We start from the raw sequence: 144,179 nt of genomic DNA, 5'->3' as shown, positions 1-144,179 counted from the left end.
GGTTGCCACTGTCTTGACTGGGCACCGAAATAACTAAACTATAGCCAAATGAGTTTTATTCCCATTTCTGTAACCATAATTTAACCCTAAAGCGAAATTACAAATAATATCGAGTAGTACTGACTGCAGTACTAATATCGGAAATAAAAAGCAGGCCGAATTATCTGGTTGGCCCTCCTCTTCAGAAGATATCGCAGTAACTTTTGTTTACTGTCTTAAACGTAGTGTAAACCAAAAAATTCATTCATCGGAAGTCATTCGCTTCTTTCAGCGTCGCCAGACGCTACAAACATCAAAAGTAAATAACGTTCCTTCATAAGACTATGGATTACAATAAACCGTTTTCCATAACAATGCTTTTGTCAGCACTAATTGTGATACGTAATATTTGAAATGAAATTGATACGTCTCTGATTGCAAAACATTAACAACTGCGAAAAGAGATCATATAGTACTTGGAAATCATATGTAATGATCATAAAATTGGAATGACAAAGCGTTGAAGAAAATTAAACAAGTTAATGAATGCTGTGCGAGTTCGATTCTAGGTTCTGCCAACGTGAAAGGAGAAGCATTTGTGATCAGAATATGGAAAAAGGAACACTGAATGCTCACGCTAACGCCTCTAATATGCCATCCTTAAGCTAAACTGTCATTCAGTCTACAAAAATCAAAGAAACGAAAAGTATTATACATTCATAATGATTACGATATAACTGCTCGTGATTGTTACTAACAGTGAGAAATACCTGATGAATATACGTTTCAGTTTTCAGAATGATTAAGACACAAAAAAGCCAAAGCAAGACATTCAGACAGTTGAGTGAGGGACGAAATATCAACGCACCCCTCACAGTTCCTGCTTGTTTCACACTAGCAACGTCCCTAGGCTATCAGAATATTCATATGAGAATTATCGGGATATAATGGTTAGAACCGAAAGCTTCGTTATATACTGAGCTACTTGCAGCCGGATGTGATACAGTGGGCACAGCTAAATATGATTTGATTACATTTTCAAGACTACTAAAAAGGGTTTATAATACTTTCAAGACAGCAAATAGACAAGGAGACTAGACACATCACACTTGACATCATCTTAAAATAACTTTAAAATGTAGTTTAAGAAGTCGGAAACAGGTAAGGCAAGCGTTTTTGATATTATGAGCCCTCAGTCCATGACGTGAAGGCCCAAGTAACGCCGACTGGCCACATTGTCTTTTTCTGCCTTGCAGCATTGGGCTACTGCAGTATGGAGGGTATGTGATCAGCACATCGCCCTTCTCATTCAAGTGTCTCCATAGCTGCCATCACAAGGCTGAGTGCACGCCATACCAGTCGTCCCACCAAGGAAAACTCCTTGACCAATTGAACCTGCGTCTTCCACTGGCAACCACCTCCATTGGCCACTGAAGGTTCACTTGATGATATAAGACTGATGAAATGAATCAAACATATCGGGATCAAACCCGAATCGTTACTTCCGTAAGTTTTCACGTGTTGGTATCACTCCTACACACTAAAAAGTCCAAATATCAGCCATTGAAGGTCTTTCCAAGTTTTTTTAGACACTCGCTTTGGTAAGTGACTCTGATAATTGCGGTTTTAGTAACTCGTTAGTTCATTAACCAGCTCATGCAAAACCACTTTCCATGCAATGAATTGTTAACAAGTGTATAGAGAACCTTACAGACATCAAGTACACATTCAATCCTCATATTACTTTGAGAGTACTGATATCCTTGTAAGGGTTGTTGTTTGCAAGAGATTTCGTTCTGACTAAGAATTACTGAATGATTTAAATGATAGAGATTAGTTGCCTTACAAACTAATGACAGTGGTAACATTTTTGAGATGTCACTTATCGTAATAAAATAGCCTCTTCCCTGTGGCTTGACACACATATTGAACTCACCTCATTCTATCTCCAATCTTTCTGTCTCTTCATCTCCTCCTACCCCACTCTTTGTCCATTTTCTCCACCCCTCCCTTTGACCATCTTCCTATCCCATCTCTCTGACCATATCTTCTTCCTCATCCTCTCTCCCAATTCCACCTCCACACTCTTCCCTCCTCCACCTACCCTTACACATCACACCTGCCTTATGCATCGTCTCCTCCTTCTCCACTCTCTTCTCCTTTTCTTTCTCCCACCTGCTCTGTCCATTCCCTCTTCTATCCAACTCAACCTGCTCCCGGCCACACTCAGTGGCATGTGCAGCCCCTGCAATACAGTTCAATGAAGCAGCCCTATACTCGTCCAACAACATGCCTGTCATGTGTGGCAGACAGTTCATCAGAGGCTTGAAAATCAGTTATTTGCCCCTGACATACAGACCACAATGCAAAGCAAGCTGATAAAAGCGGCTGATACTACTTCAACACAACATGCCTTTTGTGAAGAACCAGGAAACTGAAAAGCAGGTTGATTTGATAGGCCGACACTCCCCAAAAAAACATGTCTTTCGTTCATGGCAACGTATATGCCAGGAGCTGGGAAAAACTCTTGTTTTCTCGTATCTGCACTCCAACTGGAGCTACGAGCTTATAAATGCGATGGTAATGATACTTGTGAGGCCTGCTGTTTATGTGTCGGTCTGAAATCAATCCAGCGACACACACTTTCTATTCTACATATGTAACAGCCAGATAAATTTGGGTTTACAAGCATTGAGGAATTTCCAGTCTCTAATAACATGTTCCCTGATATACATCATCGCTATCATCACAATACTTCTCTAGTGGTTACTCATCTTAAACAACTTGTATAGTCTAATGACTGTATAAAAAGAGATTAAATGACTTGCAAGAAAGTTATTCAATATAAACTACATACAAATTATCCATAATGTAGTTCAGGTCGTTCGGACTCTTTTGAGCATGATAGTACCACTCACTACACTGGGAGGTAAATTTGTTGAGATTGAGCAAAGAGTGGATGACAAGGAAGGCAGTAACGTTACCGTACTGGTTTTCAAATGAGCCCACATTGTCTATATGGAAGGTTCATATTTGGCTGTGTTGATCAAAACAATATACAGGGTGTTTTACTGTTGTAGGTACAAACGAAAGGGCCTAGGAGAGAACAAAAGAACAAGCAAATAATCCTAGTATACATAGACTGAGAAACCAATGATTTCCCCACGACGTATTACAAATGTGTTCATGAAAGTATTATAAATGATTGCCCGGGTATCTAGACTGCCGATATGCTCTTGAGGTCCAACACACTACAACAAATGTTCCACATAGCCACTGTTCATGTGAAGGTAGACTTCAGTATGTCTCCTCTTCGATGGCTGTACATGTTCCAAATTTCCATGTATTTTCCGAATGCACTAAGTACCATCTATCGCGCATTCCAAGAGTCATCTGCACTAACAACAGGGCTAGAATATGACAAAGTTTCTAAATATCCCACATTTAAAAAAAAAATCCAACGAACTCAAGTAAGGGGACCTGGGAGGCCATAAGTTTCAGATTGATCTTTCAACACCTCTTGTCGGCATGCTATTTCCAACATTTCTGTACCCAACATGTTCATAAAATCAAACCGGCAGTTTATCACTTTCTACTTTTTCCCTCCGTTGTGATGTTTCTAAATAAACACAGCCTTAGATATTAACAGTGTTGAAACACTGGTTTGACCAATCTTGATCATACATCGTATCGGGGAACCCATTTGCTTCCAGATCTATTTTAGTGGTATTATTCGATCATTTCAGTGTTCTCTACTGGCCTCTATAAAACCTTTATATTGATCAGTGAGACCATAAACCTATTTGCAACATTATGTCTCCAGCCAGTCTTTCATTAACAAACTAGGAAGTGTAACAACACAATTTTTTTGTGATCAACGTGTGTAACCACGATTTTTTGACTTTCATTATGATGAACCATGGACCTTGCCGTTGGTTGTGAGGCTTGCGTATCTCAGCAATGCAGATAGCCATACCGTAGGTAGTGTCTGTTGAGAGGCCAGACAAACGTGCCGTTCCTGAAGAGGGGCAACAGCCTTTTTAGTAGTTGCAGGGGCAACAGTCTGGATGATTTACTGATTTGGCTTTGTAACATCAACCAAAACCGCTTTGCTGTGCTGGTATTGCGAACGGCTGAAAACAGTGGAAACTACAGCCGTAATTTTTCTCAAGGGTATGCAGCTTTCCTGTATGGTTAAATGATGCCGTCCTCTTGGGTAAAATATTTCAGAGACAAAATGGTCCCCCTTTCAAATCGTTGGGCCTGGACTACTCAGAAGGACGTCGTAAGCAGGAGAAAGAAAACTGAAGTTCTACGGGTCATAGTATGGAATGTCAGCTCCTTTAATCGGGAAGGTAGATTAGAAAATTTAGTAGGTGAAATGATAGGTTAAAAGTTAGATATAGTGGGAATTGGTGAAATTCGGTGGCAAGAGGAACAAAACTTCTGGTCAGGTGAGTACAGGGTTATAAATACAAAATCAAATCGGGGTGATGCAGGAGAAGGTTTAATAATGAATAAAAAAAAATAGGAACAAGGTTAAGCTACTACGGACAGCATAGTGAACACATTATTGTAGTCAAGATAGACACGAAGCCCACACCTACCACAGTAGTGTAATTACTTTTGAATACATTCTGGGAGGTACAGTGATCAATATTTTACAAATATTTACAATTTTTAGCACGGTGACCGGTTTCGACCACTCTGTGGTCATCTTCAGACCAACGAGTAAGAACCCCCTTCTTCTAGAGAATCACTACTTAATAGTAAACAGTAGTATAAGTTTATATGCCTAGTTCCACAGATGATGAAGAGATTGATGAAAGGTATGATGCAGAAAATAAATTATTCAGATAGTTAAGGGAGACGAAAATTCAATAGTCATGGGGGACTGGGATTCCATTGCAGGAAAAGGAAGAGAAGGAAAAGTAGTAGGTGAATATAGACGAAAGAGGAAGCCAACTGGTAGAATTTTGCACAGAGCATTACTTAATCATTGCTAACACTTGGTTTAAGAATCATGAAATGAGATTGTACACGTGGAAGAGACCTAGAGACACCATATGGTTTCAGATTGATTATATAATGGTAAGACAGATTTGGGAACCAGATTTTGAATTGTAAGACATTTACTGGGGCAGATGTAGAATCTGATCACAATTTATTGGTTATCAACTGTAGATTAAAACTGAAGAAACCGCAAAGGTACGAATTTAAGAAGATGGGACCTGGATAAATAGAAAGAACCAGAGATTGTAGAGAGTTTCAGAGAGAGCATTAGGAAATTATTGATAAGTATAGAGGAAAGAAATACGATAGAAGAAGAATGGGTAGCTTTGAGGGATGACATAGTGAAGGCAGGAGAGGACTAAGTAGATAAAAAGACGAGTGCAAGTAGAAATCATTGCGTTACTGCGATATTGAATTTAACTGATGAAAGGAGAAAATATAAAAATTAAATGAAGCAGACGAAAAGGAATACAAACGTTCCAAAAATGAGATCGACAGGAAGTGCAAAATGGCTAAGCAGGGATGGCTAGACGATAAATGTAAGGGTATAGAAGCATATACCACTAGGGGTAAGATAGATACTGCCTACAGGAAACTTAGAGAGACCTTTGGAGATAAGAGAACCACCTGTATGAATGTCAAGAGCTCAGATGGAAAACCAGTCCTAATCAAATACGGGAAAGCAGAAAGGTGGAAGAAATATATAGAGGGTCTGTACTCGGTCGAAGTACGCGAGTGCAGCATTATGCAAATGCAAGAGGACACAGATGAAGATGAAATCATATTTATGACACTGCGTGACGAGTTTGGCAGAGCACTGAAAGACCTAAATCGAAACAAGGCCCTGCGACTAGACTACTAATAGTCTTGGGTGAGCCAGCCGTGACAAAACTCCTCCATTTGGTGAGCATATGGGACAGTCGAAATACCAACGGACTTCAGGAAGAATATAGTAATTTCAATCCCAAAGAAATGAGGGGTTGGCAGGTCAGAAAATGATCGAACTATCAGTTTAATAAGTCACGGGTGCAAAATAGTATCACAAATTCTTTGCAGACGAACAGAAAAACTGGTAGAAGCCTGTGGTGTCACCGACAGACACCACACTTGCTACGAGGTAGCCTTTAGATCGGCCGCGGTCCGTTAGTATACGTCGGACCCGCGTGTCGCCACTGTCAGTGATTGCAGACCGAGCGCAGCCACACGGCAGGTCTAGAGAGACTTCCTAGCACTCGCCCCAGTTGTGCAGCCGACTTTGCTAGCGATGGTTCACTGACAAATGACGCTCTCAATTGCCGAGACGATAGTTAGCATAGCCTTCAGCTACGTTATTTGCTACGACCTAGCAAGGCGCCATTATCAGTTTCTATTGATATTGTAAATCATGTAATGTCAAGAGCGACGTTCATCATTAATGGATTAAAGTTCGGTATTCCACCAGCTACGTCAGTTTTTCTCAATTCTAATTCCATTGTCATGTTCCAGACCTCACGCCAGCCTGCGTGAGCTAAAACACGTGCATTTCGGCCTCCTTTAGTAACCCGGTTGACTCTCCCGCCATCCACAACAAAGCCTTCCTCGCGGAAGATCAGTTTAGATTCCACAGAAATATCTGAACAAGCGAGGCAATACTGACCCTACGAATTACCTTAGAAGATAGTTTAAGGGAAATAAAACCTACGTTTCTAGCATTAGTAGACTTAGAGAAAGCTTTTGACAATGTTGACTGGAATACTCTCTTTCAAATTCTGAAGGTGACAGGAGTAAAATACTGGGAGCGATAGGTTATTTACAATTTGTACATAAAACAAGTGGCTGTTATAATAGTCGAGGGACATGAAAGAGAATCAGTAGTTGAGAACAGAGTGAGGCAGGTTTGTAGCCTATCCCCGATGTTATTCAGTCTGTATATTGAGCAAGCAGTAAAGGAAACAAAAGAAAAATTTGGAGTAGGGATTAAAATCCGGAGAGAAGAAATAAAAGGTTTGAGGTTTGCCGATGACATTGTAATCTGTCAGAGACAGCAAACGAGCTGGAAGGGCAGCTGAACGATATGGACAGTGTCTTGAAAGGAGAATATAAGATGAACATGAACAAAAGCAAAACGAGGATAATGTAATGTAGTCGAATTAAGTCGGGTAATGCTTAGGGATTTAGATTAGGAAATGAGACACTTAAAGTAGTAGATGAGTTTTGCTTTTTGGAGAGTAAAATAACTGATAATGGTCGAAGTATAGAGGTTATAAAACGTAGACTGGCTATGGCAAGGAAAGCGTTTCTGAAGAAGACAGATTTATTAACATCGAGTACAGATTTAAGTGTCAGGAAGTCGTTTCTGAAAGTATTGTTTGGAGACTAGCCATGTATGAAAGTGAAACATGGACAACTAATGAGGAGGTACTGAATATATCTGGGGAGAAGAGGAATTTGTGGCAGCACTTGAACAGAAGAAGGGATCGGTTGGTAGGACACTTTCTGAGGCATCAAGTGCTCACCAATTTTGTATTGGAGGGAAGTGTCGAGGGTAAAAATCGTAGAGGGAGACCAGGAGTAGAATACACTAAGAAGATTCAGAAGGATGTAGGCTATAGCAGTTATTTGGAGATGAGGAAGCTTGCACAGGAGAGAGTAGCATGGATGGTTGTATCAAACCTGTCTCTGGACTGAAAACCACAAAACATGATATCAAACCAGTCTCTGGACTGAAGACCACAATAACAACAACACTATTTGGTACGAAGTTCATGATAAACACTTCACAAATTCAGTCATTTGTCAATGGAATTTCCCTGAGTAACGTTCTTAAACGCATTTTTCATGAAATAGTCACAAGCTTTAGATTTTATCTGTCTTCCATGATCTGTCACAAACAACTCCCTCCCGCCATGAATTCCGAAACGTAACAAACCTTTGTAAAGAGCACCTATCTTCATTAGGTTGCCCGACAAAAAAGATTACACACCCAGTCAAATCTTTAACAGGAAAGTTGGAATAAAAAATACTTTAGCATAGTATCTGTAAACATTATAGTTAAGTATTTGATGTTACAAAGCGCTTTAGTTCATTTAATGTATACACACGGTATTTGAAGAAAGATAGTAAAGTCATTTAAGAATTATAATTTGAAGTAAAATATGTGTACATCATTACAAGACTGGTAAGGACTGAATAGAACCGCACTCATTTATGAAATATACAATATCGCATCTACAGAAAATGACAAACTGATACCGCAGATCAGATGTTATGTTTACCAAAAATCTTACATCAACGTAAAAGAAGTGAGAGCAATATAGATTTTGAAGTACTGTTATTATCGAGGTGATAGCATTGTGAAAACCATTTTACAAATGCTGCGGGACGAAATGTGTAGTGATATTCTTTCCAGAAGCTTGGTAACATCCATCTGGAGTGGTCAGATAAATAACCAAAAGAAAGGAAAGTACAGGCAAAAGTAAGTAAAGTGTTAAAGGTAAAAGACTACGACATTTAATGATGTCTAGTATAGAGATTAGGAGCAAACCATTATCATTACCTGCTCCTTTTAATAACACAGTGCTATGTGATATGAAGTTAGGTACTAACGATTCATATCATCTGCACCTGTATAAAGTTGCTGAACCGACAGCGAGCTGTCAAACTTAGGTGGAGAACCGTGACAGTGGATACAGAGTCGTGGCGGAAGCGTCGCACCGGCACGGGTCTGGCGGCACGGAAGGCAGGACAAAAGACTGCCGCTTCCTTCACGCGGGGGGACAAAGGACTGTCTGCCTGCGACCGCCATTTCGTGACTGCGTGATCTGTCCTGCTTCCCGTCTCTCTATCCGACAAAGACGAGCTAAGGAAGTACCCAGTGAATGAGCATCTGTTTTCTTCCCAAATCTCAATGAACTCAAGGACGTGTATGTTACACGAAGGAAGCTTGTGGCATGGCCACCAACAGCGTAAATAATGTTCTTTGAGTAGGTTGTTTACTGACTCAGTTCATAATGTCAAAGTTCAGTGGTTGTACCGTACTAGCTTATGCAATTCAATTTTGGCTTACACATGATGTGACCTCGACTTGTGGCAATATTCGTTGTGTAGTGGTAACAAAAAACAATCCAATTTAACGTGAGTAGAATTGCTTTATCACCACCATGACCACTATCACTGCCAACACCAGAACACGTGCCTGTGCGATAATTGCTATTGGTCTGTAGGATAGAATATGGACAAAGCGGCACATGAGAAGCAGGCAAAGGTGTGACACCCTCAGTAGAAAAAAGTGGGTAACGTTCCAGCTCCAGTGATCACGTTTCCAACAGCTGTCGCATACAGCAACAAAATAAATGCTCTTATAGTATCCACTGGCCATAAAATACTAATACAGCTTAAATCATTGTGTCCTACAGCCTGGGAAACATCACAACCTATAAGAAATGGACGACGACGACGACGACGAAGAAGAAGAAGAAGAAGAAGAAGAAGAAATTCCGATGGGCGCCTCCACGCCAGATTCTAACGCGTGTCCTCCTCTGGAACGGTCACCCATTTCCTCTTGTCGAACGTGTAGCTGCTGATAGCCGACCAACGCAACGAACGACGCCCTGAGTCAGGTGAAGTGTCCCAGCAACCACCACGTCCCTTTGGAGAGGACTCTGAAGACCCTACCACTCACCCGATATAATGGGCGCATGATACTGTCCCCGAATCTTTGGCCGAGAACACACAGGCGACTGACTGTTGCCTCGGCGACACAGGAAGGTTATAACGTGTTGTGCGGTGAAGGGGTGGCTCATCGTAGTTGATATGCTACTGTGATTACACCTTCTCACCTTGTTATGAACGTCCCACTGCCTGAAGATCATGTACAAGCTTATAAGATAGCCTCCATCGATCTCAACATGGTCGGCGCACGTATCAAACTTCAACTGCTGCACGATATGCTGAAGTCTGTGGACGTGGATTTGGTGTGTTGCAAAACTGGAGACATTCAGAGACTTCTACGAGTTTACTGCTTACGCCGCTCCTGCTGCTATGGGAGACAGTGGAGCGACTGCCCTCGTACGAGAAGGAATATAGGGGGCCAATGTGATACATTTGCCATCGACATGGGGACTAGCGTCCGATATGCAGGGGATACGAGTTGTTAGGTTAGATTAGATTAATTTAGATTTACTTTCATTCCAACTGATCCGTAGTGAGGAGGTCCTCCAGGATGTAGAACATTTCAGAGGAACAATAATACATGAAAAATATTTACCACTGAAACAAATAAGCTAATGTACCTTCCACAGGTCCCAAGTGGATTGATCGTCATTTTTCTTAATGAACACTGTATGAAAGAATCATTTTACAAAGACTAATGCGCTGAATTTAAACTAAAGTTTTTTATTTATAAGGTAATAAACATGTAATAGAACTACTATAATGATTACAATGAACACATTACTGCACTGCCGGCCTGAGTGGCGCTACAGTCTGGAGCCGAGTGACCGCTGCGGTCGCAGGTTCGAATCCTGCCACGGACATGGATATGTGCAATATCCTTAGGTTACTTAGGTTTAACTACTTCTAAGTTCTAGGCGAGTGATGACCTCAGAAGTTAAATCGCATAGCGCTCAGAGCCATTTTGAACATTACTGCACTGAAATGGTGCAGAAGTTCTACTGTACTTATATATACACTCCTGGAAATGGAAAAAAGAACACATTGACACCGGTGTGTCAGACCCACCATACTTGCTCCGGACACTGCGAGAGGGCTGTACAAGCAATGATCACACGCACGGCACAGCGGACACACCAGGAACCGCGGTGTTGGCCGTCGAATGGCGCTAGCTGCGCAGAATTTGTGCACCGCCGCCGTCAGTGTCAGCCAGTTTGCCGTGGCATACGGAGCTCCATCGCACTCTTTAACACTGGTAGCATGCCGCGACAGCGTGGACGTGAACCGTATGTGCAGTTGACGGACTTTGAGCGAGGGCGTATAGTGGGCATGCGGGAGGCCGGGTGGACGTACCGCCGAATTGCTCAACACGTGGAGCGTGAGGTCTCCACAGTACATCGATGTTGTCGCCAGTGGTCGGCAGAAGGTGCACGTGCTCGTCGACCTGGGACCGGACCGCAGCGACGCACGGATGCACGCCAAGACTGTAGGATAATACGCAGTGCCGTAGGGGACCGCACCGCCACTTCCCAGCAAATTAGGGACACTGTTGCTCCTGGGGTATCGACGAGGACCATTCGCAACCGTCTCCATGAATCTGGGCTACGGTCCCGCACACCGTTAGGCCGTCTTCCGCTCACGCCCCAACATCGTGCAGCCCGCCTCCAGTGGTGTCGCGACAGGCGTGAATGGAGGGACGAATGGAGACGTGTCGTCTTCAGCGATGAGAGTCGCTTCTGCCTTGGTGCCAATGATGGTCGTATGCGTGTTTGGCACCGTGCAAGTGAGCGCCACAATCAGGACTGCATACGACCGAGGCACACAGGGCCAACACCCGGCATCATGGTGTGGGGAGCGATCTCCTACACTGGCTGTACACCTCTGGTGATCGTCTAGGGGACACTGAATAGTGCACGGTACATCCAAACCGTCATCGAACCCATCGTTCTACCATTCCTAGACCGGCAAGGGAACTTGCTGTTCCAACAGGACAATGCACGTCCGCATGTATCCCGTGCCACCCAACGTGCTCTAGAAGGTGTAAGTCAACTACCCTGGCCAGCAAGATCTCCGGATCTGTTCCCTATTGAGCATTTTTGGGACTGGATGAAGCGTCGTCTCACGCGGTCTGCACGTCCAGCACGAACGCTGCTCCAAATGAGGCGCCACGTGGAAATATCATGGCAAGCCGTTCCACAGGGCTACATCCAGCATCTCTACGATCGTCTCCATGGGAGAATAGCAGCCTGCATTGCTGCGAAAGGTGGATATACATTGTACTAGTGCCGACATTGTGCATGCTCTGTTGCCTGTGTCTATGTGCCTGTGGTTCTGTCAGTGTGATCATGTGATGTATCTGACCCCAGGAATGTGTCAATAAAGTTTCCCCTTCGTGGGACAATGAATTCACGGTGTTCTTATTTCAATTTCCAGGAGTATATATATATATATATCAGTTGGTTCTACTGAGAAATTCTTCAATGGAGTAGAAGTAGTTGGCCACCAATAAATCCTTTAAGCCTCTCTTAAACTGATTTTCACTGGTTGTTAGGGTTTTTATGGCTGCTGGCAAGTTATTGAAAACGTGTGTTCCTGAATAATGCACACCTTTTTGTACAAGAGTTAGTGACTTATAATCCTTGTGATGATTATTCTTATTTCTAGTATTGATTCCATGAAATGAGCTGTTGGTTTGAAGAAGTGATATATTTTTAAGGACAAATTTCATTAAGGAATAAATATATTGGGTTCAAAAAATGGTTCAAATGGCTCTGAGCACTATGGGACTTAACATCTATGGTCATCAGCCCCCTAGAACTTGGAAGTACTTAAACCTAACTAAGATAAGGACAACAAACAACACCCAGCCATTACGAGGCAGAGAAAATCCCTGACCCCTCCGGGAATCGAACCCGGGAACCCGGGCGCGGGAAGTGAGAACGCACGACCACGAGATGCGGGCTAAATATATTGGGAAGCAGTAGTTAGTATCCCTAGTTCCCTAAACAGGCTTCTGCAGGATGTTTTTGAGTTCACACCACATATAACTCTTACTGTACGTTTTTGTGCCCGGAAAACTTTAGCTTGGCTTGATTACTCCAAAAATAATCCCACATGACGTTATGGAATGAAAGTAAGCATAGTATGCCAGCTTTTTCATTTTTATATCCCTGTGTCTGACTCAATTCGCATTGCAAATAGAGATTTGTGGTCCTCCCAGTTGAAGTGTCTACTCCCCTTCTGGGACACATGAAAGCCAAGTCCGGTCACGGTTGTATGCCGAAGAACTTGCCCTCTCTTCTTAAGCGGCAGTGTGCCCTCTGAGAAAGACCAACAACCAAACTACACTCCATGCCCTGAACTGCTTCTCCTGGTACAGCACCTGCGTCTTGCTGATACTTGGGTGATGTTCCATGGTGATCGCCTTGGCTTTACTTATGTGACAAGTTACTCAGCCAGAAGATTCAACCGCATTCTATGTCTCCTCTGATCTTGCTAACGGAGGTTCTAGCAGCAGAACACTGGCTCTCAACTTTCTCAGACCACAGTGCGTACATTTTCGTGGTCAGCCTCCGGCGGCAGACGATGTGGAAACGTAACGTAGAACGCCAAACGGAGATGCATCTCACCAAAGCGAAGATTCTCACCCTTCCCTGCCATAAGCTTAAAAGTGTTCTGGTGAGAACGAGATGCCAGTAGAGGATCGGCTACGAACCTCTATCGATGCACTAAATTATCTGCAAACGACGACAAAGACGTCAAAATTGGTACACAATCTCTCGGATGGTAGCAGATTGACGACGCAGCGTATATCACCCATTAATATGTCGACCACTATGGCAGATTTTATCAGGAGGTACAACATTGTAGTGTAGCTTCGGTGGCAGATCCCAGACTGTCACTGCCGCACTTGATGTTTCAACATAGTGGAAGGAGATGTAGCAAGAATTGCTGTCATTAGCAGTCCCCATTCCGCCGGATTTCATGGAAGGTCTCGTTATTCCGGTGCCCAAATCATCTGGAGGCACACGGATTAAACACTACGCCCAGTCACCCACCTCAACTGCGATTTCAAGATTTTCACCAAAATTTTGTCAAAGTGTCTTAAGCGAGTATTGCACCAAGTTAGCTCATATGAACGAACATATTTTGGGGAGAACAGCAATATCCACACAGACCTTAGCGAATATCGAGATGAGATTGCCCTTGCGTCGACCTGTAGCGTGCATAGGTGCTCCAGTCTGCGTGGATTTTGATCACGCATTTGATAAATTGAGCCATTCTTTGCTGGCTGTAGTGATGGATCTGGCTGCCTTCACAGCTGCCTTTACCCATCAGATCATGAGCATTCTCCATTGTGTCTTGTCGATGGTGATGGTGATGATTAATGGCAGGGTGGAAGGACACGTCCCAATCTTATGTTTGCTCCAACAGGGCTGTCCTCTGTCAGTGATGCAATAGCAACAAAGCTGTTTCTTTGTGGGATGAAACATCATACCGGCCGATCAAAAAGTCAGTATAAATTTGAAAACTCAATAAAACATGGAATAATGTAGATCTAGAGGTAAAAATTTACACACATGCTTGGAATGACATGGGGTTTTATTAGACCCAAAAAAAAGTTCATAAAATGTCCGACAGATGGCGCTGGACAGCAAATCGTCAGTGACGGCGCATGACAATTTTGTCATGCTTGGTCTCCCAGGTCCACAGACGTCAGTCCGTGCGATTATTGGCTTCAGGGTTACCTGAAGTCGCAAGTGTATCGTGATCGACCTACATCTCTAAGGATGCTGAACGACAACATCCGACGCTAATGCCTCACCATAACTCCGGACATGCTTTACAGTGCTGTTCACAACATTACTACAGCTATTGTTGAGGAATGATGGTGGACATATTGAGCATTTCCTGTAAAGAACATCATCTTTGCTTTGTCTTACTTTGTTATGCTAATTATTGCTATTCTACATCTACATCTACATCTACATTTTTACTCCGCAAGCCACCCAACGGTGTGTGGCGGAGGGCACTTTACGTGCCACTGTCATTACCTCTCTTTCCTGTTCCAGTCGCGTATGGTTCGCGGGAAGAACGACTGTCTGAAAGCCTCCGTGCGCGCTCTAATCTCTCTAATTTTACATTCGTGATCTCCTCGGGAGGTGTAAGTAGGGGAAAGCAATATATTCGATACCTCATCCAAAAACGCACCCTCTCGAAACATGGCGAGCAAGCTACACCGCGATGCAGAGCGCCTCACTTGCAGAGTCTGCCACTTGATTTTGCTAAACATCTCCGTAACGCTATCACGGTTACCAAATAACCCTGTGACGAAACGCACCGCTGTTCTTTAGATCTTCTCTACCTCCTCCGTCAACCCCATCTGGTACGGATCCCACACTGATGAGCAATACTCAAGAATAGGTCGAACGAGTGTTTCGTAAGCCTCCTCCTTTGTTGATGGACTACATTTTCTAAGGACTCTCCCAATGAATCTCAACCTGGTATCCGCCTTACCAACAATTAATTTTATATGATCATTCCACTTCAAATCGTTCCGCACGCATACTCCCAGATATTTTACTGAAGTAACTGCTACCAGTGTTTGTTCCGCTATCATGTAATCATACAATAAAGGACCCGTCTTTCTATGTATTCGCAATACATTACATTTGTCTATGTTAAGGGTCAGTTGCCACTCCCTGCACCAAGTGCCTATCCGCTGCAGATCTTCCTGCATTTCGCTGCAATTTTCTGATGCTGCAACTTCTCTATATACTACAGCATTATCGCTAAAAGACGTATGGAACTTCCGACACTATCCACTAGGTCTTTTATATATATATTATGAAAAGAAATGGTCCCATAACACTCCCCTGTGGCACGCCAGAGGTTACTTTAACGTCTGTAGACATCTCTCCATTGAGAACAACATGCTGTGTTCTGTTTGCTAAAAACTCTTCAATCCAGCCACGCAGTTGGTCTGATATTCCGTAGGCTCTTACTTTGTTTATCAGGCGACAGTGCGGAACTGTATCGAACGCCTTTCGGAAGTCAAGGAAAATAGCATCTACGTGGGAGCCTATATCTATCTGGTAGCCTGTATCTAATATTTTCTGGGTCTCATGAACAAATAAAGCGAGTTGGGTCTCACACGATCGATGTTTCCGGAATCCATGTTGATTCCTACAGAGTAGATTCCGGGTTTTCAGAAACGACATGATACTCCAGCAAAAAACATGTTCTAAAATTCTACAACAGATCGACGTCAGAGATATAGGTCTATAGTTTTGCGCATCTGCTCGACGACCCTTCTTGAAGACTGGGACTACCGGTGCTCTTTTCCAATCATTTGGAGCATTCCGTTCCTCTAGAGACGTGCGGTACACGGCTGTTAGAAGGGTGGCAAGTTATTTCACGTACTCTGTGTAGAATCAAGTTGGTATCCCGTCAGGTCCAGTGGACTTACCTCTGTTGAGTGATTGCAGTTGCTTTTCTATTCCTTGGACACTTATTTCGATGTCAGCCATTTTTTCGTTTGTGCGAGAATTTAGAGAAGAAACTGCAGTGCGGTCTTCCTCTGTGAAACAGCTTTGGAAAAAGGTGTTTAGTATTTCAGCTTTACGCGTGTCATCCTCTGTTTCAGTGCCATCATCATCACGGAGTGTCTGGATATGCTGTTTCGAACCACTTACTGATTTAATGTAAGACCAGAACGTCCTAGGATTTTCTGTCAAGTCGGTACATGGAATTTTATTTTCGAATTCACTGATCGCTTCACTCGTAGCCCTCCTTACGCCAACTTTGACATCGCTTAGCTTTACGCGTGGGCTAGGGGTAGCGTCTTTGATTCATAATCGAAATCGTCTTCGGTCCCGGGTTCGATCCCCGGCACTGCCTAAATTTTGATAAATAATCAGCATTGGCAGCCGAAGACTTCCGGCATAAGAAGTCAGCCTCATTCCTGCCGAAAGCCTTGTCAAAGAGGGCGGAGGAGCGGATAGAGGTTCAGGGCACTCTCTTGTCCTAGGGGTGGGAAATTGCCCCTAAATGCGGAAGATTCAGCAATGATCAACGACATGAGGATGCAGAAGGCAATGGAAACCACTGCATTACAGACACTTATCGTGTATCCACAGGACATGTGGACTGTAGCTGAAGAAGTGTCATGATGATCTCTCCATTGGCAAAAGATTCCGGAATAGTCCCCCATTCGGGTCTCCGGGAGGGGACTGCCAAGGGGGAGGTTACCATGAGAAAAAGACTGAATAATCAACGAAAGGATAATGTTCTACGAGATGGGGCGTGGAATGGCAGAAATTTGAACGTGGTAGGGAAACTAGAAAATCTGAAAAGGGAAATGCAAAGGCTCAATCTAGATATAGTAGGGATCAGTGAAGTGAAGTGGAAGAAAGACAAGGATTTCTGGTCAGATGAGTATCGGGTAATATCAACAGCAGAAGAAAATGGTATAACAGGTATAGGATTCGTTATGAATAGGAAGGTAGGGCAGAGGGTGTGTTACTGTGAACAGTTCAGTGACCGGTTTGTTCTAATCAGAATCGACAGCAGACAAACACCGACAACGATAGTTCAGGTATGCATGCCGACGTCGCAAACTGAAGATGAACAGATAGAGAAAGTGTATGAGGATATTGAAAGGGTAATGCAGTATGTAAAGGGGGACGAAGATCTAATAGTCATGGGCGACTGGAATGCAGTTGTAGGGGAAGGAGTAGAAGAAAAGGTTACAGGAGAATATGGACTTGGGACAAGGAATGAAAGAGGAGAAAGACTAATTGAGTTCTGTAACAAGTTTCAGCTAGTAATAGCGAATACCCTGTTCAAGAATTACAAGAGGAGGTGGTATACTTGGAAAAGGCCGGGAGATACGTGTAGATTTCAATTAGATTACATCATGGTCAGACAGAGACTCCGAAATCAGATACTGGATTGTAAGGCGTACCCAGGAGCAGATATAGACTCAGATCACAATATAGTAGTGATGAAGAGTAGGCTGAAGTTCAAGACATTAGTCAGGAAGAATCAATGCGCTATGAAGTGGGATACGGAAGTTCTAAAGAATGACGAGATACGTTTGAAGTTCTCTAAGGCTATAGATACAGCAATAAGGAATAGCGCAGTAGACAACACAGTTGAAGAGGAATGGACGTCTCTAAAAAAGGTGGAAAGAATACATTGAAAGCCTCTATGACGGTGAAGATTTGTCTGATGTGATAGAAGAAGAAACAGGAGTCGATTTAGAAGAGATAGGGGATCCAATATTAGAATCGGAATTTAAAAGAGCTTTGGAAGACTTACGGTCAAATAAGGCAGAAGGCATAGATAACATTCCATCAGAATTTCTAAAATCATTAGGGGAAGTGGCAACAAAACGACTATTCACTTTGGTGTGCGGAATATATGAGTCTGGCGACATACCATCTGGCTTTCGGCAAAGCATTATCCACACAATTACGAAGACGGCAAAAGTTGACAAGTGCGAGAATTATCGCACAATCAGCTTAACAGCTCATGCATCGAAGCTGCTTACAAGAATAATATACAGAAGAATGGAAAAGAAAATTGAGAATGTGCTAGGTGACAATCAGTTTGGCTTTAGGAAAAGTAAAGGCACGACAGAGGCAATTCTGACGTTACGGCTAATAATGGAAGCAAGACTAAAGAAAAATCAAGACACGTTCATAGGATTTGTCGACCTGTGAAAAGCGTTCGACAATATAAAATGGTGCAAGCCGTTCAAGATTCTGAAAAAAGTAGGGGTAAGCTATAGGGAGAGACGGGTCATATACAATATGTACAACAACCAAGAGGGAATAATAAGAGTGGACGATCAAGAACGAAGTGCTTGTATTAAGAAGGAAGTAAGACAAGGCTGTAGCCTTTCGCCCCTACTCTTCAATTTGTACATCGAGGAAGCAATGATGGAAATAAAAGAAAGGTTCAGGAGTGGAATTAAAATACAAGGTGAAAGGATATCAATGATACGATTTGCTGATGACATTGCTATCCTGAGTGAAAGTGAAGAAGAATTAAATGATCTGCTGAACGGAATGAACAGTCTAATGAGTACACAGTATGATTTGAGAGTAAATCGGAGAAAGACGCAGAGAATGAGAAGTAGTAGAAATGAGAACAGCGAGAAAATTAACATCAGGATTGATGGTCACGAAGTCAATGAAGTTAAGGCATTCTGCTGCCTAGGCAGTAAAATAACCAATAACGGACGGAGCAAGGAGGACATCAAAAGCAGACTCGCTATGGCAAAAAAGTCGTTTCTGCCCAAGAGTAGTAATATCAAATACCGGTCTTAATTTGAGGAAGAAATTTCTGAGGATGTACGTCTGGAGCACATGGACTGTGGGAAAACCGGAACAGAAGAGAATCGAATTATTTGAGATGTGGTGCTGCAGACGAATGTTGTAAATTAGTTGGACTGATAAGGTAAGGAATGAGGAGGTTCTACGCAGAATCGGAGAGGAAAGGAATATGTGGTAAACACTGATAAGGAGAAGGGACAGGATGATAGGACATCTGCTAAAACATGAGGGAATGACTTCCATGGTACTAGAGGGAGCTGTAGACGGCAAAAACTGTAGAGTAAGACAGAGATTGGAATACGTCAAGCAAATAATTGAGGACGTAGGTTGCAAGTGCTACTCTGAGATGAAGAGGTTAGCACAGGAGAGGAATTCGTGGCGGGTGCATCAAACCAGTCAGTAGACTGATGAACAAAAAAAAAAGCTTATATTTGTCTGATAGGTTTTGGCTGCGTTTAAACTTGGAGTGAAGCTCTGTTTTCTTTCGCAGTAGTTTCCTAACTTTGTCTTGTACCACGGTGGGTTTTCCCGTCCCTCACAGTTTTACTCGGCACGTACCTGTCTAAAACGCATTTTACGATTGCTTTTAACTTTTTCCATAAACACGCAACATTGTCAGTGTCGGAACAGAAATTAGGTAGTCTGTAATCTGCCTTCCATTACTCTTGGTAAACAGATAAACCTTCCTCCCTTTTTTTTATATTCGTATTAACTTCCATGTTCAGGGGTGCTGCAACGGCCTAATGATCACTGATTCCCTGTTCTGCACATACAGAGTCGAAAGGTTCGGGTCTGTTTGTTATCAGTAGGTCCAAGATGTTATCTCCACGAGTCGGTTCTTTGTTTAATTGCTCGAGGTAATTTTCGGATAGTGCACTCAGTATAATGTCACTCGATGCTTTGTCTCTACCACCTGTCCTAAACATCTGAGTGTCCCAATCTATATCTGGTAAATTGAAATCTCCACCTAAGACTATAACATGCTGAGAAAATTTATGTGAAATGTATTCCAAATTTTCTCTCAGTTGTTCTACCACTAATGCTGCTGAGTCGGGAGGTCGGTAAAAGGAGCCAATTATTAAACTAGCTCGGTTGTTGAGTGTAACCTCCACCCATAATAATTCACAGGAACTATCCACTTCTACTTCACTACAGGATAAACTACTACTAACAGCGACGAACACTCCACCACCGATTGCATGCAATCTATGCTTTCTAAACACCGTCTGTGCCTTTGTAAAAATTTCGGCAGAATTTATCTCTGGCTTCAGCCAGCTCTCTGTACCTATAACGATTTCAGCTTCGGTGCTTTCAACCAGTTCTTGATGTTCCGGTACTTTACCAATGCAGCTTCGACAGATTACAATTACAATACCGATTTCTGCTTGGTCCCCGCATGTCCTGACTTTGCCCCGCACCCTTTAAGGCTGTTGCCCTTTCTGTACTTGCCCTAGGCCATCTAACCTAAAAAACCACCCAGCCCACGCCATACTACCCCTGCTACCCGTGCAGCCGCTTGGTGCAAGTAGTGGACTCCTGACCTATCCAGCGGAACCCGAAACCCCCCACTCTATGGCGCAAGTCGAGGAATCTGCAGCCCACACGGTCGCAGAATCGCCACAGCCTCTGATTTAAAACCCTCTACTCGGCTCTGTACCAAAGGTCCGCAGTCAGTCCTGTCGACGATGCTGCAGATGGTGAGCTCTGCTTTCATCCCGCTAGCGATACTGGCAGTCTTTACCAAATCAGACAGCCGCCGGAAGCCAGAGAGGATTTCCTCCGATCCATAGCGACACACATCATTGGTGCCGACATGAGCGACCACCTACAGATGGGTGCACCCTGTACCCTTCATGGCATCCGCAAGGACCCTTTCCATATGACTCCCCCCAGTATGCACACGGAGTGCACATTGGTTTTCTTCCCCTCTCTTGCTGCCATATCCCTAAGGGGCCCCATTACGCGCCTGACGTTGGAGCTCCCAACTACCAGTAAGCACACCCTCTGCGACCGCACGGATCTTGCAGACTGAGGGGCAACCTCTGGAATAGGACAAGCAGCCATGTCAGGCCGAAGATCAGTATCATCCGGAGACAGAGCCTGAAACCGGTTCGTCAGACAAACTGGAGAGGCCTTCCGTTCAGCCCTCCGGAATGTCTTTCGACCCCTGCCACACCTTGAGATGACCTCCCACTCTGCCACAGGTGAGGGATCAGCCTCAATGCGGGCAGTATCCCGGGCAACCACAGTCGTAGTCAGATAGGGGGATGCGTGGGACGAGCTGGCCGTCCCCGACAAACCCCCATCCGGACCCCCACAGTGATGCCCATTGGCAACAGCCTCAAGCTGTGTGACCGAAGCCAACACTGCCTGAAGCTGGGAGCGAAGGGATGCCAACTCAGCCTGCATCCGAACATAGCAGTTGCAATTCCTATCCATGCTAGAAACTGTTGTGCAAAGAACATCTGAACTAATCTACAGAGAGCACAAACAATACGACACAAAATTGAAACGGTTATTAAAATACGCGACTGCCTAGTAAATGCAGTAATGCTGCTACTTGCGCACTGCTGACACAGCTCGGTGGCGGAAGGAGACTACGCGGTTTTACACTATTCAGGTACTAAAACGCGATGCTACAACTCTCAAATACTATAATACGCCCGAAATTTATGAATTAAACAATGCAAATACCAAAAACACGCAAAGAAATTAAGAATTAAACTATGTAACAAATGAGTGAGCTAGGAGTATACGACTTGCTGCTGGCAGCTGCTTATCCAATCATCTGATCAGATGAAGCGCCATCTCTCGGAAATTTTTTGAAGGTATGCATTTTTTTGTTCTAATAAAACCCAATGTCATTCCAAGCATGTGTGTCAATTTGTACCTCTCTATCTACATTATTCCATGATTTATTCGGTTTTCAAATTTATACTGACTTCATGATCACCCTGTATTTTGGGGATCATGCTGAGACGACACAAATTCCAGTGCCGCACTTATGCAGATGATCTAGGACATTTTCACTCATTCTGAGGAGGGAACCCGGGTGCCGATAGGATGGAGCGAGCGATATGAGAATGCAGCAGGCAGCAAGAATTGTTCCATAGAAATCGGCAGAAGGCTTCGAGAAGGTAGTGTGACGATAGACATAACTACGGTGTCTGGGCATCGTATTTATGAAAGATGTCTGCTGGCGCCCAACTATGAACACCTTTAAGTTTACAAATGGCTCTGAGCACTATGGGACTTTACATCCGAGATCACCACTCCCGTGGAACATATAACTACTTAAACGTAACTAACCTAAGGATATCACACACATCCATGCCCGAGGCAGGATTCGAACTTGCAACCGTAACAGTCGCGTGGTTCCAGACTGAAGTGCCTAGAACTGCTAGGCCACCGCGGCCGGCGATAACGTGTTATGATTCGTTTTAGTTGTGTATTTTGTTTATTTCTGCAGATTTTTTTTTGTAATACACAAAGAAGTGCAAGTTAAAGGAAATGGTACGAAAGAATGCAGCAATAAACTGCCACCCTGGACGTGCAACCGACACCGAACGACAAACGTAGCCTCTTTTCCTATCTGTCAGTCAATTTGTTATTCTGATTCGGGTACAAAAACTGTTTCCTTTACATGTTTTGATATTGTGAAAGAAGCTGTTCTACAGCTCAAGTAATAGGCCTACCGAAGAAATTATGTTTGATAATTTAATTTATTCACGAAACATTTCTCAGGAGCAAATTTTATTGTTGATATTCTGCCCGCATACTTTAATGGAGATCAGACGTCGGAGCACAGAACATGTCAAGACTTGGAAATAGTTCACGAGAGCAGAAGAAACACGAGAAAACGAGAAAACTGTGGTGTGGGGCTCAGGGCGAGAGGGACGTAGTGGAGAGAAAAACTGAGAAGGGAATAGCTGGAAAACCCAAAGACAAGTATTGGAATGTCAATGAAGAACTCATTGAAATCAGTGCATAAAATAAAGTAAATTAAATGAAACTGCTAATCCTCCATTTGGTATGCAGATTAAAGTGCTGAGGTCATAAGCAGTTTTCAAACTTCTTTTGTTACAGATAACATAAGGTGACATTGCATATTAATTGAACAAGTAAATGTTTATAATTCTTTTAATGTAACAGCTGTTAGTACACGTGCATATTTACATAAAATACAACTTTACAGAAACAAGAAATTAAAATCGTTTACAGTCTATATGTATATGACAAAATATGAAACAACAGCTATATCCACCTTCATGTCATTTGAGATACCTGGTCTGACAATAGCTTGTACTGTTAAAATCACCTTTTTATAAAATTTAAATCTTTCCCCCTTGAACTTCCATTCATACGTTTTCACGCGAAAATCTTCCAAGATGATTTTCTTCAAGAGTACCAGAAACCTAGTCTGCAGATTCCTGTAATGATGGGAAAAATTCTATATACACTGTCGTTACACAGCCCTAACTGTTCTCGGATTTTAAGGCTCAATACTTTTTCCATCGAAGGAGAACCACAGGACAGAAGGACAGAAACAACAATTCTCATATATATTGTAAGTTGAGAGAGAGAGAGAGAGAGAGAGAGAGAGAGAGAGAGAGAGAGAATTATATGTTTTAATGCATGTCATTTGGTAAAGCATGTCAACGTGACAAAAAAGAGTAAAATTAGATGAAAAAGTTTTTTATAGAATCTATCTGAATGTATTTCGATAGACAGGAAATTGACAACAGAAAACTAAGTGAGTGGATGTGAAGGAAATAATAATGATTTTTTTGTGGGAAAAAGAAAAAATATTTGCAGTAAAATAGTTATGAAGCATAAGGCTAGTATGAATGCCACCATGCTTTACTGCTGGGTATAGTGTGTGCTTTTGTCTTCCTTCTGATTTATTCACTGTTATTAGAGGGCAACATACGTTTTGAAGTGGACGCAGAAAACCCGTGTAACTTAACATTTTTCCATGGGCAAAGCGTTTTAAAAGGTAGACTTCAGCTTACAAGGCACAAAAAATACTACAAACGAACAGGAACTTTCATGACGTCAGTCTCTCACATATATGCAGAGCCACAAGATTCAACACTAGAACTATATCAATAGATATACATATAGAATCGCTTAGTAGGAAACAGTCTAAATAAAGCCCGAGTGAGAAAATTGTTACAGCTACAACATAAGTGCAATATTCCAGTATCACATTGGCATACTATCACCGAAAGTACTGTTATTGGCCAATTGTTAAGAAATAGACTGTTAAAAACATTAAAGAAACATTTATATGGGAAATGTAGGTTGCTACTTCTTGAACTGTATTTGAATTCCTGGAGCCGATTAAAGATTCACAATGGGACTGATTGAACTTGTTTTCCAGATGTTTTGGTTATTGTGATAACATAGGAAATTCGAGATAGAGAAACAGCTCTTGCGTAAATCTTGTGACAAACTGAATACAGTGCTACCGTTGTTGATTTCTAGTAACATTCGGAGGCATAGCAGGAAAAAGTTCATTTCAGTTTACAATGCGATTTGGTGATAAATCTAGGTGTGTGGAAGGGTGATGCCAAGCCAGAATGTTAATCAAGTGTAAATGAGACTTACAAAGAGCCCTTCTTAAAGATTCTTTAGTATTGATACTGGGTGTGATATTCTCACAGGAGGCTGAAGGAAAGGAAGAAAAAGGTACGTTTCAGAAAGTATCTGTACAGTTTATCACAGATTTGTATAAGCAGATCGAGTGTGTCTCTGAGATGTTCAACAACGATTGGAAGGAGACACTACAGGAAAGAAGTGCTTGAGTACCAATTGAACGTTAAATTCTCGAGAGCATTTATCCAAAAAGAGTCAAAGTACATATCTGCCTCCTCCTATGCGTGCTGACCATGACAACATGGCTGAAGGTTTGCGTGTAAATACAATTTTTGTATCACGCTGATCTCTTGGGAATGTACTGATGGCTGCAACCACCAGGATAGCATTGTTTTCAACTGACTAACATGTTAAGGCGAGCACGTAACATATTTCTTAACATTTGCCATGCCATCTGCAGGTTTGTAATGTTGACTCCATATCTCTTTTCGACCACTGTTTCCCAGCTCCTAACTTGCTACTTTTATTCATGGATGAACAAAGTATAAACAAGAGTTAGACACTCCTATCCTCAACAATATTTTTTCCTAAACAAACACTCGTAAACCGTAAATTCTTTCCCACCTGTGATATTATCTTTCATTATTCTAAACCAAGACCAGTTTGGAGGGCAAAATTGGAAAATGTTCCGAGTTAGCTCCATTCACAAAGACGTTGCTTACAAAATCAGCAAGTCCGGTATTAAAGTCCTTGGTGGAAACACATTATTCGCTAGTAACTTTCATGGCACTGTACAAAATCTGCGAGAACCAGCTACAACGTGTATAAATCTATATTCACCACATTATTTACCACATACTGCTAACACGCAGATCTCATACTTAGGGCACTTATCTAATACTGACAACACCACATCTTTTTTTTTTAAAAAAAAGAAAAAGCATGTGACAATTAACTTTTCATTTCTAAACTAGTCTGTGTCTCCACCCTTTTCAGTCTTTAAAATCATAGTTTGGCAGTGGAAATCGAATTTCGTTCACATTCCAACGATAGTAACGATTGGGATCTCATTGTACACAATGTCCACTTTTCTACAGAGAAGTGTCACTTGCTGTTCTTTCTCCTTCTCAATAAACTGATTGCATTGGTCCCATAAAGCTGCACACTGAAGCAAACGTTGTAGACAACTGTCAAGCGTTTTCACGTACCTGGTCTTTGAGACACTCAATCGGTTAGCTGAGGTGATAGTTTTCAGTTATGACTGCTGCTAAAACAATTCCAGGTTCGATCTTTAGAATTATTTTCTATGTCTATGCGACATATTCAACACTGCACATGTAACTATTGTAAACAGTTCACTCAAATGCAACACTGCAGACGTATACCGCTATTTCAGAGCTACATGTCTTCAGCACATTTTGTTACGACTGCCACCAGTAAATAAAATCAGATTCCGGCCTCAGTGGTGTAGCATCAGCTTCACGGCAGAGCCTGTTTGTATATCTCTGGCTGGGAATGCACTGGATGACACTGAGGACAGTTCTCTGGCAGCTGTCTGAACGGGAACTTTTCTATGTTCTCCACCCCGTCGACGTCTGCTTTGAACTTGTCTACAGAGCTGTTGTCTTCTGTGGCTGCTGATCTAGTTGTTTTCTCTGTGAACACCGACATGTACATCACAGTAGCCAGGACGGAGCCACCTAAAGGACCAGCCCAGTACACCTGTAACAACACACACATGCCGTATAGAGCCTACTGAAATGACCTTGTTTACATGTTCTTATACTAGTGCTCCACCTTTGCAATAACACAAACACACAATGTCCATAACCTGCTGAACACTTCACATAGCAAACCTCCAACCACTCAAACATGTGCTGTGGAGTTTGTTAAATATCCCACCGCGTGGATGCACATCAGCACAAACAAATGGTGTAGAGCTGGCTAAAGCTATTTCTTTAAATGGATACTCACAACCTGATACACTTGGAACAACTCAAACACACGGAATAGTAACTGCTGAAGAGTCTACATTCCACACTTTCAACCAAAACTCGTGGTGCAGAGCTAGCCAGAAGGCACACTCAGTACACATTTAACAACATATACGTATGGTTTGTATGGTTTAGACATTGTTAAAGCAGTAAGCAGTGATTCCCATCCTGGGGGGGGGGGGGTTATTACCCACTGGGATTACCGTAAAATTTTCTGAGAGGGATATGAGCACATTATGACGCCAAAATATTACAAAATCATTTTTTTTTATTTCGCTGAAACATTTATTACACTTTCATCATTAGTCAGTGCTGTATAAAGTTTCCGCTAACTCTATGCATTAACATTTCCGGTTAAAAGGGGTTGGATAAAAATGTGGAAACACCAAAAGACAACATATATCAAGTCTGATATGGTGTAGGAAAACCCGTAGCATTTGAAACAGCTCCAGTCGTCTCAGAATGGATAAGTACAGATCATGTGTGGTCTTCAAGGGAATCTTAAACCATTCTTCGTGAAAACTACTAGGAAGTTCAGGTAACAATGATGAAGGCTCAATAATATTCAAATCTTTTTTTTTTTTTTTTTTTTTTTTTATAGCAGGTAGCCTGCCGTTGTGGCTGTACGGTATAGGCGCTTCAGTCCGAAACCGCGCTGCTGCTACAGTCGCAAGTTCGAATCCTGCCACTGGCATGGATGCGTGTGATGTCCTTAGGATAGTTAGGTTTAAGTAGTTGTAAGTCTAGGGGACTGATGACTTCAGATGTTATGTCCCATAGTGCTCAGAGCCATTTTAATCATCATAGCAAGTGCCACAGCAATGAATTAACTAAAGGAAGGTGTCATTTTCCACCTTTTCTGTTTTAATTTTATTTGCCGCCATCTAGTTTCCGGCTTCCAGGACATTTGCAAGTCATTTTATGGTTCTTCAATAGAAAAGTGTGCCTTAGGTGTGTGTTCTGCGTTTTCTATTAGTGGAACATTAACGCCGTCTTGCTGGTTTAACAGCTTGGAAATGACCTAGACTGCAGAAACTAGATGTGAGCAAATAAAATTAATACGGAAAAGTGGAAAATGTCGTCACCTTTTAATACCGGGATCTGGTGACTGTAATTGCATAGCAAGATGAGACAGTTTATCCTTTTGCTCGCAACACCTGGTCGAAGCGATATGTGTGGACTGGGAACACTGCATCATCATTGGAGAACATTGTACCATAGGATCGACCTGATCAGCCAGACTGCTAACATAATCATTGGCAGTAGCACAACACTGCAGAGTAACCATGGGTACCATGTAGCACCACTATATGGCTGTCCAAATTACCAACAAAGCAAGTTTCACTCTTTTTACATAAACTCGAGAAGCTGGAGACACGCTGAAATAAGGCTCATTCGACTAAATGACTTTTTTTCCCCACTGCTCCAAGTCCAGTCTTATGACTTCAGCACCAAGTTTTCCGGTAACTAGCTTTTCCATCGCACTTTAGTGGTTTGCAATCCCAGATCGCCCTGAAATTCTCTGGTTAGGAAACTCACTTCATACTGTTTTGGTGCTGCTGGGACTAGCAAATGTGGTATTCAGCTCTACAGCAACTTTTGTGGCTGTCTTCCCCTTACCATTGTCACGATCCTCTTCAATGAACGTCTGTTTCGGTTACTCAACACTCTTTCGTCCATGTTGTGATTTGGCAGACGATTTTCTATTTTCCTGCACGCGGTATAACGAATATCGAACACTTCGGCTCCCTTAGCTACGAAAGCACCCACCATACGAACACCAGCTGTTTGCCCACTATCGAATGGACATAGCTCCGATATAATGTACTCTCAAGTACACAGGACATCGTTCCGACCACGAATGACACTTGCAATGTATTGCGGACATTGCAATGGCGGCGTTCGTGTCCAAAACTACAGGCGCAACCACTGTATGTATCCTCCTAATTATGCATGTTTTCTTAATTTGCTCCACCATTCTTCTATTAGGACACCGTATTTCTTGCAATTCAGCAAAGAACTACGTCCACCTACCATCTACCACCCGCTCTCCTTACAACATTTAATTTTTGTCACGTACATGTGTAACTGTATCTTCCACTCCTACTTGTTCTCTAATCCATCTGCTATTTACCTGTCTCTCTCGGTAATTCCCAATATACATTGACCCATCAGTAAAAATATATGATCGTAGCATTCCTGAGGGGCATGAATCAGTACTAGCATGTAAGGTAAGTTGTAGAAAGTTCGACTTTGGTTTATTGGAAGAAGTCTGAGAAATTGTAGCTCATGTATAATGGCTCACGTGTACAAAACACTTGTCAAACCCTTTCTTGAGTACTGCTCGAATGGATGGGATCCGCCCAAGTCCGGTCGTATGAAAACATCGAAGCAATTCAACTCCTAGATTTGTAACAATACCCGAGTATTACGGAAATACTCGGAAATCAAATGAAAATCCTTGGAGAAAAGTAGACACTCTTTTCTTGACACGCTACCGAGAAAGTTGACAGAACATACGGACTACATAATGATCCTTCAGCCACCAATGTACACTATTGGACGAAAAGCATCTGGTCAACTCTATGTAATGCGAAATTGGCCACCAGATGTCACGAGAGACTGACCCGCCAGTATAAATTGCCTCGAGCGCCTCCTCATTACGCATAAATTTCCGTAGTCAGTGGTAAGCTACGCTTGAGATGGTGTAAAAAGCGACAGTGTTGGACAGCGACGAATGATTTAACGAGTCAAAGTATTCCGTGTAGCAATCCCATGGAAGGGATTGGGTTCAAACACCAAATTTCTTCAATAGAATTTTACTCGCAATACGAGAAAGCTGACTTGTATGTCACTCATGTAATACTTCAGACCATTCAGAAGTTGCAACTGGACCACTACCGCTGCGGCAAATGTCTGTTTCGTATTACATCACATACCTCAAGAATATTCTTTCTACCATAGATATTCATTATAGGGCACATTGCTTGGAAAGCGTCGAGAAAGAAAAAAAAATTACTTGATTCGCAATGTCAATGCCCTTCAAAGTACCACCTGTGGTAATATTATTAGGCGAGAAATGTCAATCAGAAAGTTGCGTTATATAAATTCCAAAGTTCTCATAAATTTACACTGCAAATACACAGACGTACACCAAGTCTGTATATAAGGCTTGTTGAAAAAGTAAAGCATTTTGTAATTTCGCAGATTTTATTAGTCCGGAGCGCTTGAGTTTTTTCGTTTTTGTTTCCCAAAAATGCCTGCAAAGTATCTGTACAGTGTTAGCCATATTTAGTCTGTTGTCTGCTGTGAAAAATTTTACATTTTTACCTTATTCATTTCGTATCAAAATGGATCAGAAAATTGTGTCAAATATTTCTTTAAGTTCGGAATAAAATGCAGCGAAGTCTAATAAACATTTCCTGTCGATCTTATACGACTGAAAGGTGGGTTTACAAGTGGCACATGCGTTCCTAAGAAACCCATGATGAAGACCAGCGTCTCGTACGCCCTAGAAAATCATGGAAACAATGGAAGAAATGATTATGAACGAGTGCCGCGTCGTTATCACATCCCCTGATAATGGCACACTGATTTGAGCCATTTCATGAAACATTTTCGGATGTTTTTTGAATTTTGAACAAAAACAGCGGCGAACGCAGTTTGCTAAGGAGTTACTAGATGAAGTCAAAAACAATGCAGAACTTCGTAACAGATTATAAAACATGATTTTGCGGAAGTGGCATCGAAACTAGTGCTTAATCGTTCCAGTCGTCCTAAATCGCTAAGGTTGGTTGGTTGGTTTAACGATTAAAGGGGCCAAACTGCAAAGGTCATCGGTCCCTTGTTTCATAAAAACACAGAGCACAGTGAAACTATCCACCAGTCAGGCGAAGCATTAAAATAAAAATTCCGGGGGAAAAAAGCCCCAAGGTCAATGGTAAGACAACACAGAAAACGGAGCACAGCAACAAAAACAACACAGAGAAGAAAGGCAGAAGGAATTAAAACTGTACAGCAGAGGACTGTGGCTGGCTGATCACGAAAATAATAGGATGAGCCAGCCACTCTGCAACACGTTAAAACCTCCAGCCTAAAAGATTAGGATGGAGTCGAATTACAAGACAAAACGAAGTAAAATATACAGCACAAAAGAGGGTGACGCAATAAAATTAGAGGTACATATAAAAGCCACTTGCTCGAATAAAATTTAAACCACGATCTGCCATAGAGACATCGTCACCTAAAAGAGATGATAAATCACCCTGGAGATTAAAAGCACGCCTGAGAGCGGTTAAAAGAGGACATTCCAACAACAGATGCAGCAGATGACCGTGCGTCAGCCAAGAGTGACCAATGCGGAGCATACACAGAACAACAGAATCCCTGCGAGAGGCCCGCATAGAGGAACCCTACACAGTCGTGGTCTCCGTTACTTGCCGCAGCTTATTAAGTGCAGACAGAGTGCGCCATTCGTCTCCCCACATCCCAAAGACCCGACGGCGCAAAACCTTTCGGAGATCAGTTGCCGGTAGGCCGATCTCCAGCGTCTGTTTGCGGGTAGCCTCTTTGGCTAACTTGTCGGCGAGTTCGTTTCCCGCGATTCCAACGTGTCCCGGCGTCCATATGAACACCACCGAACGACCACGCTGTTCAAGAGCGTGAATGGACACCTGGATGGCACCAAGAATGGTATGGCGTGGGTAGCACTGGTCAAGAGCCTGCAGAGTACTGAGCGAGTCACTGCAAATTACGAAGGACTCTCCAGTGCTGGTACGAATACGCTCAATGGCGCGAAAAATGGCCGTCAGTTCTGCGGTGTAAACACTGCAGCCTTCCGGCAAGGAGCGCTGGTCGACATAGTCCGCATGAGCATAAGCGTAAACCACACGGCCATCAACCATCGAGCCATCGGTATAGATAACCTCCGAGTCATGGTATGCGTCGAGGAGAGCAAGAAATTGGCAGCGCAAGACTGCAGGAGGAACTGAATCCTTTGGCCATCGGGAAAGTTCCAGCCGAAGCTGCGGCCGACGAATACACCAAGGTGGTGTATTTGGGTGGACCTGAAAAGCAGATTGAAGAGGTAAAGACTCGAGTGCACTAAGGAGTGACCGAACACGGATGCCAATGGTATGGCCTGATCGCGGCCGCCGGTGTGGGATATGGACTGCCGCATTATCGAAAAGGAGACGGTACTTAGGGTGGCGGGGCGAACAACGGACGTGGGCAGCGTAGTTGGCTAACTGTTGTTGACGCCGAATGTGGAGCGGAGGAACCCCAGCCTCGGCAAGGAGGCTGTTAACAGGACTGGTGCGGAATGCTGCTGTCGAACCCCACAGTGGTGAATGGGGTCCAGTAGTTGCAACGCTGAGGGCGGCGCTGAGCCATACGCAACACTCCTATAATCCAGTGGGGACAGCACAAGGGCTTTGTAGAGCGGCAGCAGCGTATTACGATCTGCACCCCAAGTTGTGTTGCTGAGGCAGCGGAGGGCATTCAGATGCTGCCAGCACTGACGCTTGAGCTGACGAATATGTGGAAGCCAAGTAAGCTGGGCATCGAACAGCAATCCCAGAAAACGGTAAGAGTCAATAACCTTGGGCATGGCATCCTGAAGATAAAGCTCAGGGTGGGGATGGACAGTTCGACGCCGACAAAAGTGCATAACACAAGTCTTTGCAGGAGAAAATTGAAACCCATGGGCTAGGGCCCACTCCTGCACCATGCGTATGGCTCCCTGCAACCTACGTTCTGCAACATTAATGTTGGAGGAGCTGAAAAAGATGCAGAAATCGTCAGCATATAACGTGGGTGAGACAGACGACCCTACTGCTGCTGCAAGGCCATTAATGGCCACAAGGAAAAGGGGCACGCTCAATACAGAGCCCTGTGTAACGCCATTTTCCTGGATTCGAAGTGAACTATGGGATGTGCCATTTAAAACGCGGAATGTCCGAACAGATAAAAAGTTATGAATAAAAATGGTAGAGAGCCCCGGAGACCCCACCCGTGCAACGTGGCGAGAATATGGTGCTGCCACGTCGTGCCATATGCTCTGGAGAGGTCGAAAAAGACGGAGACGAGGCATTGACGCCTGAAAAAAGCAGTGCGGATTGCAGACTCAAGGAAGACCAAAGTATCGGCGGTGGAACGGCCCTGACGGAAGCCGCTCTAGCATGGAGCCAGAAGACCCCGAGACTCGAGCAGCCAACACAGCCGTCGACTCACCATACGTTCCAGTAGCTTGCACAGAGTATTTGTCAAGCTGATGGGCCGATAGCTATCCACATTAAGCGGGTCCTTACCAGGCTTCAGCACCGGAACGATGGTACTTTCTCGCCACTGCGACGGAAAGACACCGCCGCCCCATATGCGGTTGAAGATGGCAAGAACACATCGCTGACAGTCCGGGGACATGTGTTTGAGCATCTGATTGTGGATGCTATCTGGCCCAGAGGCTGTATCGGGGCACTGTGCCAGGGCGCTTTGGAGTTCCCACAAACTAAACGGGGTCTTATACGCCTCAGAGTGGCGAGAAGCAAAAGAAAGCCGTTTGCATTCCTCCCGGCGTTTTAGCGCGTGAAACGCGAGCGGGTAATCCCTTATGCAGAGGCCCGAACATAGTGCTGTGCGAAATGCTCGGCGATTGCATGGGCATCGGAGGATAGCGCCCCGTTGATGGTAAGCCTTGGGACACCTGTAGAGTGCTGCAATCCAAAGATGCGCCGAATCTTCATCCACACCTGGGAGGGTGAAGTACGGGAACCAATGTTGGAAACGTACCTCTCCCAGTACTCCTGTTTCCGCCTTTTGATGAGCCGCCGGCCCTGAGCACGGAGACGTTTGAATAAAATAAGGTTCTCCAAAGATGGGTACCGCTTATCTCGCTGAAGAGCCCGCCGACGTTCTTTAATGGCTGCAGCGACATCTGGAGACCACCAAGGCACTGACTTTCGCCGGGGGCACCCTAACGAACGAGGAATGGCACGTTCCGCAGCGGAAACAAACGCTGCAGTCAGTGCCCCAACCGCCACATCGATGGTACCGTGGGGGAGAGATTCAACAGCGGCAGCAGAGGAGAACGTGTCACAGTTTGCCTTGCTAAATGCCCATCTAGGCAAGCGTTCATGGGAGCGACGCTGGGGTAGTGAAAGGAAGATGGAAAAATGGTCACTAGCACACAAGTTTTCATGGACTCTCCAGTGGACCGATGGTACAAGCCCTGGGCTGCACAATGATGTTTTAAGGGGCACAGGAGTACTATATACTGAGGTAAGGACATACACGCAGGCTCCACCTGACACACAATTGTAAGTGCTACGGTTGCAGTAATAACCCATGTATCCACGAATGACAGGGGTCCGCATCGCTGGGAACCAGGTTTCCTGGAGGGCAATGGAGAAAGCAGGTGTCTTACTTAGAAGCTGTCATAGCTCAGGGAGATGGCTAAAATAACCGCCACAATTCCACTGGAGGATTATACAAAGCGTGTCCTGCAGGGGCATGAAGGCACAGAAAAAGAAAATTACTTCACAGAGTCACTTGCTGCCTCCGACTGTCTGACTGACGTCGCAACTGCCATCGTTTCTGAGACGGCGAGATCGAGGTCATCAGGGGACGCAAAGAGCTCGACCTCAGAGGCTGAGCTGATAGGAAGCGGTGGCGCGGGAATCACTGGGTCCTTAGGCTTCTTAGAGAGCTTCCTCTTCTCTCTCTTGTCTTTGGGAGGAGGGTTCGCATGCTGGGAGGGCTTTCCTGTCGCATTTACGGGAACAGAGGAAGAGCGTGAAGCCCTTCGACCAGCTGCTGGTGGCTTCCTCAGCCACTGGCTAGCGTCTTGCGAGACACTGGTAAAATCCTTGGAAGGGACTCCCGAAAGGGACCCCTTCCAAACGAATGAGGCCTGAGGAGGCTGTTGCCTCTCCGGCCGAGCAGCCAGAGAATGCTGGTGCTGAGTGGCTGAGGAGCCTGAAGAGGCTGTTGCCTCTCCGGCTGAGCAGCCGGAGGGGGCTGATGCCTCTCCAGCTGAGAGGTGGGGATGGATGTCCCCAGTTGTTCGGGGTTCACTGCTCCCAAATCGGGTGTTTCGGGAGCAGTGGAAAAGAGCGTAGCCCCTACCAGCAGTGGGGCAGGCGTAACTTTACTGTTCTGTGGACCAACTGAGATGGGAGTCTTTGCAGGAACTGGTAGAAGCAGAGTTGCAGCAGCATAGCTCCTCAACATAGATGTGGGGTTAAACCGTTCTAGCTTCTTCCTTGCCTCTTGGTAAGTTAAATGCTCCAGGGTCTTAATTTATTGTATCTTCCGCTCTCTTTTGTAGACTGCACAGTCTGGCGAGCAGGGAGAATGATGCTCCCCACAGTTAACGCAGGTGGGAGCCGGAGCACATGGAGCATTAGGATGTGAAGGTCGTCCACAATCACGACACGTGTGGCTGGCAGTGCATCTGGAGGACATATGTAAGAACTTCCAGCACTCCAAGCATCACATAGGCGGCGAGACATAGGGCTTGACATCGCACCGGTAAATCATGACCTTGACCTTCACAGGCAAGCAGTCACCCTCAAAGGCCAGGATGAAGGCACTGGTAGCGACCTTATTATCCTTGGGCCCCCTAAAGACACGACGGACAAACTGCACACCTCGTCGTGCCAGGTTCTCTCGTAGCTCATCATCAGACTGTAGCAGAAGATCTCTATGAAAGATAATCCCCTAAAGGGGGAAGAATCAGCAATGATCAACGACATGAGGTTGCAGAAGGCAAAGGAAACCACTGCATTAAAGACACGTAACGAGTATCCACAGGACATGTGGCCTGTAGTTGAAGGAGTGTCATGATGATCTCTCCATTGGCAAAAAGATTCCAGAATAGTCCCCCATTCGGATCTCCGGGAGGGGACTGCCAAGGGGGAGGTTACCATGAGAAAAAGATTGAATAATCAACGAAAGGATAACGTTCTACGAGACGGGGCGTGGAATGTCAGAAGCTTGAACGTGGTAGGGAAACTAGAAAATCTGAAAAGGGAAATGCAAAGGCTCAATCTAGATATAGTAGGGGTCAGTGAAGTGAAGGGGAAGGAAGACAAGGATTTCTGGTCAGATGAGTATCGGGTAATATCAACAGCAGCAGAAAATGGTATAACAGGTGTAGGATTCGTTATGAATAGGAAGATAGGGAAGAGGGTGTGTTACTGTGAACAGTTCAGTGACTGGGTTGTTCTAATCAGAATGGACAGCTGACCAACACCGACAACGATAGTTCAGGTATACATGCCGACGTAGCAAACTGAAGATGAACAGATAGAGAAAGTGTATGAGGATATTGAAAGGGTAATGCAGTATGTAAAGGGGGACGAAAATCTAATAGTCATGGGCGACTGGAATGCAGTTGTAGGGGAAGGAGTAGAAGAAAAGGTTACAGGAGAATATGGGCTTGGGACAAGGAATGAAAGAGGAGAAAGACTAATTGAGTTCTGTAACAAGTTTCAGCTAGTAATAGCGAATACCCTGTTCAAGAATCACAAGAGGAGGAGGTATACTTGCAAAAGGTCGGGGATACGGGAAGATTTCAATTAGATTACATCATGGTCGGACAGAGATTCTGAAATCAGATACTGGATTGTAAGGCGTACCCAGGAGCAGATATAGACTCAGATCACAATATGGTAGTGATGAAGAGTAGGCTGAAGTTCAAGACATTAGTCAGGAAGAATCAATACGCAAAGAAGTGGGATACGGAAGTTCTAAGGAATGACGAGATACGTTTGAAGTTCTCTAACGCTATAGATACAGCAATAAGGAATAGCGCAGTAGGCATCACAGTTGAAGAGGAATGGACATCTCTAAAAAGGGCCATCACAGAAGTTGGGAAGGAAAACATAGGTACAAAGAAGGTAGCTGCGAAGAAACCATGGGTAACAGAAGAAATACTTCAGTTGATTGATGAAAGGAGGAAGTACAAACATGTTCCGGGAAAATCAGGAATACAGAAATAAAAGTCGCTGAGGAATGAAATAAACAGGAAGTGCAGGGAAGCTAAGACGAAATGGCTGCAGGGAAAATGTGAAGACATCGAAAAAGATATGATTGTCGGAAGGACAGACTCAGCATACAGGAAAGTCAAAACAACCTTTGGTGACATTAAAAAAAGCAACGGTGGTAACATTAAGAGTACAACGGGAATTCCACTGTTAAATGCAGAGGAGAGAGCAGATAGGTGGAAAGAATACATTGAAAGCATCTATGAGGGTGAAGATTTCTCTGATGTGATAGAAGAAGAAACAGGAGTCGATTTAGAAGAGACAGGGGATCCAGTATTAGAATCGGAATTTAAAAGAGCTTTGGAGGACTTACGGTTAAATAAGGCAGAAAGGATAGATAACATTCCATCAGAATTTCTAAAATCATTAGGGGAAGTGGCAACAAAACGACTATTCACGTTGGTGTGTAGAATATATGAGTCTGGCGACATACCATCTGACTTTCGGAAAAGCATCATCCACACAATTCCAAAGACGGCAAAAGCTGACAAGTGCGAGAATTATCGCACAATCAGCTTAACAGCTCATACATCGAAGCTGCTTACAAGAATAATATACAGAAGAATGGAAAAGAAAATTGAGAATGCGCTAGGTGACGATCAGTTTGGCTTTAGGAAAAGTAAAGGCACGAGAGAGGCAATTCTGACGTTACGGCTAATAATGGAGGCAAGGCTGAAGAAAAATCAAGACACGTTCATAGGATTTGTCGACCCCGAAAAAGCGTTCGAGAATATAAAATGGTGCAAGCTGTTCGAGATTCCGAAAAAAAGAGGTGTAAGCTATAGGGAGAGACGGGTCATATACAATATGTACAACAACCAAGAAGGAAAATAAGAGCGGACGATCAAGAACGAAGTGGTTCTACTAAGAAGGGTGTAAGACAAGGTTGTAGCCTTTCGCCCCTACTCTTCAATCTGTACATCGAGGAAGCAATGTGGGAAATAAAAGAAAGGTTCAGGAGTGGAATTAAAATACAAGGTGAAAGGATATCAATGATACGATTCGCTGATGACATTGCTATCCTGAGTGAAAGTGAAGAAGAATTAAATGATCTGCTGAACGGAATGAACAGTCTAATGAGTACACAGTATGGTTTGAGAGTAAAACAGAGAAAAACGAAGGTAATGAGAAGTAGTAGAAAGGAGAACAGCGAGAAACTTAACATCAGGATTGATGGTCACGAAGTCAATGAAGTTAAGGAATTCTGCTACCTAGGCAGTAAAATAACCAATGACGGACGGAGCACGGAGGACATCAAAAGCAGACTCGCTATGGCAAAAAAAAGCCGTTTCTGCCCAAGTGAAGTAATATCAATTACCGGTCTTAATTTGAGGAACAAATTTCTGAGGATGTACGTCTGGTGTGCAGCATTGTATGGTAGTGAAACATGGACTGCGGGAAAACCGGAACAGAAGAGAATCTAAGCATTTGAGATGTGGTGCTATAGACGAATGTTGAAAATTAGGTGGACTGATAAGGTAAGGAATGAGGAGGTTCTACGCAGAATCGGAGAGGAAAGGAATATGTGGTAAACACTGATAAGGAGAAGGGACAGGATGATAGGACATCTGCTAAGACATTAGGGAATGACTTCCATGGTATTAGAGGGAGCTGTAGAGGGCAAAAACTGTAGAGGAAGACAGAGATTGGAATACGTCAAGCAAATAATTGAGGATGTAGGTTGCAAGTGCTACTCTGAGATGAAGAGGTTAGCACAGGAGAGGAATTCGTGGCGGGCCGCATCAAACCAGTCAGTATACTGATGACCCAAAAAAAAAAGAAGGGGAGTTACCCTAACGGGGATGTCACCGGGCTTCTCACAGGCGAGTATCGCCTGTGACTGTGCAGATGAAACGGCTTGTATCAAAATAGCCCTGTTCCTCATTTTGGAAACAGATGCCACATCCCCAAACTTATCCTCAAGATGGTGAACAAAGAAGAGAAGCTGAGTCCCCAAAAACGGACCCCCATCGGTTCTGCTGCACACAAGGTATCGCGGTGAATACGGCTCCTGTCTGTCCGCAGCCCTACGTTCCTCCCATGGCGCGGCTAGGGAAGGGAACGATTTGGGGTTATATGTCACAGCATTAAATTCTGTCTTAGCACGCTTAGAGACTTGGTCGGTCATTCGACCACCGGATTGAGACTTCACCCGCTTCATTGCGGGGCATCCGCCTCTATGCCACCCACTCCGACCAGGGGCTGTCCCCACGGGCGCCACCCAGCCACAGCAAAGGCCACCTGGCAGGATTGCCGTTACCGGGAGTACTGATGCCCCAGAGAGACGAGCATCTACTCCTCGGCTTACGTGGGGAGGTGTCAGATCAGGCATTGGCAGTACGATCCCTGTGTTGTCAGGGGTTGCTAGAGGGTATATGACGACCCCTCCACAACGGGCTGGCTACCGTGCTGGATTTTGGGTACCATGGGTAGTCCATAGTGATCGTGGGTGCAGATGGTGACGCACTAAGGGCGTAACTTACACAATCCAACAGGTGTGTATGCCCAAAATGAGGGATGGAGGGTGCAGTGACGACTCCAAGACGATAAAGTGTGCCAAGGACTCATGGTGCACTACGTAAGGTGTCCTTCCCCAAAAGGCTCATACTTCTGTTGAATTTGGAAAAATGGAGGTCAAACCCCAATGGGGACCATCACATTAAAGGCCGAAACAGTTGAGATTCCTTTTAGTCGCCTCTTACGACAGGCAGGAATACCGCGGGTCTATTCTAATCCCCGAACCCGCAAGGGGTAAATCGGCAAGACAATGGAAAGCTCGATAAGTGCAGTGCTATTCTTCCTGTGTACTTCAATTCTAATGGTGTAGAGCAACATGAGTTCTTCCCAAAAGGTCAAACAAGCAGTAAAGATTACATATTACGTACGAGTTCACTGTTTGCGTGGAGAAATCTACATAAAACTGTTTTCTTGTGTTTTTCATTACATTAATGCACCTATTCAACCCTCGTAGATTGGACGTGAGTTTTTAATGACGCTCCAGCCTCCATATTCGCCATACTTGGCCCCATGTAACTTTTCTCTCTGTTCCCAAAAATAAAGAAATCCTTAAAGCACACTCGTTTTAGAATTATAGATTACGAACACATCAGAGAGCTAAAAGCAAACCTGAAGACCGTGTTAGAGAAGTATTTACTTGCATAGAAAACATCCCGTCAAAAATGTTTAATATAGAATTGGGATTTTTAATGGGATAGCAATGGAGACTAATAAGTAACATTCTTTGCCGAAAACCAACAAACTTCATCTGAGCCCACATTATAAACACAAAACAACAATTACATAAAATCTATAAATGTATTCCTGGCAGAGTATTTGAAGAATATCTGTCGATTATGAGTATATTCACACATAGGCTAAAGCATCGCAGTAAGGTAAAAACTGAATACATGCTGCACATTTGCAACGAAACAATTTTCGTAACATTAGTACATAAAAAGTCAAGGTGCCTGCGTTAACACATTCATGAAAACATAGATTAAACAAAGTCACCCCACTGCGAATGATGTCACTTATTGCAAAATCGTCCTTCACACTGCACAATAAATCCCTTTTACTGCATGTGACAAAAATTTCTTTGCAACCTTCATACAAAATATACAGATGTTAGTTTCACTGTTACATGATTGCTTAAAATTCTTAGGAGACGTACCCAGTGGCATTCCCAAACACCCTTCCAGAGCGCTGGGGCAAGTGTCCTTGCGGGGTTCATGCTGGCTCCAGTGAAAGGACCCTGCGATGACATTAAATAACGTAATGAGTAAAGTATCACCAAGATGTAACAGTGCACACTAACCAAACTACTATGAAGATGCTGTTACAGCCACTGTAAATCTAATTATTACTCGCCAAAATTTTTTACAATAATAATAATAATAATAATAATAATAATTTCTAATAGCTACCACGATGAAGAGTTCTTAACTTAGTCTGAAATTTCCGCAAAAGGTATAGGTTTTATTCTGGCATTTTTACAAAATGAAGAGATTTGGTTGAGGAATTATTGATTTTTAAATGGATAACAGAGTAATTAATTTAACTGAACAACAGAAATGCCACCAGCATTGATCGCATACTGTCTGCAAGACAACCCTATTACTATACCGGTGACCTTTGCTGCAGGATAATTTCTCTCAGAAGGTGGAAGGAAGAGAGTTAGTGATATTATTAACACACATTTGGAGTAAGGTCGTCAGTGTTAATACAGTCACTATTATCAACACTACTGCAGATGGGGAAAGAACCACTTGTGATATTGTTGGAAGTACCGTCTCAGTATTCTCATGAAATAGTTTAGAGAAATCAAGAAATTATTAAATAATAACTGCAAAATAAGGTACTAAACCACACGTATTTTATCAGTGCGTCAAATAAAGTTCAGTTTCCATTTAGTACACATTCGTCTTAAAATTTTGTGTTTTCAAAGGCAAGGAAATAACATGAGATAACTTTCGGAACGGTAAAATCGTCAGTAACCGTTGCAGTCCTTCACGTAATGCCTCTCATGTACGTTTAGTTGGACGTAAGGCCAGTGAGAGGACTGACCACGTTAGGCAATATGCCCAAACATGGCAGGGAATTTGTGTAACAAATTATTGTATTTCATCGATATTAGACATAAGATTACCCTGAGGTGACAAAAGTCACAGGATACGTCCTAATATCATTTCGTACCTCCATTTGCAGCAACAGCTGGAAGTGGTATGGACTCAAAATGTCTTGGAAGCCTCCAGCAGAAATATTGAGCCATATCTCGATTATGCTCCAAAACATTTATGTGGATCATTCGCTCCAGTCGTCCAGAATGTTCTCAAACCAATCGCAAACAATTGCGGCTTGCTGACCTCGTGCATTTTCTTCCCTGACATGGTGCACTGTGATCCTGTTTGGGAAGATGACGTCCATGAATGGCTGCAAAATGGTCTTCAGGTATCCAAACATTACCATTTACAGTCAATGATCGGTTCAGATTGACCAGAGGACCCACCACCGCTATCGCCATAGTGGACTCACCACCAGCTTGCACAGTGCCTTGTTGACAACTTGGGTTCCTGGCTTTGTGGGATCTGCGTCACGCTCTTACCAACTGAAATCTTGTCTCACCTGACCACTCCACGGTTTTCCAGTCCAACCGATGTGGTCACGAGCCCAGGACAGGTGTCGTACTATTAGCCGAGGTACTCGCGTCGATCGTCTGCTGCCACAGCCCATTAATGCCAAATTTCGCCGCTCTGTCGCCGTACGTCCGAGATTGATTTCTGCGGGGGTGGGACATCTGGTTTGTCTGTTAGCACTGACAACTTTACATAAACGCCGGTGCTCTCGGTCGTTAAGTGAAGGACTTCAGTCACTATGTTGTGCATGGTGAGAGGTAATGCCTAAAATTTTATATTCTCGGCGTACTCTTGACACTGTGCATCTCAGAATACTGGATTCCCTAACGATTTTCGTAATGGGAGGTCTCATGCATCGATCTCCAATTAACATTTTGCGTTCGAAGTGTGTTAATTCCCGTCGTGCGGTCATAATCACGTAGGGCACCTTTTCACACGAATCACCAGAGTACAAATGACATCGCCTCCAATGCAATGCCCTTTCATACCTTGTGTAAGCGATACTACCGCCTGCCGGGCGGAGTGGTCGTGCGGTTCTAGGCGCTACAGTCTGGAGCCGAGCGACCGCTACGGTCGCAGGTTCGAATCCTGCGTCGGGCATTGATGTGTGTGATGTCCTTAGGTTAGTTAGGTTTAATTAGCTCTAAGTTCTAGGCGACTTATGACCTCAGAAGTTAAGTCGCATAGTGCTCAGAGCCATTTGATACTACCGCCATCTGTGTCACTATCCCGTGGCTTGTCACCTCAGTGTATATCTCAGAGTATGAACTTCATTTCGGCATAAACAGCAAGCTACGCCAGCAATAGTTTACGACAACCAGTAAACAGGCAACTGCTGCCACATGAGTGGAAACAGCAGCAGTCTCTGTGGTGGACTCACCGCGGCGATGGAGATGCCGGTGATGTAGGAGCCGAACTTGAGAGGCGTGGAGTCAGAGTTGTGGCAGTTGCGCGCGTCCCACGAGCCGTGGCACAGGAGTATCAGCATCGCCGTCGCCCCCGTCTCCACGAGCAGTGCCTGCGTTGTTGACAGCCCCGCTGCCGGCGTCGTCGTGCAGTCACACACCGCTGAGGACGGCGTCACACTCTGCCGAAACGTCACCGAGCATCAGTATCCATAATGTGTTGCAAAATTACAGGCATCCATTCACTGCTAAACATGTGGAATAACTCTCCGTTAATATGCTACCGGCCCACTAAAAGATAGGAATTGTTATCTAGTAGCACTCTCGTGTGAAATGGAAATTCCTAGAGCATTTCCATATATTCGTCGTAGGCCTCTGAGGCAACAACCAGTAGCTGTACTACACTTTTAGTAACGGATAAAACTGTTTTTCTGTCTACTTTTCCCATTCTTAAAAATACTTATAGAAAAGTAACAGTTATGAATTAAATAGTCATGTGTAACGACATGAGTGTTTCGAGAGTATAGTTGCCGTAAAGCATTTCCAATAAAGTCACTGCAGACCTCCGAGTTTTAGCGACCATTACTTGCGTTGTTTCCTCGATTGCCTGAACATTGTCGCCTGTGACCGAGATAAGTGGTCTTGCTTCCCGATCAGCATCACTCACATCTGTGCAGCGTTGGTCCAGTTGTCGGCGCCATTTCGCTTCGACTGGACGCGACATTACATTTGGTCCACATACAGCAAGAATTTCATGAAGAATTTGAATGCATTTCAGATGTTTTACCCACAAGATGCGTACTGTCCTGCCTACTTCAGCTGTGGAATACGTTTCCACTTGCTGTCCCATTTCACACTAACTGCGATGCACCTGTTATCCTTACCGTAGCAGATCTGTGTCTGCAGGACCACCGGAGCATGTACTCTCTTCTGACAGTGCGCGACTCTTGGTTTGCTGTGCTCTTAGCGTGAGACGACGACTGTACTGTCTGCGAAAACCATTCCGACACGCTGAGCAGAGGCTCATCGCAGCAAACGTAAAGGCACCTCTACATATATGTGGTGTCATTTCTTTCGGACATGTGGTAGCTCTAGGTTCCAGACCCGCTCCGATACAAATTTTCACCAGTTATCATTGCTTTAGTTTAAAGTTAATGATACTGGGGAAGCTGGACCCGCCAGGGTAGCCGAGAGAGCTAACGCGGTGCTTCCTGGACTCGGGTAGGCGCGCCGGCCCCGGATGGAATCCGCCCGGCGGATTAACGACGAGGGCCTGTGTGCCGGCCAGCCTGGATGTGGTTTTTAGGCGGTTTTCCACATCCCACTAGGTGAATACCGGGCTGGTCCCCGCGTTCCGCCTCAGTTACACGCGTCGCAGACATTTGACACACGTCTGCACTATTTCACGATTTACACTAGACGCAGAGAGTTGGGGTACACTGATTCCGTCCTGTCGGGTATAGGGTGCTGGCAGGAAGGGCATCCGGCCATCCCTGCAACTAACATTGCCAATTCCGTTTTAACCTCGCCGACCCTGCGATCGCTGTGGGACTTTGGCATAAGTGAAAGAAAGAAAGAAAGAAAGAAAACAATATTGGGGAAGCTAATGAATATAATCGGCGTGGTGACGGTACTCACGACTCCAGAGAGTGCTGCACCTCAATCGATAAGCTGCGCTCGAAATACTCGTAACGCAGCAGCTGTATGAATGGGCACAACGAACTGTACCGAGGTCCGCCTGGGCCAGCAACTGCCAACTCATGGGCATCACGTGTGCGGATAGCGATTGGTCGATGTCTCGTTAAAGACCGGAGCACTGAGCTATGGTGGACAGATCTCTTCAGTACACTGAGTCGTGTACAGTTACCACCTAGACTACAAGCTCCAGTGCTCATCCGCCGTCTCAGAGAATTGGTCTACGTATGTATCTTAGACCAGCTCTGGGCTCTACGTAGGCAACACTCAGAGGCGCATTGACAGGACAGGGGACTCTTAGTAATGTCGAACGACTGACGGTGCTGGACATTTCATTTGAATAAGCATAATTAAAGTTGAGTTTTTCCTTCATATTTAAGAAATATTTTGTTATTACTAATTGGTGGGAACCTTTCTGACTGAAGATAATATACGCCGTCTTGCAGTCTCAGCAACTGGTGTATAAGCGCCAGGAGAGGCAAAGGGAGAAGAAACGCGTGCAATTTATGAACCCATGCAGATGGCGATTAATGGAATACCGATTGGATACCTAAATCAGAAAATTTAAATAATTGCAGGATATTTCAATGTGAGGATAGGTACATATACCATTAAAGGAATAGTGGGGCCGCTTGGAGAACATATTAAAAGCTATAATGAAGATTAGTTGAGCATTAAATAGTTATACAGAAAACGTTTAGATGAAAAACTAAAACACGAGAAAGAAAAACAAAATGCTAATGAAAAGTGGAAAGAAATAGTAAGAATAATAAACACACCTTCTGGCGAAGCTGTAGGGAAAAAGATAAAATATAAAAACAAAATGAGACTTCCAGCTTCGAACCAACAACTAGCAGAAATCATAAAATGTGAGAACGGCCTACCTCAAACAAATACAGTCAAAGAAACAAGAAGACTATATTGAGTGATTAAAAGAGAGACAAGCGAAATAATACACAAAGCTGGGAACATTCTCTGAGTGAAATGGATCACGATGTACATGGGAAACAGACTAAAGATTATATGGTGCTGAAACAACTTAATTACTATGAAAAAGAGAGAGTTAAAACCAACCACATTTCAGAAAATGAGTGGTGGTATTATTTCCGAAATCGATGGAGATTTGATAAGGAGAATGTGAAAACTGCAGTTAGTGGCGAGCATGTTGATCTTTTATCAATGGAAGAACTAAAGGCTTTGTTAAAAAACAGAAAATCCCCTGGGTGACACAATCTCAATGTGTAATTATTTAAATATGCTTCGTAATGATTACTCACGAAACTGCGTTTTGTAAATACTTGTTGGAAATACAGCGACATACCAGAGGACAGGAAAACAGCATCCCATTATTTTTTTTAAAAAAAACCGATCGCAGAAAATGTGACAACTATCGAGATATTAGTCTTCTGACATCTGAATGAAAGATATATGCAAAACTAGCAACAAACAGAGTTAGGGTACTCTCGGAAACGTTTCTTACCGAAGAACTAAATGAGCTTCGGATGGCAAGATCTTGTTTAGACAGTGCTTTTTCATTCTGCCAGTAATGAGTAACAGCGAATACAATCGTTCCACATACGGGGCTTTATTGTCTGTTAGAAAGCTTTTGATAACGGTTCAAATGGCTCGGAGCACTATGGGACTTAACATCTGAGGTCATCAGTCCCCTAGAACTTAGAACTACTTAAACCTAACTAACGTGAGTACATGACACACATCCATGCCCGAGGCAGGAGTCTAACCTGCGACCGTAGCAGTTGCGCGGTTCCAGACTGAAGCGCCTAGAACCGCTCGGCCGCATCGGCCGGCTGATAACAGTGACAGAGTAACATTATGGGAAATTTTGGAAAAAGAGTGGCATGCCCCAGCATCTAATAACTACAATTCGAAATATGTATATACTTAACAAAATCAAAGTACAAAAAGGAAATCCGTTTACGAGAAGCATCTGTGAAGGAGTGAGAGAAAGGGGTCCCGTATCCCTCACTGTAATATGTAAGTAGAGGACGTCATAAAGGCATGACAGAATAAACTAGTGCACGATTATAAACTTACTAACAAAATTATAAATACACTCCAATTATCAGATGATCAAATAATCTTAGAGGATTCAGAAGATTAACTGCAGAGAATTATTTGGTTGTTTCACAAGGTGGAAAATGATTATAATATGACAATATCTAAAACTAGCATTTTGGCGTTCCATGGTAAGGAACAATTAAGAGCAAAAATAACAATTGATAATAAGCCACTAGAACAAATAAATACTTTTAAATACCAAGGACGTAAGGGCTCATTTATCACACACAATGATCAAGACAAACTGCAAAAATTCCAGCAATTGAAAGGCCCTGCAAATCGCACTCCCCTCAATAAAGTCAGAAAAGAGAGAATACTAAAGTCTTACAATGTGATGACAGTGCCAGTATTAATGTATGGGTCAGAGATTTGGACTCTTACCGCCAGTCAAAGGAGGAAGATTGATGCAGAGGCCCTCCACCTGGTTACGAACTCATTAATTGAATAAAAGATAATGAAGTAAGGAATAAACTGGGTATCAAAAGCATACTTCAGAAAATAGATGAATGCAGAAAGAAGTGGCATAAACACATTCAAAGCATGTTAGGAGTACGAATACCTGAAACCACATACAGATATACGCTTCAAGGGAAAATGGATGATGGCCTTCAGAAGAAGAGAGAGAAAGATCAGTAGCATTCTACTCGAAATTGGAACAAACAAGGACGTCTAAATGAAAACTGGTGATGATGATGATGATGATGATGATGATGATGATGATGATGATTGTAAGTGTAGATTTGTACGGAAGTGAAATTTGGACGATTAACAGTTCAGGAAAGAACAAAATTGAAGGTTTTGAAATGAGGTGCTACAGGAGAATAGTGAAGACCACATGAGAAGATCTGATAATTAGTGACTATATACCGAATCGAATTAGTGAGAAAATAAATTTATAGCACAGCTGTTGTAAAACTGAGGATCTGTTGATAGGACGTATGGAGACACCAAAGTAGTTGTCAATTTTGTAATCAGAGGAAAGTTTAGAGTGGTGGGGGCGGTAAATAATTTTGGAGGAAGACGAAGCATTGAGTACACACTCGTGGAACGTATAGATTGTGAATGGATGAGGTGTCTCGCAGAGGGTACCCTACCTCGATGGGCACCCTGAAACTTATCATCAAATGACTCTGAGCACTATGAGACTTAATATCAAAGGTCATCAGTCCACTAGACTTAAAACTACTTAAACCTAAGGACATCACACACATCCATGCCCGAGGTAGGATTCGAACCTGCGACCACAGCAGCAGCGCGGTTCCGGACTGAAGCGCCTAGAATCGCTCGGCTTCAGCGGCCGGCAAACCCATCATCGGACTAGTGCCAACGCCAACACATCTGCGAAAGCAGTACTCACCAGCAGCAGGCGGAAGCCGAGGAGGGCGCCGCTGAGCTGTGCGATGACGTAGAGGGCGGCGGCGGGCACGGTGAGGTCACCCCTCAGCACGGCGCACAGCGTCACCGCGGGGTTGAGGTGCGCCACCGAGATGTGGCCCACCATCTGACAACACCACCAGGCTACAGCGCTGCCTCTTGTTACGGGGGAGCATGTGAGACTAACAAACTAATGTGACCCACATTCACAGCCGGGCACGATACTACATAGGTGTGGCAAGCAGTGTGCAATAAACACCGATGTTATTTATTTATGCACTTATTCCACTTGCCAATTTCATAACCATTAATGTAACGACATATCCTTAATGATTGAACACGAAAATATGCATAATATTACATGAACTGTTCGAAATGGTGACATATTGTATTAGCAGATAAATTTGATTAAAATCGTGTCTAGCACGCCTCTGGCCACTAACACTGCAGCACCAAGAATAATAAAAGTACCGAAATGTGACTTATTATTTGTGTATATTAGGACGAATAAATTATTAAATTTTCTGGTGATTTTACGGTATATTAGCTGTAAAATATAGTACAAAATCCTGCTGCCTTTGGTAGTGACACTGAGTCGAGCTGATCTTGGATGACAAATATAGGTAATCCATTCGGTACTGTTTCAACTTTATGCCATAATAGATGGGAAGTGGTGGCGTGTAAGCCTCTCGGCAACCCGTGACTTGAAGTTCTTGGAGACCTGAAGAGTGTGCTGGCCAGGGCAGCAGTCAAACAACCTTTGCATCGTGATTGGCCAGGACAAGACGGGCAAGGTGCAGTCTTGCGTTATCTTGTTGAAAGACAACAACATGCAGACCTTAAACGTAGTGGACAGGCACTGCCCTTAACACGTCACAAATGTAACGTGTGCTGTTCAAGATGATGATTCTGAGTTGGGTTGAGGGGGCGCTCGACGTCACGGTCATCAGCGTCCTGACGAAAAGTCAACATGAAAGCTCATGGGTGGGGACCAAGGCTGTCCCCACATGCAGAGCATATTATAACGTACTTAAGTCTGCCGTCCTTCCCCACCAGTTTAGGGATGAGACCTGATAGTTCACAAATTTTCACCACTCTGTTAACACTGGTATCGGTATCTGCGAGGACGGTGGGTAGATCTCCAGCGAGACCTAGGGCTTCCGTAATATCAGTATACAGGACACACGTAGCCACAATATGCTGAACTGAAAGCGGCACGCCACAAACTTCACAGAAAGGTGGGCTCTCTCCCCAGAGGAGGAAGCCGTGTGTGAAAGGGCTATGCCCGATGCGAGGCTCACAAGAAGTCCGCCAAGCTTTATTGGTCAGTTTGAGCGACCGCAGTTTGTTGCCCGACACCTGCAACCATTCAGTTTCCTACTGACGGATGATGCATCTATCAGAAAATGAGATAATGGCGTGCAACGAGATGGGACATTGATGGGTGTGCTGTCCAAGTTAAGTGATACAGACTGTGACTGTGTATTACGTTTCAAAAACAAAGAGGAATATAATCCAGTAACATTTACTTTGGTGCAAAGCACAGCCATTGTGGAAGTGGGACTGGTCTGAACGAACGGTGTGCCACTGTTGTTTCAAGTGTTGTCGCTGGCTGAACCACAACCAGCGCGCCTCTCTTTGCCTCCCTGTCAAGGGAGGCTTCCTACAAACAAGCTCATTTCCTCGACATAAAAGTTTTCTGGGTTTGGTACCGCGTCATAATGTAAAAACTACTGCTGCTATAGAAAAACCAAAGTTTCGGCCACGATTGCAGCGGCCCAGAAGGCCGAAACGTTCGTTTTTCTTTAGCAGCAGTAGTTTTTACATTGATATCAAATTGACGTGGCAACCCAAACACCAGTATGCAGAACAGTTAACTACATTCTCGACAGGCCACGATCTTGCTACTATCAAACTGTGTAAAATGAAACAAATGAGCCCTCGGTCACACTTTTTTAATCTTATTGACCTGGTTTCAACACTTCTAATAGTGCCTTCATCAGAATTTAGACATACAAGGTAGTTTATAACATAATTACAAATTTATGGAAGAAAATTCTTTTCTAGAAAAAAAATGGAAGTACTGACTAACAATATTAGACAGAGACAGTATTCACATGTCAAGTATAACATATATAACAGGCCAGAACGGCTTTAGTCACGAGAATGCAAAAATAATGTGTGAAGGCGAGCCTCTAAGGGCTGCTCATACCTGCACAGCCACATGTTGCCATGTTTAAAACTTTGGTGTTCATAGTCATTTGTTCTTGTCACTAGATACGTAACACGATGTTTCCACCAATCAACAATTCAAATGCCTCTCCTGAATCTGAAACCGGCTGCGTAGTCTTTCCTTGTATACAGAATGTACAGTACGTCATGGGGTTACTCTTTCCTACGTTGTGGAGTTACACTGAATTTGCACCCTCTCCGCCCCCTCCCCCCCACCTTAAGACATGTAGTACACTTGGAGCCAGTTTCTACATCTACATCCATACTCCGCAAGACACCCGACGGTGCGTGGCGGAGGGTACCTTGAGTATCTCTATCGGTTCTCCCTTTTATTCCAGTCTCGTACTGTTCGTGGAAAGAAAGATAGTCGGTATGCCGCTGTGTGGGCTCAAATCTCTCTGATTTTATCCCCATGGTCTCTTCGCGAGAGATACGTAGGAGGGAGCAATATACTAAAAAAGGCTCTGAACACTATGGGACTTCTGAGGTCATCAGTCCCCTAGAACTTAGAACTACTTAAACCTAACTAACCTAAGGACTTCACACACATCCATGCCCGAGGAAGGATTCCAACCTGCGACCGTAGCGGTCGCGCGGTTCCAGCGCCTAGAACCGCTCGGCCACTCCGGCAGGCTGAGCCATATACTGCTTGACTCCTCAGTGAAGGTATATTCTCGAAACTTCAACAAAATCCCGTCCCGAGCTACTGAGCGTCTCTCCTGCAGTCTTCCACTGGAGCTTATCTATCATCTCCGTAACGCTTTCCCGTTTGCTAAATGATCCTGTAACGAAGCGCGCTACTCTCCGTTGGATCTTCTCTATCTCTTCTATCAACCCTATCTGGCACGGATCCCACACTGGTGAGCAATATTCAAGCAGTTGGCGAACAAGTGTACTGTAACCTACTTCCTTTGTTTTCGGATTGCATTTCCTTAGGATTCTTCCAATGAATCTTAAGTCTAGCATCTGCTTTACCGACGATCAACTTTATATGATCATTCCATTTTAAATTACTCCTAATGCGCACTCCCAGATAATTTATGGAATTAACTGCTTCCATATACTGACCTGCTACATTGTAGCTAAATGGTAAAGGATCTTTCTTTCTATGAATCCGCAGCACATTACACGTGTCTACATTGAGATTCAATTGCCATTCACTGAACCATGCGTCAATTCGATGCAGATCCTCCTGCATTTCAGTACAGTTTGAGGCTTACTGTCTCGATGGTACGGCAGTTTATAGCTGCCGGCAACATGCATGTCGCTTGCGCGAGAGCGACGTGGACGACGCCACCGACCTGTATGATGGAGGCGACGGTCATGCCGAAGACGAGCGGCCCCTGCAGGGGGTGCGGCTGGTCCGTGGGGCCGGCGAGCCCCGCGACGCCGCCCATGCAGCCCATGAAGAGGAGCAGAGCCGTGCCCAGCAGCTCTGCGCAGAACGCCACCAGCATGCGCTGCGGCGACAGGTGTCCGAACGGGTAGCCCGTCCCGGGGTGCCGCCGGAACGCCGACGTCACACCTGCAGCACGCAAAGTTGTTGCAGCGAGTTGTGAACACTGCACTGACAAAGGGCTTATATCGTATCACCAAGCGTTTATCTGCCTACACAGTACACTATACACTGATAAGGCAAAACATCGTGACCACTGCCTTCCGCGATGTTGGATGCCGCCTGGCGGCACTGCAAACACGTGACGCGGTAACGGACGGGAAATAATTCTAGCTAAGATGTGTGCTGCAAATTCTGCTCTTACGTAAAATCGGTAAGCGGGTCGGAGGCTTCCATCCAATCACTCACTGATCAGTATGGCCTGGCAATGGAAGCCAGCAAAACGAAAGCTGAAATTTTAAATTTAGCATTTGAGAAATCTTTCACGCAGGACGATCGTACAAACATACCGCCATTTGAGTCTCGTACAGATTCCCGTATGGACGACAAAGTGATAGACTTCCCTGGGGTTGTGAAGCAGCTGAATGGGTTGAAAATAAATAAATCGCCAGGTCCTGATGGCATTCCAATTCGGTTTTACAGAGAGTACTCTACTGTATTGGCTCCTTACTTAGCTTGCATTTATCGCGAACCACTTGCCCAACGTAAAGTCCGGAGTGACTGGATAAAAGCGCAGGTGACGCCCGTATATAAGGACGGTAGAACGGATCCTCAAAATTACAGACCAGTAACCTTAACATCGGTTTGTTGCAGGATTCTCGAACATATTCTCAGTTCGAATATAATTAATTTCCTTGAGACAGAAAAGTTGCTGCCCATGAAACAGCACGGCTTTAGAAGGCATCGTTCCTGCGAAACGCAACTCTCCCTTTTTTCACATGATATCTTGCGAACCATGGATGAAGGGTATGAGACGGATGCCATATTCCTTGACTTCCGGAAAGCTTTTGACTCGGTGTCCCAATGCAGACTCCTAACTAAGGTACGGGCATATGGGATTGGTTCCCAAATACGTGAGTGGCTAGAAGACTTCTTAAGTAATAGAACCCAGTACGTTGTCCTCGACGGTGAGTGTTCATCGGAGGTGATGGTACCCTTTGCAGTGCCCCAGGGAAGTGTGATAGCCGGCCGCGGTGGTCTAGCGGTTCTAGGCGCTCAGTCCGGAACCGCGCGACTGCTACGGTCGCAGGTTCGAATCCTGCCTCGGGCATGGATGTGTTTGATGTCCTTAGGTTAGTTAGGTTTAAGTAGTTCTAAGTTCTAGGGGACTGATGACCACAGATGTTAAGTCCCAGAGCCATTTGAACCTTTTTTTTTAAGTGTGGTAGGAACACTGTTGTTTTCTATCTACATAAATAATCTTTTGGATAGGGTGGATAGCAATGTGCGACTGTTTGCTGATGATGCAGTGGTGTACGGGAAGGTGTCGTCGCTCAGTGACTGTAGGAGGATATGAGATGACTTGGACAGGATTTGTGATTGGTGTAAAGAATGGCAGCTAACTCTAAATATAGATAAATGTAAATCAATGCAGATCAATAGGAAAAAGAATCCTGTAATGTTTGAATACTCCATTAGTAGTGTAGCGCTTGACACAGTCACGTCGATTAAATATTTTAGGGTAACATTGCAGAGCGATAAGAAGTGGGACAAGCATGTAATGGCAGTTCTGCGGAAGGCGGATAGTCATCTTCGGTTCATTGGTAGAATTTTGGGAAGATGTGGTTCATCTGTAAAGGAGACCGCTTATAGAACGCTGGTGCTATCTATTCTTGAGTAGATGTAGAAATGGGGAACTCACTGACATAAGCGACTTTGACAAAGAGCAATTATTATTACGCAGATCCTGTGGACAAGTATCTCGAAAACGGAGAAGCTGGTCGAATGTTCACGTGCTACTGTCGTGAGCATCTATGGAAAGGGGTAGAAAGACAGAAAAGGCGCTAAATGGTTGGACGTTCACGACTCTCCACAGAACGTGGGGTCCGGTTGTTTTTGTTGTTGTTGTTTTTTTGGGGGGGGGGGGGGGGAAGGAGACCACACAGCGTGGTCATCGGTCTCATCGGATTAGGGAAGGATGGGGAAGGAAGTCGGCCGTGCCCTTTCAGAGGAACCATCCCGGCATTTGCCTGGAGTGATTTAGGGAAATCACGGAAAACCTAAATGAGTATGGCCGGACGAGGGATTGAACCGTCGTCCTCCCGAATGTGACTCTAGTGTCCAGCCACTGCGCCACCTAGCTCGGTAACGTGGGGTCCGGAGGCTTGTCTGCTTCGTAAAGTAGGATAAATGCTGATCTGTGGCATCTCTGCCGAAAGAACACAGTACTAGTGCACTCTTAAGTGTTCAGGAGGGCACACCGTTCATCGTACATTGTTCAACATGGAGCCCCGCAGCAGACCACCCTACGCGTTCACTTGTTGACCCAATGACAACAGCAATTACGACTGCAGTGGGCACGGCACCACCAGAATTCGACCGTTGATCGATGGAAACGTGTGGGCTCTTCTGGCGAAGGACATTTTTATTACACTATCTCGCTGAACGTCTCCACAAACCCGTCATCGAAGTGAAAGTGCAGAACGGCAGCTCGAAACGTGCAGGGTGCCACGGACGCAGATTGGTGGGAACAGTACTATGCTACGGGAGACACTTGCCTCCCCTTGCATGGGACCAATGGCTGTAATCGAAGACACACTGACATCTGTGAACCAGCAGATGCCTTCAACCACGACGATGTCATCTTCCAGCAGTACAGTTGTCCGTGCTGGTTGGTTTTGGGGTTTGATGGGGGGCTAAACATCGAGGTCATCAGTCCCCAGTTCCAAACAGACATATTGTAAAAGTCCTATACAGTAAAAGCATAACCTCTGCACCCAGAGGGAGGGGTACAGAGCTAAAATGAACAACGCAGTAACACAAAATGGAGGACACTTAAAAGGAGAAGAGCAAACAGTTGACTAGAGTAAAACAGACTACAGTGGTTGATTGATCAGATATAAGGTCAACCTCTCAACTACAAATGAAGAACCTCCAGCTGGAAAGCGTTGATAGAGGTACCAACAGAACTTGTTACCTTAAAAGACACTATTTTTGTACCCACGTCGCAATTAAAAGTCGCTGGAGTGGATGTAGCCTGAGCAATCATGCGAGAGCGCCTACAATAGAGCGAGTGATAAAACCCAGCTGCACGGGTAAAACGTAAAACTGAGTCAGCTATAGAGGCATCGTCACCGAGAATTAAAGGAAGTGCAGCTAGTAAATTGAAGGACTGCCGCAAGGGGCTGAAAGGGGACAGTCCATCAGAAGATGGACCACTGTCAGCTCTGCATCACAGCGACACTTGGGAGGGTTCTCACGACGAAGGAGATAGCTGTGGGTCAACCGCGTATGTCCAATTGGCAGAGAACAACTGAGTGCCTACGCATGCCCCTCAAGGATGAGTTCCATACGGCCGTGGACGACCATGCGTAGCTTATTAGGAGTGTTCAAGACAGGCCATTCTGAGCTCCAGACATCACGGACCTTGCGATGCAGGGCTGACCGGAGGTCTCTTTCCACGAAACCAAGCTCCAGGGGTGGCGAAGTGATGGCCTGCTTGGCCAACCGATCGACACGTTCGTTTCCTGGAATTCACCAAGCATTATCTGCCTTGACAGTATACTATACACTGATAAGGCAAAACATCGTGACCAATGCTTTCCGCGACGTTGGATGTCGCATGGTGGCACTGCGGACACGTGACGCGATTACAAAAGTATATAAGCGGAACAGAAACGGGGGATAATTCTAGCGAAGATAAGGGCTGCAAATGAGGAACTCATTGATATAAGCTACTCTGACAAAGAGAAGATTACTATTACGCAGATTCTATGGACATCTCGAAAACGGCGCAGCTGGTCGAATGTACACGTGCTACTGTCGTCAGCATCTACGGAAAAGGGTAGAAAGACAGAAAAGGCGCTAAATGGCTGCACGTTCACGACTCTCCACAGAACGTGGGGTTTCGAGGCTTGTCTCCTTCGTAAAGTAGGATAAATACTGATCTGTGGCATTTCTGCCGAGAGAGCACAGTACTGGTGCACGCATAAGTGTTCAGGATGGTACACCATTCATCGTACCATGTTCAACACCGAGTTCCGCAGCAGACTACCCCTACGCATTCACATGTTGACCCAACGACAACTGCGACTGCAGTGGGCACGGCACCATCAGAATTCGACCGTTGATCGATGGAAACGTGTCGGCTCTTCTGGCGAAGGACATTTTTGTTGCACTATCTCGCTGATGGTCTCCACAAACGCCGTCATCGAAGAGAACGGCATCTCGAAAAGTCCAGCGCGCCACGGACGCAGGTTGGTGGGAACAGTATTAAGTTATGGGAGACACTGTTCTCCCCTTGCATGGGACCAATGGCTGTAATCGAAGACACACTGACAACTGCGAACCAGCAGCATCCCTTCACGGTCGATGTCTTCAACGATGTCATCTTCCAGCAGTATAGTTGTCCGTGTATCGCAGCCAGAACCGTGTTACAGTAGTTTGAGGAGTATTATAGTCGTCGTGTGACGAGGGCCTCCCGTCGGGTAGACCGTTCGCCTGGTGCAAGTCTTTCGATTTGACGCCGCTTCGGCGACTTGCGCATCGATGGGGATGAAATAATGATGATTAGGACAACACAACACCCAGTCCCTGAGCGGAGAAAATCTCCGACCCAGCCGGGAATCGAACCCGGGCCCTTTGGATTGACAGTCTGTCGCGCTGACCACTCAGCTACCGGGGCGGACAGTATTATAGTGAAACCACATTGATGTCTAGGCGACCAAATTCGACTGATGTAAATCCTATGGAACACATCCGGGGCGATATCGGGCGCCGTCACTGCGTATGAAAATCAGCGGCCCGTTATGTACGCGAATTACACTAATGGCCATTAAAACTGTTACACCAAGACGAAATGGAGATTATAAAAGGGTATTCATTGGACAAATATATTATACTAGAACTTACTACATTTTCACGAAATTTGGGTGCATAGATCCTGAGAAATCAGTACCCAGAACAACCACCTCTGGCCGTAATAACGGCCTTGATACGTCTGGGCATTGAGTCAAACAGAGCTTGGATGGCGTGTATAGGTACAGTTACCCATGCAGCTTCAACACGATACCACAGTTAATCAAGAGTAGTGACTGGCGTATTGTGACGAGCCAGTTACTCGGCCACCATCGACCAGACGTTTTCAATTGGTGACAGATCTGAATGTGCTGGCCAGGGCAGCAGTAGTACATTTTCTGTATCCAGAAAAGCCCGCACAGGCCCTGCAATACGCGGTCGTGCATTTTCCTGTTGAAATGTAGGGATTTGCAGGGATCGAATGAAGGGTAGAGCCACGAGTCGTAACACATATGAAATGTAACGTCCACTAAAGTGCCGTCAATGGGAACAACAAGTGACCAACATGTGTAACTCATGGCATCCCATACCATCACACCGGGTGATACGCCAGTATGGCGATGAGGAATACATGCTTCCAATGTGCGCTCACCGCGATGTCGCCAAACACGGATACGACCATCATGATACTGTAAACAGACCGTTTTGCCTTTCGTTTACACCATCGCAGGCGCTCCTGTCTGTGATACAGCGTCAATGGTAACCGCAACCATGGTCTCCGAGTTGTTGTTCATGCTGCTGCACGATACGTTACAGCCATGCAGATAAGATGCCTGTCACCTCGACTGCTAGTGATACGAGGCCGTTGGGGTCCAGCACGACGTTCCGTATTACCCTCCTCAACCCACCGATTCCATATTCTGCTAACAGTCATTGGATCTTGACCAACGCGAGCAGCAATGTCGCTATACGATAAACTGCAATCGCGAGAGGCTATAATCTGACCTTTATCAAAGTCGGAAGCGTGGTGGTACGCATTTCTCCTCCTTACACGAGGCATCACAGCAACGTTCCACCAGGCAACGCTGGCCAACAGCTGTTTGTGTATGAGAAATCTGTTGGAAACTTTCCTCATGTCAGCAAGTTGTAGGTGTCGCCACCGGCGCCAACCTTGTGTGAATGGTCTGAGAAGCTTATAATTTGCTTATCACAGCATCTTGTTCTTGTCGGTTAAATTTCGCGTCTGTAGCACGTCATCTTCGTGGTGTAGCAATTTTAATGTCCAGTCAGTAGTGTACATGACTTGAGCGTAGACATGTAATGTCACACACCTCCAGAAACCTATCAACAAACTGTAGGATCCCTGATACACAGAATCAGTTATGTATTTCGTTGCAAAGACGGACAAACAAGCTATTAAGCAGCTGGTCATAATGTTTTGGCTCATCAGTTTATACAGTACCTGTTAAGAAAATGAAGCATCCATACGACAAGGTCGGACGTTAATATAACTACGTACACACAATCGGCGAGTACGCAAATGATAACAATTGTAATTCTCAGCGACAAGTAGAACGGCAACCTGGGTGCATTAGTAATGTTCGCGTTTAATATTGTTACCAGGGCTGGTATGATATACAACAGCTTGAGCACAAAAGGCACCGAAATACCGCGTAATAGTTTGAGGCAGCGTTATCAACACGTAACAGGGTCTGAAAGCAGCCTCTCTGTGGAACTTCATTTGGCTAGCTATTCGAATCGTGCAATGTCCACATTTCTAGGACATTCGAATGAGACAGTCGCCCGATGTCGGACTGCATGGGAACGTGAAGACTGGTACATTCGTCGTCAAGATACCGGTAAATTACGTCTGACCACCGCAAGGAGGACCAACGTCTTGTGCAGCAAACAAGTCGTAGCCCCTTCACATCTACACACGGTACCCGACAAGTAAAGGACTCACTCTAGCATTCTGTAGCATCACACACCAGTGGTCAAAGAATAGCAACAGGTGGACTGGGTATTACCATGCTATGCGTAAGCTGCCGTTAACAAAATAAGGAAAACCGTTGCGTTCGATGATGTGCCGTGGACGGAAGCATGAACTGCTGGTGAATGGCCTCGCATTCTGCGCTACATAAAATAACCATTGCCTGCGAGTATAACGGCGAGGTCCCAACCTCCCAATGCTTTGGATAGGCACGTCTTGTACAGAGCCATTGGGTTTTAATTGATGTCACCTCGGTAGTTATTGAGTGTACTCTCTTGGCAAAACGGATATCCTGCGTCCTCATGTGTTTACCCTCATGCGACACTAATAATGGTGCCACTTTTTAACAGGGCAATGCTCGCCCATACGCCGACCGTGTCTCTATGAACTGCCTGCGTGATGTTGAGTTATCCCTGTGATCGTCGAGATCCCAAGGCCTGTACCCCCAAGGACTTGGCTCGGACCCCAACTACTCCTCCCAGTGAGTATCCAGGGTATAACAGAAGCCAGTTTGTCTGAGAAGAAGACAGAATGGGTGCATGACACCTTACCCCCATCTAATCAGTACATGCATCCAGGCCACGGGGGACCCAAGGTGACACTGATAATTGGGCTCTTACTGCCTATTTCTGTGAAAATTTGACTTGAAATCGAAGTAACTGAAATAAACCCACATATATATTCTCACAATCCGTGAAGTTTCGTTTCGTTTTCCCCTCCCTTTCTGAGTGCTTTACTTTTTTTCAGGCACTGTATTTGGTTTACATTTGTAATAATGTTATTAGTTTCATATGTAATACGAAGTTTTTGTGTCACTTGATGCACGTACGCTTGCGAAGATATGTGAAGACCAGACCACTAAATTTTACGCAGCTTGCGCATTAACGTTACTGGATGCAAATCATAGCTTTCCGGCCGAAGCCGAAGCTACACAAAACCTGTTGCGAACATTCAGATGTGAAAATATGAAAACTGAACAGATACTGAAAATAACGTGTGATTCTAAAATTGTATACAGTCTAGATTTGAGTCTTGCTTTGTACAGCCATTTATTTTGTGAAGCCTGTATTGGCTATTAAATATTTCACAATTAACAGCATGACAGCATGATGCAACATGCGCGTACAAAGTTCCGTGAATAAATAGTGGTCACGTGTTCTACTGAAAATTGGTCAACTAGTTTGTGTGTGCCATTTCTTTTTTGTCGTCAGTCTACTGACTGGTTTGATGCGGGCCGCCACGAATTCCTTTCCTGTGCTAACCTCTCCCTCTAGTACCATAGAAGTCATTCCCTCATGTTTTAGCAGATGTCCTATCATCCTGTCCTTTCTCCTTATCAGTGTTTTCCACATATTCCTTTCCTCTCCGATTCTGCGTAGAACCTCCTCATTCCTTACCTTATCAGTCCACCTAATTTTCAACATTCGTCTATAGCACCACATCTCAAATGATTCGATTCTCTTCTGTTCCGGTTTTCCCACAGTCCATGTTTCACTACCATACAATGCTGTACTCAAGACGTACATCCTCAGAAATTTCTTCCTCAAATTAAGACCGGTATTTGATATTATTAGACTTCTCTTGGCCAGAAATGCCTTTTTTGCCAAAACGAGTCTGCTTTTGATGTCCTCCTTGCTCCGTCCGTCATTGGTTATTTTACTGCCTAGGTAGCAGAATTCCTTAACTTCATTGACTTCGTGACCATCAATCCTGATGTTAAGTTTCACGCTGTTCTCATTTCTACTACTTCTCATTACCTTCGTCTTTCTCCGATTTACTCTCAAACCATACTGTGTACTCATTAGAATGTTCATTCCGTTCAGCTGATCATTTAATTCTTCTTCACTTTCACTCAGGATAGCAATGTCATCAGCGAATCATATCATTGATATCCTTTCACCTTGTATTTTAATTCCACTCCTGAACCTTTCTTTTATTTCCATCATGGCTTCCTCGATGTACAGATTGAAAAGTAGGGGCGAAAGGCTACAGCCTTGTCTTACACCCTTCTTAATATGAGCACTTCCTTCTTGATCGTCCACTCTTATTATTCCCTCTTGGTTGTTGTACATATTGTATATGACCCGTCTCTCCCTATAGCTTACCCCTACTTTTTTCAGTATCTCGAACAACTTGCACCATTTTATATTGTCGAACGCTTTTTCCAGGTCGACAAATCCTATGAACGTGTCTTCATTTTTCTTTAGCCTTGCTTCCATTGTTAGCCGTAACGTCAGAATTGCCTCTCGCGTGCCTTTACTTTTCCTAAAGCCAAACTGATCGTCACCTAGCGCATTCTCAACTTTCTTTACCATTCTTCTGTCTATTATTCTTGTAAGCAGCTTCGATGCATGAGCTGTCAAGCTGATTGTGCGATAATTCTCGCACTTGTCAGCTCTAGCCGTCTTCGGAATTGTGTGGATGCTGCTTTTCCGAAAGTCAGATGGTATGTCGCCAGACTCATATATTCTACACACCAACGTGAATAGTCGTTTTGTTGCCACTTCCCCTAATGATTTTAGAAATTCTGATGGAATGTTATCTATCCCTTCTGCCTTATTTGACAGTAAGTCCTCCAAAAGTCTTTTAAATTCCGATTCTAATACTGGATCCCCTATTTCTTCTGTTTCTTCTTCTATCACATCAGACAATTCTTCACCCTCATGGAGGCTTTCAATGTATTCTTTCCACCTATCTGCTCTCTCCTCTGCATTTAACAGTGGAATTCTGGTTGCACTCTTAATGTTACCTCCATTGCTTTTAATGTCACAAAAAGTTGTTTTAACTTTCCTGTATGCTGAGTCTGTCCTTCCGACAATCATATTTTTTCGATGTCTTCACATTTTTCCTGCAGCCATTTCGTTTTAGCTTCCCGCCACTTCCTATTTATTTCATTCCTCAGCGACTTGTATTTCTGTATTCCTGATTTTCCCGGAACATGTTTGTACTTCCTCCTTTCATCAATCAACTGAAATATTTCTTCTGTTACCCATGGTTTCTTCGCAGCTACCTTCTTTGTACCTATGTTTTCCTTCCCAAGTTCTGTGATGGCCCTTTTTAGAGACGTACATTCCTCTTCAACTGTGATGCCTACTGCGCTATTCCTTATTGCTGTATCTATAGCGTTAGAGAACTTCAAACGTATCTCGTCATTCCTTAGAACTTCCGTATCCAACTTCTTAGCGTATTTATTCTTCCTGACTAATGTCTTGAACTTCAGCCTACTCTTAATCACTACCATATTGTGATCTGAGTCTATATCTGCTCCTTGGTATGCCTTACAATCCAGTATCTGATTTCGGAATCTCTGTCTGACCATGATGTAATCTAATTGTAATCTTCCCGTATCTCCCGGCCTTTTCCATGTATACCTCCTCCTCTTGTGATTCTTGAACAGGGTATTCGCTATTACTAGCTGAAACTTGTTACAAAACTCAATTAGTCTTTCTCCTCTTTCATTCCTTGTCCCAAGCCCATATTTTCCTGTAACCTTTTCTTCTACTCCTTCCCCTACAACTGCATTCCTAGTCGCCCATGACTATTAGATTTTCGTCCCTTCTTTGCATACTGCATTACCCTTTCAATATCCTCATACACTTTCTCTATCTGTTCATCTTCAGCTTGCGACGTCTGCATGTATACCTGAACTATCGTTGTCGGTGTTGGTCTGCTGTCGATTCTGATTAGAACAACCTGGTCACTGAACTGTTTACAGTAACACACCCTCTGCCCTACCTTCCTACTCATAACAAATCCTACACCTGTTATACCATTTTCTGCTGCTGTTGATATTACCCGATACTCATGTGACCAGAAATCCTTGTCTTCCTTCACTTCACTGACCCCTACTATATCTAGATTGAGCCTTTGCATTTCCCTTTTCAGATTTTCTGGTTTTCCTACCACGTTCAAGCTTCTGACATTCCACGCCCCGACTCGTAGAGCATTATCCTTTCGTTGATTATTCAATCTTTTTCTCATGGTAAACTCCCCCTAGGCAGTCCCCTCCCGGAGATCCGAATGGGGGACTATTCCGGGATCTTTTGCCAATGGGGAGATCATCATGACACTCCTTCAACTACAGACCACATGTCCTGTGGATACACGTTACGTGTCTTTAATGCAGTGGTTTCCATTGCCTTCTGCATCCTCATGTCGTTGATCATTGCTGATTCTTCCGCCTTTAGGGCCAATTTCCCACCCCTAAGACAAGAGAGTGCCCTGAACCTCTATCCGCTCCTCCGCCCTCTTTGACAAGGCCATTGGCAGAATGAGGCTGACTTCTTATGCCGGAAGTCTTCGGCCGCCAATGCTGATAATTTATCAAAATTTAGGCATTGGCGGGGATCGAAACCGGGATCCGTGGTCTCGGGGTAGTGTCTTAGATTCATAATCAAAACGCCATTTCATTACCACGTATAAAAAACAGAAGTTTATTCATTTTAACTAAAGGAAGAAGAATATTTGGTTAATTATTCCGGCCGAGAGTAATATTAAGACGATTAGTTACAAATAAGCCAGACTATACCGACAGACTCAGTATAGGAAGGGGGAATAGCGATCAAAGATGTTATTCTAGCAACTACTAAAGTTAATAAATCAGTCAAAAAGGATAGAAGTGTGTTTCTGCTAGATAGAGCAGATAAACATTTATTAACATCCCACTTAGTGAACTGACATCACTTAGTTCCAGTAAGATGAATGTAGAGGAATTATGGGCAAAGTTTAAGTAGATTGCAGATCGTAGTGTGGAGAGTTATGTAGCTAGTAAGAGGATAAAGAATGGAAAAGACCCACTATGGTTCAATGAAGAAATTATGAGGTTTCTGAGGAAGCAGAGGAGTGGCAGCACCCTAGGATTAGAAAGAAGAGGGGACACAATAGGTTCGTTGTAGTTGAGTCTGCAGATGGTGTAATTTACTCATGTGTGTTCACTGTGAGGGAGGAGAGGTGGGAATTTGAGTAGTTTATAGAGGATCCTTGTGGTGGAACTAACAGCATGCAGTAAGCGAGGCGGAGTACATGGCATTCCAGGATCTGGAGGGACTTACAGAATTCGGGTGTGACAGATGTCCATGCAACATCTGCATAGCAAACGAAGGGGTAGGTCCAGGGTTTGTATGCATGAAGGACAGTGAAGGAGTGTAGTCCCTATGTTCGGCCACTTAGTCGTTTCAGTAGTTTCAGTCTATGTGGACTTTCTGATGGACTAGCTTTGCTCAGGTCTCAGGTAAGGGATGGTGTGAAGCATCAGATATTGGGGGATGAGATGGGTGTCAGTAAGTCGGAGGAACCTTGGGGCAGTGGCATAGAAAGTATGGGAGTTGGTGTTAACCATGAAAAGGATGGACAGTTGAGTAGGAAGGATTTTATAAGGTGGATATGGTTGACTAGAAGTGTATAAGTCTGAAGTTTGGAAAGAAGACTGGAATTCCATATGTAGTTTTCAGCTTTCTCTAGGTCAAGGGAGACAAATATGGCGCATTAACAGCTGTTGAGCTGTTGGGATAGGAGATGGGCGGGGTTCAGAAGTTGAGCACCAGCTCATGAGCTGGGGAGGAGGGACAGAAGCCACACTGGGTAGCAAGAAGCAGATGGTGTTGGTGCATATGTCAGTGGATGCTTCAGGAGAGGGTGGATTCAAAGACCTCACTAAACACTGAGGTGAGGCAGACTGGTGGCACGAGGAGGTATCAGTCAGTAGTTTATTTAGTTTAAGAAAAAGTGTGATTTTGTAGGTTTTCTACAGGCCGAATCAGTAGCCTGTGGAGAGGATAGTGACATACAGTATTGCAAGGTTGATGAGATAGGAGACAGGGCATTCTTTGAGGTGTCAATAGTTAATATGCTCGGGAACAGGGGAAGTGTGGTGTTTACTGTGAAATACTTATTTCATGCCCTGTGCTCTGATTGGGCTATTCAATTCTGTTTCTGGTATTTTGTTTAAGTACCAAAGCTGGGAGCCAGGGGTAGGAGTGTGGTTTGTTTTGTTTTGTTTTATGGCGCATAGGACTATGGTAACTGTGCCTTTGTAGACAGTAGGGAATTGGGGGTAATAAAATTGAAGATCACAAACTATTGACAGGATATTGGAGAGATAGGATGCAAGGTGTTTGGCTATGCTACGGTGGGCAGGTAAGGGTGTTGTGAAGGATTGGATAGTGGGGAATTATATGGGCGCTGGTAAGTCAGTGGACTGCTTTCCAGTACTTGAAAGATGTAACTGGAAGTGTAGCGTTGAGTCTTAAGCATGTGTGGCACCAGTCCCAGTGTTTTCTGGCATTGGGTGAATTTCTAATGTCTCACTGTATTTGCTGGTGGCATGTGAGTGCATCCTGGTCGTGAGCCCATGGCAAGGAGCGATATCAGTGACTGGATTCAAAGCGAAGTAGTACAGAGTAGGGTGATGAGGATGCATGGCTTTTGTAGGGATATAGGCTGGGTCAGCATTTAAGAATGTGTGATGCAGGAAGGCTGTGACATGGAGAATGTCACTGGATTAGCCTTCCTATCTGGGTATCTATGGATTCTCAGTAGGCACAGGAGTAGTTGTGGACAGCTTTTAGATGCAGATTGGGATGGGGTGCGTGGGGTAGGGTAGTGTGTAGAATATGGTGAGGAGGAGAGGTAGGTGCTCACTTCCAAGTCGAATGAGGTTTTCTGAAATGAGATGTCCAAGGAGGTTGGGAGATGCTAGAGTCACATCTGGGGTGATGTTGCTTTCAGAACAGGTGTGCTGTGGTACAGGGACAATGTTACCTTGGAGGAAATCTGTAAACTCGAGTTCTGGACGGGATCTATTTGAATATTGAGATCAGCAGAAATAACACAGGAGGGCCGATGTGGGTGGGGAAATCATGGATGGTGAGATTATTAGCTCAGATGAAGGTAGTAGCATACGTAACAGTTGCTTTAAAGAAAATAATAAGGTGTTCAAAGGGATTGTTGAGCAACGATTTTCTCCGTACAGAGGTGATCGTGTGATGGCCAATTGCTACTTGACCTATAGCCAGAGGGAGAGCAGTGGAGGGCGCAGGAAGGGATAGGGATGGTGTAGTGTGATTGGAGAAACGACCAACTAAAATTTGACATTCTGTATGCATGATTGTTTTATTTAGTCTGTACTACCACCTCCTAAAATATTTACTGCTCCTCCTGGAACACCCCGTGTATATTATGGCTGGAACATGAAGGAAAAAAATCTTTGTAATAAAATTTTTATGGACACGTACCATGAACGATGATCTCGCAGCAAGGATCCACCGGTATATCGTCATCACGCTGTGGCGCCTTCTGGCCATCGGCGAGACTTGGCGGACAACGCACACTGATGACCTCTGGCGGCGGCTTTGCGTACTCCTGACCGGCCGTGGCAACGGAGCACTGGTGCTGCCCCTGGCGGTCTGCCAGGGCACTAGCGGTCACGCACGTGTCGCACTGTGGTCCATGCTTTGAGTACATTCCGCCCATTTTCCTGAACAGCTATGGAAACTGGATCTGTGCCAACCTGGAGTTATCTCAACTCAGATTCCTTAAATCTGTTAACGGTTCCAAACGTTCAGTTCTTGTCTGCAATTTCTTTACACTCTTCTCTACTACTTTATTCTGTAATTTCCTTCTGCGTACAGCCAGGCTGGTTCGCACAATCTGTGTAATTCTTCCTATGTTGTTTTTCGTGACGATGGTTTCGACTTTTTTCCCTGTTCCTCTGTTTGTACCTCAGGATGTATTATCAAACTGAAAGTATACTTCTTGGAAAATTCACTCGATTCCTGTCAGTAAATGTCGGTGTTACAACAAAATACTGTATAGAAGTACGAAGCATACATACTATGCTTTTAAACACAAGTAATACTGAAACAAAAGGAACTATTATCTTAAACTATGAATACTGCAATAACAGGAACTTTACGCAAGAGACGTGTGTTGATCTGTTTCGTTACAGAGTCTCCTTGAGATATATTTGCTTATTTTATTTCTTTTTCTAAGAAATTTTCCCTGCTCCCTAAGTAGCTAGAAATTTTAGATTTTCTCCTCTCTAATGACACTCAAATTTTATGGATAAAAGGCCATTTTGAAGAAACATAAAATTATCATAAAGGAAATTTATGAAACACTGTGAAACCTCTTGCTACTAGAATTCTTTTCTGATGAATAATTCTGCCAAGATATCTGATATAAAACATAAAAGTCAAAGTGATCAAATACTTCAATAAGTCTGTGAAAAGTAAAGCAAGCTTCAGTTAGGCAAGTGTACTGTGTTCTAATTGATACTTCTGTAATTTTCTCAGTGTGTCTACCGAACTTTTTTGTTGAGCTGACGAAGATACTTCCTACAGTAGTTGTTGCCTTGAATGAAATCCAGCAACGTATCTTCTGTGATTGTCACCTGCTACTTCCTGGTTTCTCACGACGTTACTTGGAACAAAAACCTTCGGAGATGCTACCGTGAATCGGTTTCTGAAATAGACAAAAAGACAAAGCGTTTAGATTATAGTTCAGTAATTACAAACAGTAACTAATAGGCAAACGTCTAAAAAACGAATATATTTTGCAGTAAATAGGAAGATTGAATTTACTTGCGTTTCGTGATTCTCGAACAACAGAGATTGAAAACAGATTTGATAACTAATCGAAAGATATTTGGGGTAATAAAATGGTTACCATTTGTAGCCTAAGTAGTATGCACAAAAGACAGTTCAATGTTCTAACTGCAGGGTGATCCAAAATTATTCCTCTGGTTTCTCAAGACTCTGTCTTCTACGTGAATGAAGATAGAAATGAAATCCATCGGTAAATAAAAATATATGCCTGTATTTTCCAAATCAATTCCTAAACCAGTGGACTGGTTTTAACAAAATTTGGTACACATATCACTTACTGTCTGGAAAGAAATACTGTGGTGGTAAGAAACACCTACCTATTAACGTTGTGGGGGTGGGCGTGAGAAGAAGTGTAGCTCACCACAAGCGCATACCAAGAATTTATTCCTAGAGTATTTGAAAATGAGAGAATTTATTGACTTGCAGCAAACTTTATATATAATTTTATTTCTTTATGAATGTTTTCTCGCTAGCAACCTCCACAAAATGATGGATGAAAGTTCGTCGCTTACTACATAATCGATGTTCATGCAGGCAAGTGTCACATCATATACCATGTTTAAATTTATTACTTCTATGCTACCTTCTCTATTCGCCACACATTTCGCATGCAGTATCCGCATATGCTGATGAACCTACAAAATTTATATCTCTGTACGACACATAGCTCAGAAGATCTGACGTCATAAACACTTGAGGTGCGTGTAAACGAAACTTCGGGCGAAATTCGCTGGAGATACGGATGAAACATTTGTACAAGTATGTGTGAAACATATCTGATATGGGATGCTATAGTTTGGTACTTATTTTCTGATAGCGGCTGTAGAGATGAATTCAATTATGTGTAACCGTTAGGTCTTTGAAGGTCGACAAAGGTCAAAAACGTGGCATGAACGTATCAATGCAGTGCTGCAATCTTATCATGGAGTGAGTGGTATTCCTCATCACTTCGGCACTTATCGAAGAACATGCTCTGACAATTCTCTCTCGTATATTCTGCAAATACTAAATATTTGCCGAATACGGTGTATCCATGTAACGTGCCATTGACATGTAAACACCATTCGACGGTTTCGCAATACTACACCAATAGAAACGGTAAGACTGGTGTCGTCGAATCGAGCAAATGTGAATGATGTACTCCTTCGAAGACAAAGTCGATATGCTTGTCATTTACGGAGAATTCCAAAGTAATTCAGAGCTATATACACTGAAACATATTCTCAACGTACTCACCCTACACGTCGTACATTGAAATATGTGTACGATACATTGGTTCGCAGCTCGTGGCCTTACAGTAGCGTTCTCGCTTCCAGCGCACGGGGTTCCGGGGGGTCAGTGATTTTTCCTGCCTCGAGGTGACTGGGTGGTGTTGTGTCGTCTGCATCATCATCATCTCATCATCATCATCATTCGGTTGGAGGAAGGCAATGGCAAACCACCTCCACTAGGAGCTTGCCTAGTAAAGCGGTACGGGTCTCCAGCATCGCCCCCTACGCTCCTGAGCATGGGACATCATCATTATCAGCAGCAGCAGCAGCAGAAAAATAAATTGAGATCAACCGGATCTTTAACGCATCGGAAACCTATCCGGCAAAGGACAGTTAGTAACGAGGAAACGGAAAGTGGCACTCTTGCCATTGTGGTTCGAGATCCTTGCGTTATTTCACGTCAAATCGCAAGGGAATCTTGCAAGAGCCTGAGTAGGGTTGTTCGTGTTCTGTATCGCCATGAATATCTTCCTTACAATATCAGTCTCCGCCAAGAATTAACAGGTATGGATTATAAGCGACGCATTGAATTCTGCCGATGGGCTTAACTTCAGATTCAGAGGAATGAGACATTTATTAATTTTAATTTATTTACTGACGAGGCTACATTCACGACAATGGAAATGTTAATTTGCATAACATGCATTATTAGGCAACAGAAAATCCATGTTTCCTGCGAAAACCGTGGTCGGTGAATGTACGGCGTGCGATTCTGGAGGACAGAATTGTCAGCCCCCATTTCATCGAAGGAAATCTTAATGTCAGGAAGTACACCACATTCGTGCAAGAAACATTAGGTCTGTGTTTTTTTTGGGGGGGGTCATTAGTCTACTGACTGGTTTGATGCGGCCCGCCACGAATTCCTTTCCTGTGCTAACCTCTTCATCTCAGAGTAGCAGGAGGAGCAGGAGGAGATTATTGTTTAACGTCCCGTCGACAAAGAGGTCATTAGAGACGGAGCGCCAGCTCGGGTGAGGGAAGGATGGGGAAGGAAATCGGCCATGCCCTTTCAAAGGAACCATCCCGGCATTTGCCTGAAGCGATGTAGGGAACTCACGGAAAACCTAAATCAGGATGGCCGGAGACGGCACTTGCAACCTACATCCTCAATTATTTGCTTGACGTATTCCAATCTCTGTCTTCCGCTACAGTTTTTGCCCTCTACGGCTCCCTCTAGCACCATGAAAGTCATTCCCTCATGTCTTAGCAGATGTCCTATCATCCTGTCCCTTCTCCTGATCAGTGTTTTCCGCATATTCCTTTCCTCTCCGATTCTGCGTAGAACCTACTCATTCCTTACCTTATCAGTCCACCTAATTTTCAACATTCGTCTATAGCACCACATCTCAAATGCTCCGATTCTCTTCTGTTCCGGTTTTCCCACAGTCCATGTTTCACTACCATACAATGCTGTACTCCAGACGTACATCCTCAGAAATTTCTTCCTCAAATTAAGACCGGTATTTGATATTAGTAGACTTCTCTTGGCCAGAAATGCCTTTTTTGCCAAAGCGAGTCTGCTTTTGATGTCCTCCTTGCTCCGTCCGTCATTGGTTATTTTACTTCCTAGGTAGCAGAATTCCTTAACTTCATTGACTTCGTGACCATCAATCCTAATGTTAAGTTTCTCGCTGTTCTCATTTCTACTACTTCTCATTACCTTCGTCTTTCTCCGATTTACTCTCAAACCATACTGTGCACTCATTAGACTGTTCATTCCGTTCAGCAGATCATTTAATTCTTCTTCACTTTCACTCAGGATAGCAATGTCATCAGCGAATCGTATCATTGATATCCTTTCACCTTGTATTTTAATTCCACTCCTGAACCTTTCTTTTATTTCCATCATTGCTTCCACGATGTACAGATTGAAGAGTAGGGGCGAAAGGCTACAGACTTGTCTTACACCCTTCTTAATACGAGCACTTCGTTCTTGATCGTCCACTCTTATTATTCCCTCTCGGTTGTTGTACATATTGTATATGACCTGTCTCTCCTTATACCTTACCCTGTTATTGGAAGAAATACCTTTAGAAACAAGGAACAGAACGTGGTATCAACACGATGGGTGTCCGTCACATTTTTCGCTGATGGCTATAAATGACAATTTCAAAATCGGTGTATTGGACGCGGAAGAGATGTGTCACGACCGGCTCGTTCGCCAGACTTGACGCCTCTGCACTTATTTTATTTTTTTGTGGGTATTCGTAATAGACATTGTTTACAGAGATGTTCCAACCACACCTGAAGATATGCTGGAGAGAATTGTTAGAGCATGTGCTTCGATAAGTGCCGATGTGATAGAGAATACCACTCATTACATGATAAGATTGCAGCACTGCATTGATACCAATGGTCATCACTTCAAACAAATTCTGTAAATGGACGTTCATGCAACTTTGTGACTTTCTTTGAACTTCAAAGACCTTACTGTTAAACATCATTGGATTCGTCCCGATAGCCGCTATCAGAAAATAAAGACCAAACTACAGCATCCATTTAAAAAAATAAAGTTGACTTTCATGTCTCTGAAGCGACCACACCAAAAAACCAACGTCATATTATGGCCCCCATTGTCCCATGCAACTTTTGTCCCACAAACTTTTCAGCTCCTATCATACTTTCGTTCTTGGTGGCAATAGTTAGCGACGCACCCTGTATATGAGGTGTGCGCATGTGGGCAAAACCCCAGATAAAAACTCCTCCTAAGCCCCTGGATCGATTTCAACCAAACATGATGCACATATTATTTACTATCCGGAAAGAAATGCCGTGGCGGCAAGAACCAGCAACTGTGGGGGTGATAAAGTAAAGAGAAGGCGGAGGAAAATACGGATAGACAAGAGGGGGAAGATAGTCATGGATACAGATATGGAGGGGGGGGGGGGGTGAGGGAGAGGAGGAGGAGGAGGAGGAGGACAGAGAGACCGGGGGGGGGGGGGGTAGAAAAAGATGGACAGAGAATGGGACAACAGGAGATGTGCAGAGGGGGAGGGGGTAGGAGGAGGTGGATAGAGAGTGGTGGAAAGGAACAGATTGACAAGGAAAGAGGGTAACGGTAGATGGACGAAGAGCTGGGCAGAAAGAGACAGAGTTAGGGGGGAGAAGTTGGAATAATAGAAAGCAAATAAATATGTATCCGGGAAATTCCAGGTACGTCTGAAATAGAAGTTTACTTTGGTGACAACTATAAGTTCCAGTTCGTGCAGTTGCTGGTTATGGTCTTTCTATTGTTGTTAGCCTCCTTGCTCGTTGTTTCATTGCGGGTTTTTCCATAATTGCGAGAATATGTCGAAAATTTCAGTTTCCAAGAGACGGGCGGACCACCACACTGGCACTTTTACGTAAGAGCATTTCTTAACGATAACCTGCCTGAACCGTGGATCAGCCATAAAGGGCGTACGGATCTCTCATTACTCCACTGACCTCCTAGGTCGTCAGATCTCATCCTTTTTTCTGTAGGTCTTTATGAAACACTGTGTCTACGTGCTTCCCCTTTCAAAGACGTTTGTTATATTACTATACCTCATCGCAAAAATAGTACGTACAGACAAGCTGGTGAAAATGTAGGACCTATTTCGACTGGATGTTTGCCGTGCCTTCTGTGTATGGCCACATTGAGCGTTTCTCAAAAATTTTATGTTAAACGTAGTTGTAAAAATATCCCAAAACTATATGTGCCAGCACGTAAAATACATACAGTTACGAAACTGGATCATTCTCTCGGAAATAACTTTTTAGATCTATGCACAACTTAAAATGTATCTTACCCTGCCCTTATATCTTCATGCACGTAGAAGTTGTAGTTTTGTAAATCGCAGGTCGTTTTGAAATTCCCGTTACAACATGGTATTTACTATCTGAAAAGAAATACTGTGGGAAACTGTGAAACAGTAGAGGAGAGTGAGTACGTAATATTTTGTATAGGAACCCGTACCCAGAATGTACTACTTCTGTGGTACAGCCGTTTGAAAACATGTTTGCTAGGGAGGTTTTGCAGCAGTGTAGTCATGGTGAGGAGTGGTTACGTCGGATCGGCTGATGTCCTTTGACGTCCGTCCTACCTCTCTGACCTGGGTCGACCTTCATTCTCGCGTCTGTGAGTGTTAGTGAAACATGGTTGAGTATATCTTTGCAAAATACACCGACATCATCCTTTTGAACTGCTAAGCTCGCCTTTGTTAAGAAGTTTCTCCACAACGTTCACTCCATCGCATACCGTTTTCGCCGCAATTACACAACGGCGTCAAGAAGGGATACCTTCACCGTCAACAGACTTGGCTGTGGTCTTCCAAGGAGACCCGAACTGGAAGACATTGAATAGATGGTACACAAGTAATTTGTTTCCCTATTAATGAGTGGAACAGTGAAATAACTGCCGGCCGCGGTGGCTGAGCGGTCCTAGGCGCTTCAGTCTGGAACCGCGCTGCTGCTACGGTCGCAGGTTCGAATCCTGCCTCAGGCATGGATGTGTGCGATGTAGTTAGGTCAGCTAGGTTTAAATAGCTCCAAGTCTAGGGGTCTGATGACCTCAGACGTTAAGTCCCATAGTGCTTAGAGCCATTTATTTGTGAAACAAGTGTAACGACTGATGTGCTGCGTCACGCCTAATAAATTACTTGTAAAAGTGGTTACATTACCCACATCTTTTCAAATCGTTGTAGCACGGAAACGATACATTTCTGGACATTGGTTCCAGTTCGGAATATACCTACTCACTCCAATCAACAAGTCTTACAAGTTTGTAACGGGAATTTCCGAAGACCCTGTATAAGTAAACTGCAGCAAACGTCTAACAGTAAAAGTTGACAGCTCTCGCCTACAAGTTGAGATACCACAGGGCAGTGCGTAGTTGCGGGTTGCCGCCGTGCATGGCTTTAGGCGTTCCAATGTAGTTCTTTGTAGTGTGCTCTGATGTGCGGTGTTCTACAAAGATTTCGTGTGTAGGTTCGGAAGTCATGTGTACCGCACCGAAATAAATGGCTCTTCACATAGTCAACTATCGATGTTTTAATCAGTTTAGACCATACAATTAAATTTATGTCTGACCTTGATTAACATCCATAAAAAATCCGGTTTAGTCAAATTTCACGGGACAAGCTTGATAAAAGTAAACTCGGTAAACTCGATTTCGTAGAAATATCAAAGAAAAAAAAAGTTTCAATAACGTTTACGAAACATTCCGACAGAACACATTTTTTTTTGTTTGTTTATGGCCCAGCAGCTAATATGGAAGTAGGTGAAATGCCGCGAATAATGAGGGTGGTGGGGCACTACGTTTGTAGTGTGTGTGGGTGAGATGAGGATTTGGGTCTGAGTGGAGGCGTGCTAGGGTAGCCCGTACAACTTCAATGACCACTGTGTCCGAATGCCTCAGTGGTCACAGTATTTGCCTAGTATACAGGACACCTGGGGTCGAATCCCAGTAGGCGCAAATTTTCATCGTACCTCAATGACTGCAATGGATGCCCACTCGCAGCCAAGGTCTGTAATTCTTTTGAGTATTATTTTGTTCACTTTATGATTACTGATACCACAAGTTTCTTGATATCATTATTCGCGGAACAAATAATGAAGAGTTTTCAAAGAAATTTGTTAAAACGACACACACACACACACACACACACACACACACACAAACACACACACACACACAGCCGGCCATGATGGTCGAGAATTTCTAGGCGCTACAGTCTGGAACCGAGCGACCGCTACGGTCGCAGGTTCGAACCCTGCCTCGGGCAATAGAGACGTTCAGCTGAGCAGCGAGATATTTCATTGTGATCCGTTGATCACTTGGAATGAGAGTGTCCGCACGTCCCAACGTCGCAAGAATCACAGCTGAGTGCGATCGGCCGGAACCCAGGTTAGCGCGACTTTATTGCAACGCCCAATGGCTCACCGTGCTTTTGTTCATTGCCATGTCTCCGTAGACTTTCTGCAAGCGTTTTTGAATATCTGAGATGCTCTGGTTTTCTGCTAAGAGAAACTCAGTGACACCTCTCTGCCAGGGAGGCACTGCTGTTACGGACGTAGTTTTGAAGGCTACGTACAGCGCCGCCACGCATCGGAACTCCTTGAAACCATAGGGGTTGAAGACGGAATATTCTGTGTCACAACAAATTCTACGTTTTTTCCAGCCGAAATTGGCCGAGAAGAAAAAGGTCATCGTGTTAGTCAACTCCATGCGAAAGCACACTAGTCAGTGTGGAACGCTGCAGATGGTGCAGAACTGGTATAAATCTGTCACGTGACCCTCCACTGCTGACGTATGTCATGGCACTGAAATGGAGCGTATGTACCAGTCGGCTGTAAAAGTCACCGCAGGGTGATGGGTCGACTTGGAAACGTTTCAGAATGGAAGAATGACCATGACCATACTGCGAATAAAGTTTCCTTATTTGTTGGTGTGAAACAAGGAATATGCCGGCCGGGGTGGCCGAGCGGTTCTAGGCGCTACAGTCTGGCACCGCGCGACCGCTACGATCGCAGGTTCGAATCCTGCCTCGGGCATGGATGTGTCTGATGTCCTTAGGTTAGTTAGGTTTAAGTAGTTCTCAGTTCTAGGGGTCAGAAGTTAAGTCCCGTAGTGCTCAGAGCTATTTGAACCATTTGAACACATACACACGCAGTCTTCTCAGAAACAGGTATACGTGATTTAGCAGCGGATTCCTCTACAGGACGTAGATCATACAGAAGCAGTAAAATATAAGTCTTAGCAAAGGAATTGAAACAATTACAAAAAATAGAGCCAGTGTTTAATATAATGCACGCGATCTTTTTTTTAAAGGGGGGAAGATAGACTCGAAGTTCACTAAAGAGAGTGATTTAATGAAGCAAGACAGAATAAACCTGGAAAAAGATACCATAGAAAAATCAAGACCATGAGAAAGTGGAAGAAAAGTGACATCAACGTGACGAGACAGACATGATGACACAGACTCGATAATAGTTCACTGAGTGGTATTAGCACACAGAACCCTCAGCTACACTCTTTTGGTGGCTCTGCGCAGTGTGCATGTAGGTAAGTAGTTGTACGTGTGTCGCACTCCTACTGATGTAACGGCTACACTGACAGCATGTTCATTCCAGACTATGAGCTGGGAAAGTGAATGTCACCAATAACCGAGTCTGCATGCAAGACTCTTGTGCATCCCAAGAGTGCTGCAGCCAGAAATGGTCGGATTAAACAGAGACATCTAAGCAATTCAAAATTGTAGTGCTACTGTAGTTAACGCCGCTTTGTTCAGCGTGAACGTTGGTCCGCGAGCTTACTTGGGTATCCCCGAAGGAAAAAACATCTTTTGATGAAACGATGTTGAGGAAGTTTAGAGATTCAGTAGCGGCAACAGACTGCAAACGACTCTACTGCCTCCAATATTAGTGTAGCGTATGAACCGTAAGAGTAGAAAGGAGGAGGGTAGGTCTCATTCAGAGCAATGTTGTTCCATTTGTTACATTTTCGAGAGGAAATGTAATTACGTAATCCCACCTTGCAATTAATCGCCCCTCCTCAGGAGACACCACTCCAATACTGTCTAATGGTTTCCATTTAGCGAAGAAGAGGGCCCACAAGTTTATTCTGGTACTCCAGTGCAAGACTCCTCAACTCCGACTATCTACAATTCACATGAAACTAGTTAATCATCCCTTGGTCTCCGTCTACAACTTTTGCCATGCCCATTTCCTTCCGTTATCAAACCGACGAATCCTTCATGCCTCAAACATTGTCCTATCACGTGATCCCTTCTCTTAGTAGAGTTGTGCTGTAAATTTCTTTTTTCACCAATTCGACTTTCTCTAACTTCTAATTTGGTTACCGAGCTACACATCTAATCTTCAGCTCTTTACTGAACCACCGTTTTTCCGAAGCTTCCATTTTCATCCTACCTGAACTCCTGTATCGTTCACGGTTCCTCGCGAGAGTACACTCCAGACAAAAACGTGGTCCGCACTCATTAACGTGACCACTGCCAACATTCGGCGTCAACTTGCAGTGATCAGTCACAGATTGTTCAAAAATGGCTCTGAGCACTACGGGACTTAACTTCTGAGGTCATCAGTCCCCTAGAACTTAGAAGTACTTAAACCTAACTAACCTAAGGACATCACACACATCCATGCCCGAGGCAGGATTCTAACCTGCGACCGTAGCGCTCACGGGGCTCCAGACTGTAGCGCCTAGAACCGCTCGGCCACCCCGGCCGGCCCAGTCACAGATGGCATGTGGCAGCAGTGGAGGGTGTGTAAATCGTGTCAAGGGGACGCGGAAAATAGTGCAGTCGTTGTGGTAATACGGAAACGGACGGAATTATCGGACGTCCAAAAGAGCATAATCATTGGTTTTTGGACCAAGGATGGAAGCATTTCCGAAATGGCTAATTCTGTAAACTATTCGCGTGACACAGCAGCGGGGTTAAAGTATACCGTGAATGACAGACTGGCGTCCGCTCCCGGTAGCTGAGTGGTCAGCGCGACAGACTGTCAAACTTAAGGGCCCGGGGTCGATTCGCGGCTGGGTCGGAGATTTTCTCCGCTCAGGGACTGGATATCGCGTTGTCCTAATCATCATCATTTCATTCCCATCGACGCGAAAGTCGCCCTAGTGGCGTCACGTCGAAAGACTTGCACCCGGCGAACGGTCTACCCAACGGGAGGCCCTGGTCACACGACATTTATTTACAGAATGGCGCTATCTCAGACTGCGACGAGCCAGCTTTGCTGTTCCACGGGTGGTAAATAACAGGAGTGAACATCGGCAGCGGAGATGTGTACAGGGGAAGAGACCTGCAACTGCTGAGCAGCTGACCGCCCAGGAGGGCCAAGAGGCTACCCCGTGTCCTCAACGACCGTTCAGCGAACGTTGCCGCGTGTGGCCCTCCGCAGTAGGTACCTCGTTCTCATGCACGCATGCCGACTGCCATCCATCGGCGATGAAGGCTGACATTTTCAGGCTAGTACCACAAATGGACGTCCACTGAGTGGCTACAGATGAGTCAAATTTTATGTTCCATCGGAAAGTTGACTTCGGCGTGTGCCGCCCTGCAATAACCGTCGGTATGACGGAGGAGGGAGTGTTATGGTGTGTTTAATGTTTTCTTAGCACTCCCTAGACAATCTCGTCATTCTGGATGGCATAATCTGTTTATGGGGACCATGTCCACCCCTAAGTGTAGTTTGTTTACCCTCTGCACGGCGGCATCTATCAGTAGGACAATGTCCCGTGTCACACAGCTCGCAGTGTATGCACGTGCTTCGAACAGCAGCATAGTGAGCGTGCCGTATTCTCCTGGTCAAAAAACTTCCCAGATTTAAACCAATAGAGAACTTGTGGGACCACCTCGATCGGGGTGTTCACGCCATGGATCCTCAAACGAGAAACCTAGCGCAGCTGACCACGGCAGTGGGGTCGGCATGATTCCTCAGCCCTGTGGGTAGCTTCGACAACCAATTATACATTGGGCTGTCAAACAACACACCGTGCTCGACAGCGACAACACGATGAGGAAAATACACTGCCTGAATTTACGTCAATGGCGAGGGCAGGTAACTGGAACGTTAACGGCTACAAGGCAGAAGATTCCGCTGGTGCACTTCAGTTCAAATAATCAATTATAGTTAAACTCCACAAGAGGGCGGATAAAATTTTCCAACTTGAAAACACACGTTGTTGCTCGCGGGAATATCCCAACAGCCAACAACGAACTCCAAACGACACAATGTGAACAGTCGTGGCTTGCTGGTAGATTAAGTCGAAACGCAACTTTCATGTCCAGGATGGGTGAGCCACGAACCTTGTAGTATGGGAACATCACACTCCGACACAACATAGAGGCTGCCAGTGGGCCCGGCCCAGCTACGCGCCGCGCTGATTTCCTCATTGGTGCACTTCCCAGGCCCGGAAACGGTGAAAGGGCCAAATATACGTCGGCCGATGAGACGACCAACCAACTGTCGTCCCACTCCAGTCTTCCTCCGTTGGACAGTTCCTGTGTGTCGCCAGCATCGGGAGCACTGGCGCTCCGTCCCCGTCGACTTCACTGCTGCTGCGTCCCGACTGCACTGATAGTCCGTCTCCCACTGACTGCCAGACACACGAGGACCCGGAAATACTATCTGTCGCTACAGAGATGGTATGATACTGTACTTATCGATACGCGCTGCTGCTGCCGCTCGTGGGCAAGTAAGGCAGGAAGTTAGTGACGCCAGTAAATTGAATAAGAAAACGAGGCGGAGTACCGAAATATATGACAAACAATAAATGTATAAACGCTAGCCGTGCACGGCTCAGTCAGCTATAATGTTGAAATAGACCTGCTAGTATCTGTTCACTGAAACCTAAATTAGTTGGCCCGTGTCAAGATAAGAACAACACCCACAAGACGTCATAGGACCACCTATAGTCTTAAACACACCCTCCAGACAGACTACCGGTTAAATGCTTCAATGAGCTGTCTGTGCACTCTGCATCTTGTATCATTTGGAAAGAGACAATGCAGTGACGCATCAGACTATACTCCACACCTCCAGACATACGCTACTCGGTTTCTGTGTTGTCTGACCAACTGGAGAATGCAAATTAATATACTGCTGTGAGCCAAGACCTATCTTCTTTCAAATCTTTATTGCATGAATCTGTCTTTGTAGTGTTCACCCGGAAGCTGACTGCGATCGCAGCGCAGCCCCTGAGAGCAGCAGGTCCTACCTGCTTTCAAACCTATTGTCACGTACATTTTAGTTTACTCGGCTTCAGTCCCTAGCAGTTAGTATCATTTTACGATCATTGCTTTTATGCCGTGTTACTTGGCTGCGAGTCTTCGTAAATTATTCCTTGTTTCACACCAACAAATAAGGAAACTTTATTCGCAGTATGGTCATGGTCATTGTGCCATTCTGAAACGTTTCCACGTCGACCCATCACACTGCGGTGATTTTTACAGCCGACTGGCACATACGCTCCACTTCAGTACCATGACATACGTCAGAAGTGGAGGGTCACATGACAGATTTATACCAGTTCTGCACCATCTGCAGCGTTCCACACTGACTAGTGTGCTTTCGCATGGAGTTGACTAACACGATGACCTTTTTCTTCTCGGCCAATTTCGGCTGGAAAAAACGTAGAATTTGTTGTGACACAGAATATTCCGTCTTCAACCCCTATGGTTTCAAGGAGTTCCGATGCGTGGCGGCGCTGTACGTAGCCTTCAGAACTACGTCCGTAACAGCAGTGCGTCCCTGGCAGAGAGGTGTCACTGAGTTTCTCTTAGCAGAAAACCAGAGCATCTCAGATATTCAAAAACGCTTGCAGAAAGTCTACGGAGACATGGCAATGAACAAAAGCACGGTGAGCCATTGGGCGTGGCGTCTATCATCGTTGCAATAAAGTCGCGCTAACCTGGCTTCCTGCCGATCGCACTCAGCTGTGATTCTTGCGACGTTGGGACTTGCGGACACACTCATTCGAAGTATTCAACGGATCACAATGAAATATCTCGCTGCTCAGCTGAACGTCTCTATTGGTAGTGCCAACACACTCATCCACTATTTTGGGTACTAAAAGGTGCGAGTTCACTGGGTACCTCGCCACCTGACAAAGGATCAAGAACAACGAAGGAACATCTGTGCCGAGTTCTTTGCACGTTAAGAAGCTGAAGGTGACAATTTTTTGTCCAACATCGTCACAGTGTCGCAAATGGGTCGCGGATGTGAGTAGAAATGCATGATTGCATAACATGAACGTGTAGGAAAGCAACCTACCGTCATTCAGGGTGCTGGAAAGCAAGAGAGGTTGCGTTTTTGTTTCAAGGGGCGCTGGAGCTACATGACTAGCTACGACAGAATGTTCTAGAATGACGACAGAACACAGGAGACACGCGTGATCGCGAGGGATTGCATCAGACGAACCTATTTAAGCACGGCCGCTGGTGCTGCTTCGACAGTTGCGTTAGACGTTGGACCTGGGTTACTCTGCCCTCGGGACGGTACTTAGTTTCTCGTGGCACTTAGATGCACAGGGTACTTGCAGGATTGCCCAACTTCCATTCAATGTGTTGGTGCCTCTTAGGGTTCGCCAGTGGGCTTATCCTACTTCGTGTTTCATCTCAGTTATTTCATCAGAAGTGTACGTCCTTTTTCCCACCGAGTTCCCTTATATACAAAGAATTTCCAGCTTGTTTTCCAGCACCAGGACTTCGAGTTGGACGAGCCATATCATTACTCGATTTAGCGTGTAGCTCCCACCCTGATCCGCTCTCAGGAAACTACAGGCGAGGAAACATGAGTTCATAACTTCGAATCGAAACAAAACGGCAATACGGTAGTGATACCATACCACGTCACCTCCGAAGATAATGTTGAAATTGCACCCTCAGCAGCTAACGTCATGGCGACGATCTTCTGGAACTCTGAATGGGTCGTTCTAGTTGGTGTCTTCTCTCACGGTGCAACGATCAACTCTGAGTTGTATTGTATTACCATCAAGACCTTAAAGAAACGACTTCCGCCTCTTCGTTGCCTCAGAAATGCAAATGAACTTGGGTGCACCCCTCGGGAAGCAGTACGTGGATGATGGAGAGGTTATTGCTGCAGCACGACGTTGGTTCCGAAGTCCACCCGTAGAGTAGCACTATACAGGTATACAGTCCCTCTCAATAAGGTGACGAAAGGCCGTTGCATTGAATGTAAGTTGTGTTGAAAAATAGGATTTTGTGGGCAAAAGAGTTGGGAATAACACGGAGTATTGGAACACTGAATAAAACCAACCTGCTTTCAGAAAGACCATGTTACATTAGTTAATGAACGCCCCTCGTATTTTGTCCAGGAAGTTTACTGTCAGTGGTAAAAAGCACTCCGCTCCACAAATTGTAGAGTCTGTTTTGGAATCCCTGATTTAAAAATCAAATATTTCGAAAACTAAGATCGATAGACAAGTGCAACAAACTGTGTGTTTACTGTAAAACCTGTAAGAATTTTATACAGGTATTTCGAAATAGTTGGAAAAGTTGCTAACAGAAGGCGCTGTAATCGCAATAGGTAGTGTCTACAATGAGTGCGTCGCATCCCAGAGCGACCACTTCCATTTTCGAAAGGTGAAAGGAGGTTAGCGTACCGAAATAAGAGATTGAAACCACGTATTCCATTGAACAACGTGGGTTTCCGGTACTAGAATACCACAAGCTGGAACGCAGACCTATGGCAACACAATTTAGTGTTCCAAAAAGACGATGCGAAAACTACTCGCAAGTTCTTCGCCAAACTCTAATGGACAGGCAGCCTGTATGATGATCTTGTTTGCCTGGGGCCAACAGTCCCCTCAATAGTTACACCTGAAAATGTCGCCACCGTTTCTGGAATTATACAGCAATTCCGAGGAAATCTGTCAAAAGAATTGCAGCAAAGACTACTTTAAAGCAGTCCAGTATGCAGAGAATATTGAGACATTTCTATTCAAAATCCGAATTTACCAGGTCATACCTGTAGGAAATGCGCGACAAGAGACTGACTGTGCAAACCATGTTGTCATAATGATTGATAATGAAAGACTTCACCTTGGCTGGATCTGATTCACGGATGACGCACCATTTGGCCTCAATGTAGTCATCAATAAACAAAACTGGCGATTCTGTTTGTGTTGAAACGAAAACAGTACATTTACCCGAAGTTACTGTTTGGGCTGCAGTGTCAAAGAGAGACATTATTTGACCTTTTTTCACGCTAGAAACAATCATTAGTGAACGTTATTTTGCAGTTTTGAAACAGTTTATAGCCACACAGCTAGCGTTGGAACATCTACCAGGCACCTAGTAGTTCATTAAAAGAAGGAGCCGACCATATCGCACGGATCAGATGTTCCATTTTCTTGATGAAGATTTCGGGAACAGAGTCATTGCGTTGTATAATTGGAAATTTTCTGGCACAGAGATGGATTGGCCTGCAATTTCGACAGTTCTGACTCATTTTGACTACTGGAACAATCCCACCACGCTGGATGAGCTTGAACCAGTAAACTGTGTGGGATCGGAATTCATTTCCGTTGAGACACTACAGGATGTAATGGCAAATTTCATTGTTCATTTGCATCACCACCCTACTGGGAATAGTGAACATTCCGAAGGGCTCCGATGTGGTTGCAAAGACTGCTTGCTGAAGGCGAGTTTAATTTTCCACGCTGATACTGTACGAGCTGCTCAGTAAACAGTGGCCCATGTTAGCAGCTTCTCGAACTATTTCTAAACTTCTGTATTACTTCTATATAAAATTCTGACAATTTTCTCAGTAAACAGACCTTTTGTTGCATTCGTCTATCTTAGTTTTCGAAATACGAAGGTTGTGCAGAAAGTAAATGGCTCTGAGCACTATGGGACTTAAAATCTATGGTCATCAGTCCCCTAGAACTTAGAACTACTTAAACCTAACTAAGGACAGTACACAACACCCAGTCATCACGAGGCAGGGGAAAACCCCTGACCCCGCCAGAAATCGAACCCGGGAACCCGGCAGAAAGTAAGTTACGATCGGTCGCAAAATGGAAGCCACGGGGAAAATCCGGTAAAGGTTTGCACAGATGTGTTGGGCAGTGTCTCTAGTATGGCCGTAGATCGTGTCGCGTCGTTCTTTTCAGTTTTGAGTGAAGAGTTAGCACGTAAACATGTGTAGGGAATAGCGTCTCCCGCCAAGTACGAGGGCCTGGTTAGAAATTTCGCCTGTGTCATGCAGCCCACATAACACAACTGTCGAGCAGCTCCTTCTTCATGCCAATTCTCGGCCTCACACTGCAGGGGCAATGAAGACGCTCCTGCGGAGTTTCCGGTGAGAAGTGACAACGAGCTGCAGACCAATGGAGATAACTGGACTAAAGCACATGCGGCTGCTTTCTATGACGAGGATATTGGCAAGTTGATACAACACTAAGACAACATTCGAAGTTGGAGAGGCGACTAGTAGAAAAGTAGGTGGATGGTGTACCTAACTGTTGCAAATAAAGCGTTTCTGGTTTTCATTGTGGTTTCCATTTCGCGACCGATCAGAACTTACTTTCTGGGCAACCCTCGTATTTAATTTTGAAATGAAAGGCTCCGCTGGGCATCCTGTGTGTAACTGTGTACGACGCAGCGACTTCTTGTATTAAAAATAATCTTGAGTCTTTACTGCGTGTGCTCATATGAGCTACGACCCGTGAAGGAGTTTCGCTTTTATTAGATAATCAAAGTTATCAGCGGAGGTATGTATTAGTAATGTGCGGAGTAGAGACGAAGCACGGTGTACTTTACTGAAAGCAATAAAACAAGCCAGAAATTGACATCATGCCCGCCGCTTAACAGCTGATACACTCCACCTATCCGCTTGAAGATTTGGCCTTAACTTTCCGGCTGCTCTTTTCCGTGTTCTCATTGATGGTGCAGGTTTTTACCGTATCCGTAGTGACGTACACGTTCTTTGTGGAAACAGTAACTAATCTGTTTGCTCCGGACTCTTTCCCGTAACGCGTATTATCTAATTTATATTCCAGTCTTGTTTTGACTCAGCGTGTCGATGCCCCTTATTTGCGTCGGAGCGTACGACAAACAAACCTCCACGTGTGTCAAGTGAGATCTGCGGCTCATTCCCTTCTTCATCGCTGAATTGAACTGTGGATCGCGAAAGCATTCAGTCTGAGGTAACAAACGGAAGCCTTGATGGTTTCTTATATGTCAGATATTCTACATGAAGATAAATCATAAGCGGCAAAATACCGCAAGTATTTGGTTGTTTGTCATTACCGTCGTCGTCTTCAGGTGGAAGACTGTTCTGATGCGGCTCTCCACGCTCGTCTATCCTACACGAGCCTCTTCACGTCTGCATAACTATTTCATTTCAAAACCATTTAACTTGCCTGCTGAAGTCCAACTTTCGGAGCCATCTACTACCTTCAAAATCGTTCAGATGGCTATGAAGCACCTAGAACCGTTCGGCCACATCGGCCGGCGCTACAATCTTCACTCCTCACCTCCCGTATGAAGTTGACAACTACTTTATTTACAAACAAATTTCGGGTTTGCTGCGATCGCTGTTTAATTCATCCAACGATATTTCGGCTGGTCATCTGCCAGTCGTCCTCAGGTGGGCCTCTGTTCTTTGCATCCCCCCTCGCCCCATTTGGACGAGGTGGGACTGGCACTGGTACAAACAACCCACTCTTCAACCAGTTTAACATGTCTCTAGTGTATATGGTAAAACAAAAGCAAAACAAGGAGACAGGCGTATCATGAATTAAAATTACTTATTTAATGGGACAATGTATGTGAAATAATGCTGTCTTGATTAATTGCTTAAAATCACTGATAAAAACGTGGGCAGACAGCGTAGTTAAACCACTTGAGAAACTCTTGAAAAACGCTTTAAAAAACGAAAAAGAAACAATAAACGTGACCGTAGATACGCTGGCCATTAAAAACGGAGCAATGAGCACTTTCACTAAAACTGGAAAAGGAACTGTCCTAGGACAGTAGGTTGTAAGGGTAAAAGAGGACGAGTACAGAAAGAGAATGGAGATTTGGAGTGGTGAGGATTGATGGCTAGTAAGGGGTGCTGATGACACAGGGGTGCCTGTGGAGGACAAGGAGAGGGGGATAGCTGGTATTGGGATCTATAGATCTGAGAGGAACAGGGGGTGGAAGACAATAGGAAAGAGGAAGTGTAGTATGGGGGGGAGGGCGAGGGGGAGGAGGAGAAGGAGGGAGAGGGTTGTGTGGATTCAGAGGTTGTAGGGCGAGTATATGTCGTGGCCGAGTTCGAAGCCCGAGACAAGGACACGGTTGAAATTTCTTTGGAAGAGGACGTGCAGGATGTGTAAGTGTAAGGCTGGTGGGATGTGTAGGGAGAGACGCGGCCGCACACCAGGATCGGAAAGGAGAGGGGGCACAATAGTTATTATTAGAGTCAAGTTTATAGATGTTGTATGATATTTCGAGGTGTTCAATGTGCGCGAGGTGGAAAGTTAATGAGTTACTAAAGGACTGTTGTGTAGGAAAGTACGCGGATGTCGGAAGTGAGAGCATGGCGTAGGAGGATGTGGAGGGACTTACGGAGCTTGGGAGAGGCGGAGATCCATGCAACATTTGCATTGCAAACGATGGGTCGATCAGAGATTTGTACTTATGGAGGGCAGTGGAAGGGTGTAGTCCCCATGTCCGGCCAGTTAATACTTTTAGTCTATTGTGGGCTTTCTGTTGGATGATTAGTCCAACGTGTTTTAGTGTGTTAGCTAGCAGGATGAGACAGTCGTAAATGGTGACGTAGACGTCATGGAGACAGAAGGCTCCAGTGGTACAATCTATAATTATTGCCTGAGTTTTGGAAGGGTTAATATCAAGCAGTTTTGCTTACACCAGGCGGTAAACAGGGTGAAGTGGATTTCGAGGGATTGTTCATCTACATCTATATCTACATCTATATCCATACTGCGCAAGCCACCTGACGGTGTGTCGCGGAGGGTACCCTGAGTACCTCTATCGGTTCTCCCTTCTATTCCAGTCTCGTATTGTTCGTGGAAAGAAGTTGTCGGTATGCTTCTGTGTGGGCTATAATCTCTCTGATTTTATCCTCATGGTCTCTTCGAGAGATATACGTAGGAGGGAGCCATATACTGCTTGACTCTTCGGTGAAGATATATTCTCGAAACTTTGACAAAAGCCTGTACCGAGCTACTGAGCGCCTCTCCTGCAGAGTCTTCCACTGGAGTTTATCTATCATCTCCGTAACGCTTTCGCGATTACTAATTGATCCTGCAACGAAGTGCGCTGCTCTCCGTTGGATTTTCTCTAACTCTTCTATCAACCCTACCTGGTACGGATCCCACACTGTTCAGCAGCATTCAAGCAGTGGGCGAACAAGCGTACTGTAACCTACTTCCTTTGTTGTCGGATTGCATTTCCTTAGGATTCTTCCAATGAATCTCAGTCTGGCATCTGCTTTACCGACGATCAGCTTTATATGATCATTCCATTTTAAATCACTCCTAATGCGTACTCCCAGATAATTTATGGAATTAACTGCTTCCAGTTGCTGATCTATTTTGTAGCTAAATGATAAGGGATCTATCTATCTATCTATGTATTCGCAGCACATTACACTTGTCTACATTGAGATTCAATTGCCATTCCCTGCACCATGCGTCAATTCGCTGCAGATCCTCCTGCATTTCAGTACAATTTTTCATTGTTGCAACCTCTCGATACACCACAGCATCACCTGCAAAAAGCCTCAGTGAACTTCCGATGTCATCCACCAAGTCATTTATGTATATTGTGAATAGCAACGGTCCTATGACACTCCCCTGCGGCACACCTGAAATCACTGTTACTTCAGAAGACTTCTCTCCATTGAGAATGACATGCTGCATTCTGTTATCTAGGAACTCCTCAATCCAATCACACAATTGGTCTGATAGTCCGTATGCTCTTACTTTGTTCATTAAACGACTGTGGGGAACAGTGTCAAACGCATTGCGGAAGTCAAGAAGCATGGCACCTACCTGTGAACCCGTGTCTATGGCCCTCTGAGTCTCGTGGACGAACAGCGCGAGCTGGCTTTCACACGACCTTCTTTTTTGAAACCCATGCTGATTCCTACAGAGTACATTTCTAGTCTCCAGAAAAGTCATTATACTCGAACATAATACGTGTTCCAAAATTCTACAACTGATCGACGTTAGAGATATAGGTCTATAGTTCTGCACATCTGTTCGACGTCCCTTCTTGAAAACGGGGATGACCTGTGCCCTTTTCCAATCCTTTGGAACGCTTCGCTCTTCTAGGGACCTACGGTACACCGCTGCAAGAAGGGGGGCAAGTTCCTTCGCGTACTCTGTGTAAAATCGAACTGGTATCCCATCAGGTCCAGCGGCCTTTCCTCTTTTGAGCGATTTTAATTGTTTCTCTATCGCTCTGTCGTCTATTTCGATATCTACCATTTTGTCATCTGTGCGACAATCTAGAGAAGGAACTACAGTGGCGTCTTCCTCTGTGACACAGCTTTGGAGAAAGAGATTTAGTATTTCGGTCTTTAGTCTGTCATCCTGTGTTTTAGTACTATTTTGGTCACAGAGTGTCTGGACATTTTGTTTTGATCCACCTACCGCTTTGACATAGGACCAAAATTTCTTAGGATTTTCTGCCGAGTCAGTACATAGAACTTTACTTTCGAATTCATTGAACGCCTCTTTTATAGCCCTTCTCACACTACATTTCGCTTCGCGTAATTTTTGTTTGTCTGCAAGGCTTTGGATATGTTTATGTTTGCTGTGAAGTTCCCTTTGCTTCCGCAGCAGTTTTCTAACTCGGTTGTTGTACCACGGTGGCTCTTTTCCATCTCTTCCGATCTTGCTTGGCACATACTCATCTAACGCATATTGTACGATGGTTTTGAACTTTGTCCACTGATCCTCAACACTATCTGTACTTGAGACAAAATTTTTGTGTTGAGCCATCAAGTACTCTGAAATCTGCTTTTGTCACTTTTGCTAAACAGAAAAATCTTCCTACCTTTTTTAATATTTCTATTTACGGCTGAAATCATCGATGCAGTAACCGCTTTATGATCGCTGATTCCCTGTTCTGCATTAACTGATTCAAATAGTTCGGGTCTGTTTGTCACCAGAAGGTCTAATATGTTATCGCCACGAGTCGGTTCTCTGTTTAACTGCTCAAGGTAGTTTTCAGATAAAGCACTTAAAAAAATTTCTCTGGATTCTTTTTCCCGGCCGCCCGTTATGAACGTTTGATCTCCCAGTCTATAAAATTAAAATCTTCACCCAGAACTATAACATGGTGGGGAAATCCAATCGAAATATTTTCCAAATTATTATTCAGGTGCTCAGCCGCAACAGCTGCTGAGCCCGGGGGCCTATAGAGACATCCAATTACCATGTCTGAGCCTGCTTTAACCGTGACCTTCACCCAAATCATTTCACAAATAAGATCCCCGTCAATTTCCTTCGAAACTATTCCACTTCTTATCGCTATAAACACGCCTCCCCCTTCACTGTCCAGCCTGTCTCTGCGGTATACATTCCAATCTGAGTTTAGGATTTCATTACTGTTTACGTCTGGTTTCAGGCAACTTTCTGTCCCTAGTACTATATGGGCGTTGTGCCCGTTTATTAATGAGAGCAGTTCTGGGACCTTTCTATAGACGCTCCTGCAGTTTGCTATTAGCACATTAATATTGTTATTCCCTGTTGCATTTTGCCTACTCCTACCTTGCCGCTTCTCCGGAGGCGTCTTGTCGGGCCTAGGGAGGGAATTCTGCAACCTAAAAAAAAACCCATGTGCACTTCACCCTTGTAGCCGCTTCCGGCGTGTAGTGCACGACTGACCTATTCAGGGGGACCCTACATTTCTCCACCCGATAGCGGCGGTCGAGAAATTTGCACCCCAGCTCTCCACAGAAATGTCTGAGCCTCTGGTTTAAGCCTTCCACTCGGCTCCAAACCAGAGGACCGCGATCGGTCCTGGGAACGATACTACAAATAGTTAGCTCTGATTCCACCCCGCGAGAGAGGCTTTCCGCCTTCACCAATTCCGCCAACCACCTGTACGAACTGAGGATGACCTCTGAACCCAGACGACAGGAGTCATTGGTGCCGACATGAGCAACAACTTGCAGTCGGGTGCACCCAGTGCCTTCTATCGCCGCCGGTAGGGCCCCCTCCACATCTCGGATGAGACCCCCGGCAAGCAGACAGAGTGAACACTGGCCTTCTTCCCCGACCTTTCCGCTATTTTCCTAAGGGGCTCCATCACCCGCCTAACGTTGAAGCTCCCAATAACTAATAAACCCCTCCCCCGGTGTGCCTGCTCGGACCTTGCTGAAGGAGCAGCCACATGTCCACTCACAGGCAGAGCGGGCGATGCCACACGGCCAGCCTCCACATTTACCCTCCGCCTCGTGCGCCGCGAACGCCGCTCAACCCGCCACTCCCCTTGGGGAGAGGGTGGCCCAACAGCTCTCGGTACCCGCGAAGATGTCTCGACAGCAGGGACAGTGGGTGAAGCATGTAACACCTGGGGTCTACCTTGCGACGCACCAGACTCCCTACTGCCGCTACACTCCGAGGCAGCAGCCTGAAGACGGCTGACCGCGGCCATCAACACGCTCAGCTGTTCGCGAAGAGTGGCCAGCTCCTCCTGCGTCCGTACACAGCAGTCACACATCCTATCCATCCTAAGGAATCAATTTACTGAAGAGACTTAATCAGCTTTGAAGTACACTGCTAATTCACTAAAGGCGGCTGATTATTGACTAAATTGTGACTGCTAGCCACTTCCTGTAGGAAACAATGAAAATAGCACTACCTGTCTCTGGACTGTATTGAAAACAAACACTAGCACTACTGGCACTATGGTTGACTAAAGGGACTCCCTCTGACTGTGTTCAAAACAAACACGAAATCTATGGAACACTATTAATAGCACTCGACAATTAAAGCTTCCTAAAAGCAAAAACACACGGAAGAAGAAGTGACAAGTAAGAAATATACAGTTAATACTTAAATTAAGGTAGCTCGCTGCACAGCAGACGTGAAGCAGACGGCGGTTAGGGATTTCTGGAGCGTAGAGAGCAAGGAAAACAGTGTCATCAGCGTATTGAAGGAACTGGATCGTAGGGAAAAGGTATGGGCATATCAGTAGTCTATTAGAGATTAATGGAGGGGGAGATAACGGAACCTTGGGGTACTCCGGCAGTGGGATGGAGGCTATGTGAATTGGTGTTGTTAACAATGACATGGTTGTGCGATTGGAAAGGAGGGATGCATTAAGCGCAAAAGTACAAGGTTTGGAAAGGAGACCAAAATGCCATAAGCGGTCGTATGCTTTCTCTAGGTCGAAGGAGAGAAATATGGCAGATTTACCATTGTTGAGCTGTTATGACTGGAAGTGGTTGAGTCGATCGTAAGCACAGGAAGAGGGAAGGAAGCCACAGTGAGTAAATGGAAGCAAATAGTTGCGGATGCAAGAGTAGAGGGCGGATTCAAGGACCTTTCTGAACACTGAGATGAGGCAGCTGTGGCTCTACAAGGGGGATTTATTTGGTTTGAGGAAAAGCAGGATTTTGGAGGTTTTCCACAGGTCAGGACTGTAACCTGTGGAGAGGAGAGTGATATGACGAAGATTTGTTCCGTCCCGCGATATATAGGACGCTGTGAGATTTCGGTGCATGCATCAAAATCAAGCCGACAGACGGACCGCACTTCCCAACACATACGTAAGCATCCTATCCGACCAAGTGCATCCATTAATGTCCATTGTGCATTCCGACGGACTTGGGAAATTCTAGAAGGACAATGCGACACATCCATAATAGCTACAGAGTGCCTCCACGAACACTCTTCTGTGTTTAAACACTTTCGATGGCCACCAAACTCCCCAGACATGAACATTATTGAGCATATCTGGGATGCTTTCCAACGTGCAGTTCAGGAGAGATCTCCAACCCCTCGTACTCTTACAGATTTATGGACATCCCTGCAGGATCTATAGCGTCAGTTCCCTCCAGCATTACTTCAGACATTAGTCGAGTCCATACCACGTCGTGTTGCGGCAGTTCTGCTTACTCGCGAGCGCCCCCACACGATATTAAGCAGGCTTACCAATTTCTTTGGCTCCTCGGTTTATCTGTTGATGTTGAGGTACTTCCGTGACCAGCAAGATCCTCACATCAGTCTCTCAAAGAACACTCGTCGTTCCAACCCTCACATCAGCTCGGTCCCAATGCCAATGTCCAAGAGACAACAAGTTACGGACCGGCTTGCCTAAGAAGAGAATACAGCGGCTTTATGACTCCATTCCGTACCAAATCAGGACAACATTTAGGCCAGAAAGTGTGCAACATTACACTGTTAAGTGCGCTCATACTGCCAAGTTCTTTATAAATTTAATTCGATTGTGTAATCACAGAAATAACATCACATACTTCTCGTCTTCTGTGTGCTCAGCTATTTTTTTTCCTTTTTTGGTCAGGTAGTGTTTTAAGGATACTACCAAGAGTAGTGGGTATTTATGCCTCTTTATGTGCAGTCGCCAATCTTCTGCAAATCATCTTGCATTAGACAAGCATTTCCTGGCTTTCCAGCTTTGCTACGTGCAACACTTGGAAGTTTTGTACACTGAATGAAACACTAGTAAATCACAATTACTTTCATGTATTACCACTTGCCGAAACCTTGAATGCACGTATAATGAATATTATCCGTTTATTCCGCATACTGCCACTTTAAATAACTTTACATGCTGATCATATGAGCGATACACCGTCTCTGGTTTCCAGTGGTTAAATTATTGAGAAAAGTGCGTACAAGCTAATAGGTTAAAATCGAGTCGAGTCGAGGCGGGTGGCAGCCTTGCACAGTAATAGCTGTGGAGTTGTTAAGAGAGGCTGTTTTATAATGGTGAAGCGAATAGATTCGACAGCCGTGATTCATATTTAAGACTTTCCATTTTGTGTAACCTGAAGATGAGGGGTGATTTTTAAGAAGGATGTATAAACGGACAGCCCTTCACAAAAAGGTAACTTGTTTTGACTTCGTTTCCTGGAAGTGAGAATTGAGTAATAATTGCTATACAAAGGTTTCATTGCATCCGGTAATACCCACGTGTTGGTAATCAGGGAGAACTGTCAATCATGCGTTCAGTATTCTAATTAGTGCTCCCCAATTTAGAGTAGTTAAATAATATTCTATCAGGAATTGAAGAAAACAAATTTTGTAATGGAAATATTTTGTAGAAGCAGGCATTATCTGAGAGAGAGAGAGAGAGAGAGAGAGAGAGAGAGAGAGAGAGAGAGAGAGAGAGAATGCGGATTGTTCGTGTTAGAGTTCACTTTTGCGTTATTAAAAGAACTTCATATTACTTTCTTTTGTCACTTACAGTTATACGAGTGCAGGAGTGAGACAAGGTTGTAGCCTATCTCCGATGTTATTCAACCTGTATATTGAGCAAGCGGTAAAGGAAACAGAAGAAAAATTTGGAGTAGCGGTTAAAGTTCAGAGAGAAGAAACAAAAACCTTGAGGTTTTCCGATGACATTGTAATTCTGTAAGAGACAACAAAGGACTTGGACGAGCAATTGCCCGGAATGGACAGTGTATTGAAAAGAGGATATGAGATGAACATCAACAAAAGTAAAACGAGGATAATGAAATGTAGTCTAATTAAATCAGGAGAGGGATTAGGAAATGAGACACATAGTAGATGAGGTTTGCTGTTTGGGAAGCAAATTAACTGATGATTGTCGAAGTACTGAGGCTATAAAATGTAGACTGGCAATAGCAAGAAAAGCGTTTCTGAAGAAGAGAATTTTTTTAACATATAGATTTAAGATCAGGAAGTCCTTTCTGAAAGTATTTGTATCGAGTGTAGTTATGTATTGAAACAAAACATGGACGATAAACAGTTTAGATAAGAAGAGAATAGAAACTTTTGATATGTGGTGCTATAGAAGAATTCTGAGGATCTCCAATTTAGTATTGGAGAGAAGCTTGGGGGTGTAAAAATCGTAGAGGGAGACCAAGACATGAATGTAGCAAGCAGATTAAGAGGGATGTAGGTGCAGCAGTTACTCTGAGATTAAGACGCTTGCACAGGATAGAGTAGCATGGGTAGCTGCATCAAACCAGCCTTTGGACAGGAGACAACAACAACAACAACAGATATTTCACAAATCGTACCCTCACTGTTCGAAGAAATATGTTCGGTAAAAACTGATTTGTCATGTCTTGCACTTTTGAGTTAACAGCAATCAATCATTTTGAAAAGAGACTCAAAAAACTAATCTGCTAATATATCAAAATAGAAAAAGAATGAAATATGCCGTGCAGTGATCTATTTCAGCTCATCCCTCTTGCAGTACAGCCAGTATCCGTTGTGAGGTGATAATTTTTTTTTATGGTTTGAGGGCACAAAACTGCTACGGTCATTAGCACCCGTTCTGTGGCTTAGGAAAGACTAAAAAAATGGAAATCATTAGCAATGGGAGCGAAACTAAAAAACAGAAGAAAAGCTTAGGTGAGAATGTGTTGTAGGACCTGAATCAACATTTTTTACATAATATTAGACAGTTTTCAGTTACTTGAATTCCATGTAAATCTATTCAATGGACGCGTTTTTGTGATAGAGCACATTTAAATTACGTAACAGTCATCTTTTATGAAATCTAATTTACAGAGTGACAGATGCATTTCAGAATAATTAAAATCAGATTCTGTGAAAATAATATGCATAAATTAGTTAATTTCAAAATTAGGATTTCTACGCCGATTCTAGATCTGAAACTATAATCGGAATTTTGGAAGTCAGTTTACACACTGTTACTGTGAAATTCAGTTACACCCAGTTTGTGCATAGAGTTTCCAGCTATACAATTAACTTTTACAGTTTCATGGGACTTCCTATGTTATCCGCTACCGCTACGGTCGCAGGTTAGAATCCTTCCTCGGGCATGGATGTGTGTGATGTCCTTAGGTTAGTTAAGTTTAAGTAATTCAAAGTTCTAGGGGGACTGATGACCTCAGATGTTAAGTCGCATAGAGCTCAGAGCCATTTGAACCATTTTATAATATTTAGTTCATTGTGTCCAACTGCTTAAAAAGCCTGATGGTAAGGTCATTGTTTGGGATAAAATTCCTTAAAACACAAAAATAACGGCCAATTTTGATTTATTTTTATTCTCAAGTCATCCCAGTCGCAATTGTCTCTTTTATAAGGAACTTCTCAGTCGAAAGCGAAAAAAAATGTAAATGTATGAAAGCTATATATTTAGTTTATTCTCTTGATCTCAACTATTAACTACTCCTTCTTATTGTTATATTAAACTTCTCTTATAATGTATTAAATGTGATGGGCTTAATTTGTACTAAATAACACGGTAAGTGGCTAATCTCTCTCTCTCTTTCCAAGAAATTACCCCGACGTGTGATCTGCTGTTATGGTTAACCGGATTTGACTTGTTAATTTTAAGGGGTGGCCGGACGCCCTTCCTATCGCAAACGTTTAGTTGCTAATAATCAGTATAAACATGTACTTGGAAATATCCGTATAAACGACTTCATGTAGCTGGTATTTGGCAGGAGACGAGTAAACAGCAGCATTCAACGGATCAACAGTGCTGACTTTCTGTTGTGTGTCTACATAAGAGCAGCCGATATGTTTGTTCACAGTAATCGAAGCGTGACGTCTGTCCGCGGACAGCTAATAGGGGCTGTTGATGGCGACGAAGTGTGAGATTGATGCGCAGGAGGTTCTAACAAGCGCACGTGACATCCTGGTGCGCAGATTTACGTGCCAGACGAGTCGAGTAGGACGCTCTAACTGAACGTAAGCTGTGTTAACAAGGCAAAACGTGAAGCTGCATACCACTGCTGGCAGGAACGCACCTAATTTCTTGATATGCATCATCATATACGCCCAGAGAGACCGCACAGTGAGCCGGGGGGCACCTTCGTGGCAATACAGTCGCTATTGCCCCTGCACATTCCATGTTCTCTCTCATGTTCACTACATGACACATACATGGGAGTAGCAGAACTGTCCCATATTTTTCGTCAAAGGCTTGTTCTCTACATTTACCCAAAATGGTTTCGAGATAAAAAATATCGCCTTTTTTCCAAAGTAGCCAACAGCCTTGCCGCAGAGATAACACCGATTCCCATCAGATTACCAAAGTTAAGCGCTGTTGAGATTGGGTAATACTTGGACGGGTGACCGTTCGTCGCAGAGCACTGTTGGCAAGCGGGGTGAACTCAGCCCTTGCGATGCAGATTGAGGAGATGCTTGACTAAGAAGTAGCGGCTCTGGTCACGAAAACTGAAAACGGCCGGGAGAGCGGTGTGCTGACCACGTGACTCTCCATATCCGCATCCAGTGACGCCTGTAGGCTGAGGATGACACGGTGGTCGGTCAGTATCTTAGGGTCTTCTGAGACAAGTTCAGACGGAGTTTAGTTCTTTCCTGCAAAGATTCTGATTTACGTTTCATGAGCATCTCTCTTGCTATCCTAACTGCGTTATCAGGAATTTGTTGGATGTCTGCTGTCATCACATGATGAAAGTCGAAGTGTTCTGGAATGGGTCTTGTATAGGATCTTCTTTACTTCTACTTTTCTGGAATTGGTCAATGGCTCACTTTCGCTACGTACTGTACTGTTCGATACTCTCACACATACAGGATGTATCATAATTAGTGGTGTAAACGCACATAGTTGAAAGCACACCATACTAGAAGCAAGAAAGTCTCAGTAAACATGGGGTCGAAAATGCATACCTTAAGAGCTACGAGCAATTTTTCACTACTGTGAAGCAAATCTCTTCTACTGCAAGCTCTTTGCTTTACAAATTTTGGGAGGTAGTAGTATGGACGAAAACAAGAAAAATGTCCAGTAAACATTTGCTCATAAATGCGTACCTTAAAAGTTATGAGCTATTGTTCATTGGAAGAGCAGTGTTTCCAAGTAGTGAAGATGAGCACATACTAATAACTCTTAAGGTATGCATATTAGAGCACATGTTTACTGGACATTTTCTTCTTGTTTTGGGCCACATTACCGTTTCTCAAAATTCAGTAGAAGCGATTTGCTTCATAGTATCGAAGATGAAAAATTGCTCGTAGCCCTTAAGGTCTGCATTTTCTACCCTATTTTTACTGAAACTTTATTGCTTCTAGTATCGTGTGTTTTTAACTGTATTCGTTTACGATACTGTGATACATCCTGTATGTATTACTACATACATCGACATCCTTCACGGCACAAAAAGTTTGGTTTTTGGTTGTGATAAAGTTAAATAGTGTTCAACTTCTGCACAAATATAAAAATGTGCAGATAGAAATTATTTCTAGGTAAAAACCGAACTACGAACAGTTGCGTTGAAAAAAATTTTCATTTAATTTTGAGAAAATCATCTGGTATAATAATGATAACAACAACATCACTACTACTACTACTGCTAATAATAATTATTATAAAAACAATAATAATAATATTTTTGATTACAATTTGAATAGCATCGAGTTTACCGAGGTTTATTTGGATCAAATCATGAACAGTTTCGGATTTCTTATAAATCCACTTTTACGTAGTTGTTACATGTTTCGCCTTTTTCTTGCTGGGCCTCGTTTGGAAGCCCTTATTGGTTTGCTGTACTAGGATAGCAAAAAAGTATTTTGTCCATTATTTGATAAAGGTTTCGAGAGATTTGGTTCCTATCATCTTATCTAAGCGCTTATGAAATGGTTTTAAAAATCAAGTGACTCTGAACACTATGGGACTTAACATCTGAGGTCATCATTCCCCTAGACTTAGAACTACTTAAACCTAACTAACATAAGGACATCACACACATCCATGCCCGAGACAGGATTCGAAACTGCGACCGTAGCAGCAGCGCGGTTCCGGACTGAAGCGCCTAGAACCGCTCGGCCACAGCGGCCGGCTGAAAATTTTTAAGGAAACAGTGAATTCCATGACGACGACCAAAAAGGTTTTGCTATATTTTACTTCTAAAATAATAGAAAAAACCGGATTAAGCAAAAGTCTTGATTTCTCCTTGTAAATCTGGGATATATCTCGAATTTGAGCTAATGTACACGAAGTTCCAGAAGATCACAAGGAGGATATAAGCTAAGTAACTTACTTCATTTTAGATTTTCCTTTCTAGTAACTCTGAATAATGCTCGCCATTAAAGATGCTGGATAAATCTAATATTTTAATTTGTGAAATATCGTCGCTAGAAAAATGAGGTTGTAACGTCTACAGAACCTTTTCAACTTTTCTATGTATTCTACTTCCCTACCACAAATGTAATGTGTTCGTCCCGCTTCACTTATTAGATTTAAGCTCTGAATATTTATACAATACTATTGGCTTCACAAGTTCACTAGTCGTCATTCTATTGGATATTCTGAAGTTATTCCTCTTTATCTGAAAATTATACTGCAATTATCCACAGTCACATCCCGTAGTACAAATTTTGTTCAACTTTTTTTCCGTTTCCTTACGATCGTTCACTAACGATAGAAGCTAAGCCCATCTTTTATTAGTTGCGCTATGTACTGTAAGTGTGACCTAATGACTTAATTTCTTATTCACTTTCTAAGTCAAATAGCATTACGATACTGCATATTGTTTCATGAATTTGTTTGTGACAAGGCATACTTTCACAAAATCAGTGCTTAAAGATACTACTTGCGTAACACAGAAGCCACCTTGCACCCAGAAGTTAGTAAGAAATATGATGCTGATTTTTTACTCCCTTAAATGTTACTCCTTAATAATAACCATAAGTGAATCAAGGCAGTCTGAAGTTTTTTTTTTAGTTTCGGAGTGGCAACAATTTTCGCAAAGCACAATGGAATCATAAAAGGGGAGAGGAGTTGGGTGAGGGGCTAACCAGAGTTAATCAAGACAGAACTGAAGCAAAAATTATAAACGTAGGCTTCCGCGGTCGTTGTCACATTCAATAAACATTTTCTAGGTGTGACACCGCATTGTCAATATATATAAATAAAACCACCGACGTTTCAATAAAAATTTTCTGGGTGTGTGACCGCATATATATAAATAAAACTACCGAAGGTCGCTTGCAACAGGGAGCGAAACGACGGTAGTTTATATATTGATAATGAGGTCACAAACCCAGAAAATTTTTGTTGAATGAAGCTAGAATTTATAGTGCAGACCTCATGTAGGTATTAATATATGTGTAAGAGAAATTGAATCTTCTATGAACATTCCATTCAATGCCAACTTTTCTGCAATCTGGCTAATAATATTCTTTGTGACATTCAGGTTGAATCGTCTGAGTATGAAGTAACCAGTGTCTGGGACCATATCGTGAGATGAGGCAAGAGCCAGAAGCAGTTCCCCTCTCAGTGAAAGGCTTAGCGAGGATTAGCACATGTAGGGAGGTCTTCAACTTGTTTCTGCAGGGAAAGGTAGCCTAGATAAGAAGCGGATGCCAATGTTGTCATTAAGTGGGACGCAAGTACACAGCGAGCGCCAACGCTTTGGTACAAAAGGCGCCAACCGGACTAAATGGTACTCCCCAATAGGAGATAATATGCACTGAAATCCCCAAAGAGGAGAAATTCTGAAGGAAATCTTTGGATTAAGACGGTCAGCTCAAGGTAATTAAGTAGCCTGCCTGGAGGTAAGCAAACGTTGCAAATGGTGGTCGCTGAACTCGTTTGTGCTCGCACCGACATTACTTCCAAAGTTGTACAAAGGGATTCCACTCACCGATCACATGTGTACAAATCCCTAGAGATGACTGACCTCTCGTTGCTAGTACAATTCTGACAGAATGCACGATAACCACGCAGTAAGATCATCAGTGAAGTGTGATTCTCTTAGAGAAATGCGAATAGCAGAAGAGGAAGAATTAGACTTCCACTTAATGACTACGTTATGGAGGTCTATGTTAGGCGTCAAGGAGCCACCAGGAAAATTGATCAAGCCTCAGGATCACTGCCTGTCATCGATGGTGGCCGAACCACAGGATCGGCACCTCCGTAGTCATCTGAGTAGCCCTGTCCCGATACTTCTTCTCCACCTTCACCACCTCCTCCTCCTCCTCCGCCTCCGCCGGCCGGCATTCGTTCAGTGGTGTATCTGCGGCGAGCACGGGCACAGATGAAGGACGGGTAGAGATGGGATCCACAGGTTGCGCGGTTCCTTCAGCTATTGGCTGGCGCCAGGCCTCTGATCTGTAGGTTTACAGGGAGAGGTGTCCCTGTCACAAGCAGACATCAGAGGAGAAAGCCGCTCCTCCGTTCGCCGATTTGCGAAGTAGTTGCCAAAGATTGTGCTGTTGGAACAAGAAGGGCGGACGCTGAGAGAACTTGCTTCGAAAAAAATTAAGGAAGTGAGAGCGACGGCTGTGCCTTTCCTATAACTGGACGTCCTATCAACAGGATTTAGGTGTTCTTGTATATTTTTACGTGTCTTAGTACACGACAGACAATTAATAGATTTATATTCCGATATTTTCTTTTCTTCTTGAAGACTGGGCAAACAAGTGAACGTGGAAGACAGTGCTCTGTGGCACTGACAAAGGTGATTGTTCGTGGAGTGATCGTCTGCAGTTACCTCATTTTGGGTCCGCCATGTAGAGGGATGGTTCAAATGGCTCTGAGCACTATGGGACTTAACATCTGAGGTCATCAGTCCCCTAGAACTTATAACTACTTAAACCTAACTAAGGACACACACATCCAGGCCCGAGGCAGGATTCGAACCTGCGACCGTAGCGGTCGCACGGTTCCAGTCTGAAGCGCCTAGAACCGCTCGGCAGGCTTAGCGGGATGATGTATTATGACCAAAGAATGACAATGAGTCATAATTTATTTTTGCCTTTTTACATATGACCTGCATCCTAGAAGCATATTAATAGACTTGTTTCCTTCTTAGATAAACAGGTATCTCGCAGTACCAAAACCCAACACCACATTACACAGCTAAACTACTTAAAAAGCAGAAAAAGAAAGTGACGCAAAGAAGGATTAGTTCAGACTGAGAATAAAAAATTACTATCTAGCTATAGACAAACGTTAAAAGTAATGGAAAGAGATTACGAGCAATGATAAGAAAAACGTAGCTAAGTAAGGCAATGTTCATAATTTTCATGGTGCATCAGCATCTGATGAAGGGAGCGCACCAATCGCAGTCGTCAGACTCCGTATCCAGAGCGCTGCAGGACCCCCGGCACTCGGCATCAACATCGCCACCGTGGCCTCATTCATTCCAGCAGATGTCAACACTTGCCATCACGTTATTGGCACGTGGGGTGTCATCCATCTCATGTAACTGAGATCCTCTCCTTTGCCCGGCTCTGCTGACCCTGTTGAAGTGACATACTGTATTTCCATTTGCCTGCTGGAGTTCGAGCAAGGCCGGAACCGCCGACTCTTGTCAGCAAGCAGGGAGTCCAGACTTCCGGTATAATGTGGAGACATCACGCCCTCTGTGGCAGGTGCTGACGTCAGTCATCTTTCCTTTGCACTGTCTCCTCTAATACCGAATCTATACTCAAGTACTGCTGTAACTGATTACCGCTGTAAAATATTTTCGTAGCTCTTTCCTGGAATACGTGTTTGACTGCGCAGTAGAGGACGTGCTTCTCTGTCGCGTATAATATCATATAAACTACAACTTATTAAACTGTCTGTCTACATCACCTGAGGAGCTTTGATCGAGGCTCTACATGTTCAGGTGTTCCCGTTTCTCCTCAGTCGCATCTGTCTTTGCTTCTTTTATTGAATCTGTACAGGTAAAACGGATAAGCTCCGCGACCCGTCAGTATTTGTGGTTCGCCCGCTTCGAAGGACTTAAGCGACTCATTTTTGTACGTTCCCTAACGTTTGCTTGTATTCTATACATCCTTCTTCGTGCACTGGCAGTGTCCCAGATTCGTTGCCATTCGTCCCTCATCCTTTTAAATCTTCCAGTTATTAGTTTCCCGATAATTTCCCTTACTTTTTCAAAATTTCCTTTTCTGAGCCGAAATTCAGTACCCTTTCCACTAATCTGTAGGTCGGTTGGAGACATTTCAAGTAACACTCAGTCCTACCGATGTTGTCCGATAAGCACGAAAGATCCTTGTAAGAACGTGGCGCTGCATCCTCAGGATGATTTCAATCAGAATGCTACTTTGTCGAAAACAGGCTCGGTGTAATCGTTACTGTAAGAATATAGGCATTATCAATGATGTCTGGTTGCTGTCTTTAATTTTGTAAAGATCATTTATACCTTTCCGGCAGGAACTCTATCTATGGTAGTCACATCTACCCTTATGAAACAAAGTCTGTAGTAAGCTGCTCACTCGCCACAATTGAGTCAGTGTTGTTGTTGTTGTTGTTGTTGTTCCACCTCGGTTGTTCCATGGCAGTTGTTTACCTTCCTCGCTTGCCGAGGATGGAAGTTTATTTCCTCTACAGCGGATAGCCACGAAGATGAAAACCGGCAGCTGTCATCTCTATTACAATTGCACCTCGTTCTTTCATATTTCGTCTGTTTCACGGACTTTCCTTCACCAATGTTGCACCCATTGCCTAACACTCGTATGATTTTAAAATTCATCGCCTGGTCACATTCTTTTTGATGATTTTTTCATTTCATCTCAAATGTGTGTGACTTTCGTGCTCGTTACCGCGGTACTTTCCTATCAGTTCCATCGACCTATAGCAGGGCTTTTTTTATGTTCCGAGTTGTCTCGAAATTAAAAACACAGTGAAAACCCGATTAAGCTTTGCGCAGATGCGTTGTGCTGTCTCTCTAGTAAGGTCGTTGATAGCGACTCGTCGCATTTCTCAGTTCTGAGCACACACTGAGCGCGTGAAGGTGCCATCAACAACAGTCTCCCTCCAAGCGTTAAGTGTGTGCTATCATTCTTCAAGCTGAGGTGTTCTGCGTGATTTCATGCAGCTTGTATAACGTAACTAGCATGCGGAACAGCAAAGTGCGACACTGGTGTAGGACGTGCAAACATACATGATGCAAGCGGTCAGGGAAAGAGGCGAGTGTCAACCGATGATGCTGTTCAGCAAGTGAATTGAGCGATTGGAGAAATTTGTCTACGAAGAACACTTCAGAACCAGCGAAGGGGAGCGTTAACAGGCACTATCTTTCTTCGTGACAATGCTCTACCGCGTCTGCAGCTGCAACAAAGTCGCGCCCACATAGTAATCGATGGGAAGTATTTGAGCACCCACCATACAGCCTGGCCTTGGCTCTGATTTTCATCTCTTTCCTCATATGAAGGCTGGCTACGAGACAACGAACTGCAAACCAGCGTAGTGAATTGACAGAAAGCACAGACGTGTGCCATCTATGGCTAGGATATTGTGGAGTTGGTTCAACGCTACGAGATTTTCATTGTGGTTTCCATTTCGCGACCGATCTGACTGTGGAAATAAGGAAAAAAAAAAAAGATGGAAAATCCGTCGCACTTTGCTAGACCTACACGACACAGAAGCAAATGTGCATCTACTATCAGGAAGCAACAATATTTTTTGGCTTCCCCCGCCCCCTCTTTTGGACTCCCTCATCTCAGTATTTGTTTTGGTATTTATCCAGTGACGACAGCCCACTAATAGTAACCTGAGTACTTTGATGCGCAAATCCAACTGTCCTGAAAAGCGCTAGAAAATACTCTTTCGTAAGTGAAGAAAGACAAAGTAATGAGTACTATCAGAAATAAGATTAATGATATATTTATCAAAACTGGGGTCCAAGAAGTTGACGAAGTAATGGACTTCTGTTATCTCGGAAGCAACATGACGCGAGGACACAAGGAGGACCCAAGAAATCAGACTATCACAGACAAAGAGAGCATTCATAGCCAAAATAAGTCTGCTAGTATCAAACACAGACCTTAATTTGGGGCCGGCCGCGGTGGTCTCGCGGTTCTAGGCGCGCAGTCCGGAACCGTGCGACTGCTACGGTCGCAGGTTCGAATCCTGCCTCGGGCATGGATGAGTGTGATGTCCTTAGGTTAGTTAGGTTTAAGTAGTTCTAAGTTCTAGGGGACTGATGACCACAGCAGTTGAGTCCCATAGTGCTCAGAGCCATTTAAACCTTAATTTGGGGAGAAAATTTCTGAAAATGCACGTTTGGTGCGTGAGATTGTATGGTTAGTGAATCAGACTGTGGGGAAACCGGACAAAAAGATAGAAATATCTGAGATATGGTTCGACAGGATAAATGTTTAAAATTAGATGAACTGACAAGATGACGAATGATGGGGTTCTTCGCAGATGGAAACATATGGAAAACACTGACAAGAATATGGCAGGATGGTTAGACATGTCTCAGCACCTCAAAGAGTAACTACTGTTATTATTGAGAGAGCTGTAGAGGCTAAAATTTGTGGGGGAGACGGAGGTCGAAATGCATCCAACAAATAATACAGGATACAGGGTGTACGTCCTACCTCCGAGATGAAGAGTTTGTTACAGGAGAGGATTTCGAGTTATCAGCCATTCAGGGTCACCAGTGGAATCCTGAAGAAGATCCAAAAGACACATCGGAACGTCGGGCATTGACGTTCGGAGAGGAATATGAGGCAGTCCTAACGATTCAGGATATTTTACCATCAGAAATAAATTCTCACACTCTCAGTTTCTCTGTTGTCTCCGTAGTTTACTGGGACAGATGTGAGAGTGTCATAGTGACGGTTAGCACAGCCGCGTTTCACTTTTTTTTGTGAGTCATCTTCAGTGGCCTGTAATACAAGTTAGTTTTATGTATGTGATAACTGCGAAATATAATAATGAGAAATAAGTCACTGCATTACATTTTCTCTTGATGTTTTGTTTTTAGGTGAGAAACAAGAATTGCAGGATAAGATTCGTGTATTAAGTCACCATTTGGTGTTAATTGTTCTTAATCGATTTGTGTCGTCTTGAAGTCGTATTTATTTGGTCTGCACACTTCAGATGGCCGATTTTCGGCACTTTTTCGAACACACTTAAGTGGACACTTCATTTCCACATTTCAATGTGTGTTAATTGCGTGTCTTTATAGTATGTACTGCTGCCAACTGTAATTGTGTGGTTATCATTAGTCTTTTGTTGATGTTGTGTCTATATGTGCTATGATTTTTGTTTCTTTGTGGGTCTGTGTTTCTGTGAGAGTCGCATTTTTCTTAACACATGACAACCAAACAAATATCTAACTACGCACCTAAAAGACGAATGATAAACACACAGCGACGGCTAGCAGTACTACACACTATACACGCACAATCAACACACAGTGAAAAGTGGAATAAATTGTTCAAATAAATATGTCCGAAAATCGACCATCTGGAGTATGAAGACCAACTAAATACAACTCCAGGGCAACACACGCGGATTAATAACATCAGAAATCGTAAGCAACACCAAATGATAACGTAACCTCACGAAACTTACGCTGCAGAAGATGTTGCTCATCTTAAAACAAAAAAGAAGAGATTAACAAGAAAAATGTAACGTAGCAAAATATTTTTAGTCACTACATACCACTATTATTATACTTCGTTACAGGCTAGTAAATATGATTCATAAGTAAAAGAAGTGAAAAACATACCATCAAATAAACGCGTTTATTTCCAAAGACTACATAAAACTCTATGAATTACAGTGAATGTTTAGCACGTTGGAAATGTAGTAAGAAAAAAGTCTTCTAGCTGTCGTGCTTAACTTCTCTCTCTCTCTCTCTCTCTCTCTCTCTCTCTCTCTCTCTCTCAATAGTAGAGGAAGGTGCAACTCGAAGTGAAAACCAGAGATGAACGAAACGATTTGGGCAGCTTGTCCACTATGATAGATCAGCAGCTTTGTCAAAGGCTTCAGCAAACGCATGTACGATCGCAGGTCAGGCTGACGCGAGCACCTGTATACACAGTCAAGATGCGAGGCCAGAGGCTAATAGAGGCCACTTAGCTCATATGCTAAGGCGCGAGGTGGGAAATACACAGCGGCTCTCAGCTGTTACCTAACGAACACATAATGGTCTACTGGGGCCACACTAAATAATAAACAGAAACATTCCTATTGTCTGCTCTGGACTCCATACCAGTCGGAATATTGCTGATTAATAGCTTCATACGCAGAACCTAACATCATCTACAGGCACATGGAGCAAAACTTGATGTTTCATGTAGGCAGTGCAAACACAATAGTTTCTGTGTTGATCGGAACCTAGAAGAATGTGCTTGTGAGCTGTTACTGCAGACGCTACTCTGATAACTGTAACAGTCTACAGATGTGCTCTAGCGAACTTTCAAATATTTATGAAAAATCTAGATACATTATTGAGCTACCTGTCAGTAATGTACTCAAGATTAGTCGCACATTTAAATAGAAACAATTTTCTCAGCATATCACAGTTTGCATACCAGAACAGCTACTTCTTTGAGAATAGTATTCATACATTCACTCATCAAATAGTCTGCAGCTCGTGGTCTAGTGGCTTGAGTTGCTGCCTCTGGATCACGGAGTGCCAGGTTCGATTCCCGGCCGGTCTGGGATTTTCTGTGCTCAGGGACTGGGTGTCTGTATTGTCATAATATTTGTCATTATTCGTGACAGTGGCTAGACTGGACTGTAAAAATTAGGACTGTGTACGGGCGCTGATGACAGCGCAGTTGAGCGCCCCACAAACCAAACATCACCACCACCACTCATCAAATAGTAGAAGCCTTCATTAATAATACATCGCGAGGTATGTTTCGTGAGATTTACAAGGCATTTCATTACGTAGCACGTCTTACAGTCTCCGCAAAACTCAGGTTTTATGCAACTGTTGTCTTTACACACAGCTGGTTTGAATCATACTTAAGACAGAATTCAAAAGTTTGAGCTGAATAATTCAGACAGTGTTGGAAAGGCAAAAATATTTAGTGACTGGAGAAAAGAAAATCATGAAGAGAGTCCTAAGGGTTCAATTTTGAGTTCACTCCTATTCCTGAAATATGTGAATGACATTCAACTTAACATTCAACAAGCAAAATTGGTACTTTTTGCAGGCGATATTACTGTTATAATAAATCCCATTAGACGGTAAGCAACAGAAGAGTTGGTGAATATTATTATCGAAAGAACTGTTACTGGACTCTTCCTAAATTTTGTAAAACGCTCTATATTCAATTCTGTGTGACAAGTAGAGTCGTCCTAACAATTAAATAGCACATGAGCATGAGTCAGTGAATAGGGTAAATACTACAAATTTTCTTGTGTACGTACAGATGAAAACTTCAACTGAAAGAAGCATATTTCTGAGCTTCCCAAGTAACCACTTTTTCTCTTCGTACAGTTGCTAATATTGGGACCAAACGTATCAACCGTTTCACGCATTTTCCGTATTTCCGCTCAATTAAGTCTTACAGAATAATTTTCTGAGGTAACTTGTCACTTAGAAAGAAAGTAATGACTATACAAAAGTGAGCAGTAATAACAACATGTGGTGTTCACACATGAGCATCATGTAGGTGTACCTTCAAGGAGTTGGGCATTTTAACTGTACATATATTTGCTAATGAAATTCAACATAAGTGATCCGTCACAATAAGAGAAAAACAGTGATGTCAATGCCCACAGCACGAGAGAGAAAAACGATCTTAATTACCCATTGTCAAAGCTCTCTGTGCTTCAGAAAGGAGTTCAATATGCAGGAACAAAAATTTTTGATCTTTTCTCAGTATCATAAAATTTCTGAGAAATGGCGAAGCAAATTTTAAACACAGTTTAAAAATATTTCTCCTAGAGAACACCTTCTACTCCACTGACGAATTTCTACATAAAATCTAGCAGCCAGTAAAAAGAAGTGGTTGTATGAGTAGGACTAAAGTAAAGTGTTCATTAACGTTAACACTAATCATTTATACATATCATGTAAACTGCATGTTACGATTAAATAATCGTTCAAATGATATGATACATGCAATTAACTAATAAATAATTAACTAACTAGAAATAACGATATATCAGTACGAATCTTTCTGCACTCTTTTTTTTCTAGTGTTGTTGCGTGTGTCGCAGAACTGATTTGTTTCACGGTCTGGCTAAATGAGTAGCATTCCTAGCTTCTCTTCATTGTTGTATGCTGTAGTGAAACAAAAATACAACAGAAGACCTTTGGAATGACCAGTGCATTTCCCTTGTGTTCCCTTCGCCTACTGGCACTCCAAGGAAGAGGACGAATAACGTTATCCCTTCGGCGCCAGCACCACCATCCCAAGAATCTTTCATTACAAGAGGCGATAAAGAGCCAAAAACTTCAGCAAATATGCATCTTGACGTGAATAGTTGTCTGAAGCCGAACCTGTCCGTTCGAAACCGGTTACGGCGCTAGTTACGTAATAAATAGTGGCTGACAGCTGTCTTCTTATTTGAAAGAGTCAGCCTATCCAAAATCAGTTCTGAGTTACGTTTTTGCTTACGTCATATTTACTGAGTGATACACTGTGGAAAGTTTCTTGAACAGATCTTCATTAGAGGAAATGGATTACGGAATGCAAAACATAGGAGGAAGACTGCAAAAAAAAAAAAAAAATGCAGCAGTTCATTTTCCTAATGTACAAAGGTATAAGAAATGCAATCTTGCTGGTTAATATGCACTGGTAACAAAGCGACATGCATAACCCTTTTTTCTTTTGCTTCTGAACAGAAAGTTATTTGGCTATGTAAAAGATATACTGGGTTATCCTCAATAGGGAGAGGGAGCGAGAAGGCCACTCCAGTTTGTTTCTCTTTTTTTTTTCCTAGATGGAATAAGTATGTTAGAGCAGTTAATCTTGCTAATTTGTAGACGTACTCAAGTAAGTTTTTACGTTTATAGCTGTAGAATTGCGACACCGACTTGGTTTCTTTAAATGAATGTAGAAGATGCTTCAGGAAGTCACCGACATACTCTGAGGAACGATAGGTCACACAAAGAGCATCCTTTTATCAAGGAACATTGACTTAAACGCACCCTTAAGGTTAAAATAATGAATAACCATAAATGCACAAAAATTACCGTTTTTGTTATTATTATTATTATTATTATTATTATTATTAGGCATGTTCTGACAAATTAACATGAATGGTTCAATCAATTCTCCCTGTATCTATATACATGGTTAATAGATTCGTATCAATGCGTGTCAAACTCTGGGTGCTATCGAATTTGGTGGAATGTATCAGTAATTCGGGCTATCAGCTCAGCTTTAGTGGCAATGGAGTAACTTAAAGCATGCTTTTGACGTTTCCCCAGAGAAAGTAATCAAGGGGCGTTAAGTCAGGAGAAGGCGCAGGTCACACAACAGATCCCCCCCCCCCCCCTCGTCTTATTTAATGTTTCCCAAAATCGACATTTAGCTGTGCTCGAGCACCAATACTGCAGTATGCTGGAGCTTCTTCATGCAGGAACCAGAGGCCTCTACGCACAAAAACTGGCAGATTTTCAAGCAGCTCCGGGAATGTGGCCTGCACTAAGGAAGCTGGTGCAGATAACCTAGGCGGCAGTATCACAGGACCTAGAAGATTGTTATACGCAATTCCGGCACACATGTTTACGGAGAATATTCGTTGGTGCGATAGAACAGCAGATGTGACTGTTCCTGCTGTTAAAATACTCGTCTCTTGTACAGAAGGCCCCATATGGAAATAAAACGTGTGTGGAAAACAGCACCGTCACTCTTCAGTGCACGAATCACTGCACAAAAAGCATACGATGTGGGTAAACAGCTGATCCGAAATCCTGCATCCTTTTGAGGATAGAATGCATGCAATGCTCTCCAAACAGAGACGTGACCTGTTTCCATAGCACGGCCCTTAGCACGCGTGCTGCTTCAAGATTCATTCCGATCACTTCACTCTCAAAATATGGTGTTCTCATGTCACACCACAAATATACCGAGGACACAACCCCCCCCCCCCCCCCCCAATTCCTCGCAAGAGTACATTAATTGCAGCAAAGATAATGTGGTGTTAGTGTCGTCTGTTTCAGATCCAATTTTCTACTCTTCCACTTACCCTCACTTCACAGTAACACATGCCACTGAGCTTTTCTGATCCCTATCACACTTTCCTTTGAATACTAACAGCAAGACTGAATTCAAGACTCTTAAGAGGCGCGAAACTGAAGATACAGTAGCACTGCACAACCTGAGTGAAGGTCTGGTACAGCTCCACAGAATAACAACCTCACGACTATTACATCAGTACTCCGCAAAACCACCTGACGCCGTGATACGGCTGGGATCCTACCCACCCTACTCCTTACAATGATGTAATGGCGCTGGTACCTTCAGAGGTATATGTGAATACTGTCTTCAAACTATGTCTATAATACAGTTAGTAGTGAGAAAATAGTAAATTAAAACGTCATGCTTCATGCGGTATTTTTAGTGCATGAACAGCGAATATGTAGTACTGTACGTGATAAACTTTCTTTTGTGGGTGTAGTCGGCGACAAAAAATTCGTTAAGATTTAAAATTATGTGTAAAGGTTTCTGCAAGGCATTACGTGCTCTCATTCTCAAATACTGGATCAATATAACATTGTTTTCAGGTGTCATGGGCTACACTGCTTTTTCGTCCACAACCCTTTGATTACCCCGAATGAGATTCTTTCCAGACAGTAAGTGATATGTGCACCAAGTTTGGTTGAAGTCTGTCAGGTCGTTTAGGACATGTGGAACACACGTACGTGCATCTATTTTTATAATATGTATGAATGAATGGATACCGCAGAGATTCTGAATGGGGTGCATTAGATCAGTCGCTGGTAGTTTTCCGGAGGTATGTGGCACCACATGTCTGAGCACAGGCCGCTGAAATCCCGTAAATTACTGGCCGGCGGCTTGCGGCCATTGAGTTATCGACCGATGGCGTTCCAACTGTGTACCATCTGATTCAGATAATGCGAATTTGGTGTCTGGGACATCAATGTAGGTTCACTATCGTGTGTCTCGATTCTGGACTCTGACATGGACAGTTATCCTGCTGGAAGATGCCCTCGCCTCGAGCGAGCTACCAGGTAGAAGGAATGCAGCTGGTCTGCAGTGATGTTCACGTAGCCGGAGCTGTCATGGGGCCTTCGATTACTACCACAGGTCGAAAGGGAGTCCCATAACATAATACTGCCCATCACTGGCCTGCGGGAGGAGCGCCAAGCCACTGTTCATCTCCGTGGAGCCAAATACAAAAAAAACTCACGTAGGTGTGAGGCGCGTGCGACTAACGGAAAACCGGCGTGAATTCCGAAACACAGTGCAACCTGGCATATTTCACATCAACAAAAAGGTTCAAATGGCTCTGAGCACTATGGGACTTAACTTCTGTGGTCATCAGTCGCCTAGAACTTAGAACTACTTAAACCTATCCAACCTAAGGACATCACACACATCCATGCCCGAGGCAGGATTCGATCCTGTGACCGTAGCGGTCGCGCGGTTCCAGACTGTAGCGCCTAGAACCGCTCGGCCACTCCGGCCGGCTCACATCAACAGTCTTTGCCAAAGCCTAAAGAAGTGATAAACCTTATATAAAATCCTAGGGCTGATTCAGCATAGTGCCATGAAGCATAACTGCAGTTAGACGTCGCCTTGTCACCGCGCCTCTTGTACAGACGAGTAGACGGATCGCATTGACAGCGGAGTGTGGGGAACAGATCCAGCGGCCGACCGCAGACCCCTCGTCCCTACATCCCAGGCCTGAGCGCGTGTTCTACAACGCCATTCATCACTGCGGCCGCCGGCAGCACTTCGGAATTTTCCACAGTCGGCGGGCCTGTCCTGGCAGTGTTGCCCGAGCCAGGCCAGGTTCCCCCGAGTTCTCACCCCCCCTTGGAGCGAGCGCCTTTCAGTAAGCGCCACTCACAACGGGTGCTGGTCGTTCGGAATTTTCCACACTCAGCCCGCCTGCCCGGCACGTCTGGCGCGCGCCACGGGCGCCATCTGTAATAACCAGAGCGGCCTGCTCCTTCGTGTTACTTCCATTCGACGCAGTACCTCACATGTGCGTCCTCTGAAATCATGCAAGAGGGAGCGACATTCTAAAATTCACATTTCTGATATTAGGAAGCTAGAGACATTTCTTTTGATTAACAAAAACAAGCAGTCACTATCACGATTCTTAAACCACTATACCTCGATTCTGGACTCTGACATTGACAGTTATCCTGCTGGAAGCAGCAAACTTAAAAACTTTTTTTTTTCAACTCAACATCACAGCAACAGTGTGTTTGCAAAAAATCGCCGGCCGTTGCGGCCGAGCGGTTATAGGCGCTTCAGTCTGGAACCACGCGACCGCTACGGTCACAGGATCGAATCCTGCCTCGGGCATGGATGTATGTAATGTCCTTAGGTTAGGTTTAAGTAGTTCTATCGGACTGATGACGTCAGACGTTAAGTGCTCAGAGCCATTTCAACCATTTCTTCTTTTTTCTCTTTTTTTTCCAAAAAAATCCACGTCTGTTCGTGCTAATGGGCTTTACCACATAATTTTCGACTCTATGACTGGCATAATTAACGGCTATTTTTTTTAAAGTGTAACCAAGTCCAGTGTGAAACAAGATGAATTTGGTATACGTTCCAAAACAATCACAGAGAGCCCGGTGCAGTCGCCTTCTAACATCCTTGGGTTGAAAATGAATCTTATGCCCCACCTCCTAGTTTTTCTGAGTTTTGCATCTGGACTGTTGAATTCATAATTATGTAATTGCACTTGAGCTGCAATGCATTCCGTAGACCTCAGTCGTCTTTACGAGGAAGGAACAGCGAGTACTTTCAGGACAGTATATCGGCAACGTTTTGCAAATCGTCTCATGTTCCCTAAATGGAGAACGACGCCGAAATCACCATCGGGCTGCAGAAAAGGAACAGCCTTATCAGAATTCTGTATTCCAAACACCAGGATGGGACAAGGATCCCTCTTATCTCCATTCGCGGACGCCTATGGAACCACATATGCGTATATTATCGGAAGTACTATCGTCTGAGCCACCAAAAGAAGTTGGTGAGCACTCTGAAGATTTCTTGGTAAGGAGCATGCAAAATGGTATCTTGGATGGAGTGTCACCCATAGAGGGAGAAGTAATTTCAGATGTATCCCACACAAGTTCGTTGGGGCCGTAGCTGGTCATGTTATTAATGACATTGCAGACAATGTTAATGGTAACCTTAGGTTATTACCAAATCATGCAATTGTCTGTAACGAAGTACTGCCTGAAAATAAATCTGCACAAATGCACTGTAAAGAAAAAAACCGTAACACACCACGATGTAATTACCCGCATGAGACGGAAATGGGTAGACGTGATCACAATTTCGAAGAACTGTGATGTATTCAAGAGAAACCACTTCACATACTGAGCAAGTCATTAACGCATTGGTCCACATGTCGTCAGTATGGAATTGATTGATAAAGTTTCTGGATGTCTTTCTGAGGGATATCCTGCCAAATTCCATCCAACTGATTGTCAGAAACCCGAGCTGGATGGAAGGCCTTGCCCATAATGCTCCAAAGTTCTCAATTGGGAAGATATACGGGGAAATTTCAGGCCAAAGTATGGTTTTACAAGCACGAAAATAACCAGTAGAAATGCTCGTCCTCTTCTAGCGGGCATTATCTTGCTGAAGTGTAAGCCCAAGATAGCTATCCATGAAGGTTAACAAAACGGGGCGCAGAATACCGTCGACCTACTGCTTTATTGAAGGGTGCCGCGGATGACAACCGAATGCGTTCTGATATGAAAGGAAATGAAGAAATGGCAATTCACACCATTACTGCTGGTTGTCAGGCCTTACGGCGGGCCACAGGTTGGTATCCCACCACTATCCGAGGCACCTCCAGACGTGTCGGCGCTGGTCATCGGTTACAATACGAAATGGAACTCATCGTTGAAGACAATTCTACTCCAGTCAATGAGGTTCCAAGCCCAAGACGGTTCTCGACACACCCCAGACAGCAGTCGAATACCAGCCTGACTGTCGCCTGCCATACACACCGAAAATTGTGTTCGATGCTTTGGGGTACCACTCCTTTTAGTAGCAGAACCCCTGTGATTGTCGCCCGCGGTACCCATGCAGCACAGTGGTGGACGATTGTCTTCGTCCTGTTTTGTTGCCCTTCACGGCGAGCCGTCCTTGGCCTACATTTCAGCAAGACAGTGCCTGCCCGCACAGGCGAGTGTTTCTGCTGCTTGTCCTCGCGCTTGCCAAATCCCACCTTGGCAAGATAGGTCGCTGAATCTCTCCCAAATTGAGAAAGTTATGGGCAGGGCGATCCAACGCACTAGTTCGAGAGTTTTTGGCACTAGATTCTTGGGAAGGACATCCAACAACTCTAGCAATCAATGCCAAGTATAATTGCTTCCATAACAGCCAGAGGTGAGCCAATGTTGTTGACTCGCTCAAATTGTGAAGTTCTTTTTCTTGAATAAGGCATTCAATTTTTCTGAAATTTTAATCATTTTTGTTTTTGTTCTTACGTGTACATCACATCTAGAAAGTTGCGTCCCATTCGGATAATTCCTTCGTTGTTTTTTTGTGTTATAGCATATTCAATCAGATGACGATAACGTTTAAAACTTAGTCGCAGTTTGTCAACTTTCTTTAAATGTTGACAAACGTCTAACTGTGCATTTCACAAAATGAAACAACATCCTCTTCTAAGACCATTATGTCAAGAAATCACAGTTGCAACTGATAAACTCATACACAAATTCTTGCGTGTAAAGGAAAGCAGATTGCAGACTTCGGTTCATTGGTAGAACGCTAGGAAAATGTAGTCAATCTGCAACTAAGATTGCTTACAAAACACTCTTGCAACTTCACCCGGAATATTGCTCAAGCAAGTAGGTCCCGTACTAAAAAGTATTAACAGGGGCTATTCTCTGTAGCCCCAGTGTTGACGTAACATTAAGCTCTGTACCTCCATTATTTTCGTCCCAGAAGTGAACTTCTGTTTCAGTAGTGGCTGTAAAAAGAACTAAACTAGAACAGAACTCTTATCACAAGCATATTGCCGCAACGAGGCATCGTAATTCCTCTGGTTCTTTCACGTGTTCTAATGGACTAAAGCAGTAATTTTTTATAAGTAAAGTAAAAGCCAAGATCACTTAAACACTGTTTATTAGACAACCGGTTTCAACACACTAAAGGTGCAATCATCGTATCTGTGAAGATATAACATGACAGGTTTGAGGGAAGGCTTACATGAGTTACAATATATACATCACTAATAGCACCACATACCTGAATGTAGCTTAACATGCAGAAATCATTTGGATATAACGATACATGAGGCAGACCAGATGATATAAAATCGTTGTCGCAGAAATAAAAAAACAATTGCTCTCATGGTCATTCTATTCCATCAGCTATATACAACCGAAGTTACAAGATAAAACTATTTGACACTTGAGCGCAGCTGCGGTGGTGTTGTACTAATAGTAATGTATATAGTGTAACTCGTGTGAGCCCTCACTCAGGCCTGTAATGTTATATCTTCACAGATCCTATGATGACACTTTTAGTGTGTTGAAACCGGTTGTCTAATAAACAGCGTTTAAGCGATCTTGGATTTTGAATTTTTTATACAACAGAGTGATCGCCCCACAACACACTATGTGTTCACTGCAGCAACTTTTTTCAGTGACCTCTCCTTTATTGACGAGACTCAGTATCGAGACATTACTGTCACAGAAAAACAGAACACTGTTTTACAAAGTGAGACACAAATACGAAAGTAGACGAAATATTTTATTTATGTTACCGTAGTGTTCTCCTCTCATCTTCTACACATACACGGGAAAAAAATTAAAAATTCATGTAATCATGGACCCTGGCCAGCAGAATGAAACACTGCAGCGGAAAGTGAACAGGAATTGGCCCCTCAAATTCAGCTCATCCGTAATTTAGCTTTACAAATCTCCTACCTAAAGCGACAAATTAAAATTTTTGCCGGACCAAGACTTGAATGTGGATTTTTCGCTTATCGCGAGCTGTTGCCTTATCACTCACACTATCCGAATTCGCTCCCCGGACCGACCCAAACTTCCACAAGTCACACTCCTGTCCATTTCTTTTGATACATTATTAATTCATTTACCCACTCTCACACATCACGGGATTCCCTTGCAGGCTTTTAGAATCAAGACATCGAGAAGTCAAACTATCGTATTTTCAGCACCATCCCATCTCGCTGGCTTGATTCTCAAAACCTGCCCGGGAATCACTTCGTGTGCGAGTGAGGGTAAATAAATTAATAATCTATGAGAAGATATGGATAGGTGTGTGACACATGCTCGGAAAACCTAAGTAGTAAGGCGACCTCTCGCGATAAGTGGAAAATCGGGGTTCGAGTCCCGGTCTGGCATGAATTTCCACATGTCGCTTTAGGTAGTGCATCGATACCTATTAAAGTTAAATTGAATTTGAGAGGGAAATTTCAATATTTGGAACTGTAGTTCGTCATGAAATAGAGAAAGGGACGTTTCAGCTATCATGTCGAACATTGAAATGAAGGTGGAAATTAACTGTAACAACGCCAAGTCTCTGAATTAGCCTGGAGGCGTCCCACCTCTGCCCACAGACAACTGATTTCCAAAATGAATAAAACGTTTTCAGTTCTCCCGCTGCCATAGCCCTCCTCGTTAAAACTAACTACTAAATGTTGGACATACATCTGGATTTTCGGACTTCGCTTACTAGCAAACCTTTGAGTGCCTAGCGTTTGTCAGCAAGGCATCGTAGAGATCATTTAACTTTAAATACTGCGTAACGATAAATACAGATATATCTCTTAGAGTCAGTTGCATTCTCGGAATGATGATGAGAGAACCATCCGCATTTAGCAGGCTCGAGATGTTATCCAATTGCAAAGTGGCGCCAGAAGTGAGAACGTTTCTCCCTCTAATATATTCGACAAGATTTCACGTAAGCCATTGTTTTGCTTAGATCTTTAATCTATTACTTTGATTGTCATCAAACGAAGAGACTTTAAATGAGAATACGAAAAAAATAAAAAAGTAACCTAAAATCCGTTGAACAACAATCAAATGTTTTCTGAAGATACGATTTTAATCTAAGAAAGGTGGTGGCAAGCATGACGGGGGAGATTCAGGCCAGTAAGTCTTAAGACTATGTTAAAACGGAATTGGCAAGATTATATCCTTCAGGGCCACCGTTAATATCAATTGCGAAAGCTCAACTGATGTCAGATTTCATACCAAAAATGGTTCAAATGGCTCTGAGCACTATGGGACGTAACTGCTGCGGTCATCACTCCCCTAGAACTTAGAACTACTAACCTAAGGACATCACACACATCCATGCGGTCGCACGGTTCGAGAATGCAGTGCCTACTACCGCTCGGCCAGTCCGGCCGGCATTTCATACGAAATTCCGCTCTAACAAATCACCAGATCATTCAGACGAAACTGCGTATTGCCGCTCCTCTTGTACACGGATGAAACACGGGCAATGAACGAGGCCACAATGGAAAAATAAATGCGCTGGTGACAGTGGTCTTTAGAAGCACACTCAGTTTCCTGAATGCAGTGCACAATGAGAAATAGCGAGAAAAACTAATAAATAGTTGAAATTGTAAGCACCACCAAGAAAAGGAAAAGTGAATATCTTGCAATGCATTCTAGCATCGTGTGAGGTATCGGTCCCACCTGCTGACACCTGTAGGTAAAACTCTAAACAAAATTTCCAACCAAGGAACAAGACTGCGTAAATATTAAAAAGACTACTCAGACTTGTTTAAGAAGACAGTTATAATTGTGTGTTAAACAGTAAGTTCTACACAGTGAAGAATTTCTTCGATAACACAGATTAGGGATGGGATGAAAATGTAACAAGTACTTAATGATAAATAAGTCTGTAATTTCACAACACACTTTCGCACAACTTTTGTTTTTATTTTCTGGAAAAACTTGCACTAATCATCCGCAAAAGGTAATACACAGACTGGCCTCCAGCCTGCATCCGGCTATGACGAATTTGGTTTTCTAAGTTTTCCCTCAGTTATTCCAGACAATTTCTGGTTTGTTCCTACCGTACTGCCTACCATACCCTAGTCAAACTACCCCCTTAAGTATGTAAATGCTTGCAAATATGTTTTTTTTTTGTTCTGCGTGAATACTATTAAAACTACTACTGTTAAAATAGCGGGCAGAGGCGGGCGTGAAAGGAGTGAATCTCACGTCTCATGACTAAGAAATCAGTTTCAGTTTTCATCTAATGACACTGATCGAACAGTTCCAAACACTGACAGAAGTACCTTGCGGGCAGTTAAGGTCTCTAACGAATAGGCACTTTAAGAAAGTGTCTGACTGATGTACCTATCAGAGCGCACCAGAGCGCACAGAGGTTTTTGGAGCCCCACGCATGTTACATTATATCTCCTAGAACCATAACCCACTGTTTAAAATTTGTTCCCGTTGGACATCGTTTTTAATCCAGTCTCTTTTTTTTTTCTAGACAGCAAACGATTTCTTATCAAGCCACCCATGTTAGAAGTATGCTAGCGTACAGTACCTCATCCACGGCTGGCTACGTACACACGACAGGACAGTTGACTGCCGCAGACCTTTTGCTGTGACACCTGGCCACGACGTGAGCGCACACTGGACACGCCAGATCGCAGCGCCCCTATTTCTTGGCTGTCTCCATGGCGCTTCGGCTGTCGCCGCCATCGATCGGAAGATTTGACGGATGCAATCACAGCCCACTGGCATCTTTGACGTCAAGGGACTCCCACTGCACTCCGACACTTACGTATCCAGTAATCTCTCTATCTCCCTCTCCCTCTCTCTCTCTCTCTCTCTCACACACACACACACACTGTCGCGCGCACTCGGCTTGGGACGGTGCCTCTGGAAGTTACGTGATCGATTTTCTCACCCAGCCTAGATACAGCTCAAAGCTTGTACTCCAACGAGCTTGTCGTCGCTGTAATAGTTAAACCTAATCTTTTCTTAAGTTCTCCCTCTGTCTTTCTCTCTCTTCCACTATCTACGTCTATATAATACTCCGCGATCCACCTGTGAGGCGGAGGGTACTTTTGGTATCACTAATTGAGCCCCCCCCCCCCCCCCCCCGTCCCTCTTCCGCTCACGAATGGAGCGTGGGAAGAATGATTTGCCGCACGGGATTAGCCGAACGGTCTCTGGCGCTACAGTTCGAGTCCTCCCTCGGGCATGGGTGTGTGTGTGTTTGTCGTTAGGATAATTTAGGTTAAGTAGTGTGTAAGGTTAGGGACTGATGACCTTAGCAGTTAAGTCCCATAAGATTTCACACACATCTGAACATATGAAGATTTGAAGAATGATTGTCGGTGGGCCTCTGCATTTAATTTCTCGAATTTTTCCGTCGTAGTCATTTCGCGAGATGTGTGTGGGAGGATGTAATATGTTAAGGAGCTCTTCGCAGAAGAGCTTCTGTGGAGTTTGGAACGTGGGAGACGATGTACTGGCAGTATTGAAGCTGTGAGAACGGGTCGTGAGTCATGCTTGGGTAGCTCAGATGGTAAAGCACTTGCCCGCGAAATGAAAAGGTCTCGAGTTCGAGTCTTGGTCCAGCCCACAGTTTTAATCTGCCAGGAAGTTTCATATCAGCGCGCACTCCTCTGCGCCGGCCGCGGTGGTCTCGCGGTTCTAGGAGGAGGAGGAGGAGATTAGTGTTTAACGTCCCGTCGACAACGAGGTCATTAGAGACGGAGCGCAAGCTCGGGTGAGGGAAGGATGGGGAAGGAAATCGGCCGTGCCCTTTCAAAGGAACCATCCCGACATTTGCCTGAAACGATTTAGGGAAATCACGGAAAACCTAAATCAGGATGGCCGGAGACGGGATTGAACCGTCGTCCTCCCGAATGCGAGTCCAGTGTGCTAACCACTGCGCCACCTCGCTCGGTCGCGGTTCTAGGCGCGCAGTCCGGAACCGTGCGACTGCTACGGTCGCATGTTCTAATCCTGCCTCGGGCATGGATGTGTGTGATGTCCTTAGGTTAGTTAGGTTTAAGTAGTTCTACGTTCTAGGGGACTAATAACCACAGCAGTTGAGTCCCATAGTGCTCAGAGCCATTTGAACCATTTGAAGCACTCCGCTGCAGAGTGAAAACCTCATTCCGGATGTAATACGTTGTCCGACTCTTCCCGAAAAGTACTCTCTCGCAATTTCAGTGGCAAACTCCCTATGATGCACAATCTCTGATGCGCAACGCCTCTATTATAGCGTCTACCACTGGAGTTTGTTGAGCATTTCTGTACACTCTCGTGCCAACTAAACGATCCCGTGAAAAACGTGCCGCTCTTCATTGGATCTTCTCTCTCTCTTCTATCAGTCCTACCTCATAAGGGTTCCGGATTGATGAACACTACCCAAGAATCCGTCGGACAGGCGCCTTGTAAGCAACTTCTTTCGTGGATGAGTTATATTTCCTTAAGATTCTTCCTATGAATCTCTCTCTGGTGTCTGCTTTTCCTATTATTTGTTTTATGTTGTCATTCCGCTTAAGATCGCTCTGGATAGTTACTCCTAGATATATTTCATCGGTAGTGTAGGCGTACAGCAGCGGATTTCCTTCCCTATGTGTGCGCAATATGTTACATTTATTCATGTTCAGCATCAACTGCCAAAGTCTGCACCATTCATGAATCCTCAGCAGGTCATTTTGGAAATCAATAGCGACTTATGGCGTCGCTACTTTCTTATAGATAACCGCTCTATATGGCGACAGTCTTAAAGAGCTTCCGACGCTTGCTGCTAGATTCTTCATATACACTGTAAACAGTAACGGCCCTACCATACTTCCTTGTGATACTCCGGAAATAACATTCACATCTGTCGATTTTAATCAAAAATGGCTCTGAGCACTATAAGACTTCTGAGGTTATCAGTCCCCTAACCAACCTAAAGACATCGCACACATCCATGCCCGAGGCAGGATTCGAACCTGCGACCGTAGCTGTCGCGCGGTTCCAGACTGTAGCGCCTAGAACCGCTCTGCCACTCAGGAAGGCCGATTTTAATCCTTAAGAGCGTTACGCTGAGTTCTATCTGCAAGGAAGTCCTGCATTCAGTCGCAAATACGGTCCGACACTCGGTAAGTTTGTATTTTTCTTTACTAGGAGGCAGTGCGGAAATGCGTCAAATGCCTTCCTGAAATCACGTAACACGGTATCAACTTGAGCGCTGTTGCCTACACCGCTATGTATCGTTGAGGGCCGCGCGGAGTTTCCGCCCGATTTGAGGTGCCATGTCACGGATTACGCAGCCCCTCCTGTCGGAGTTTGGATTGTTCCCTAGAGCATGGGTGTGTGTGTCGTTCTTAGCATAAGTTAGATTAACTTAGTATAAGTAGTGTGTAAGTCTAGGGACCGATGTCCTCAGCAGTTTGGTCCCTCAGGAATTCACACCCATATTGAGCGTTTGAGGAACAGAGCGAGCTGAGTTTCGCAAGATCTGTGTTTGCGGAATCCATTTTGATTTTCGTAGAGGAGATTTTCATCCTCCACAAACGTCATAATTCTTTAGCATAATACACGTTCATGATTCTGCAACGGATTGGTGTCAACGATATAGGCTTACGATTAAATGCGTCTGTCGTACGACCCTCCTTGAAAACGGATATGACCTCTTCAATTTTCCGGTCTCTAGGTACCCTTCATTGCTCTAGCGAACTACGAGAAGCTGCTTTCAGAAGGGGAGCAATTCTTTCGCATAATCACTGTAGAATCTTACAGGTATCTCATCTTGTTCTGATGTCTTTCCACTTGTAAGTGACTGTAGTCGCTTTTGTATTCCGCGATCGGTTATTTTTATATCTGCTGCTTCGACGTTCGTCGACGATTGAAAGGAAGTACTGTACTACGATTTTTCGCGGCCAGACAATTTCAGTATTTCGGCCTTTTGTCCGTTATTTTGGCCTTCGGTGTCTGTATGGTCACTGAGTGACTGAGTATATGATGTCGACTCACTTACTGATTTTACGTAATTCCAAAACAAAAGCTCTTAGGTTTTTAGTCTGATCTGTTGACAAAATTTTACTTTCAAAGTCATCGAACCCTAAAGCTTCTCCCTTGCTCTCCTTATATTCATCTTTTGTTTCTCTGCTAGATTTTGACTTCTCTTGGGTACATGATGAAGCTCTCTTCGTTTGCGTAGGAGTTTTCTAACACAGCTATTAAACCACGGTGGGTCTCTCCCACCCCTTGCAGACCTTGCTCGGTACATACTTCTCTCACCCGCCCCTCCTCCCCCAGACATCCCCCTCTCCGTCAAGTGCGCCCAAAATGCCATGTCATCTCTAAAACACGCGTATAATAGTGTTGTAGCTTGAACATTTAGCACCCACTTTTCGCACAAACTCTTGGATAATCTTTAAGTACAACAAATACGGATGCTATTTTAGGTGCTTCACAAAATGGTTAAAGTGGCTCTGAGAACTATGGGACTTCTGAGGTCATCGGTCCCCTAGAACTATTTAAACCTAACTAACCTAAGGACATCGCACACATCCATGACCGAGGCAGGATTCGAATCTGCGACCGTAGCGGTCTCGCGGTTCCAGACTGTAGCGTCTAGAACCGCTCGACCACCCATGCCGGCTGCTGATTCACAGTTATACAGCAGCAGGAAGGCTTAGTTGTAAGATAACTAGAAAAAGTAGAGAAGTAGGTGAAGGAGATGTTTTTTATTGAAAGCAAAGAAGGAGCAGGTTGTCTCTTAACATAATGCCTATCATTTTGCCAGTAGAAAGCGAGTTAGCCAGATAGAGCAACACTATCGGTGGAAAGAGAACAGTTTTCACTATTAGCTAGCTAACGTCGAAATAATTTCCCTTTCTTCTCGGTATTAACATACCAGATATCCTTCTAGCAATGTCGTCGTAAATGGCAGAATACCAATAGAAACCAGCGTGCTATGCGTAAGAAACGCCTTGGTGGACATATGTGATTTGTTATGTTCTTTTATTCCCTTATGGAGCGATCACAAAAAGCACGTTTTTCAAACTGTTTTTGCGAATTAACTACATACATTTGCAGAAGAAGTGTTCACTGTTCAGTGGAATGTGCGCTGATATGAAAATTCCTAGCAGATAAAAACTGTGCGCCTGAGCGGGAGGTGACCTGGTACCTTCCCCTTTCGCGAGCAAGTGCTCTGCGACTGAGCTACCCAGGCACAAATCAGAACCCGTCTTCACACCTTTGCTGCCGCTAGCAATTCCTCTCCCACCCTCCGAACTGCGCAGAAGTTTTGCTGCGTATCTTGCGGGAATAGCACTCTTGGAAGCAAGGATACAGCAGAGAAGTGGCTTAAAAACGCGTTTTTTCTTTCTGTAATATTGATATTTAATTTCACTGCAGCGTTTTGATTGGCATATGTAAGGCATCTTCAACTGATGTTAGTACCTTTTTTGTCTCCTGCCGACTTCTGTGTTTTTTGTCACACGACCATGGCTTGAAATAGAAATTTTCGCTTCACTTACAATATCCAGCGCATACTGGAGACTAAATTGCCCGTTATGTTGTTTTTTCAGACCTTGTTCTTTGTTACTAAGTGATGTGAACGCGTTACTGATGACTAAAGATTATCACAATACCTGTTGTATTTTTTATAGTAGAACTGTTTAGTTTTGTCAAGCAGATAAGAAATAGCTTTCATCCACAGAACATTCCTATCTGGAAAATGAAACACGGGTTTGTATCACGAAAAAGGCGTTTTGGTTATAGATTAACATTTGTGGTACTAGTAATGAAAGGCAGAAAGATTGACATGATTGTCCTATTACAGTCTGAACCGTAGCTCGGATTACAGAAGGAAGAAGAAACGCAGAATTCGTCAAAAGAAATTTACGGAAGGTGATAAAGTAATACACATCAACGGAAGGCATAACGATGAAAACGAACGTGGGATCCGTAAACTGGTCGCTCTATTCGTCCCCAAAATCCAGAATGCAGCAGACATCAGCACCCGGGTTGATACCTCGTTCCTTGAGTTGCGGTAGGCATTCGTTATAGTTCTTCACTGTTTTTTAGTAAAGAAAACACGAGTTTACCGATCATCGGACCAGATTTTTAACTGATTTCAGGAGTATCTAGGAGACAGAACTCAAGATCGATCACATGCGACAGCATGCGCTACCTAACATGTTCATATCTCTGGTCGATTTCTACTGGTGATAGAAAGGTAGGGTCCAGAGATGGGGATAGCTCTTGTGCTAGGGACAATACCCGACAGAAAAATCTTCATAGTCTCACTATCTCGAAATACAGGGTCAAAGTGTGAATATTACACACATCCTTCTGTTTGGTAAATGGAGCAAATCCATTGGTCTTTTTTTGAATTTTATGTGTCTACCGTGTTGTAGTACTGCAGCACATGCAAAATTTTCATGGACGCAAAATCCACTCTGAGGTGTAAAAATAGTTTTACGTTAGTTCAGTTTCGTTTCAGTAAATTTCCAAAATTTTACAGACACATAAGGTTCATTTGATATGAACGACAAGCCTTGCTGTGGCAGGGAAAAGACAGGAGCCAGTGGCAAAATTCTCCAAAAAAGACGAATATGCTCCTTTTTAAAAGGTTATGACAAACTGGTTTACCAGCTGCTTCAATCTACCTTGCACAGCACCGATAAAATTTTTCCCAAATATGTTAACATGAGAACATATTCGCACTTTATCACGCAGTGCGAAAGAGACGAAAAAGTAATAAATACTGCAACGCAGTAGATAGTGGTTGTGGTACAGACGGTGTGAAGATGACGGAGTGTGAGAAATAGAGGGACGCAGTGGCACTGGAGGGCAGTCGACAGAGACAAAACAGTGTTGGTTAAAGTGTGACGGAGGCAGTGAAGAACATGGAAGTGGATGAGATCCAGTGATAATGAGAGGCAGCGTCTATGACAATGACAACGAGGAAGAGAGAGATAGTGACGAAGAGAAGAGACAGCAACAGTGGGAAGGAATGAAGGAGACAGTAGCAGCACGAGAGAACAAAGAGAAGACAGTGATAGGGGCGACAGTGGTAGTAGGACAGAAAGAAAGAGAGTGTGGCTGTGAGACAGGAGATGGCGGCATTCACAGTCACAAAGAGATAATGGCAATGAGCTGGGCTGAATGAGAATGAGGCGGTGGAAGTGGATGGGTATGAGCGACATACAGTGATGGACTAGTGGGGTGTGAGCGAGTCACAGTTAGTGATGGTTGTGGGAGTACGGCACTTTTCAATCACAGTCTTTTAAACAGAAGCTTATTCACCTTTTCTCTACTTTATTCTTCGATAGGTGTGAAGGTATTTTCAGCAGTACCGCAACGGAGTGTTGTAGGGCCATTACTGTGTGCAATTTTTATAAATGATCTAGTGGATAACATCGAAAGATCTATAAGGCTTTTTACAGAAGGTGCTCTTGTCTATAAGAATGTAACAACACCAGTAGACGGTAGCGAAATGGAGAAATTGTAAACTGTGTAGCGTAAATAGGCGAAGAGATCCATTACTGTTGGATTACGCTATTGGTGAAAAAATTATTTTAAACAGTACCGACCGTAAATTACCTAGTCGATCTAAAGGGAGTGACTGCTTAAAACAAATACCGAGAAAATCAGATGCCGGGCTGAAATTAATTGGAAGAATCGTAAGGAAATGTAGTTCTTCCACGAAAGAAATGGCTTGTAGAACACTTCTTCGAGCGATTCTTCAGCGTTTCTCATCAAAGTGTGATCCTTACGAAATAGGATTAACAGAAGCGATAGCAAAAACCAATAAGAGCAGCACGTTTCGTCACAGCACCGTTTAGCAAGTGCGAGAACGTTACGGAGACGTTCAATTAACTCACAGTTGCATATGTTACGAGAGAGGCGTTGGTAATCACGTATATGATCATTGTTGCACTTTCGAGACGGTTCGTTTGAAGAAGAGTTGGACAAAACATCAGTTCCTCGCACATACGACAACTGGAAATGGAGAATGTAAGTGCCAAATCTAACATCTATCACTTGAATGAAAAAACAATGTACTCGTACCTTTATTTGTACACAACGGTTTTGTATAAAAAAAAATTAAGAAGCTATTCCGACACCACAGAATTACGCTGCTCACCGCACCACCGAAAAAAAAAAATAGTGGGCTAAATTAGAAAATGAATACCTTATTAAGAACTTTCTAAGTGCCATACCAGGAAACTGATTGGTTCTGTTCCAACAACAAAGTTTTTAGTATTGGTTAAAAACAGTCTTGATTGCAATTTTAGTCTTTTATTTTTCAACTACGCGTTTCACCTTATTTAGGCATCTTCAGATTGATCTTAATTTGGTACTTCTTAGAACGATCCTTTAGGCGGTGACGCCAAAGGGCATCGTCGAATACATCAGGCCAACATCGCCTTAGTTAAACTCAGTAAAAACTTCCTAGATGGACTGAGTTTAACGAAGGTGATGTTGTCCTGTTGTATTCGACACTGCCCTTTCGCTACACTGTCTAAAGGATCGTTCTAATAAACACCAAATTAAGATCAACCTGAAGATGCCTAAATAAGGTGAAACGCGTAGTTGAAAAATAAAAAACTAAAATTGCAACCGAGACTGTTTTCAACGAATACTACTAAGCACTGGTTTGCTGTATGCCACAGATGGATTGCAAGAATTTCTAAGAAAGTTTTCAGTAGTTGATTCTAGCAAAGAAGGAAACAGCAACCAACCACCGTCAATAATGGTACTTGATTACACAAATTGTACCAAATGTTCAAATGTGTGTGAAATTTTATGGGACTTAAAAATTCCCAACAATTAATGTAAAGAATAACAAACATGTACCGCCGTCTGCAGATGAACCTTTGGGTCTATACCACGCTCGGCAAGCTACCTAACGGTGTGTAGCAGTGGGTACTTCTGGTACTACCAACTGATTAATTTCCGGCGGCCGGAGTGGCCGAGCAGTTCTAGGCGCTACAGTCTGGAACCGCGCGACCGCTACGGTCGCAGGTTCGAATCCTGCCTCGGGCATGGGTGTGTGTGATGTCCTTAGGTTAGTTAGGTTTAAGTAGTTCTAAGTTCTAGGGGACTGATGAGCTCAGAGCCATTTGAACCATTTTTGATTAATTTCCACCCCCTCTTCCCCCCCCCCTTTCCCCCCCCCCTCCCCCCCCCCCCCCCCACCATACGCTTCCCTGTTCCGATCTCGTATGGCGCGTAAGAAGGATGATTGTCGGTAGGCCTCTGTATTAGCTCTAATTTTTAGAAATTTCTCATCGTACTCATTCCGCTGGATATATGTCAGAGGAAGTAATAGATTGTCAAACGGGGCGTTCTCTCTCGAAATTTCAATTATAAATCTCTCAGCGATGCACAACGCTTCTCTTGCAACAGGTGGCACTGGTGTTTGTTGAACATCTCTGTAACTCTATCTCGCCAACTCAGCGACCGCCTAATGAAGCTCTTGGTTCGAAGTCAATAACGGCGCTATTTGTTGAAATCAGTAGCATTATCAGCAGTGGCTGGTTGCTGTTTTCTACTTTGGGCGAGTAACTGTATCCTGTACACAGCCACCGTCTCAAAATGTTCGTTCTGACGAGATAGCAAGAAGACATTTTATTCCAGGTGCCACTGATACTGATACACAACGTTTTACTTGTTATAACACAACTACAGAAAAAACAGAGACAGGTTTCTAAGTAGTAGAACTGTTGTCAACAAAAAGCACTCTTCATACCTCTTGGAACTGCGAAGGGAATCACAGGGAACCAAAGGCCTTGCACCATTTACTAACATCTATTCTACTAATATCTAATACATCTAATACCATCGACCCGCTTGAAGTCACGGAATCCTTATTTGGGATAATCCACAAGAACATCAACCTGATATCAAGGAGCAATGGCGGCACTTTTGGAATGATTCTGGAATTAATAAACAAGGTAATCAAGATCCTTCCCTGGAATTACCGGGCTTTGACCTGAAGAGATGTACCTGGACTAAATAAAACCGTATCAGAACGGGCCATGCAAGTTGCAATGCATATAAGTACAAGTGGGGTCTATGCGACTCACCAGCCTGTGACTGTGGAGCACCATGGTATTGAGGAATTCCCCTTAAGACGACACGACGGACCTGTCTCTGAGGTTATATATGTGAAACCCCCTGCTTTGGATTGGGTGTTCAATCTAGATATTGAGCTTTAAATATATGAATGACTTTCTAGTCAGGCATTCCAAGCTTTTAACGTGTAGTTATTTTGTCTTGAGTGTTTGTACTCTATCCTTTTGTGCTATCCTTGTTTATTACACATGCACTATTTACACATTGTTTTGTTTTATACATTACGTTTAGATATTGTTGTACTTATATAAAATATTGTCGCTGTATTGCCATACTCAAAATAAATAAATAAAATCTACTAACGTATGTTGAAGAGTTACTCCACGATTTGGCACTTGGATCAAATCTAGGGAATGCAACAATGTACCGAGAACAACAACACTGAAAACACATTACAGTAAAAAAAATGTCACTTAGAAGTTTTCCGATTCCACTCTCATAAATCTCGCGACCTTACCACAACTATTAAAATCTGAGAAAGCAGAACTCATACGGAAGTTTGTCGACAATCACTACTCCCACGCATCATTTAACAATGGAAAGAAATTGAGAAAATGACAGTGCTAACAGTACAAATGTTCAAATGTGTGTGAAATCTTATGGGATTTAACTGCTAAGGTCAACAGTCCCCAAGCCAACACGCTACTTAACCTAAATTATCCTAAGGATAAACACACACACACCCATGCCCGAGGGGGGACTCGAACCTCCGCCGGGACCAGCCGCACAGTCCATGATTGCAGCGCCCTAGACCGCTCGGCTAATCTCGCGCGGCTGCTAACAGTACACCTCACTTGCGGAGTGCAGATGCAGGTAACCGTACAATAACGAAGTAAGAGTGGAATATGTGAGAAGACACGCATGCCATGCAGCAGTGGACCGAGCAGACGAGCGCCGAAAAGCGGGGGAACTTACCGCAAGCCGGTGTCGGTGCGCGTCGCCTCGTGCAGACTGGGAAGAGAGTTCGGCACCACGCCTCCGGTTCTGCAGAGGAGCGGCCAGCTGAATGAGTGTAGGCCTCAGGGGTGGCTGCAGCGGCGCCCCCTCCAGGAGAGGTCGCAGCGGAGGCGGCAGGCGGCGCCGGGGATTTTCCACAGCCGGCGAGCGCCATCTCCCCACACCACTCCTCCACGTATTCACCGCCCAGCGCCGCGGCCCCTCCTGCTGTATCAAAGGCCTACAGCGATCAGCAACTATAAGAGGCGATCAAAAAGCTTCCGTTTGAGGGCGTTGTTACAGTGTACCGGGTTAAAAGTATTTAAACTGACAAACTCGGGGAGGTTGTAGGGGACAAACAAATATTTTTCCCTAATGTCATTTTTTCCTATGAGGAGTATTTAAACCGATAGTGGAAGATTTCTCTGGCGACAAATTAATTAAACCAACAAACGCTTTTCCAATTTTTAATGACCAAGAGACAACAACTAGATAGCAGATACGGCCCAATTAAACAGTCTCCAACAACACCGACCCACACATTAACTAAGAACCGCACTTGATGAGAGCTAGTAACTGTGGCATATGGGTTATCCTCACTCCAAACATGCGAATTGTGCATGTTCAAGACTCCGTCACGCCCGCACGTTGTTTCATCGGCAAACAACATAGAGGATGGAAATGTAGGATGCATTTCACACTGCTCCAGGTACCACTGCAAAAACTGCTCTGCGTGGATAATCAAGTGGTTCCAGGTTGTGGACACGCTGTAAATGAAATGGACGTAACAATTGCTCTCGAAGGACTGTCCTTACATCCGTCTGATTCGTCCCCATGTTACGTGCAATTGCACGAGTGCTGATTGAAGGATCCCGCTCCGCAAGCTGCAAGACAGCTTTCTCAAATTGCAGCGTTCTTACCGTGCGACGGCATCCCTGTCCAGATAATCTGCTAAATGACCTGGTCTCACGCAGACGTTGGTTCACAGCATCAAAGGTCGTATGATGCGGGATACGGCGATTGGTAAGCCCGTTGTGCAGCTCGTCCGTTGGGGTGCGCTATACAGGGTGATTCAGAAATGCATGTAAATATTTTAAGGGTGTATTTGTGAGGTAAATATAAGACAAAAATGTTCTATAAATGTTTTTCCATAAACGTTTAATTCCAGAGTTATCGTTAAAATACGAAAGTCATGTCCGTATCAAAACGACGTCAGTGCAAGCAGCAGGATGCCATATTCTGGTACGTAATGCACATACGTATCTCCCAACAGTTGATTCGAAACTGCATGAATAGTGTTTGTTTGTGTTTGCAATTGCTGTTTACTCCTACTGTACACAAGATGGCGCTGATGTTGTTGGTAACGGAAACGTACTTCCTGTCGTTCATTCATCGTCGGAAGGCTACAGGTTTCGTGCACATGACGTACTCAAACAGTGAGTATGCTGATATGCACCTTGTGTATGGTGCAGCAGATGGAAACGCACTTGCAGCAAGACGAAGGTACAGTGAGCTGTTTCCAAGACGACGGTTACCAAGTCATCAGACGTTTGTATCTGTGGACAGACGTATGCGGGAGTATGGCATTCGTCCTGGGCCACATTCAGGTCGACCACTTGAGCATGCAGTGAACGTCGAGGAACATGTTTTGGACCTGGTAGACCAAGATCCAGCCATCAGTACGAGACAAATTAGTGCAGCTGTACGACTTCCACAATCTACTGTATGGCGGCTGCTTCGGAGAAACAGTTGCATCCATTTCACCTGCACAAAGTGCACGAATTGACACCTGCAGACTATCCTCGCCGTCAGCAATTCTGCCAGTGGTTACAAGAGCGTCATTTGAATGATCCAATGTTCATTCGGTGGATATTATTCACAGATGAGGTCATGTTTACTCGTGCGGGTGTAATCAATTCGCATAATATGTACCAGTGGGCTGTCGAGAATCCTGGCGCGAGAATTGTGCGTGGATATCAACATCAATTCTTCATAAACATTTGGTGTGGTATTGTGGGGAATGACTTACTCGGACCTCATGTTCTACCTCCAAGGCTGACTGGGCACGCTTACCGCGAATTTTTGGAGGGGAAATTGCCTGGATTGTTACAGGATGTCCCTCTTGCAACACGAGCCACCTTGTGGTTTATGCACGATGGTGCTCCTGCCAATTACAGCCGCAACGTAAGGGCGTACCTCAATGATGCGTATCCACATCGATGGATAGGTCGCGGAGGACCAATTGCTTGGCCAGCCAGATCACCTGACCTGAACCCTTTAGACTTTTATTTAGGGGGCCGACTAAAGACATTGGTATATTCTTCTGCAGTACCGAACAGAGAAGTGCTACAACAAAGAATTGAAGGTGGTTGTGAAATTATTCGTGGAGAGTTGAACGGACTGTGTAATGTGCAGAGATCATTGCGGCGACGAGCACGGGTCTGTCTGCAAGTTCAGGGACAGCATTTTGAACATGCATTGCATTAAGATTTGTGCAAATACAGTACAGTACAGTCTGTAAATTCTTCACGTATTTTCCTTAGTTATTTTGCATTGATTTAGTTCAATCAACAGGAACTAAAGTAATACAGTATTCGCGAGGAATTGTTTCAGTTTGTTACGTCACGTTTATTTACCAGTTTGCTTTTTTAGTCCAAATGCACTGTAATTAAACTGTGAACTCTGGGAAGTAAATACTTTACGTTGTATTGAATGTATTATCATGTTTTGTTCATAACTCTGTAATAAGCCAAGTATAGCAAAAACTGTATAGAACATTTTTGTCTTATATTTACCTCACAAATACACCCTTAAAATATTTACATGCATTTTTGAATCACCCTGTATAGTACGCACCAACCATATCAGTGTATTCACTCCAGATGAATCGCTCCATTAGTAAACAAAGACAATGCACCACTACAATGGTGGACAGCAGTTGCCTACAACTGAAGATCGTAATACGCCCTGTAACTACTGAAGATCGTAATACGGCCTCTAACTACTGAAGAGCGTAATAAGGGCTCCAACGGTTTAAATAATCCTCGTAAGAAAAAAAGACATTAGCGAAAAATATTTGTTTTGAAGTCCCCTACAACCTCCCAGAGTTTGTCGGTTTAAATACTTTTTACCCTGTATATGCAATGTAACGAGACTTCGGTGCGAGTATACAGGGTGGCCCATTGATAGTGACCGGACCAAATATCTCACGAAATAAGCATCAAACGAAAAAACCTACAAAGAACGAAACTCGTCTATCCTGAAGGGGAAAACCAGATGGCGCTATGGTTGTCCCGCTATATGGCGCTGCCATAGGTCAAACGGATATCAACAGCGTTTTTTTTTAATACGAACTCTAATTTTTTATTACATATTCGTGTAATACGTAAAGAAATTTGAATGTTTTAGTTGGACCACTTTTTTCGCTTTGTGACAGATGGCGCTGTAATAGTCACAAACGTATAACTACGTGGTATCACGTAACATTCCGCCAGTCCGGACGGTAACAGCTTCGTGATACATTACCCGTGTTAAAATTGAGCGTTTACCAATTGTGGAAATGGTCGATACCGTATTGATGTATGGCTATTGTGATCAAAATGCCCAACGGGCGTGTGTTATGTATGCTGCTCGGTATCCTGGACGACATCATCATGCAAGTGTCCGGACCGTACGCAGGATAGTTACATTATCTAAGGAAACAGAAGTGTTTAGCCACATGTGGAATGTAAGCCACGATCTGCAACAAATGATGATGACCAAGTAGGTGTTTTAGCTGCTGTCACGACTAATCCGCACATCAGTAGCAGACAAATTGCACGACAATCAGGAATCTCAAAAACGTCGGTGTTGAGAATGCTACATCAACATCGATTGCACCTGTACCATTTTTATATGCACCAGGAATTGCATGGCGATGACTTTGTACGTCGTGTACAGTTCTGCCACTGGGCACAAGAGAAATTATGGGATGATGACATATTTTTTGCACGCATTCTATTTAGCGACGACGCATCATTCACCAACAGCGGTAACATAAACTGGCATAACATGCACTATTGGGCAACGGAAAATCCACGATGGCTGCAACAAGTGGTACATCAGCGATCTTGGTGGGTTATGTATGGTGCGGCATTATGGGTGGAAGGATAATTGGCCCCCATTTTATCGATGTCAATCTAAATGGTGCAATGTATGCTGATTTCCTACGTAATGTTCCACCGTTGTTACTACAAGATGTTTAACTGCATGACAGAATGGCGATGTACTTCCAACATGATGGCTGTCCGGCACATAGCTCGCGTGCGGTGAAGCGGTATAGAATAGCATATTTCATGAGAAGTAGATTGGTCGTCGAAGCACCAATCACAAGATCTGACGCCCCGGATTTCTTTCTGCGGGGAAAGTTGAAGGATATTTGCTATCGTGATCCTCCGACAACGCCTGACAACATGCGTCCGCGCATTGTCAATGCATGTGCGAACGTTACGGAAAGCGAACTACTCGCTTTTGAGAGGAATGTCGTTACACGTATTTCCAAGTGCATTGATGTTGACGGACATCATTTTGAGCATTTATTCCATTAACGTGGTATATAGAGGTAATTACGCTGTTGGTTGGTTGGTTGTTTGGGGGAAGAGACCAAACTGCGAGGTCATCGGTCTCAGCGGATTACGGAAGGACGGGGAAGGAAGTCGGCCGTGCCCTTTCGAAGGAACCATCCCGGCATTTGCCTGGAGAGATTTAGGGAAATCACGGAAAACCTAAATCAGGATGGCCGGACGCGGGATTGAACCGTCGTCCTCCCGAATGCGAGTCCAGTGGGAATTACACTGAAACAGCATGCGTTCTCAGAAATGATAAGTTCACAAAGGTACATTTATCACATTGGAACAACCGAAATAATATGTTCAAACGTACCTACGTTCTGTATTTTAATTTTTAAAAACTACCTGTTACGAACTGTTCGTCTAAAATGGGATGAGAAGTTCCGCCTTATGCAAGACACTTTTTTCTTTTGTTTCACCCATACATGTTACAGCTATCGTCAGAGGGTGCTATTTTTATTTTTTAAATGGAAATTTGTTGTTAACATATTAACATTTGAGTCGTTTACAACATTATGTAAAAGTTGCATTTATAACTTAATTGGCGAAAAGTAACATACCTTACATTATGTTATTGTCCTCTTGTTTTGGTAGCTGTTATGCTGCACAATGTACAACTTGTCATCTGCAAACAGCAAAACGTAATTTATTTTCTGTTTGTTATGCATTTACGAACGGAAATAAGACTGTATCACGTTTTCTTTCTGAAACTTACACTTTTGAAGTTGTGGTACGTTTTCCTGTGTTGTTGGCGAAGTAAATAGGCTTACTTCTTTGCCTGTGTTCGCGTGGCAATGAAGTTTTTCCGATTACTCAAAACATAGGCGGAGTTTTCGCTGCCATAACGTGTTGTTGTAGCTGTGTGGTGTTCATTTGTTTCGTAGCGTGTTCTGCTGGGTGAGGCGCGCAAATTTGAATTGTATTTGGCGTTAGTGGTGTGTGGTTTATGTGGGTTTGCGTGTGTGTGATGAGTACTGGGGCAGAGAGAGAGAGAGAGAGAGAGAGGGGGGGGGGGGGGGGGAGGACCTGTTTGTTTGTGTGTGTGTGTGTTTGTGTGTGTGTGTGTGTGTGTTACTTGTATAGTTCTTCTATTGTGGCGAAGAGAGTTTTGTTGCACAGTGATGTGTATTCATTGAGTACTTTCTTTCCTTGAGCTATTGATTTTTGGATGTGGTAGTTTTCTTCTATAGTTAATCTTTGGTATAGGCTGCTGCTAGTTTATTTCCAGCATGGATGCGTTTGATTCCTGCGTACAGAACAATGTGCATGCTATTGACACCAAAGTTTCCCATGCCGCAGTACAACTCTGTAACAAGTACCAACATTTGTTCGACGGTACTCTAGGATAAGTAAAAGATTTTCACACTCAGACTGCGCTGAAAGATAACGCGCAACCCAAATTCTGCCGCGTTAACCGTTAGAGTCTTAAAACCTTTTTCAGCAAGTCAATAGGCATCACCCTTAGTCGTCATTCGTAGGCCGAATGCGAAGACTGGTCTTTGTGCGGATTTCAGACGCACGATACATTCACATTCACTGATTCTTAGAGGAAATTGATCTTGCAGACGTCTATCTCCAGTTACCATGGGACGAAGAGAAAAGGAAAATTTTTGTTTGTGAATACTCATGTCGGCTGCGTTGCTCCAAAAATTTCTCGAACAAGTAACGTCCAATTTACCGCCTTGTTTCAATTATCTTGACGACATAATCATCTCCGGACAAACACCGGAAGAATACCTTAGAAATTTGGACTGTCTTCTTCAAGTTTTAACTGCGGCGGGCCTCAAATGTAATTTGTAGAAATGGTCTTATTTCAACACAAAGACTGAATACTTAGGATATATCCACAACTCCAATGGGGTTCGTACTTCGACAAAACATTTGCAAGCAATTCAGCAATTCCCATTTCCTGAGAATGTACGTGAACTGCAAGCTGTTCTTGGAAAACTGCCTTACTACATAAAGTTCACTCCTACCGCTGCCCAAATTGTTGCGCCTATGAACCGACTCACATGTAAAAATGTTTCGTTCCATTGGATAAAAGACTGTGACCAAGCTTTTCAAAGACTCAAACATGCACTCCTTCGTCAACCTTGCCATATGCGCTACGATCACCCCAAACCACTTGTGCTTGCAAATCGATGCCTCGTCCCATGGCATCGGGGCAGTTTTATCGAATAAAACTGGCAAAACAGAATGCCCCATCACATATGATTCCAAAACTTTGAACAGCGTTCAGACTGGTTTCAGTCAGTTAGAAAAGGAAGCTCTGGATATAAAATATGGTGCCACCAAATCTCATCATTAGCTGTATGGCAGAAGATTTTTCCTAGTCATCTACATCTACATCTATACGGATAAATGTAAATCACGTTTAAGTCCTGACAGAGGGTTCATCGAACCACCTTCACAATTCGCTGTTATTCCAGTCTCGCATAACGCAAGGAAAGACGAACACCTACATCTTTCCGTACAAACTCTGATTTCCCTTATTTCAACAAGGTGATCGTTTCTCCGTATGTAGGTCTGTGTCAACAAAAACAACCAAAAGTCAGCGCTAAATTACGAGCTTCTGTAAAAGACCGCCAGCCTTGGAGCTTTTGCGTCTGTTTGAAATTGGCATGTTTGTTTCGTTGTTTCTGCAACAGTGTTCTGACCCGTTTTGTGTACCAAGGAGGATCAGCTCCGTCGTTTGTTAATTTATTTGGTATAAGTCTCTCAATTGCTGCCGATACTATTTCTTTGAATTCAAGCCATATCTGGTCTACACTTATCAATTTGGAGATGGTCTCTCAGAAAGACGCCAACAGAATTTTATCTGATTTTTTGAATAGGTATATTTTTCGTTTTAGAGGATTTGGGTGTTACTATATTCAATCTCGCTACGACAACCCTGTGCTCAGTAATCCCTGTATCTGTTTTGATGCACAATATTAACTCAGGATAATTTGTTGTAAACTGGTCAAGCGTGTTTTCACAACCGTTTACCATTCGCGTGGGCTCATGAACTAACTGCTCGAAATAATTTTCAGAGACTGCATTTAGCACAATTTTGATGATGTTTTATGGGTACCTCCGGAATTAAACATGTATTTTCGCCAACATATAGATGGTAAGTTAAAGTCACCAATTATAATCGTATGAGTCTGGTACGTGTTTGAAATCAAATTCAGGTTTTCTTGTAACCTTCCAGCAACTGTATCATCTGAACTGGGAGGTCGGTAAAAGGATCCAATTATTTATTCCGGTTGCTAACAATGACCTCTGCCCATACTAACTCATCAGAACTGTCTACTTCAATTTCACGAAGATAAACCACTTCTAACAGCAACAAACACGCCACCGCCACCGTGTTTAGCCTATCATTTCGGAACACCGTTAGGTTCTTCGCAAAAAGGGAAGCGTTTCATTGGCAGGACACTTAGAAGATGCAACAAGTCCACTAAAGAGACAGCATACACTACACTCGTTCGTCCTCTCTTAGAATATTGCTGCGCGGTGTGGGATCCTTACCAGGTGGGGTTGATGGAGGACATCGAAAGGGTGCAAAAAAGGGCAGCTCGTTTTGTATTATCACGTAATAGGGGAGAGAGTGTTGCATATATGATACGCGAATTGGGATGGAAGTCATTAAAGCAAAGGCGCTTTTGGTCGCGGCGAGATCAAATTACGAAATTTTAGTCACCAACTTTCTCTTCCTAATGCGAAAATATTTTGTTGAGCCCAACCTACATAGGTAGGAATGATCATCAAAATAAAATAAGAGAAATCAGAGCTCGAACAGAAAGGTTTAGGTGTTCGTTTTTCCCGCTCGCTGTTAGGGAGTGGAATAGTAGAGAGATAGTATGGTTGTGGTTCGATGAACCCTCTGCCAAGCACTTAAATGTGAATTGCAGAGTAGTCAGGTAGATGTAGATGTAGAAAATTTCAGCTGAGGTTATCTCCGGCTTTAGCCAGCTTTCAGTTCCTATAACGATTTGCGCATCGGTGCTTTCTATTAGCGTTTAGAGCTCTGGTACTTCCCCAACACAGCGACGACAATTTACAACTGTTATAACGATGGTTCCTGTATCTACGTTCTTCCTGTGTTCGGCCGGCACCCTTTGTGACTGAAGCCCTTATTGTGTTTTCCCGAGACACTCTAACCTGAAATACCACCTAGTCCATGCCACACAGACCCTGCTACCCCTGTAGCCGCCTCCTGCGTATAGTGGACACGTGACCTATTCAGCGGAACCCGATACACTACCACCGTTTGCCGCACATCGAGAAATCTGCAGCCTACACGGTCGCAGAACCGTCTGAGCCTCTGATTCAGACTCTCCACTCGGCTCTATACCAAAGGTCCGCAATCGGTTCTGTCGACTATGCTGCAAATGGTCAGCTCTGCTTTCATCTCGCAAGCAAGACTGGCAGCCTTTACTTCTGTTAGCCGCTCGGAACCAGAGAGAATCTCTTCTGATCCAAAGTGACAGTGTCAGCCACAGACATCACCTGGAACCTGTTTGTCAACAATCCAGGGAGGCCTTATATGCAGCCGCCTGGGAAGTCTTTCGCCTCCTGCTACGCCCCTGGGCGACTTCCACTCGACCATACGTGAGTGGTCAACCTCAGTACAAGCAGTAACTGCGCTGGCCACCGGTGAGGTCCTATCGGAGGACTCTGACATGCTGGACGTCCGTTGGATCCCCACGACCGGTCCACAATGATGCCCATCCACTGCAACCTAAAACTGTGTAAGAGTATCCATCACAGCCTGGAGTCACCAACTCGGCTCGCAGCCACACACAACAATCGTAGTCCCCGTCCATACTAAAGAAATTGGAAATTTGTGTATGGTCTTATGGGACCAAACTGCTGAGGTCATCGGTCCCAAACACACTATTTAATTAAACTAACTTAGGCTGAGGTCAACACACACACACCCATGCCCGAGCGAGGACTCGAACATCCGACTGGGGGACCCACGCGGACCGTGACAAGGCACTCCTGACCGCTCGGCTACCCCGCGCTGCCCATACTAAAGACAGTGGAAATCTAAGCTATGTAGATAAACGGACTGTCGGCTCATGCTGCGCAACTATACTGTTGACACTGACTAATAAATTAGATTAGTATTCAGAGATTCAAAAATCTAACTACCGAAGCACTCAGGTGAAACTAAGTAATTCGCCCTTGATTAGGAACTTGTAATATGTCACAAAAACGGTTTATTTTCTGATACAAACGAAAACGCGAGAACTGGGGCTATTAGATATTAAATGAACACTCAGAAACTAAGCTCTTAAAGCGCACAGATGATATTATAAAATTCTCTCTCAGAAACGTATTACCGATCCGTTAGTGCGAAGATGCATTGTGCACCGCAACAGTTTACTTCTTCTGAATGATGTACTTGTGCTTCACACGCCTAACGAGCAGGCGAAAGTGGTATCCCCGCCTCGTTGCAACAGCAGGTGTTAAGTCTTCTACGTAGGGTTCACTGGGGAACAGTTAGCACTAACCAGCTGACGCGCCAACATTGTACGTGGCTTGGTTTCGATAAGGAAATAGGACGTGTGACGGCACAATGTCGCACCTGCACAGACAATCAGGCTGCTCCGCGCCGTGAATTTTTCCCCTCGTCACATTCTGATAATCCACGGCAATGCCACCATATAGACTTCGCTTTCCCCTTATAGAAAACACGTTTATTGACTATCGTCGATGCCTACAGAAAATATCCTTTTTTTCATCCCACTGCGTTCAAAAAATGGCACCTGTACTATCACAGCGCTCGCTTCCGTATTTTCTCTCGAAGGCTTTCCACACACAATTATTACTGGCAAACGGCCTCCTTTCTTTTCCAAGGAATTTGCACAATTTCGGAAACACAATGAAATACAGCATGTCAGAACAGCACAATTCTCTCCGGAATGTAACGGTGTGGCTAAAAGTTTCCTTCGAACGTTCAGCACGCAGATGTCAAAGCTTCACTAAAGTTTTAAACGAGCACCAACCAAAAATTATATTCACGCTAGAAATGGAGAACAATGGGGCGATTAACTATTTAGATTTGAGCGTCAGAAAGGAGGTAGGTAGGCACGTTTTCGGCGTCACTTGTGTCATACGTCTGTATGCGACATTTCCAAACTCATAAATATCACTAGTTTCACTGTTTCCGATGTGGAAGTGGAAACGTGCAGGGACAGGTACAGCACAAAAGACACTTGTTCCGACAACATCATAGCAGCGATGTCGCACCACCCGCCACACCATAAAAGAGCGCACTTTCATGCAATGTGCAACAGAGCCCTGAGATTGCAGCTAAAGGAAGATGAGTTGCAGAAACAACTAGGCATTATTAAGCAAGTAGCAGCAGCTAATGGGTACAGGACACATGATGTTACACGTATGTTTAACAAGATCAAAAATAAATCCGCGGGTATCAGTAATGATTCTAGGAAAATTAAAGTTAAGAAGTCAACCTGACATACAAAGGGCGTGTGTCGGAAAAAATTGCTAAACGCTTTGCAAAAAACATGTGGCATTCCAGAATGAATGGCAAATGGCACATAGACTAAGACATAAACCAGCAACGACAAAACAAATGAAATACAACAATTCCGGAGTATATAAGATCAAATGTGCCGAATGTGACAGTTATTATATAGGACAGACAGGGAGGAATTTTGAAATTCATACAGGGAACATTGCAGTCATAGCAATCAGACAGCATTTGGGGTGCATGTAAAGGATAATAAACATGAAGTAATCAATATAAACAAACAAATTGAGGTGCTACGTAAAGCTCCAAAAAGTCTATAACTCAACGTGCTCGAAGAGATTGAAATATACGCTCATCAAAGGAAAAACCCAGACCTACTACTAAATGAGCAAAGTGATTTTATACACAGGAGTTATTATGAAGTTTTTAAAGATATGTTTTAGGCTTACTCTTGAATGCAACAGTACGCTCCAGTAAGAACCAGCAGCAGTGGAACGGCCCTCAGCGTACTGGCGGCGAGGTGAATTGGGCGCGGCGGTAGAGGACTTAGCGTGGCGCTGGGTACGTTCTAATGTAGGGAAATCCTCTCCACCACCAATCGATACAAAGAAGAGGAAACGCACATTTTCGACAGACTATGTATATGTTTTAATTATATTTTTAAGTTTCTTCATAAAAAATTTAAATTAGCGTAAATTATTTCAGTTCATGGTCCACCCAAAAAAGATTATTCGTATTTTATTTCTCTAAAAATTGTCTTATTTTTTAAAAAAAGTATATTCGCTATTAATACGTATGGTGAAAAAATAACATCTTAGTACATATGTACAGCCGGCCGGGATGGCCGAGCGGTTCTAGGCGCCACAGTCTGGAACCGCGCGACCGCTATGGCCGCAGATTTGAATCCTGCCTCGGGCATGGATGTGTGTGATGTCGTTAGGTTGGTTAGATTTAAGTAGTTTTAAGTTCTAGGGGACTGATGACCTTAGAAGCTAAGTCCCATAGTGCTCAGAGGCATTTTGAACGTACGTACAATTTTTACAGATAGAGGGCACTTTTTATTTTTCATCAATCAGGTTTCTCCAAAATGTGATAAAAGGTTGAAATAGTTCTGTACTGACAGGTTACTCTGTAACTGCAATACATGGGATGTTGGCATTTGTACGTTCCAAAATTTTCTTGTAGACTAAGATAATTCTATCAGTAACTATATACCTCTTGTTAATTGTATTTTTAACTTCATCTAACAGACCTGAAGCTGAGCAGCTAGCCTGAAACCGGTCATCGAAAATAAAAAATAGCGATCAAAGACTCAAATGCCACACTTTTATTTAAAGAACGATCGCGGCAATCCCAGTAAGACAATCATGTCTAGCTTTGATAAAACTTCACGCTTCACAGTCACGTGAAGATGCCTTATTGATGTTTCTGAGTTCATATCGTATTTTGCCTACTCCTGACATTTCGCCGTCGGAACCTGTGCGTGGGAGGCGCCATCGGACCTTGCTGCATTTGCATCGTCTTTACCGCTGTGCTCCAGTATCATACTACACCACGGAGTTTCACCCCAACGTCAGAGTTCAATATGGAGTGTACATCAAGCCACATTCATGTGATGCCGGTGTTGTTCTCAGATGAGTTCACAGAGCACGCATCAGTGCCACCAAAATCATCTATGGCTGTGTGAATCCAGTTATCCTGCCATAGATCAAACTGTGTCACATTTCCTCAGTGCACGAAGTCCGGCCGTCGTGACGTATCCACATCCGCCCGTTACAATACAGCCTCCTACGAGATGTGTTTTTTAAGTAACTACCGTTTTGAAATTAAAAAACACGTACTAAGATCTCTCAATAATTTTATTTTTACATGAAATCCTATACTTTAATCTACGCACTGACGCCATTTCAGTCTGATTCTTCCTTGTTTACGTTGTGTACTGTGTAAGATGGCTCCGATAATCGTGAGTCCCACCGACTGTGAAGTACGGGCTGTTATAAGATTTCTTAGTGCTAAAGGCCTAAAAGCGATCGATATTCATCGTGAGATCTGCGCAGTTTACGGAGAAAACGTTATGAGTGATGGCTAGTAAGAAAGTGGGTGAGAGTATTTAAAGATGGCCGCACAAACGTGCATGATGAACAACGGAGTGGGCGTCCTTCGGTCGTTAATGAAAGTTTGGTGCATGAAATGGACAATAAGGTGAGAGAAAACAGACGCTTTATGATTTCCTCCTTGCAGGGTGACGCTCCTAATTTTTCTCTTAGTGTTTTGTAAGGCACTGTGACCGGGCACTTGAATTACCGAAAATTGTGTGCACGTTGTGTACCGAAAATGTTGACGGATATGCACAAAACCAAACGTTTAGACAATACATTCACTTTCTTTGAGCGGTAACACAACGACTGTGATGATTTATTAAACCTAATTGTTATGGGCGATGAAACATGGGTGGCCTACGTCACACCAGAAACAAAGCAACAGTCCATGGAAGTTGAGCAAGGGCATCGTTTTGCTGCAAGACAATGTCAGTCCGCATGTGGGGAATCAGACCAAAGATCTCATCATAAGTTTTCGATGGGAAACTCTAGATCATCCTCCGTACAGCCCCGATCTTTCCTGCACTTGAAGAAACACCTGGGAGTTCAGCGTCTTCAAGACGATGACGAAGTCAAAACAGTGGTGATGCAGTGGTTAGCAAGTCAGACGGCAGACTTCTATGAGGAGGGTATTCAAAAATTGGAACAGCGTTAGGACAAGTGCCTCAGTATGGGCGGAAATTATGCAGAAAAGTAGATTAAGGTACAGGCTTTCACGTAAAAATAAAATTATTCAGATATCTTAGCACGTCTCGTTTTAATTTCAAAACAGTACTTACTTAAAAAACACGCCGAACATGTGGCTCCAACTGCGGCCGTCTCACCCATGGAAGTCTCCGCCTGTCCACGTGACCCTGCAGGTCGCCTCTCCCATGGACATCGACGCCGTCTCCAAAGTCCCGGTACCTTCTGCAACACCTGCCATGCTCCTACCTGTGTTGTCGGATGCATCCTGCGTCTGATTTTCCAGAGAAGTTTCCCTGGGGATCGCAAGACGCAGTGCTGCAACGCGGAGTGGTCTGCTCTGCCCCTGCCTGGCAACCAGCCTCATCTCAGTGTACGGCACAGGCCTCCCGCGTACCTTCAAATACGCGCGCTGCCAGCTACGTCGACGCATTTCCTACAGCCGCCACGGCGCCCCGAGGGCGGCGCCACGAACGATAACGCGGCTGCCAGTGAGGTACAAGCTTCCCCTCCCCGGGCCTCCAGCGGTGGGTGCCCGTAAGTTCTAACATACATGCACTGACCACATTTTGTAAGTTTGCCAGTTGACAAACATTTACAGATTTTCATAGGGCTCGACATGTTCTGAATACAAAATGATCAATTTTGGCACGGTATCCATCAAGATGACATCCAACAGCTCTGTCAATCAGTGCCAAGCCGAATAATTGCTTGCACAGAAGCCAAATATACACCAACACATTATTGACTTGCTCAGTTTGTAATGTAATTTCTCTTGAATAACTTGTCTGAAATCGTTATGATTTGTTTCTCTGTACATGCTCATCGCATTTACTGATTTCCGTAATTACGAAGTGCATTCAAGTTCTAAGGCCTCCGATTTCTTTTTTCTAATTAACTACTCACCCGAAATCGATGAAACTGGCGTTACTTCTCGACGTAATCGCCCTGCAGACGTACACATTTTTCACAATGCTGACGCCATGATTCCATGGCAGCGGCGAAGGCTTCTATAGGAGTCTGTTATGACCACTGGAAAATCGCTGAGGCAATAGCAGCACGGCTGGTGAATGTGCGGCCACGGAGAGTGTCTTTCATTGTTAGAAAAAGCCAAAAGTCACTAGGAGCCAGGTCAGGTGAGTAGGGAGCATGAGAAATTACTTCAAAGTTGTTATCACGAAGAAACTGTTTAGTAACGTTAGCTCGATGTGCGGGTGCGTTGTCTTGGTGAAACAGCACACGTGCAGCCCTTCCCAGACGTTTTTGTTGCAGTGCAGGAAGCAATTTGTTCCTCAAAACATTTTCGTAGGATGCACCTGTTACCGTAGTGCTCTTTGGAACGCAATGGGTAAGGATTACGCCCTCGCTGTACCACAACATGGACACCATCATTTTTTCAGCACTGGCGGTTACCCGAAATTTTTTGGTGGCAGTGAATCTGTGTGCTTCCATTGAGCTGACTGGCGCTTTGTTTCTGGATTGAAAACTTGGATCCACGTCCCATCCATTGTCACAACCAACGAAAAGAAAGTCCCATTCATGCTGTCGTTGCGCGTCAACATTGCTTGGCAACATGCCAGACGGGCAGCCATGTGGTCGTCCGTCAGTATTCGTGGTACGCACCTGGATGACACTTTTCGTATTTTCAGCTCGTCATGCAGGATTGTGTGCACAGAAACCACAGAAATGCCAACTCTGGAGGCGATCTGTTCAACAGTCATTCGGCGATCCCCCAAAACAATTCTCTCCGCTTTCTCGATCATGTCGTCAGACCGGCTTGTGCGAGCCCGAGGGGATTGGTTGTCACACGATGTTCTGCTTTCATTAAACTGTCGCACCCACGAACGCACTTTCGACACATCCGTAACTCCATCACCACATGTCTCCTTCAACTGTCGATGAATTTCAATTGGTTTCACACCACGAAAAATTGAGAAAACGAATGATTGCACGCTGCTCAAGTAAGGAAAACGTCACCATTTTAAGTATTTAAAACAGTTCTCATTCTCGCCGCTGGCTGTAAAATTCCATCTGCCGTACGGTGCTGCCATCTCTGGGACGTATTGACAATGAACGCGGCCTCATTTTAAAACAATGCCCATGTTTCTATCTCTTTCCAGTCCGGAGAAAAAAAATCGGAGTATCATTTTTCCTTGCCTTTGATTGTTCTTAGAAACCTTTATTTTAGTGCTGTAACTAGTTCCGGCCTGTCATCTCTATCTTCAGCTGAGTGACTTTTCCAGTCATATGACATTTAAAAATGTATCTTATTAACGTTGTTTTAAGAGATTTGCTCATAACATTATTGTCGAACGTCATTGATGATAACAGAAAAATATGGCAGCAACACAGAAGGAATTGAACGTGGAGAAGAAGGCGACTGGCCAGGGAAAAAGCGAAAAATTACAGGATAGTATTAGGAGATGAGATGTAAGAAAAGAAACAGTACGCATAATTTATATTTCTTATTCAAATGGTTCAAACGGCTGTGAGGACTATGGGACTTAACATCTTAG

The 144,179-nt window shown here is 43.9% G+C and overlaps 1 protein-coding gene across 7 annotated transcripts; it reads right to left on the bottom strand.

Annotated features, from left to right (window-relative positions):
- Nucleotides 1–25,512: 25,512 nt before the first annotated feature.
- On the bottom strand, nucleotides 25,513–117,475 carry LOC126284496 (aquaporin AQPAn.G-like). 7 transcript variants are annotated; one of them, XM_049983460.1, is made up of 8 exons: nucleotides 117,291–117,475; nucleotides 66,683–66,837; nucleotides 65,610–66,149; nucleotides 51,337–51,560; nucleotides 47,787–47,930; nucleotides 42,631–42,837; nucleotides 40,289–40,369; nucleotides 25,513–26,303 (listed from the first exon to the last, which is right to left on the bottom strand). In XM_049983460.1, the coding sequence occupies exons 3-8, from the start codon at nucleotides 65,845–65,847 to the stop codon at nucleotides 26,061–26,063; spliced, it is 1,137 nt and encodes a 378-aa protein (XP_049839417.1). In that variant the 5' UTR covers nucleotides 65,848–66,149; nucleotides 66,683–66,837; nucleotides 117,291–117,475; the 3' UTR covers nucleotides 25,513–26,060. The 7 variants fall into 7 exon arrangements, with proteins under 7 accessions (XP_049839417.1, XP_049839418.1, XP_049839420.1 ...); XM_049983461.1 differs by having other exon boundaries at nucleotides 66,767–66,837; nucleotides 117,291–117,384; XM_049983463.1 differs by lacking the exon at nucleotides 42,631–42,837 and having other exon boundaries at nucleotides 117,291–117,383.
- Nucleotides 117,476–144,179: the final 26,704 nt, after the last annotated feature.

Source organism: Schistocerca gregaria, chromosome 8 (assembly GCF_023897955.1).
Source record: "Schistocerca gregaria isolate iqSchGreg1 chromosome 8, iqSchGreg1.2, whole genome shotgun sequence".
NCBI lineage: Eukaryota > Metazoa > Arthropoda > Insecta > Orthoptera > Acrididae > Schistocerca > Schistocerca gregaria.
Note: the sequence above shows the minus strand (reverse complement) of the source record. Positions and strands in the feature narration are given on the sequence as shown.

What these genes read in the sequence shown, in the direction of transcription:
- LOC126284496 (XM_049983460.1), bottom strand. Translation starts at nt 65,847, where the DNA reads ATGGGCGGAATGTACTCAAAGCATGGACCACAGTGCGACACGTGCGTG. An exon ending in CTGCGAGATCATCGTTCATG is followed by an intron (nt 51,561 to 65,609) that starts GTACGTGTCCAT and finishes TGCGTGCTGCAG; the next exon opens with GTGTGACGTCGGCGTTCCGG. An exon ending in CCGGCATCTCCATCGCCGCG is followed by an intron (nt 40,370 to 42,630) that starts GTGAGTCCACCA and finishes ATGTCATCGCAG; the next exon opens with GGTCCTTTCACTGGAGCCAG.